General features: G+C 40.2%; 3 protein-coding genes across 3 annotated transcripts; all 3 read left to right on the forward strand.

Annotated features, from left to right (window-relative positions):
- Positions 1-27,750: 27,750 nt before the first annotated feature.
- ppp1r16b (protein phosphatase 1, regulatory subunit 16B) lies at positions 27,751-90,098 on the forward strand (the record flags this gene model as incomplete). Its single annotated transcript, XM_080495575.1, has 10 exons — positions 27,751-28,021; positions 56,839-56,909; positions 68,292-68,437; positions 70,960-71,063; positions 79,818-79,942; positions 87,078-87,203; positions 87,299-87,374; positions 87,764-87,893; positions 88,052-88,199; positions 88,824-90,098. 10 exons carry the CDS (start codon positions 27,751-27,753, stop codon positions 89,295-89,297), a joined length of 1,671 nt encoding a protein of 556 aa, XP_080351701.1. The 3' UTR covers positions 89,298-90,098.
- A 9,095-nt stretch (positions 90,099-99,193) lies between these two features.
- fam210b (family with sequence similarity 210 member B) lies at positions 99,194-109,056 on the forward strand. Its single transcript, XM_080495173.1, has 3 exons — positions 99,194-99,736; positions 104,713-104,909; positions 108,189-109,056. Exons 1-3 carry the CDS (start codon positions 99,317-99,319, stop codon positions 108,403-108,405), a joined length of 834 nt encoding a protein of 277 aa, XP_080351299.1. The 5' UTR covers positions 99,194-99,316; the 3' UTR covers positions 108,406-109,056.
- Positions 109,057-126,497: 17,441 nt separating this feature from the next.
- LOC308129748 (cytochrome c oxidase subunit NDUFA4) lies at positions 126,498-134,216 on the forward strand (the record flags this gene model as incomplete). Its single annotated transcript, XM_080495796.1, has 4 exons — positions 126,498-126,539; positions 129,751-129,836; positions 133,081-133,144; positions 134,160-134,216. The coding sequence occupies 4 exons, from the start codon at positions 126,498-126,500 to the stop codon at positions 134,214-134,216; spliced, it is 249 nt and encodes an 82-aa protein (XP_080351922.1).
- Between the last annotated feature and the right edge of the window lie 9,963 nt (positions 134,217-144,179).

Genomic DNA, 144,179 nt, shown 5'->3' on the forward strand with positions numbered 1-144,179 from the left:
AAGTTTTGGTAAACCTGCAGCAGCTGATCTGTGCCAAACTATCCTATTGCAACAACTTGCTGTTGCTGTATGTGTGCTGGGAGAGACGACAGTCTGATTGTTGTGTCTCATGGCTGCATAGTGCTGATTACTGCTTCAACCTTTCAGCTGTCCCAGACAAAAGATTACAATGGTGAGAGTATTGTGGTGATATCTTTAGTCTTGGCTCTAATTTGGTAGTTGTACATCACATTTCTCTCCAAACGCATAAATGCCACAAGGGCAAAGGCTCCATTCATGCGTTGCATTTTTCTTTTTGCGGATGGATGCCACACACTCATGACGTTTTATGATGACGCTGCACAATCTCGTTGACTCGCGTACGTAGTAAGCTGCGATTCAGCTTGTGTGTTTAGCACACTGCAAACTTCATATTGTGGCCAAAGTTATTAGATTCATGTCATATATTGTTGCTCGCTGTGAATTTATGACATTGTTAATATCGCACAGTTGTTGTCTGGCTAACACACTGTCATCATATGTGTCTCTCACAGTGTGTTGCCATGAGACCTCTGCCCCCTCATCTGGTGTTGAAGCACAACTTGTGATCAATGAGGTCTGTCACCGACGGTCATCACCTTGCCCATCTATCTTCTGCCATTTTTATCGTTCTCCTGTATTCTTCTGTATTCATGTCCTCCTCTCACTGGCCTCCTTGTCAACATAGTTTTCCTGACACAGCTATCATCTCTGCCACATCTGCAACCAAACCCTCTCAACCGTGTCTCTCACTCTCCCAACAAACTGTCCCGACACGAGCTGCTGTTGTTTCAACCACCCTATTTGTCTTTGTCACACTTGTTTGAATTATTTCTACTGATGCTTTCCAGCTGCAAGAGACGCTCCCCATGTCATCGATTGCCTTCTATCGGCTTGATAATGAATCTGAACATGGCAACGAAAGAGTTGGGGTTGCTGCTTTTGCGGGCAGGAGAGCAAGTGCCTGTAGCCTCAATAGTGAATTGTTGTTGAAGGTGCTAAATCCATCCAGACGTAGATTAAAAATGCATTAAAAATTTATAAATCCTTAATGCTCTGACTTGGCAGAAGAGGCTTGCAAGAGACTGGCAGCCACTGTGGCCTTTCCTCCGATACTCATTACTGTCTCGCGCCATTGTTCTCTTTTTATTAAGCTTGCAGGTGGAGAGAGGTTCAGCAGAGTCTGGAGGTGTATTTAGTGCGTAAAATGCAACTTCAGCAAGCTCATAACAAAGCCGCATTTCTCAGCGTTCCGCACCGCCGACGTCCATGCGGCACCGCGTGCGTTGTCTTTAAAGCCAGAGTGAAACGTGTCTTTATCGGCCTTGGTGCTCCGCCAGCGTCCTCTAAGACTCGCGGTGTGTTTGCACCCTTCTTGTGATCTGCTTTCGTAATTGAAGCTGAATGCATGTCTTCTGTGTGAAGCGTGTGCTGCTCAGAGCGTCTTTAGTAACGGAGCCAGCAGTCGGCACCCATGAAGCAAGTCCACAAAGAGGAAGTGAGCTCATACGGTCTGTGGCTCGCGCTCTGTTCAGGAAGGCGTTTGACTGTAGGGGGTTGGGGTTGTTGGGGAGGTTGTAAAGGTTTTTCCTCGTATTGTTGTGTCGAGCACAGCAAAGCTCTGGTCCAGTTTCACTCCAGTACGGCGGTCTGCTCATACACAAGTGACAATTTCTAGAATTTTCAGCACTGTGCTCGTGGACGTAGAGAAGCTACGAGCTATTTTTCTGCTCGATTGCAGTATTTTTTTTATTATATTTTTTTGTATATTTTCATGCAGTAGTATTATATGCAGTATTTGAAGTAAAAATACTCCCTGTCTAAAGAGTCCTGCTTCCCTTCTGCTCTCCTGATGAGCGCAAGGCCTCTCAGATTAGACGAACACAGCTGCTGAACTTCAAAGGAAGATTTCAGCCGGCACTGAAAGTGTTCTCCATGTGTGCGTTCATGCTTTTTGATGGCCTCTTATTTATTTATTTATTTATTTATTTATTTAAAACATGAATTCTCCCTGCACTGTTTGAGAGACGGGCCCTTTAATGTCTGGTTTGCTCTGTCTTTGCCTCCCTTGTCTGCGCTGTGCACCCACTGGGTCTCAAACTGTGACCGCACGCTCGGGTGCCTGGCTGTGCCTGGCCGTGCCAAGGCTGCAGTCGCAGGGTATTTGTGTATGTGTGTCAGTCCTTTGTGGTTTATGCTCATGTGTTGTTCTGTTTCTGTCGGCCCTGTACATTGCAGGACTGTGCAGTAACGTGTGAGGCTGTGGTCTTCTCCTTCAGAGCAAGGCAGCTCGTTGCACACAGGGTTTTGCCCAGCAGTGTTTTTGTGGTCTTGAAGACTGATGAGAACTGGTTGGTGTTATTTCAATTTTCTTTTAAGTGCAGCATTCCTAAGACGTGTAAATGGTTTGTATCTGTTTAATTATTGATGAGTGAGCACATTTTTTTATTTTTTTTTCCAAATGGCTTCCTTCGAGGAAATCTCCAAAGGAACCAAATGGTTGAAAGTAAATTAGTGTCTAGACATGGTTGATCCCTGTACGTCTCATTCACAGCAGCAAGGGCAGACACTTTCAGAACCACAGGTTCATTTCTCTTTCACTCGAGTTCAGACTCTGCAGAGTTTCGGGCCAGTGATCTAATAACCTCCACTAGGGATGTTATGTTTTTCTGTCCTGCTTTGACGGGTGTCTTAAATCATTTCACAGCCTTTTAAAAAACACTTCAATACAGTAAGTGTTTGAACCTTACTGTGCCTCCACTGTCTGAAAGCCCATTTCAGCATTTAAAATATTACTTTTTTTTCAATTATTGTTTTATTGTTAAGTATAACCACAGCAATACTTTAAATTAATCATTAATATATGTGACTTCTCTATGTTCATATTCCATTATTCAACTCTGGGCTGTAGAGGGATAGCGCTGATCCAAACTGAATATGAGCGACTATAGAGCCACCAATCAACCTCAAACCCAATGTTTTTGGACTGTGTAACAAAACCAATGCACAGGGAGAACATGCAAATTCCATACAGAAAGTCTCTTAAACTCAGACCACTGATATTCCCAGTGAGCAGAGCGGGGCAACCGCTACTACACCGTCCAACTTTAGATGGGAGAAAAATCAAAATATTTAGTCACATGTATATGACAAATTTAGAGCAACGCTGCACATACTTTGCTGATGTGTGTTCTCTGAATGCCCTCTACTTTGACATTGATTAATATTTAGCTGCTGGTCTCATGGGTGTATAAAATCCATGCGAGGTGGTGATGTTGTTGCTGTCTTCAAAGCCAGTTTGTGTCCAAGCTGCCCCTCACCCCCCCTGTTCCACTCTGTACCATGTTTACTTTGCTCTGCCTCCATAAAAGTGCAAGTTTCCATGACCAGAATATGCCCGAACTCTTTGAGATATGTGCATGGAAAAATCAGAAGAATGTACAGGTCAAGCTTTTCTTCTTTTTGAAGCATTGCACTGTGTTACTTCAAGATGGGCTCTTTTGCTTTAACAGTGTGTTGTGTAAATTGTAATGTTTACTAGAAAACATCTGAATTGATTGTTTTCACTCTCAAAACTGTTTCAGTGGCTTATTATCACCCCAGGTTTCACCACCAGAAGAAGCGGCAGAGATGTACATTTAAGATGACCCATAAAGCTTCAGTAGCCACATAAATGGGACACAAACGAGTTTGAAATAAAATGTGGATTATCCTTTAACAAACCCCAAAGCGACCCATGAGCTCACTCATCTGACGGTGACTGCAGAGCATCAAACTGGCCAGCAGGAAAAACAGATTGTGGAGATCAGCAGCTCTTCCCCCCCTTTATTTCTCTGCCTCAGCTCGTCTGAATCTAACTAACGCTGACAGATCTTTGCTTTGTGGAGACGCAAAATAAGAGATCAGCGCGTGCAGCTATTTCTTGTACTCAATCCATGCCTGCAGTCACTGGGACAGTGCGGACAAACTGCGCAGCCATCCTGGTTTAACAGTGGATTAGAAGTGACACTTACTGCAGGCTGGCTGATTCTAAGCCTTGTTTACGCTGCCTGAGTCTCAGCCAGGGACTCAAACCATCATTAGGCAGTGAAGTGACTCAGTGGTGGGACAGAATTCCACAAAGGCAGGGAAAAAGATGACTAAAAAAGGTGTAACAAGGGATGAAAAGGAACTTTTTCAGAAACGGATGAGAAACTTAAAAACTGAAGATACTTCCTGAATTGGAGTAAACCGGATGGCTGCAGCAGGGGGGGGAGCAGATTGAACCTCTAGACCAGGGTGTGGAGTGGTCAAACCCTTTTACAAATAAATAGTCTGTCCTAAAATAAACACCAATCAGTCATGTCAGTGTGGAGCAGATGGACGAATAACCCCACCCAGGTCCGGGACAGGACAGTGGGCTGTGAACGCAGGGAGGTCAAGTTTTCCCTACTTTGGTGTGAGGCCGTTTTTTTGTTTTTTTTTTCTCACACGCCTGCATCAGAAAGCTAATTCTCTGTTGAAAATAACTATTCCAGACCATTGGCCTGTTCAGAACTGAGGTAAAGGAAGGAAAATCAATTGGATGTTTTCTCAGAAGAGATTTGAGGGTGGACTTTCTCTCTCCAGTACCTGTAAACACTGTTAGTAGTCATTATAGTGCAACGTCAGATAAGAGGGTGTTTAAAAAAAATGATAAGCTCACAAAGCTGATAAGTATATGCAACTTTCATGACGACAAAACTAAGTAAGAAGAATAATCAAACATTTTTGGGGGACATGATTGGATGTATTAATCTTTAATGAAAATTGCCTTTTGGTTAAATGAGTTGGATTGTAATCCTTCAAAGTTGGCTTAATGGACTGTAAGACAGGAATATAGATGGCATTCCCCGCAGCTTTCATAAAATGATGTACAAATACACATTTTTCATACGGATTCTATGGTATTTGCACACCCGATTATTTTAAAAGATTTCCTACCTCCTAACTGAAAAAAAACTTATATATAAAAGGTTGCTAGAATTGCTTAAAACTGCAAAACTTCTAATCAATTATCTGTTGTGTTATTCTTATTTCAAAGATGAAATCTGATTTGTTGCTCCAGCCATTTTTTGTTTGTTTGACATAATGGGATAAATTCTGCTCTTTTGGCCATAAATACCGCAGGTCCCCGTTTTAAAGAAAAAAAAACCATGTTCAATTCATACCAAGTGGTAAAGAAACCATGTTAAGCTGCATAGATGAGCTTGAGCCAGACAGGAAGTGCCCACATAAAAGGCGTAGTTCCTCCATCTCCTATACTGATTTATCCAGTTCAGGGGCATGAGGTGCCGGAGCCAAACTCGGCTGACTGTGTTCGAAGAGTACATCCCGGACATGTCATCTGTCCTTCACAGAGCAAACACAAAGAGCAAACACAGAGAGAAAGAGACAGTCGCACATAAACATTTACAGCTTTACACCTTTAGAGTCCCAGATTGGGAGGAAACCAGAGTACCTTGAAAAGCAAAGCACGCAGAGGTAGAACAGGTAAACTCCACACAACGTTCTCCACTGGACTCAAAACAGTGAGGAAAGACCACAAACCACGACACCACCTGTGGCCCAACAGGCATAGTATTTTCTTTGTTTTATTTGGAGGAACATCCCATGTTGACTGTTAGAATTTCACTCTGTTCATCCAACGTATATCTGAGACAGGTCAGAAGTCGGAGGCACAAAAATCAGTTTGTTTGCGACAGTCTCTTTACAATTCAATGAAATGTGTGAGGCTATCATGAATGTTTAACTGTCTGTAATAAAAACGTGTTTCAAAACATTTCTAAGGTAAGTGAAAGCATTGTAAATGCATAATTCAGTGATCTTCTTTGTACTTGCTATGTATTCAAATATAAGTGGTCAATGCTACAAAAATGGGTTATTGGTGCCTTTTTAACACACACACACACACACACACACACACACACACACACACACACACACACACACACACACACACACACACACACACACACACACACACACACACACACACACACACACACACAGCTCATGTACTGCATCAGCGTTTGACTGATTCGCCCTCTGCGTTTGTGTGTGTGTGTGTGTGTGTGTATATACAAGACGTGACATGAGGCTCATGAGACAAGGTAATCAAAGACGTCGAAGTTACTCGCAGAGGTTTTTGACCACTAATGGTTCAGTGGAGCAACTTTCCCTGGAGTGGGTTTCTATGTTTGTGTAACGCACAAGGACGAGCATGCAGGTACATGGTGGGACAATTACGGGTAAAGCGTCTTTCAGCACAAGGGTAATTGAGGGCATTGCATAATAAAGTCACGAGGACAAATATAAAAGAGGCACAACAAAAAGTTTGACAGTTATTGGATAAATAATAAAAAAAAAAAAATTGATTCATTTTCCTGAAGTACGCCTTCGCAGATTCTTTTCCTCATCAGGAGGACTTGGGTTTACTTGTGGTTGGAAATGATTATCACATACCCCGTGAGGGCTGCAGCAACAGAACGCTTTAAAGATCAGACTTTTGATTGCAAGTCCTCATATGATGCATAAAACATGAGTTCTTCTTCTCCCTCCATGCTCTGTTGACCTTACCTGCAAAGGCAGTGCAGAAGATTTCAAGCCTGAAAAGGGTTGAAAAATTTAAACATTTGTGAAAAGAGTTTTACTTGTAAAGATTAGTTCAGAAAATTCCCTGAAAGCAGTTTTGTTGACTGATTTGATTACGAAATGATTGGTTTCTAGCTCCAGCCAGAGGGAGCAATTGGATGAATACGGACAATTATATCTAATTTAGATTTCATTGTGCTATCACTGTAAATATAATTCACCCATTCTAACGTTAGCGGTGACGTGGCTGCAATGCAGGGTGCTCAATGTCTCGTCGTTGGCAAATGAACAGAAGGAGCTGGAAACCCAACTGTTGACTATGCACTGTATAGACAACTGACTCATTGTCAATTTTCCCCCCGATGATTTCACACATTTTCTGAACTGGAAAAACAAGATGAATCCATGATTAAAATAATTTTCCAACAGTTTTCCAATCCTTTTGTGACAAAAGCAAAAATAAAGGATGATGACCTTTGCTGGCAACACACTCTGTAAAGCGATCATAGGGAAAGGAAAACACACATTCATCACCTTCCACCTTGTGACGTGTATGTAACCGCTGTTTACCATAAATATGGCTACAACTGATGAAAGTATTTAAGTAATTGGCAACTAACTGCTTATAAATAAGTAGCTATCTCGCTTTAGTCTTTCAAATTTGAGTATGTTTAAACTATGCTTCAATTGATAATCGAAACAATATAGATGAATACTCAATAACTCCAATACTAAATACTGATGCACAAAGTTGAAAAAAAAAGTCATTTTCAGAATCTTATAAGTGGTAAATGATTGTACTTTTACTGGTTGATAAAGTTACTACATTTGCACTTGAGGTGAATTGTGCTACACTGATGCGCATCAGATCATGCCCATTTATCCAGAAAGATGACGATGCTATAGAGACCTCTATAATGGATGGAAGCGGAATAGACACTGCATTATTATTAGATATAGGAAGGAACAAATTCGATCCTTCTGGCTTCTATGGAGGCAGTAATTGACAAAATAAATGAGTTTTCATCCATTTTGAAATTGATCATTGTCCATGTTGTTGATTTATTTATTTATTTTTCTTGCTGAAGGCATAAATGAAAATAAAACACTGGACAGGTTAAAGTGGAAAAAGAAAGGCCTTTGGGGGGGGGGGGGGGGGGATGTCATTAAATATTTCTATCATACTGGTTTGATATCATTATTGCCTTTTTCCACACGGTGGTGTTGCGGCTATCACTCTAGGCTCATGGTAAGAATATCCTCAGTTTGAGTCCAGGTCCCGGGTCCTTTCTGTGAAGTATCTGCATGTTCTTCCTCTGCGAGTTTTCTTCAAGCACTCTGGTTTGCTCTAACAGTCCAAAAGCCTGCTTTTGAGGATAACGGACAGTAAAATTGTAAAAGGGTGTGAATATGAGTTTCTGTGACTGCCTTTGTTGCTCCCGTGTTGAACTGGTGACCGGTCCACAGTTTACGCTGCCTTTTTCCTTGCTGGTTCTGCCCCCCCCACCCCCCTCCTGCAACCTTGAGTTGGATAACACAGGATAAAGATTGATTGATGGATGGGCGTTGCCTCTTTGTAATTGAATTAGTCTGCTGAGTTATCACAACTGATCCTGACCCCTCACGTCCTCTTTGAAGTATCTTTATTGAATCCATTACCCGATAAAAGGACTGCAGGAATAAAAAAAAAAAAAAAGAAAACATAAAAGGTAGAATTCATTTTGAAGCTTGCAGATCTGACTCTCATAAACAGCAGCGGAGATAAACAAGGAGCTTACGAGTCGTTCTGTTAGAGTGCTCTAAATCCTTCAGTTTACACACTTGTCTGCGGGGCAATCTGAGGCTTCAGCCTTCCTCTGACGATGACTCTTTGGTGGCCATGAGCACAGAGGGAAAGTCTTTTTCTCTTGCTTGTCTCAGTCTCTGCTCACTGAAACAAAGTCAAAAATGGTGAAAGTGTTTTGGTGCTAATAGTATTTGGATGATTAAAATGTTGAATAAAAAAAAAAAAGTAAAGAAATAACTTGGGGGTTATTACATTTTTTTGGCCTTAATAAAATCTACAGCTCTTTGATGAAGTTATTTGCATTTCAGTCATTTAGATTCCCAACTATCCTGCTGTACTGTCAGGGAGTCGTCGAGCTGATCCCAGATTCATTCAGCATGAGGTCACTGGCTTTAAACATTCTTCCAGAGTTGTAAGGTTGATTTGTTGCAACAGGAAATAAAAACTCCTGCTGCAGATTGTACATTTACCTCAGTATCTCCAACGTGACACTACAGAATCAGTCTGTGACTGAAGAGATGGAAAGTTACATGTCAGCCTAAGAATCCAGGTAAACGTGCCAATTTCTCCACGGATCAACCCAGCGACCACCTCCCTGTCTGCATTGATAAACTTAGCAGAGTGTAGTGAGAAGAACTGCTGCTGTTTTAATGGCAAATACAATTTTTTTTCTGTTTGCTACTCTTCCTGTGGCATTGAGTGATGAATAACAACTTTGACGGATCCCCACTTTCATGTTTGTGCTTATACAGAAGCTTCACAAAGCGCTGTATGAATATGAGAGTCAGTATATGGCCTTGGTATGGAATGGTGAGGTTTTTTTTCTTTTTTTCTTGAGGCGCTTGACACACACTTTAGCAGATTTAAAAGCTCAGTTTAAATAAGTAGCAAGACATTTTATCGAATCTATGCTTGATTTAAGCCTGTGTGGGTACATATTGCTTTGTACGTTCACCTTATAGTGAAAACATCAACTCACTGAATCCATGTTGGAAATCTTTCTATTCAGTTTATTGTCAAGGGGGCTCTGGAGCGGAGCCCAGTGGGTGAAGGCAGGGTACATCCTGGACAGGTCGCAAATCCATCACATGACCAGCTACTGTCACATTTCCATAGTGGGTAAAACAGATAATTTGTAAGAGGAAGATAAAACGGTGTGAAGTGAGAATTGGAGGACAGTCAAACTCAGACTAAACCCGGGAATGCACAAAGACATTTGAACAGTTCTCTTTTTTTCTCATTTCACATGAAACGGCTTCATATTTATTCACAAATCACATACAACACTGTGGTAAACTGATCAGTGCAGCTCCCAATTTAAGCAAGAGGTTTGCTCGTCTGTGAAGTACGTTTGGCTCTCATACTGACTGGAGGCATTGAGTTGTTCTGGTGCAGGTCTGAATGCCTCAGTATTGACTGCTGACACCTGCACGTGTTGAGATGTGAGATTGTCAGGCTGTATGAGATCTGATGTATGTGCAGCGTGTCCCGGCTTGTTTGGATTTTTCTGTTGGTTCTTCTGTTCTCCTGTTGCTCTAAACAGGAACAAATTTATAGGCAGAAAACAATATAGTTTTGGGTTTTATTGCATGGAATATAGTTTAAAAAGAAATGTGCAATTAACATCAACTATATGTACGGTGAAATTCAAAAGGTAACGAGTACTGCTCAATGTCGTTTCCAGATGTTATCGTATATACTCTACATACAAAGGTGCCAATCCCAAAAATTAACTGGGGTTGTAGTGCTGCGAGACATTGGTACAATCATGTTTGGCTCACTCAGAAGTATTTAAAGTCGATGAACGCTCCTAAATTGATGCCTCCAGTTTGACTTTGCTCTATTGCTGCTTTCAGGATTTGTTCATGAGCAGAAAATACCTCTCCAACCTTTTTGCTTTTGTGATCTGAGACAAGCTCTGGTCCCGTTCTGGTTCTTGACCTGTTGATGTAAACGCAGGATTGAATAAACTGCTGATGCAGCACTGACCTGGCTGTATCAGGAGGGACCAGGAACAAGCAGGAATTACATTAACAGGAATTATAAAGTGGACTTTGCATGAGTTTGCTGCCAGCTTTGTTGTGCTGCTGTGATTAAATATGTTGGTCAGTAGGCCCTGTGGGGTCAGCCCTCGCAGAAAAACGATGATTTACTGGAGGATTTGCAGCTTAGCCTTTGGACATTGCATAAACAGCTGATGTGGACAGAAGCTAATGTAAGTTGGGTTCCTATGAGCAGAGTTGATCCTTTCGTTTCATGTTTTTCATAGTAGAACGGTGAGTTAGTTTTGGGCTGGTTCCTCTTCACTCCGTTTTGTTTGCAGCCGGTTAGTTGATGCATCCCGCAGCCCCTCAACACCTCGCTTTTGTGGATGTGCTGTGTGCCGTCTACCTCTGCCCTGGTTCATTACAACAAGGGAGACGACGACCCAGAATCGAGTTGACCTGAGTGCTTTAAATCAAGGCTCCACCGGAGGAAATAAATTCTCTCCCCAGCAGCGCGCCCAGCGCCAACTAGGACAAGTAATCCAGACAGAATAAAAACGTCCTCTTGGAGGACGCCAAGGGAGAGAGAGGGATGCAGGAGGGAAGACATAAGTCCAAAGGAGAGGGAGGAGCCGGACTATTGACTGGATGGATGGAGAGGTTGTAGATTTCTTCAGTGGCTTACTTTTCTATATGACATGAACATGGGTTATGACACTAGACACTGATTAGAGCATATCTATAAAAAGTGGGATAAACAACATAACTGTTTCACAAAATCAGAATAAGGAAATTTGCTGTTCAACCTCAACACTAGGTACTGAAAACTGTATGACAACGTCTTATCACACAGACGGTTTACTGCTTGTTTGATCAGATATCTCCTCATTTGAATATCTAATTTCAAACAGCATTTTATCAAACAATGTCATGTTGTAGGCCTCTCTGTCACGATTAAGAATGAACCAGCCTCTAATCATGTGCAGTTTTAAGCTGCTTGGTTGATGTTTATAGATTAACCCATTTACTGGGAAATCAACTGGGTTTATTGAGCTTTCATTGCTGTGGAATCGTCAAAAAATACTCGGCGAGTGAGTGCTTCCGTTTCTTTTTCTGAGATAACTTAAGCTTTCAATGCCTGGAAGTTCTTCAATATGACTTTGTTTTTGATGGTACTCAGAAGCTCATTTCGCAAAAGCGTGACACACTGGCAGAATTCTTGTGATTGTGTTGTCGTGCTGGGGAAGTCCAATGAGCCTGTGAATGGGTGCAAAGCTCTTTTTCACTACTTCCTGGTATCTTTTGAACTTTGTAGATGATTAGTGGTTTTTTGAGTTTGCAAGTTTGCATGCCAAATCCTGTCAACGGTGACACGATAGGAGTGAAAATGTTAAACGATGAAATTAGAAGATAATGACTTAATTTCACGTCTCAACTGGTTTTTCTGTGTGGAGTTTGCATGGCAGTCTAAAAGAGCATGCGTACTCGGTGAAATCATGTGTCAAAATTGCTTTTAAGTGTAAATGTGAGTGTGTTTGTGCAGTTGTGTATCTTTCGGTCTTTGCTCTGTGTTGCACTGAAGATCGACCCATGCTTTATGCTGCCTTTACCAAAAGTCTACTGGGATTGGCTCCTTTTCACTCAATGCCAACTTAGATAAAGCAGATATTAGATGTAGATGTCTGTTGTGGGTGCTTTCTGAATGCTGTGGCAGTCCAAAATGTGATTGAGTGATTATACATTTTGACAAGATGCAGATGTTTGTCTGTGATAGTTTGTGCACCCCCAACCCTCAATGACCCCGTACAGGATAGAATAGTAGAATAGGTGTAGGTGATGGCTGGGTTTTATTGAAGGCAGCAACATTTCAGCCAGCTGCAGCTAAAAACCACCTGTTGCTGTATTTTGCTCAAAACATCCATTAGGGCCTCTTCATCCCAGTTTAAGCTCTGAAAAGATCTTAAGGAGCCTTAAAATCAGACTTGTGTGTGTGCATGTCTGTGTGTGAGTGTTTGTGGATATCCATGTGGCTCTCCATGCCTCACTGAAGCCTGTTCATCTTTGTGTTTATCTGTTTACATTCAGCAGCAGCTGCTCCTCAGATTCTTCTTTCCACTCCTCTGCTCTTCTCTGCCTCTGCAAAAGGAGCTTGTCTCTCTCTTTTTTCCCCTCTCCTGTTTCAAATTGCTGTTGTTGCTTCTGAGGGAGCCCAAACAGATGTCCAATATACAACACAATATAAAATGTGCATGGATGGGTTCATCAAATCAGAAACACTCTTAATTCAAATAAAGATCTAAAAAAATCTGGTAAACCTCAGAATGTCAAATCGCTTATTTATTTTCTTTGTTGTTACTTATACAGAAACTCTGGAGTGGCAGGTGAGGTAAATCACAGACATGGCACCTCTCGGTAAGTGGGATTAAGAGGTTTTCTTCATCAATGTTAATATATTAGAATCGGTAAGAATTAAACACATTAAAAGTACTGTGTCAAATCAACTCCATAGTAGCAATTCTTGTACAGCTTTCAGTCTCAATCAAAAGTAGTCCAATAAAGGCGACAGGATCATGGGCGTCCAAGACTCATTGTTCCACTTGTTGCTTGAAGGCCATCCCTTGTGCTCCAATACAACAGATGAGTTACTGCCCCTGAAATTGCTGCAGAGATTTGCTTCCTCTGAAAAAAAGGTGCTGGAATACACAATTCATCACAGTAGGTTGTGCATAGGCTGCACAAGGCTCATGTGGTCAAGATGTCAATGCTGATTGAAGTAAGTTCTATGTATGAGTGACTCTTCACTGGTCAGTAGTGTTTTCATACTGGACCAATGTTTCTGCAGGCTGATGGAGCTTGTTTGGTTGGAGTTTGCATTTTTTACATAAGATTTTCTTAGTTTTTAATTCTGGTGTCCTCTATAGTCAACAGACATGCTTTTTGGAAGAATTGGTGATTCTAAGTCACGTTTCAGATGTTATAGGACTCTGAAATGAGCTTCTTTCAATTTGTGTTGTGTGCTCAAATAGAACAATCTCTTTCATGACCAGCTCTGTGCTGCTTATTAATTGGGGTTGGACAGTGCCTCCCCCTGTCTTTGAAGGTGTGACACTGTGCGCATGGGTGTGTGTTTCCAGGTTCCTGTCTGTCCAAACACGCCTGCTTTCTGTCACTTTGACTTCACTGACCTTGGTTTGACATGGCCAGGGGTCGTGTTTCTGCTAATGAATGTGGCTGTCTGAAAGGTCAGATGTCATATCTCCGTGTAACAGTCAAAGCCAACTGCTTCTTGTTTTAATGGCCATGTGCTGTGTCATTAGCAGTGTGTGTAGTGTTTCTTCAACGCGGTCCAGGGGCCCAGTGTAATGGGCCGTGTGTTATAATGAGACCTTTGAGGTGAAAGGAAAATCTCAAAATAAAAAAAAGTCTAAACACTGGTGTCACTGATCATTAAAAATATAAAGTAATGAGCTTTTTTTCTTTTGCCTGCTGTCCCATCACTTATCAGCTAACATTTTATTGTGGCCCATTATATTATTTTGTATAATGCAGGCAAACAATGGACAGAAGACATTTTATACAACTTTTTTTGGTGTTCGAGGCACATGTAAAACATTTGAGAAAACTTGAGCCACAACACAAATTATTAATTTTGACTAATTTTCCCAGTTGTATGTCAGTAAATACACTCTGTGTTTACATAACTCATAATGCTTTTATTCTATGCTCCTCATACAGCCCCTAAAGGTGTGCCAATAATCTCAGCTGGTAAATATTTAGCTCATGCTGAGCTAAATGATGTTTATGACCATCCCTGTTATCAATTATTTAGATTCCATTGCTGTAAAATTGCCCAGCAATTTTCCAAGATACCTTTAACTATTAATATCTGATAGTTAAATCATATTACTGTGGTTTGTTTGCTCATGTTGGAAACAATTGCATGAAATGGCAGCGTTCTGTGGCAGAAGTCCTGTGGGCCAATGGATGGATGGGAGGTATATGGACATGGATGGAAAGCTCTGTTTCACAGTTTGCTTTATAAATTTAGAAGTAATAAACTGTCTTGGACAGTTTGTTCAATAAGTGCCAGATTTGATCAAGTATGACTGCTTTTTGGTAAACAGCCCTGGCTCACAATATTTCAGAAACGAACATTTTGTTTCCTCATAATATGTGATGATAAATCTTTGGTTGTTCATGCCAACGTGATACAAACAAAGTGTATCTCCTTCAGACAAAGCCTTGGGCAAATGCAATGCAAACTTTAAAGTCTGTGATTTGTCCACACATCACAAAACTCGCACAGCCCATCTGCCAACTCGATGTTGCGTTATTTTTATTTTGTTTGTGCCCCCAAAATATATCATTTTACGATGGAGGATGCAGTCTCTGAAAAATCTTTACACATTTCTAGTCCAGGATTCATGGTTTGGGATTTTGCATTCTTAGTGGACCCGTTCAATTTTGCAAATATCAAAACTAGTATTCTATTCTATTCTATTCTATTCTATTCTAAATTAAGTCAGTGTAAAATAGCCACACAAAGCTAAAAGGCGAGTGAAATTATGAACTTATTAGACTTGTTGCAAATATTTGCAACACATTGTTAACTTTTAAAGGCAATGTCTCAATCCTTCCCTTGATTGCAGGTTTGATAAACTGTGGACGGTTTTATGAATAGCTGAATTTCTCCATAATACAAACCCAAGTCCACTGTGATTTCTGTAGTGGATTCTCTCCAGACAGACAAAATTGACTGAGAGATCAAACATTTACATTGGGCTATAAAAATTGTATTTCTCAACACATAAAGAAGTAAAAAATTCTACAGTGACCATGCACAGTGGAGACAATGCGTTATGAGTAGCATGAGCTATTGTGTAATCTCCAAACAATATTTACATGGCCTGTCGTGTCGGGAGCTTTTCCAGGCTTGCACTCTGGAAGCGTTTCAGTAACAACCTGATGATGGAGGGTGAGCTTAGGTACGAATGTGATGACTGAATCCTGTGCGTCTGTGGAGGGACAATCCAAGCTAACCTATCTCAATTTATAGTGGTGTCAAATGTCGAGAGATTGTTGGGAGAAAAAACTAAGATAGTGCGGCTCATCACGTCGATGACCATACAAGATCTATTTCCATGGCTTTGTGGAAGAAAAAAGCTTCAGGAAATAGATGGAATATAATCACACTGAATACAAACACAAATTATAGCAGTTTTCTGGCAATTTTGTAGGTTTTTCTTTTCTTTTTTTCTGCGTAGTCAAATGGAGAAATGAGTTGCTGGGAACGTCTTTCTTTGGTACCCTTCAATACTCATCTGAATGTTTTCAGCCCATACATGTTCTCACACTTCAAAAATGTTGAACAACCAATGAATAGCCGATAGAGGTGTGGGTGAAAGCTTTGAATCCTTTGAATATAAAGTGGCGTATGCTATTTTCAACTCACGACCTGAAAGTTAAAACTCAAAGTAATTTTTTGAACGGTGAGGAGCATATGATGAAATAGAATTTTTTTTTTTCTTATCTTGTTTTTTTTTTATCTACCTGTGCCAATGACAGATGCAGTTTGCTTCCAGGGATTGCTCAATCCCATGTTTGGGCTTTGTTTAAATGCTTCCCTAATGCCTATAATTCTTTTGTGTGGCTCAGTGATGTAGCCGGAGCAGACGATCGCTTTGTTGCTCATCTAAATCACGAATTACGTAAACGTAATTTTATTTCTCTCCATGTGGCTGTCTTGCTCATTTCAAACGTGGAATTGGATTCAGCTCTTAATAGCGCAAATGCCCTCACAAAGAAATATCATTACACTTTTTCCAAAGGTGGTGCACAAAAAAGTCGACACGTATTGAAGGAGAAGCTTTCAACGGCTGGAACACGCTCAATTCTTCATTTCACGTTAAAGCTCGCACAAATCCTATAATAAATATTCCCATTTTTTTCTGTGATTAATAACAAAATTGCTTCTTTCGCTTCGTGACCTCAAAACCTAGTCAGTCGCGGATGGAGGACTTTGGCGAGTTGTACAGCGTCTATAGGAAAATGCTTGTATCAGTTCAGCGACTGTCACTCCCATAACACTGCAAGTCCTTCTGATGTCTTGCTACGTGGGCTGGTGGGCTTTTTTTAATCAGCTTGGTCCACCTGCAGCATTAGTAGGTGATTAAAAGACTTAGCCCAACCGGGAGACGCTAGAAGTGGCCTGGAACAGAGGGTCTGTGGGATTCACGGGGCCACAACATCAATAAAGGGGGGGTGTTAAGCATATCCCCACAACCCCCTCGTCCTTCTGCTCAGGCCCCCGATTCACAAGCATGTGAACACAGTACACACAGTACACACACACACACACACACACACACACACACACACACACACGTAGATAAAGCAGCGACAGGCACACTGGCCTATTGTGTGTGACAGTGTCGCCTCTGTGTCTCAGTGCAGCGCATCCCGACACAGCACATGCCTCCTTGTTGCTAAATGTCAGGCAGTGTTACTTTATTGGTGAAGCGGGCGAGCGTGTGTGTTTATGTATGTGTGCTTTTGTGTGTCAGCTGTGCATTTCTTCAAATTGTTGTTCTCTAAAGACGGCGAAGCTCATCTGAACCTCAAAGCCATTCAATCAGATTCGCTGGACTTTGAGGTTGTTTCATATGTTATCCAAGTGTCAGTTCATGCTCGCCTCGTCAAAGGACTTTTCTTTTAACCTTTTAAAGCACATGTTTATATATTTATTTATTTGTCTGTTTGTTTGTTTACATATTTTTTCCTCATGGGATCAATTTCAGTTTTTGTTTTTTTCCTGACAGTCTTGAGAAGCACAATCAGAATCTTTTTTAAATCAAATCCAGGCCATTGTCACATGTGGTTCTAATTCGCTCAAATCTAAATCCAACGTATCTTTAATGTTTGAGCATCCTTAAAGCCCCATGTGGAGTGAGTCTCCACATCCCTCATACGTCCGACACATTAACACTTTCTTCTTGTTCTTCTTTCTCTATTAATCACTTGGTTTTAGTTTTCTCATCTCGGCTTGTACAGAAACATCCACTCATGCTTTCTTTACCAGGGTAAATTGGTTCAAACATTTCAAACCTTGTCAATTGTCACTGTCTTCATACTCTTGTATGTTTCTTACTTTGGTGTGGTTGCTAAACAACGTACAAACATAAGAGTGATCTTTTGAAAGGCTTTAGATTATCTCATTTGGTCAATCTTCTTGTAAAGAACTAAAATAAGTTCTAAACTCTAGTTCCTTTTACTGTACCATTTATAAAAAAAAAAAAAAAAAGTCATATTTGTGTTTTCTCTTGCTGGTGCCAGGCATAGACAGATGACATCAAAAGCTGGTCTCATTAGAGAGGGACAATGTACAGTGGGATTCATATGAACACAATGATGGGCTTCTTTGTATGGCGATATGCTGATTGGGGCGGAGCCTACGTCTTTCAGGCCGCAGCTTGTTTCTTCATTACGGTCCCCAAAAAGTTGTCTCTCTCTCTCTCTCTCGCTCTCTTTTTTTGGGGGGAAATTGATGCGCTGAACATAGTAAACACAAGTAAACATAATCTGTTAACTTTCTGAGAAATGAGGATTGTCGTTCTGTTATGCGTTATTCTTGAAAGAGCTCATCTTCTAAAGACATGTCATGAGGGAGTAGGATTCCTGCTGAAAGTGAGACATTAAAGTCCATCAGCTGAATAGAGAGGTGCATACTTAATGAGATTAAAACAAAATCTTGTGTTAAGACAAAAACACAACCTTTTGCTGTTTTCGTAGTCATCTAGCATTATGTCATTTTGTCATCTTTCAAAAATAAATTGGACAGAAATGATGAGCCTAATTCATCAGAATGTTTTAATGAGGTGTTAAGGATGATGGCAGAGAGGTGATGGAAGAGAGGAAAGCCTGTCTTAGTGTTCTACCTGTGGACTTCATTTCTTTCAGCCTCGCATTCATTATTTGACTGTCTCTGAAGACGTCTGTACGAAGACACGGACGATGGTGGTGCTCAGACCAGAATATTCAGTGCGGATGATTGACTTCTGCTTAAAAATTCAAATAGATTCACTTCAAACTTTAATATAAATGCGAGTCCTGCCTTTTCTCTGGATTTTTGAACAGTGAATTAATTTATGTTTTACTCTGCTTGAACTTTTTTTTTTTCTTTTTTTTTTTTCACAACACTCACAATGACTGCGGTGGGTGTATTTAGGTGGGTGGTGGAGGATTTTCATACAATTAGAGGAAGCAGAGCCTTTAATTACAGATAAAACATTCAGCTGGCTCCAGCCTGCTGCGTCTGCTCACTGGAAGTTTCTGTTGTCACTTACAATGTTTTCGGTGCTGTTACTGGATCAGCACTGATAGTCTTTGTGCTTTTCTTCCAAGTTGGTAAAGCTGTAATGCAACAGATTCAAGTTCTGCTCCTGTTTATGCTTGCAGTTTGCTTTTTGGTAACAGCAGTGTGGTTTAAGGACAATAAACACTCATCAAGCTGTGGGTTTTGTCAGGATTACAAAATGACGAGAGACGATGCTTTTGCTTACAGTGGAGCCAAACAAACCAAGTAAGTTGTTTAAATGCAGACAATAAAAATAGAAGCAGCTGGATTTGATTTCATGTTTCTTATTTTGCAAGTTTTCCATTTAATGATGGCTCAATTAAATATGTTGCTGCAAAACATGAAAACAAAGATTTCTTGGTTTGTATATATATATATATATATAAGTAAATGGCTGGAAGTAATGGTAAATAGTGTTTCATTTACATAATCACTCGCACACCAGTGGTGATGGCTGCCAACCATATTGCACACCATTGGTAGTAATTTGGGGTCAATGTTTTTTTTTAAATATTACTCAGTGTTTTGTGCCGTTATCTCTTGTTACTAATGTGACATGGTGAATGATGTCTTTGATTGGACCATCAGATTCAGGGTCTGCTCAGGGCATGGCAAAGATGAATAAATAGATGTTCTTTTTGGATGATCGAGATAACAAAAGTTAATAAAAACACCTAAAAAACATAATGATTTTACTGTTTTTGACAAAACTAATGTCACAGCAAAATGGAATATCGAATCTGTATGAATGACTTTTCTTCCTTTAACATTGCTCACTGAAATCAGTCGCATAAAAATAATAGTTGACACTTCTCTGTTCGGTATATTGTGGCCATTTTGTGTTGTTGGTAGTGGTTGGAGAACATGCACTTTATAAATTAGGCACCTTATTGATTGCTTTGCATCACATCATATGATATTTCTCAGGATAAAGACTTTCAGAGGTGTCCGGTCATGTTTTATCACACTACTTGGAGTTCAATCGTAATGTTTCTCAGCCATTGATAAAATATATCAGCGACCTGTACTTGTTGTAGCCGCTGTAAGTCTGATCTCTATTTTGATTTCTCGTTAGCGGGTCTCCAGTCATATCTCTTTGTTAAATTAATTGGAGCAAATGTTCGTTCCTGCCGGCTGCTCGCAGCAACACAACAGATGCGGACAAAACTTCCAGCAGGGCATTTAGTGTAAATAAAAAGTTGACACGGAAACTTGCCTGTGGTGCATTTGTCCTGTACTGCCAACGTCTATACATCTGTAGTACATCGCTCGGTGCCAAATCATTTTCATAATGATGATGGAAAGTACAGTATGACCTCAATCCAGCTGGTTTGTTGTAATATTAGTGATTTAAAGCTGATGTCAGCACCACACACACACACACACACACACACACACACACACACACACACACACACACACACACACACACACACACACACACACACACACGTGCTTTTATGTGCTGTGAAAATCATATTTAAAGCATTTACGTTAAAATGTCTCACGACATGCAGCCATTTGCAAAAAAGCAACTCGCCATACTTGAAGATGTCCTGACTTTACTTTTATTCAACACTAGAAAATGTGCAGATTCACAAAATCCGAGGAACATGGAGGGCAACATAACCTAAACTTAAAGCCTGATGCATAGCGATGGAAACTAATTTTTTCCTGATTTTTAAGACGAGCCTGAAGATTGAACTGTTTTAAAAGTAAAAGGCTTCCAAGTGGTTGTTAAAAGAAATTCTCACAAGCACAGAATGTGTCTTTAATACCTTCTGGGAACAATATCTTACTTTTCAGTGAACAGGGTTAGGGTTATCTTATTTATCTTACTTTGCTACTAGCAATCATATAAAAGTGTCTTCAATTAAAACAGAAGGTTTTCCTCATGGGAACTTGTCTTATGTCCCTACCAGGAGGACCAGGAAGTCCTCGTAATGCGAATGTACAAACATATTTTAGGTTTCCCCAACAGTATATAGTGCCTCCACAAACACAAAACTTTATACCGCACTATTTGTTAGGCCTACTCATTGATGCAATGCATCAAAATTAAGAGCCAGCCCCAAATACAAAGCAATGCACAGTCCTCACAAGTTAAATTGGATACACAAGCATACACGCACACATGGCTTCAGAAGCAAAATGTACCTCTGATTCCAATCCACCACATGAAGTATGGAAAAAAAAAAATTCTCACACACAATATCGCAGTCTGTGCTCTAAAGTCAGAATTGGATCGCAGGGCTCAGTGACCCAGACTCTGCTGTACAGATGAAATGGTTTTCAGTTCATGGTAAGCTGTTGAGAACTTTATGATGGTTGTTATTACCATTTTAAATTTAGAAGGCCGTTAAAAATCACGTTTGAATATGGTAATCTAAAGAAGTGAGAGGCTAAATCTGTCCAGGCTCAAGCTGAATCTCATAATAATCCCATTTATTTGTAGATCATGCTTGTTTATCACTTTCAAATGAGAAAGCCAAGGTTTTCACCTGATATTATTTATGTGAAATATGTATACAGTGTCCTGCTGCACCATTCATTTTGTCTCGTTCCAGTTTGTTTTATCAAATCTCATATATATCTTGTATTCATACTTATTTCTTATTCAAAAATAACCGCAGGTCTCTGATGTTTCCTAATGCAGTTCACAATGCGTATCTGAGCCAAAAATGAAACCCTTAATGTTGGAAAATGTTTTGATGGTACACCGTATTTTTGCCATTCGTGATATACTTGTTTCTAAATCTTAGGTTTTGCAGATCAACAGAAGATGGATCTTTTGAAGTGAAATGGTAAATCCACTTCCAACGGAAGTTGTCTGTTTTCCTCCACCCCAAAAAACCCCCAAACAATAACAACAACAAAAAAAAGAGTTTTGATGAATCCAGAACACTTAGATTTGATTCAGGAGTACGAATGGTGTCATTTGCATATTTGTGACCTTGTAATCAGAACAAAAGTGGGTCCTTTGTTGTCGAAACTGCCAATTTATCAAAACAACAGCCTGAATAAATTCCGAGGCAGAACCGAGTGTAAATCTGTTTGTAATTGTCACTCTATTCTGGGAGTTTGCTCTGGGCATAAACAGTTTGCTGATAACAGCAGCTGTTTGATGTTCATTGTCTGACCTGCTTTTTATCAGTTAATCGTTATGAAATTCAGGCTGCGCTTTCCTTTTTCCACAACAATATTAAACACAAAGTGACTGTAACATCGGTTCCTGCAGCCGGGGAGCCGATTGAGGTCAATCTGTGATTTGCTGCCTTGGCCCCGGGGAGCGGCTGTGATATCACCGGAGGGCTTACAGTTCCCTCACAGCTTCCCGTCTCTCACGTATCTTCACTTTGTCTTCGACATCGCTGCAACTCCAAGTGTTGCCTTGTGGGCAAGAACCCCCCTTCCTCAGGGCGACACATGATTTATTCTCTTCCATCTTCAGCTGCTTATATAATACAGTGACATGCATTTGATCTTCACCTGCTTTTAATCTTACAGCAACAAAACCAGCATGTGGGCCAAATTTGGAAATTTCACAGTTTGTCTTGTCTGTCAGTCGGATTATGGGATGGAAACTTCTCCATCGCCCCTGTGTGGCGGCGTTCAGGATGAAGCATGGTAAAATACAAGCTGTCAGCATTTGATGCACAGTGGAACTCGCTGAGCGCTTCAGGCACTTGTTTCCCCGTCGTTGTTGCCCAGCAGCTCGTCAAGACGAGTCACTCCTGTGGTTTCGGGGTATTTGGGTTGGAAAATGTGGTTTATTATTTTGAAATAATCTGCAGTGTTCTTGGAAAAAATGCATCATTTATTCTGGCAGCATCTTCTTTGCTTATATTTTCCGTGAGTAGGTAGTAATCAGGATGTTGAAATAGAGCAAGAAAGCAAATAAATGTCACCATGATTGAAGGAGATTTTTTTTTTATTTTATTTTTGCAGCCATCTCTGTGATAATGTTCATTCTCAAGACTAAAAATAAGATTAAGGGAGTTTCAACTCTAATCTGCAATTACTGATAGATAACTGCAGATAATATGGGCCATATTGATCTGCAAGTCAAGAGTTATTTTTTTCTTTAATCGATTCTCTTGGCGATTTGTATCTTTAGCCTGCATCATCCATTCTATTTTACACTTTATCCTCTTCATGGTTGCTGGATCTGATACTCGCTGACTATGAGCTCAGGCAAATGCACAAACACACACGGACCCTAAAATGCATAGTTTTGGACTGTGGGACAAAATTCAAGAACCTGGGGAAAAACCCAACTGCACCAAAATGGAGAATACTTTTACTTTGCGGCCATGTTTATGTAATATAAATAACTTTACCCAAAAAAATGTAAACTGCTTTCTATCTTGACTCATGATATGTTTCCATCAGAATCGTCTTTTGGTTGCAGAGTTCACTCTATGGAAGCCTTTGAGGCCACTCTGCTGTTTGATGATATTGAAAAGCAACCAAGATTAGTGTAAAGCCTCTGAGGGCTGCATTTCTGTCTTACTTTGACAGATATTTTATTCAACTTCGAACATTTTTCGTATTGAGTTGAGATTTCATTTGTCAACCAGGTTCATCAACTGTGGAAAATATTAAACACACGTTATAATGTCTTTCTGAAGCATTTATTATGACAATATTGATGATAATAATACATCACAGAGGACCTCGGGACACAATCATGTTAAACATTCGTGATATTGGCATCTCGGTACCACCAAAAATGCACATATTTGAAACTTCTAAGGTATTTAAAGTTATGTTGAAAAAAAAAAAAGGCAGAGGCACTCATTCTTGGCATATGTTTTTTTTTTGTTGACAATTTTACAATGATAAATTTAAAACAAATCAATTCAATCCAGTACTAAAAGGATTACTGTCGGCCCCTGACAATCACTGAACATCAGGTGTCTGTTTGACTGCGGCTGAGCACATCCCTGATAAGAACTTCACCACTGAGCAAATGTTATGAAAGGTTTATTCAAATGTGTAGGAAATGAGAATGATGCCGAGATACCAAAGTAAGATTTTGAGAGATTTGTGCTGTGAGAATAATCAGATAGACATGTTTTGCGTGTCGCTGACTGATGGAGTTGCCGTGTGGCTTTTTCGTCATACTGGCTGTGTCATTTTTGTGATTCCCTGCTTTACTGTTGGGTCGGTACGTGTGTGTAACATCATTACCTCCAGTGATTTGATCACCGGTACCTCCTGGGTTTCATATTCCCTGTGCTAATGCTATTTACCATCAAAGACACTAAAGAAAACAGTGGATGTTGTTTGTCACATGTCCTGTGTGAAGGTAATTCACGTCTGATGCCCTCACATCTCAAAGAGAGATGGTGTGCACGTGACATCAAAACACAATGTAACCTTGTAAAATAACAGCGTGTTGTAAAATAAATTGACTCGTAAAAAAAAAAAAAAAAACAACCCCAAAAAACATTATAGGTGTTTCGGTCACATTTGTTTTTAGGTATGCATCGCTTGTTGTAAAACTTTATTACACATTATTTATGCCTAGTTGCTTCAAATAATGAAATCTTTAACAGAAGTTATGTCAAGCCAAAAGTGAAATGAAGAGTTGACCCAAAAATGGTCCATTTATTGTGCTACGAAATGATTTTATTACCTTCACAGGGTAAATCCACGCACGCACAAATGCATGCCAGCAGTATATTTAGATCCACATACTTACCTCAAACTTGTGTTTGGGCTGTTGGAGGAAATCACAGTACACGAAGAAAGCCTTTTAAACAATAACAATTAGAAGCCCCGAATCTATTAAAAATATATATATATGTGGATATATATATATATATTTTTCTATCAAAGTTAAGTTACCTGTGGTGGACCTGTCTCAGCTAACTTTTCACAGAAAAAGACAGATACATTTACACATACACACACACACACACACACACACACACACACTGAAATTAGCTTTTACAAACTGGAGGATGACCTCTGACTTTAAAAGATAAAAGAACATTTTGTGGTTTAATGACCGAGTTTTAATGTCACTGATAAAATGAGGCTGTAAATCTTTGCAACTCGGGGAATCTTTATCCACCGTAAACGATAAATTTGAACATTGGCGACATCATTAAGGCCACAGTCTATTTAGATTTGATATAATTATGCTGAGGTGAGGTTTGAAGGTCCTTTAAACATCATCTGCCTTCTACCCAGCGTGATGCTCCTCCTGCTGAAGCGCTGACGCTGCATTAATATGAACTCAAGAGTTTTGTTTCTTTTCGAGTGGATGTGCTCCTGTGAGGAGGAGCGGCGTGTCGGCAACAGATGATACTGACAGAGATAACAATGCCGCCATATTCACAGTGCTGTGCGGATCACCTGTGGTGCACTGGAACATGTTTACATACAAGGCCTTCTGAGGAATTAACCACAGCATGAGGCCTATGAAGGTAGATATAATCCATTTATTATTGCTCCGTTACATATTTTTCTTATTTATTTCACATGTGAAGTCGGGGGGAAGGTGGTAATATCCAATACTTTTTTTTATTATAGTGCATAAATGTTTTGTTTTTAAATAATTGTGATAATCTTATTGATTTCTTCAATTGCGTGTTCTGAGTATATATAGCCCTTAAAATAAAGGCAGGTCTTTTAGTCATGTAAACAAATATGCACACATCTTTTTACATGTAAAAAGGATATTGGCACAAATGTACACACAAAATATAAAAAAATGAAAAGATAGGAAATATATAAATGAGAACTTAATATATTTTCTCTTATGTGGATTGTAGTTTTTTTTTTTTTTTTTTTTAAATCAAACTGTATTGTTACACCACAACCGTTTATTTGCAAACCTTGACCACAGGCTGCGTTTCTGCATCTGCTGTCTGTTTTTCCTCGAAGTACTTAACGGGAGGGTAAAAGTTGCTGACAGCTCTGGTTTGAAAATCCTGCTGAATAATTTGAAACTCTGCCGTTAATCCTCTTGTGATCAACCTGCTGGGTCCTGACCTGGTCTTTACAAATCACTTGCTGTAAACCATTTGGCTGTGTTGAAAATATTCCCATTCACACTGAGTGTACGGTCTCATTCTCCGCTTGTCATTCGTAAATACGTCTTTGTTTCCAAGAAAACTGACGTTTTCTGTCCTCGGAAGCAGTCACTTAACAGTAATCTCCGTGTTGGTGGTTGCACGCGCACAGAAGCTGTACTGGTGACGCCTGAAACTAATGCTGTCGGAAATGATAATGCTTCTTGTTTCCTGTCCATGTTTTGGTGGCTGCTCACAAAGGAAATGTAGAATGAGGTCGATGGCAGACCCACTAGACGCAGCAGCAGGCTGCACCGTAGAGCGATTTGGTTTCATATAGTGTCGGGCTGCAGCCAGGAAGACGAGATTTATCACTACCTGTCAAATAGCGAGTACCAGGAGGTTTCATGCATAACATATATTGATTTCAAAGCTGATGAAATCTTACAGACTGTCATTTACTTTAATGTTTATCTTTGTGATTGGAAAAGGGCCGTACTTTCATCAGGCGGAGGTTTTTTTTGGCTCTGGTGTCCCAAATGTCCGCACATTGTTAAAGAGTGCTGTTTCAAGGAAGTAGACTGAATAATCACTGCAGGCTTTCAGCCCCTCTCTGTGTGTATTTATCCCAAATTCACCATTTCCCATCCTATTTCAAACTGTTGTGGCCCTGCTGTTGATCCTTAGATACTAACAAAGCAATATTTCCAACTTTCGAGGTGATTATTTTGGAGTGTTTTCGTATACTCGCGAATCGGCTCTCCCTGCTGGTCCCTGAAAATGAAAACAAACTGAGGTCTGGCTTTGTTGGTTGACTAATGGTGTTGCTTTCAATTGTCAGAGAAAAAGACGCTGTTTGCAGCCACAGAGAGGCAACATCATCGAAAAGAGAGGGGAAAAAAAAATCCCCGCCTCTGCTTGTTGCCCCACTACTTTTTTCTTCTTCTCCTTATCAGTTGCTCATTATGCCAAACGTTTTCTTTATAGCAAAGAGGAAGTGGTTAACCTTGTCGGAGCCTCGCAGACGTGGCTTTGCAACGGCTCACAGAGTGAATGGAAACAAGAGACCGCAACCCATGATCAGCCATTTAGGTGAAAATTGAAAACGCGACCCCCATTCTCATAGGGGTGCATTAATCCCACCATCTACACATGCTTTTGGTGAGGAAACCATATGAAGCACAATGATGGGCGGAAATTGAATCTATTGCTCTTATTGTTGTTTCACCTTTATGACAACCTCAAACCAATGATATTTATATTTTCATGATAATAGAAGTACACAAACAATTGGAATGCAGTTGCTCAGTACTCGATGGATGTGATCGTTGGTTAGTGTAACTAGGCCACCGAAATGCAGCTCTGCGCATTTTGTTGTTGTGCATCAAACCAAAGCTCATTTTCAGACGCCAGCATTTCCCGGAAAGACTTCACAGCGGCAAAGTGAATTTACTTGAAATGACACTTTGCATTTTTTGCTCACTGGCTTGTTTTAGTTCCAGTTCCAGCTGGTACAAGTTTGGTTTATATTAACTGAAGTTGTTTTTCTAATATACTTTAGCAGCTTATTTTTTTTAAAATATATTTCATTCTTTGAAAATGCAATATTGGTCAACACGGTGGTCAAGCAAATCATTTGCTTCAAACAGCTTCCATCTCCTGTTTTCGCTTCCTATCATGTCATGTCATAATCTTCTTCACTGCTTTTTCTCTTCTCTTATTTGGAAGCTTCATCCCTCCCTATGAAGCCATCTTCTCTCCTACATGACCAATTATGCTCACTCCCAGTGGAAAACTTGGTATGAACAGACTCTATCTCGTCTTCTCCCTCAGGCTGTTCACTGCTACTAAAACGATGATGATGACGATAATGGAAGGAGGCCTTGGCCGAAGGTGCATCCCACGCTAAAGTCTCGACTCGCGACCACTCCTGCTCCTGCCGTCCGCCCCCGTCCTCCTCCCCCTCCCGCCATGGCCAACCACCTGGAGCTGATCCAGGAGCTGCAGCAGCTGGACAAGGTGCCCAGTCTGGAGAGGCTGCGGGCTGCCCAGAAGCGGCGCACTCAGCAGCTGAAGAGATGGGCCGTGTACGAGAAGGAGATGCAAAACAAGAAGCGGAAGGCCGACAAGAAGGGACGCAATGCCAACAACCTCCTGCAGTCCCACGAGTCCAAGAGGCACGTGTCATTCGCCGCTAGCGTGGCGCTCCTGGAGGCGTCGGCCCGGAACGATCCAGATGAAGGTAAGAGCTGGACATGCGTGGTGCGTTCAAGTGCAGCTCATACTTTTAACAGTTTGCAGACGGTTCAAACGCTGCCACTTTGAACACTCATCTACTGCAATGAGGCGGCACTTTGAAAGTCAGTGCGTGTGTTTAGTTGGGGAGTTCAGAGTTAAAGTCGACTTAAAGCTCAGTGTCGCCACATTTGAATAATCACTCCAATTCCATCCTCACCTCACTACTTCAGCTTGATATCAAAATGCCAAGGTCAGGCAAACGATTAACTTGGCCTGCCCACTTAAACTGCCAGTGGAAGTCACTCCATTTGAATTGAATTTGTTCTGCTAGGAGACTGGTTTATCATTGGGAAATAATGGAGTTGTCACACTGAGATGAAACTCTGCCAGTCTTTTAATTAAAATTTCTTCGGATGGTGCCCCCCCCCTTATTTGGAGATAATTATTGTTTTCCTCCGGTACAGGCAGTCCCACAATACTGCGGCAGGGCTAACAGCGTGTCCGCGATGCGGGGATGATAACACGCTGCTATCTTTTAGATATGGCATCTAATTTAACGTCACTTTAACCTGAAATTGGATTGAACTCTACATAATAAGAAATACAGCCCACAACAGCACGACTGTACATCCTCCGCTGGTGCAAGCTGTCTGCACAGATAGGAAACGCACCACGAGGCTGATGTATTTCCATAGTAATTCTTACAAAGGCAGAAGCTCTGCAGTGCACACACACGCACACACACACATACACACACACTCTGAGATGTGCACACACATGCACTTTGAGCTGTCTTGCATTAGTTTCTGCAGGAATTAAAGACAGTAGAAGTCTTGGGACTTGTAATGTGCACACAGCCTGTTGGATTTTTACTACAATACTTAACCTTAATGAAGCTTTAATAGAGCGGACATGCACTGCAGGGATTTTAATTGAGTGAAAGGATATGATTTTTCAGACTTGCAATGGGCTGTCTTTTGCTGGCTCTGACTGGCTTCAGACTCAAAAACATGTGTTATGAGCTGCTGTGTGTGTGTGTGTGTGTGTGTGAGACCCCTGGAAAGACTTTTTGGAGCAAAACACACCTAAAAGATGTGATCTTTTAAAATCTTCAAATCTTCTGATTAAAGCTTGATTTAATAACGAGACATTTATCATCAGCGTTTCCGAGAACTATTAGTAATGGCCCCTCAAAGGCCAAATTGCTGTTCATTATGTAGTCAAGGCATTTAGAAAAAAAAGTGTGTGAATGTCTGAGTTTAATCAGTTTTTAGAGGACAAACAACAAAAGAAGTGTTGCGCTGCATGATGACAACTTTTTTATTTTTTTTATTTTACCTTGAAGAACAGTTTTAATGGAACGGTGTTTTGAGGACCATCTGGTTTCCAGATACACACATTTGCAGCTTGGAAAATAGAAATAACATTGCTGATTTAAGCAAGTACCTGAAGTTCATGCTTGGTTCAACAACAGATTACAATTGTGTGTATGTGGAGGATTTTGGAGGGGTTGATACTGCTTTATATATATATATATATATATATATATATATGGACTTTGTATTTAGGATTAACTTGTGGGTAAAGTCCTGCGAGTGCAACAGAACTGTGTGAACAGGATTTCAAGGTTCTCGTTAAAAAAAAGAACTCTATTGAGTTTCCCGATGTTCACATATTTCCAGAAGCACCAACACTGTCTTGTTTTGAAATGTCCGGCTGAACAGATTTTGCAAGGATGAATATGTTTGGATGCTGATGCATGGCCAAACAGTGGAGTAAACGCATTTCTACAACAATCCCCACAAGAGGTGAACTGCATGCCCTTCATCAAGGATCCACTTCATCTATATTGGACTGCATTCATTTCAGATGTGAGTGTGTAGTGAAACACCTGAGAGCAGAGGATAGGTGGTAAAGTAGAATCACATTATATCCATATTATTATATGAGCCAAGATTTAGTTGAAGACAGTAATATTATATTTGGATTTAGGTTTAGCCTCTTAACATTTTACTCAATTGAAGACTTTTTTCATCTGGAAAATTACTGGACTGTTGAAGCTGCTCTGTTTTTTTCCTTCAGCCACTCAGTCGCTATATCCATATTACTGGGCTTCAGCCATGGGCTTTTTTTTTTTTTCATTTTATTTTTAATACTTGTTAGACATACCATTTTTTATTGGTGTCATAATTTTGAGCCAAAGAAAACTTCACTTTAAAAGGATTTCTGTTAAAAACATGGATTGGGGACTTTGATCATTGTGAAAGCCACAAACTCCAAATTGGGACCAATTGCACATTTACCAGAAGGCTTTATATGGATTATAGCAGCTAATTCAATCAAAGCAATTTATTGTGCATTCTTTCATTTTATTCCAACTTTATTTATAGAACATAGAACATTTTTGACAGACGGCGTGATATACGGCATTGTATAGATATATGATTTTTTTTATTTATTAATTTTTCATAAAAATGTATATTTGTATTTATATTTTTTGAAAAATAAGCATTTTTTTAATTTAAATAAATTTCCATGCATTTAATGTATTGCAATGCTTTGTAAATTTTAACCGAACTGGTCCAGATGTGCTTTATATGACCATTATCCTAACATAACTGTGGAAATCAGTATTTGAAGAGTTTCTGGAAATTTGGGACGAGTTGTGGCTGATGTCTGTCTGCTTTAGAAACTCACTTTGTTTTACCAGAGTTTTCCAGTTGAAGTTGGATGAACCATTACACTCCTAAAACTTTACTATTTGCCTTCTCTACAAACCCCCCTGGCGGTGCATCAGGTTGCTATTGACTGTGGTGGATCGAAGATTTGTGCAGCACAAGTTGCAGTGACTTGTAAAAGAGATGTGTCAATACTAATAGTCTTCCTCCTCTTTACAAGTACTAACCAGTACTGCACGCTCAGCTTCACTATTGAAGATTATTAAACCAAATAGTTGTTGTGTAAAAAAAAAATGCAAGCGATTATCACAATGGTGATCTGAAAAGAAATCTTTCATGAACAACTATTGTGATATTTAGTTTGCTTGTGTGCTGGCAGTGTTGATGAGTATGTTGCCTCACCAAAAGATGATCCGAGTTTGAGTGTGCTTGGTCCTTCCTGTGACAATTTTGGATGTTTTCTCTGTGCGCCTCTTAGTTCTTAAAGTCTAAAGACATGATAGTTAATGATAAAAGTCCAGCTCCACCTTAGGTCTGGATGGAGCAGATAAAGAAGACCTCTATCTCAAAAGCTTTGTCGATGTCATTTTATCCTACCTGACAGTGTTTTCCTAATGTCAGATCATGGAGCTTTTCACGTTGCAATATGATTTATTTTGATTTATCTTTCGATCTGTAACATCAATGGTAATAAGGTAGTTTCACGCCTCCTCTTCCAGACCCGTTCTTGTAAATAATGAACTTTGCCTGTCAGCAGAAGCAGTATGTTCTCACCCCATCTATTTTTCACACACCATAATAAATGTGCCACGCTGTACTTCCTCAATCTGCAACACTGGATGAGAGCACTTCTCTTTGCTTTATTTTGAGTTAAAGGCTCTGCCAGTTCTCCTTTCCTCTGACAGTGCCTGGGCAAGAAAACATTTGCTATCACCGCTGTTTAATGAGGGTGACCATGAAAGCGGTGCGGAGATAAAAAGGGAAAGGAGAGCCGGGATGTAGTGGTGCCCACACAGCTCCAGTGGCAGCTGGCGAGCTCAGGAGCCTGATAATCTCCTCTCTCATCCCCTCTGGTCCCCAAATGCTCGTTCGGGCGTCATGACTCCACACGCTGTGTAGTAGACTGCTCGCAGGCTGCGGGCATCTTGCACAGAAATGCTACGTGACAGCGATGTGGATTTTAGTTGTATATTCGTTTTACACAGTTATATAAAAGGCAGGAAGTGGATTTATGGGGGGGAAATGATTGTGAGTGTCTTTGACTACATGTAGTGACTTTTGGGTTGCCTATTAAACAAGCACTGAAGTGCATATCTGCAAAACGGATGACTAAATCTGAGCAATTCAGAGCAAGGTTTGTGATAAACAAAAGCGGTGTCAGTAAACAAAGCAGGATTGAGATGCAACCACAACAACAACAACACAGAAATTGACTCTGACCTGAGGCTGACTGTGCCGGCCTCCAGGCCATAATAAGATGAGGAGTTGGATCAGCTGCTCAAATTACCCTCATTGGTTGAAGTGGACGATTTGTTCCCTGTGTTTCTTCTCTTTTTCTTTATTCGTCTCCTTCACTGCAGAAGCAGCCAGAGCTGCAGTCGGTTGACTGGAGGCGATGACCGTGAGCTCAGGCCTGTAAATATCCATGGGATTATTGGTGTGCAGGTTTCATGTGTGGAGATCTTGCCGTTTCATCTGCATTTTGTGAGCTTTTCTTTCTCTCATAAGCAGCAGTGTGTACACGGTTAATGCAATTATTTCAGTTTATACTTCTCAATATAGACTCTCAATATAGGGAGCAAATCTAGTATAATAGCAACGTGATTAATGAAATGTGTGCTGAAACAGACGTTTGTGAACGTGCATTTTTCTGGGATGCACTCATACATGTATTTGTACGCAAGTGTGAGTTCATTTGACTATTTCAAGGTTACATGAATGTAAATAAAGTTGTTGGTATGCACCTCCGGTTGGAGTAAAGCAGGTCTCCATGTGTCCGTGCTTGTCTAAGGCGATGAGAAATCTGAGAATAGTATTTAGGAGAGGGTTGAGTGGAAAGGGACGCATCCCGCACCCCGGGCCCATTTCTCTTCGCCCCACGGCTGTCACGATCCCGGACCTTCTGCCCCCTCACGGTGATGAAGCTTGATGGCTGTGAAATTACTGTGAAGCACCTTGGTGTCTTTGCCTGCGTCTCTCTGGCCATTGAGACTGATAGGATTTCTGTCCTCCAGAGAGCCGATATCCTACAGAGGAGCAGCGAGTGCGGTCACGGAGGACAACACACACACACACACACACACACACACACACACACACACACACACACACACACACACACACACACACACACACACACACACACACACACACACACACACACACACACACACACACACACACACACTGACCTGACATTTCCGTTTAACTCGCTGTGTTATCTGTCGAGGTTGTCAAACAACTCAGATATGATTGAGGGAGTCGAGACTTTCTGACAGAGTGAAACTGAAGCAACTCAGTATAGAAAGCTGAACACTGTGAAAAATGTGCCGTTTCTTCATAAATGAAATGGTTGTTTGCGATTCTCAACTGCATGGAGAGTCTATCAAGACTTGCTTGCGAAGATGCCCTATGGCTATGAGATATTTAACAAGGTCAGAATGTCACTGAATGAAGGTTTGATTAGTTTAATTTCTCTGAGAGAAAATAATTCGTTTTCAAGACATAAGTCTCCTTAACATGATTCATATGTTCTCGGCTCACAATGCACTCAGTAGTTCTCTCGGGTGAATGCTAAATATGAGTAGCTCTGCATCAATTTCATTTGGTAAAAGAAGCTCCCAGGAGATATACTGTTGGGGAGCCCCATCCTAAACACTGCAATGTCAAATGGAAAGCTGTTGATGCTGGGGTCAAATTACAAACAAAGCGTAGACAGGCTGACAGCTGTGAGGTGAAAAGGGTGATTGAAAGCTTGTCATTGTGAACTAAATGCGAATTCCGGCCGAGAGGCCCTAACTGAACTGAAGCTGGAAAGAATTTGTTTCAGACAGAAATGTGATGAGCTGCAGCTTAAAAATAAAATGGTATTTTTGAAAAATTGTAAATCATAAAAACCACCATCCAGAGGAGTTAACATTTAAAGGTAATCCTTGAGGTGATTAGATGATAAAAAGTGCATAAAAATAATGAATGTTCAGTAAGATTCTTTCAAAGAGTCTCTGAAGAAAGCAGTAAGTCTTCTGTGAAGATCTGCTCTGTTCTTTTTGCCAAAGTGTGAGAGATTTTTTTCTTTTTTTTTTCATATGATGAGGTGTCTAACCTCGTCTGATGGCAAAAGTGTTCATAGTAAAGATTTAAGAGCACCCGCTGGCAGAGAAGGACATGATGAATGTGTATCTCATGAAAGAAATTCAGAGTTCAAACCAACTTTCTGTATCTCTTCAGTCTTTACGGTGTTGGACATGCGGCTGTCTCAGGTGTTGGAATTACATGTTTGTCGAGCTATTTGATCATCTCCTAAAAGCCAGTAGATTCTGCTGACGCTTCTGAATGTATTAATTGAACATTGGCATTCTGATATAAATTTTTTTTATTGTGGTGCTTGAAGAATCAAAAAGCTCAATTTGATTGTTCTTTTTATTTGAAAATATTGTTTTGACTACTCATGTACATGCTTTGAAATTATGGTTGGATTAAGGTTATGTAGTGGTGACCTGTTTATTAGCTTTACTAATTTGCACATTTTTAGCTTAAATTCCTTGTGACTCGCTTATCGAACATGAACAACTCAAAACAACTGTATAATGAAGCAAAAATAATAAGAAGAAAAAAGTCGGCCTATTTTGTTCTTTCAAAAGGTCCAAATGCTCCACTTTGGTCATGTGGCTGCAGAGATGTACAGTTGTGATCATGAGATTGGAAGCAGCGACAGAAGCAGCTGTATTTTGCCTCTCTGTGAACCCACTCTGTGTTTTCATGCAACTTTCCCTCCCTCCCCTGAACTCCATTGATTCACCCACTCACGTGGCAACAACATGCGCTTTAATACCACTTATCCCCCCCACCTAAAATCACAACTTGTCGCTCCATGTTTGAAAAGCCACATTCAAAATCCACGCTCTACATTTAGCCCTGCGGCTTTTGCTTCTGGTTCACCACCTTTTTTCCCCCTGCCATTTCATCACCGTCGAAGTGCAGGCGAGGAAAAAGTTGAGGTTCCAGGACAGAAACACTTCCAAGCGGGTAATGCCTGTTCAAGGCAGGATTCACATGTGGATTTATGTTTTTTTTTTTCTGACTCATTATTTATTTGCAAATTAGGTCTCAGAAGAGCTTTTGTCTTCCTCTACTGCCTTATTAGTGGTGCGGCTTTCTCTTCAGAGGCCCAAGATAGGCTTCGCTGCTCTCGGGCATATGGTTGTAAATAAGTGACATTAATATAATCAGTTAAGGGAGGAATGAAAAGACAACACATGCTTTAAGTAAACAGTGACTTTTGATAGTAATACGCAACTTTCATTTTAACTGTTTATTTCATGTATACTCCAGGTTTTCAGTTTAATTAGAGGTTTAGCCAAAGTTCATTTGACTTTCATAAAAATTATAAGAGCTCAGGCACTTAATGGGACCATCATATTGCATTTTTATAGTCAGCGACCTTGCCTCACTGTGAAAGAATGAGATTCTAAATATTTCAAAGTGGTAAGACAGAGACTTTTAGCAGAGTACTGCTGGGATAGAAAATGTAAGGCTAAATCGACACTTTAACATACTGAAATGATGAAAAAGAATGAATTCCACCGACTTTTCCACTAAATAAAGAAAGATATGATACTGCACTTACATCATCATACCTCAACAAAGCTTGGTGACATCTAATTGCAACAGAATGATCCAACGCAACGAGGGTTTTTACAGGTTATTACATCACAGGACTTTAACCGTCTGGGTCCTGGATGAAGGTTTATTCAGCTGCTTTTTAACCAACATGCTGCAGAAAAATCATGCGTTGACCCTATTTTAATCGCTACAGGAGGATGCCATAAAATAAATGTATTGCTTTTGTCGCTTCAGTAATTTACTTAATAGAGGTTAGCGGGTGCACATCAGTTGGAACATCCCTGTTTTAATTCAGATTTTTTTTGTGTGTGTGGTTTCTGTTCTCCTTGTACATGTATACAGGTTTTCTTCAGGTACTCCCACTCTAAAGCACATTAATTAAATTAGTTTTTTCTAGAAAATTAATGTAGCTGTGAATTTTTGTTGTCTGTTTGCTCTGATAGACTTGCAGCCTTTCTTTGTTGCAACCTGATCTACACACAGTTGTAGTCAGGGGCCTGTGCAAGTCTCCTCATGACTCTCTTTGACGTACGTATAGGAGAGGGATGTAAAGATGAATACAATCTGTTTATCTCATTTCCAACAGTTCAAATCATAGTCTCCAAGATAAACAATTATTATGTGTTGTGTCATTTGGTGAAATTTCCTGAAATGTTCAAACTTCCCTTTCAGAGTTGCTTCTAAATGTCGGCTGAAGTTCATCCCTCACTATTGTACCACAGATGCAAAAACATTTGCAGCTAATAAGAGTTGTAATTTCCGTCCACGCTCCACAAGCTGTAATATTTGTCGGTCAGTCCCCACTTTGTTTCAGACTCTTCCCCCTCCACAGATGGAGAATCTGTCTGAGTGCCGTGACCCCCTGACATTTACCGACGCCATCATGATGTTGACATTTATAGATTCCAGACCACGTCTCAGGAACTATTCAATGGATTGCAGCGATAATGATTTCAACTTTTCAGCTAATTGAAGTTTTGAGGAAGTCTCTACAGCTTTGCAAATTTCTGTTCAGCTGTTAATCTCTTTTCAGGCTCTGTGGTGCCCATTTGGTTCCTAATAACTCTGGCAGTTACAATGAGAGCAATTCTTTTCGAAATTTAACAATGCAAACGTATTTAATGACATCATCGGCACATATCAGCGAAACGATCATCATTTTTTAGAAACATTTCTGACAAATCAAAGGAAGTCGACACAAAAGACAATATTAGTTTAGTTTGAATCTTTATTACTTGATAAAATAATGTTCATTAGATTTTCACTCATCACAAATACATATTTGATAAGAGCAACACCATGTGTTGTTTAAGATGATGACAGAAGGTTAATACTACCAATTAAGATGCAGCATCATCAGAGCTGACTATAAACAGATCATTTCTTTATCTATCCCAGTTTACACCCTCCTCAGTCTAAAACATTACAGTCACGCCAAACCTAATTGCACCAATGTACAAAATCGGAAGCCTTTTTTTTTTTGCAGTTTTATGTTTTACGGTTTAGAAATGTTCTTATGTACCTGTATGTAATTTTAAGAGCCATCACCTTTTGATCACTGGGGCCCTTTACAGGGATCCTGGACTTCAGGTTTAGACTGTTTTTACGTCATGATGGTTGAAGTAAAAACCAAATTTTTGCGTTTTCATTTCAGAAAATGTTTCTAAACCACGGACTCATGCTATAATGAGTAAATATGAATAGAATAATTTCTTATAAACATTAACCATGGCGAGTACACAGACATTCGAAGTTGGGTTACTATTACGGGCGACTCACATCTATGCAAGTCTCAGGAGGATATGGATTGGGAGTTATGCCACTCTTTATGCCACTGTTGTTGTTGTCCATTTAAGCAGTTGCGTGTCCCCCATTTCCACGGAGTCGGAGCATTTTCAAGAATTACCGCCGTCTTTAACAAGTTGCGTTTTCAGTGGCTCTGACCACCGTTTTCACAAAAACAATGCAAACTGAAGTCTTCTCTTTTGACTTGAAAATGTCGTTGTGTAAACAAGGCCTTAGAATAATATTTATAGAGCACAAAACGTGAGATGATTCATCTTTTTTTGTGAGTAAAATATATCAAACGACAAAAAAGCTGGTTCTTTGCTCAGTTCGTGGTCACGTCAACTTCTTGTCTCTGTGTTGGTTGAATCCAAATCCTGTCAGGGGTTATATCGACTAAATGACAGCATGCAACAGTAGAATAAAAAACCTCTACCACAGGCAGGCGTCATTCTGCTGCTCAGATGCTGTCATTAATGTGTGTTTTTCACGAAGATGAAAGCCTAATGAGTGCAGCACATGAAAGAAAACTTGGATGATAAACAAACGGGGCCGAGCCGGGCTGATGTAAGCTGCGCTGTAACATGGCGAGTGTTGCTGCTCTGTGTCAGATCGTGTTGCGATAATGTTGGACCAAGACAAAAGAGGACGGGTGATCTTCAGACGATTTGCACTTGCAGACATTAAAGTATGGACTTTTGAACCAGATCCACCCGCCTTTGAAAGCTGCCTAAAGCTTGTTATCCATCGCCTCCGTTCAAACGCTGTAAAGCTGTGGCTCTATGACGCAGGGTTCATTCCAGGCAAACAGTAAAAGTGTTCATCTCTTTGTTGTATATTTGCTTTCCTTCTTTTCCCTTGCAATGCATTTCCTCTGCAAATAATGTATCTAAAAACACATGTACCTCCTTATTTAAAATCAAAGACCTTCAAAGCAGCTTTTTTTTCGTGATGACTGGTAAATAATCTGCTTCCCTGTTCAGCACAAACTACCAAGCCATTACAAGACGTTGTTTATTCACCTGTTGGGTTAATCCTTGGTGACCTTTGACAACTGCCGTGTAAGCTGGTTGGTGCCTGTCGTGCCTCATATGTAGTGACACAGCTCACTGCAAGTGTGTGACAACTTAACCCTGAATAACTCGACTCAATCTACCTGCCTCTGTTATCCAAGTGGCTTACAAAAACAAACCATTTTTATGTGTGTGCGAGAGACAGAGTGTGTAATTATATCTCTGAAATCTTAATTGGTGGGTAAATAAGGAAATATAACTAGCTCTTTGAAGTTATTCCAATGATTAAACTGAAATAACATGACTTTATTGGATTTTAATACAAGTGGGAAAAAAAACTCCCAACGCAAACAAGAAGAGGACTGTTATAATTGCTGAGAAGCTTTTTTAAAATAATTTTTCAGGTCATTTTGGATAAAGTTATAAACAAATGGATGGATACGATCTTTACATGTCCTATATATTCTAAATGAAAGCCTAAAAGGTGTATGAATTGAACTTTAGCACACTACTGTCATTTTTATTTTTTGACACGTGTCAATGTTTCGTATATTTAGCACGTGGAGAGCAGGAATGCAGCTGAAAGCTTTAATAAAAGCTTCAATAAAAGAATATAATGGTACCAAAAGGACCAAGTAAAACAGCTGAATATGTTTGTAGGTAAGGATGTATCATTGCTACCTGTCGCTATTCGAGTCCATTTACTTTTGATTTGTGTTGTTAAGCTTAAACTTCAGAACAAAGGAAAATAATAAATCTTCTGAAGAAGCAGTGCAGTGTCAGTGTGTGCTTTTGAATTAGTCATCGCTCTGCTAAATCTGTCAAGCAAACATTTTGCATTAATTGCGTCTCATATGCCAACGTTGTACCACACCATATGGTGTTTTTTTTGGGGGGGGGGTGGTGGGTTTCATTGATTCATTGACTGCAGTGAGTGTCATCACTTTTACTGCACTTCATCTCTTCTGATGACAAAATTAGGCCACTTCACTTCAGGCCAAATCAAAGCTCCTTCACTGCCAACTCTTTACGTTTTGCCCTTTTCCCCTTCGTCGTCTTCATCACCGTTGATTTTATGTGACATTCAGAGCGGGTTGATTACTCAAGTGGGATTTGGCATTTCATTTCCCTGAGCAATGCTGTGACAGAGACTGGCGCTCTTCTGCGGGTGGCTTCTGTCGAATGCGCCTCTGATTAGGAGGGCGAGTCTTACTCCCCTGACATCAGTCCATTTGAGAAGCTGTCTCTTTATTTTGCTCTCACCATCACTACAGCTGGCCTCTGAGGTTTTGGGCTTTTTCTTTTGTCTTTTCCTGTCAGCCTCTTTTGTGATTGGAGAAGCTTTCATGAAGTCTCAGGCAGCCTTCAGGTCAACAAAACTCTTTCTCTGTTCTCTGTGTTGATCTCCCGGACTGCCCCTCTCTTTTTCTGATCCTCCTAAATTGAGAATCCTCTTTTGGTGCTGTCAGACAGAGTTCCTCCAGCCTGACACACACTGGCACCGCCGTCTGCTCCCCACCACGCTGGCTCACGTGCCTGACCACTGACTCACCCTACTTGTGTGACTTAATTCAGGATCAAAAATCCCAAAGTAAGAGCAATGTAACATTGCAGGCTATAAATGTTTGGCCTGCAGTAGACCAAGAAACTATTCAGAAATTGCTTTGTTTCACATTTCTTGGCGTTGTAATGCAATCATAACGAACACAACCCCAGCATCATTGAATGTTTCAATGTGTCCATAGCCACACTTTCACTCACTTTCTTTGAATCGCTTTAAAAAAAAAATGCACCAAGTTCAAAGTTGCGGGATTATTATTATTGTTCTTTGTCGGTTTGAGAGCAGCTTAAGTGAGCCGTGTTGTAATAAGTGGTGGTCTGCCAACAGGCTTGCTGAGATCTCCCTCTCCTCCCCACTTTCACGTCAGTCAACTCTCCTGGGAGAGCCCCGACTCAAGTTAACTCCTATTTCCATGGTAACTGTGGCAGACGGAGAGGTCCAGGAAGCCGTGGCCCAGAGATACTCAGCTGCAGAGGCACGATTTGTGCATCATCACCGCTGCCCCTGCTGCTTCCCCTGTTGCCTCCCCTGTTGCCCCTGCTGCAGCTGCCTTTGCTCATGCTCTTGTTGACCAGCCTGTTGTCGCTTTTGCCCTTGTTTGTGCCACTTCTGCTTCTGCTGGCCCCGCAGCTGCAGCCAATATTAATGACCCTGTTTGTACCGATTTTGTCGCCCTTGCTTCTTCCCCCACTGCTGCTAGTGTAACTGTTGCCACTCCTGCGGCCCCCGGCTTCTGGGGCGCCTGCTGCCCCTCCTGTAGACAATTCTACTGCCTGCTGACCCAATCACATGCTGTAGCTTGTAGCTGCACTACTCTTCAAATAAAACTGCCATAGGTGATTTGATCACTAAACTCTGAACACTAACCCTAAAACAAGACAAATAATAGATTATTTTGTATTTTGGACAGTTATTGACTGTCAACCCTAACCCACCCGATACTGGGTGGATCAGAAAATGTTTCATTTCATTGGGGAAATACTTTGTTGGTCTTTTTTTTGTGGAAGACTTGGAATAGTTTAAAAAAATCTAGTGGTTGTCGAAAACTCTTGATGGAAAAGCTGCCTCCTGCTGTGAGACTGCAGGAAGCACGGCTGGAAATGAAATAAAAAAAGCACAAAAATAAACATTACACAAGAGTGAAAACGGTGACTGAAAGAAGATAAATCCATCAGCAGGACTGAGTCTCATCAGCTGCTGAGATTGAAGCCCACCTGCCTGAAATGCCAGCCCGCCGGAGGGAACAGTCTGAGTGGAGTTTGATGCACTGCTGCCTATCCCCAAAATGCTTGTTCAGCACCCTGCTGCTCTCCTGCTTTTTTACTAATGCATCTCATACCATCTTCTAGTGTCTCTCCACCTGCGCACTGACCCATCGAATGACCATCAGCCCATCATTAATCCCGAAAAAGGAGTCTGGATTACCTAGAAAAGGAATTGATCTCAACAAACAAAGTAAAATGATTACGACAATTAAATGTTTAAGTGTGTGCCTTCAAATTTTACAATTGCAGTATTTTCAATTGATTGGGATCTTTTGACGCTACAATACCTATATTTTTGTCTTATATTTTAAAGCCTTCACAGATCAGAGAAAAGATTGGATTTGACTTCCTGATCTGATAAAATACTATTATTTGATATTGCTGAAGACATAAAACCCAAACTAGGGTAGTGGAGCAAATCTGAACAGCCAACAGGAACTCCTGCTGCCCGTTTATACTTCAGAAGCTCAAACAACAAATTCCAAAATATTCAGTCTTTAATCGTGCGACACTTTCAGTGGAACAATTATAGACAATTTATCCTTTAGCTTTACTGCAACCCAAAGTATTTTAAGGTGCCTTTGAATGAACTGCAATGCTCATGCCAACAGGCAATGTCCAGTCACCAATTAACCTCATACAGTATGTACGTTTTTTTGTTTTTTTTGTTTTTTTAATTGATTTTATACTTTGGTTTTAAATCAGTCCCAACACAGAAAGCTGCCAAACTAAACTCGAACTGAGGATTTTGTCACTGTGAGGATGGAGTGCCGACCACTGTCACTTTACAGCTCTCTCCAGTCTCTCTACTTTAGAGGCACGCATGTCAGTAAGCTTGTATAATTTCCATTACATTATAAGAGTAATTATAGAAGGCCTTTTATGGCATTTTAGCTTCGCGTTTGGAAGATCTCTGGAAAAGAGGAAAATATGTCACATTAATCTTAAATGGTTGTACTTTCCACCATCTGTCTCTCTGTACCGGATGTCCTATCACATCACAACAATGACTCGTTATGAGTCCTTGTTTGGGGATTTTTTTTTTCAGGACATTGTCTCAGCATCAGCACAATGAATGAGCAGTACGAATTCAGCTGTGATGTTTGGTTTGTCTGCTTTAGTCTCGACTATTTCAGACAATTGTGTTTGCCAGAGTAATAATAATTAGGACTTAGATTAATTTATTCTTTATCATAAGCCTTTAGTGAAATAACATGCTGTTGCTTTAAAAGCCATGTCAGTTACAGAAATCTGACCTGATCGGGCTTTACCTGGCATTTGTGTATATTCTCCCGGATAAGATCAGATATGCACCAGTCCACTGGTCTCAAGTTGTATGAAGCAGTATAGGAAATGGATAGTAGGTCTAATATTGTTATAAATACCATGTGCAGCATATAGATAACTGCATTTTTGTTCAAGCAATTTCTTGCAGGGCAACAGTCATGTCAGCATATTTGGACTTTTGTCTTCAGACAGTGGTTCAGTGTCCCTCAGTCAAAATAATGGGACCAAAACTTATTACATTATACTTAAAATAACTTTTTTTGCCTTTGTTATGCTCATTGTATTAGTTAATTTTAGTCTACATTGATATTTCTTTTTGCAGCCTAAAACGCAGAGCCAGACTCTTGGCGATGCCGTTGTGAAATAACTTGATAAACCTCAAAGCTTATTTTAGACTTAATCTAAGTTTGTCTTCATGTAAATTAGATTTTCTCTTTGAGCCAGCGAATATTTGCAAACCACAGAATGTCTCCTGGGGTCTTTGTGTCTGTCTGCATTGTCATCCCACCACCTGAAGCGCTGTATTATTATACCTTCCTGTCATGTTTCTAAATCAAAACAGGGGATCAGCAGCACATCTTATATTCCTCCTGCTTTCATAGTAGTTTGTTCACGTTGACCTAGAGTGCACTTGTCGTATTAAGATACACAGGTTGTTGTGCTTTCCGATTGCCTCTCTTGCAGTGCTGTCTGACTACATCAATTAAAGCAGCGAAACATACAATTAAATCCCTTTAATAGCTCATCACGAGGAGGATGGTTATAGCACACGGCAGAATGCTAATTATATCAATGATCTCCTCTTCTAGCGTCCCACTAAAACCAATGTCATTTAGCTGCTACTTACGGATGTGCCGAGTGGCCTACTTTGTGCACAGTCGGCATGAAAGCAGTACGGGCTGCGTTGCCTGGAGAGTATTTGGGACGCAACTGTGTTATTTTGTGTATTTTGCTCTGACATTGTTTTGGGCTATTTGGTGACTCTGAGATTCAGGTATCTCATTTGTGGGAACTGGTGCACACCGATGGGTACGTGCATAACATCAGCTTCTCCCAATTTGCTGTAAATTAGTGAAAAATAATGGAAATGGGGACATTGCAAAACTTAATGAATGTGGAAAAAACGAGTGGCCATTTTTCTTTCAATTACCAGAGTATTGGGAACTGAATGTACTTGGACAGAAACATTTGCACGCTGTAATCATATTTTCTTCAACCCAGCTGAATGTAAAAAAAAAAAAACATTTCAAGTTTAATCATGAACTAAGGACAAAAACGTTATTTGGTTTTAAATGGACCTATTCAGTTTAAAACTCTAGCCTAAGTTACCCAAAATCTCAAGCAGCCACTTAATTGATACAAACGTGTTTTTACGAAGTACAAGTGGTAAATAAATGGATAAAGGCTGGACCATCTATACTGAGAATATAAATACTCAAAGTAATATCAAATACATAAGTAGTAATGCTTCTTAAGTGCATAATTCAGGAAGTCGTCTCACGTATCCAGTCTCCCTTAAATTGTCTTTAAATAAATTCTTAAATTGTATCAAAAAAGAAAGCAAACACATTGCTTCATACCGGACCTTTCTTATTTAAGTCAATGGAGGTAACCTCATGTGTACTCTATGTTGGTGTTTCTCCTCAACCATTCCACTCTGTTTTACACGCCACTTTGTGCAGTGAAACTTTGCTGTGTTCATTACAATCTGCTTCCCAGTATATCCCAGTTTTAGAGGTGTTATAAACCACTCAGGCATGTCGGGTATATCACATAAACCACACTCTCATCGCTATTGGCACCTCAGCCTGATTTAAGAGCCCCTGTGGCAAATATTATAACGGGACAACAAATATTTGCGCCCTCAATATGACAGCGATACACTGCAAGTAAAAAAAAAAATCAATCCTTCACATCGACTGTGCCGCACCTGAAGTCACGCGGTGCGTCTCATATCATAATCTTTACTTGATCTTCACTTCACCAGTGATTCCGACGGCTGTGCGATATGAGCCCGCAGGGAGACCAGTGTGAGTCAGCTGAACCTGCCAGCATCCCTGCTATCAGCTGCACTCTACACATCCTGCAAGGGAACTGTTTGTCAGTACGAAGCCTTGAGGGTGTCATGTCCGATGGTTCCTCTGTTTTCTGGAGAATTTAAAGGCTCCATCTGATATGCATTTTGTATATGAGGCTCACCACCGTCGTAAGCCATCTCATAAGACGAATCCTACAATGAACCCAGAGAGAATCCTAATTGGTGTAGCTGCAGAGTTGGACGGATGTTTGAGAGATTCACAGTGTAATCTGATTTGATTTGTGACACCTCCTTGCAACCTTGTGACAACGCATCCGGGCCCCGTGAAGGCGTTAAATCTCTGAACCTGCTTGCAGTGAATGAACTGCTACTTATCAGCTGGTTCACTTTTGACACTGATGTTTGAAAATATGTGACAGTGCCACTTTTTTTTTTAAACACTGCTCTGCTCTGTCGTGGTAAATATACATGTATAGAATTGTTTTTCCTCTTCTGAATAAGTATGCTGTATTTTAATATCCACGTGATTGGACTGCAGGAGGAAACTGGAGGAATCTGAGAAAACCCAAGCAGACATGGAACGTGCAAACTCCACACAGAATGTCTCCCAAACAGCTAATCTCACTGTGACTCACCATCACACTGCAGCTTAAAAAGGTTTAATCACTTCCAACACACAAATGATCAGTGCTTGTCCCTGAATGCCTCTTGGGGACTTGCTTGGAGACTTGCAGATGAGCGAAATAGAGGGAGTGTGTGTCTTCAGTGCTCCCTTCCAGGGTCGCCGCAGCCGACCATGTGATCTGCATGTTTGATTTGGCAAATGTTTTACGCTAGGATGATGTTCCTGATAAATCCTCAACAGTTGGGGCTTAAGGGCCTTGCTCAGGGACCCACAGCAGTGACCCTGTTGGCTTCAGTTACAAGCTGGCTTCCCGAACCTCTGGTTCATCGCAGCTCCACAACACTGATCATCAAATTTTAACCAAGAAATCCCCAAAATCGGTTTCCTGCCATAGTTTGCTTATAATAATCCTAACAATGATCCTTCCACAGCATGTATCAGGATTAATTGTTGTGTCACCTTACTGAAAGTTTGAACTATAACCAATGTGATTATAGGTAATTTAAACCTACAGACCCTGCTAAGGCATGGGACAGATATCGGCTTGTTTTCTGCCCTCCAGCAGGAGAGTATGAGAGTACTATTATAAATGACAATGAATTTAGGAAAGTACCAACAAACCTGCCTTTACTTTTAGCCTCAAAGAAGCATGTGGTTCAAAGCAACATGTTGTATTTGTGGAAAAAACAATACATTTCATGTATTCTCCCTGTTCTCTATTCTTGTGTCTTTGAATGCACTTTATTCCTTCTTTTATATTCATTTGACGGGGATCATGCAACTCGGACGGTTGTTGCAAAGAAGAGACAGTTTGTCATGTACCAAGTTAAATTCACACCAGTGTGGGTCGTATCCAAGCATTATATTGAGATATGTGTATTACATGAATGAGTGTCTTTAAATTGCAAATAGGTGTGAGTGGGTGTGACTGGGATCCACTCCAGCAAGCTATAATGCTGAATTGACTAAAGCTGGATGGATACATGGTTCTTTTGTTTGTACCTGTCCACATTGCTGGTGACTATTGATCAACATCCTCATATTGTAATTATTGTGTTAAAGCACCAACAGTCATCTCTTCAATGTTGCTTCAGCATTCATATAAACTAATTTTGAAAGAAATGTGACATTTCATTTCATTTAATCCATCAGAGTTTTGGGTTTTGCATGTCTTTAGTTGCCTATATCCATCTTAGCCTGCCCTGTCCTGTCAGTACTGAAGGACTTTTACTGCAGGTATACAATGAAATATCTGCTCCACTTCCAGAGGTATCACACCAATAGCTGTTGGGACCTTTTGCTTGTGAAGAATGTGTCTCTGTTTCACCTAGAAATCTACATTCCTACTGCTAGTACCTCCTCGAAAGGTCAGTGTCACCGTGTTGTTGCAACGAAGAGGATTTACAATTTTAATTAGAGGCGACTTGGAAAACTAAGTTAGACGACTCTGGTTCCATTTCAGTGTTCACTGTTGAACAAGTTCTTAATAACAAGCAACATTCAGGGAAGTTACGACCCCCCCCCTCGAAAAACCTGCAGAAATCATTGCAATCTCTAACGTACAACTAAACACTGACGCACGCGGTGTTGTTGAGGCACAGCATGATAACAGGAAGGAAGGGTGGGCTTCTCTTCCCGTTGCGTTATTTGTTGATGGATCTTTTATCTTTTTGGAGGCATCTCGTCCAGCTCCAGCTCCTCCCTCACTGGGAATTTATGGGACCTGCCCAGGAAGGCATCCATGAGATTTTGTGCAGCGTGGTGCTGTTGGATTGTGAGGCGGCAGATAATCACCATGGTGATTCCTGGTTGTAATGCACTGCTTTTTTTTTTTTTTTTAAGAGTCTCATGTTTGTGTGTTTGTTCGGTCCCACAGGGTGTTGGCACAGACAGATAAGGATCATATTCATGCTTTATGTCTTCAGCTCTATTTTACTTTCTGACAGTTTTCTTTTTGGTACAATTCTCTCCATCTGTATAATTTACAACTGCACTTTATAGCCATTCTCTGCTTTCCGGGGTTTTACATGGCATGTTGTTCACGTTTCTCTTTACTTTTCAATTTCACAACTTGTGAAAGGTAACATTTCTAATTATGAATATATATGTTTAGCTGCTGTGGAGTATTAAATGTAACTCCACTTGATAGTTGCTACTCTCTATTGTCACGGGGACGACGTTCAACAATAAATCAAGGGTTGCGGGGAGGAAAGATTTTCATAGTCAAGACATGATCCTCATTAGCTGTCATTGGCGTTCCCGGAAGGATGGACTGAAAGATGATGATTGTCAGAGGTTTTGTGTTGTTTACCCTTTTACTCCACTCCTACTACCAGAGACATGATTTGGCATGCGTACTTCTCATAATTCAAAAGTTTGTGTCCATATATTATAGTTTGTTGCACAACTTCCTCAGTCGGTCCAACACACGGGGGGGGGGGGGGGGGGGGGGGGGGGATTTCTGTGGGGTGTCAAACGTTTTTAGCACAAGCTTTTTAATACTTTTTAAAAACACAGTATGAACTGCCTTGCATGGGAAGCTGAACTTACCTCGGAATAGGATAGAGTAGAAAAACTTTATCAATCCCAGTGGGAAGATCTTTAAAATGAACAAAAAAGAGGCTACATTTCTCACTGATTGTACATTTCATAAATCTACAGCCTTAAAATGCAATTGAATCCATTACACTGAAAGAACCAGAATTACCAAGCACTGAAGCTTATATCTTATTGCTTAAAATAAGAAGACTTTAAGTGTTGCAAGTTTTTTGCATGAAGTCCATTGTGTGTATACTGGAATCAGACCACTTACAAACTGCAGTTGACCAACTATCAGTGGCGTACCTGAACCAATCCTTAGTTGAAACACTGAGGAAGATCCACAGCTGTTGTTTAAGATGCTGTTTGTGTTATGCTTGCATACTTAACAAGTACTTTGTTGACTTGAGTGGTTCGGGACGTATTGGAAGTCCCAAGCTTACCACAGCTGCTATTGAACTTTTTGCTGTTCGCAATTGTAATTATTCCGATACATTTTCAATAATGAGGTTTTGACCGCATTATTTTAGCCCTCTGTGTACACTAAAATTATAATTGACTTACTACTAATGTTTGTGCCTGTGTGTTGTTTTGATGTCATTGCACACTTTCTCCGTTTTTCTTTCGAGAAGATAAAATGCTCATAATCAGTCAATTTTCCCAAAAGGTTTGAACCCAGCCAAGTTTTTGTAACAAATTACTCGATAGCGGTTTGGATATACCTACAGCAAAATTGGGAACAGATCTCACGTGATTATTTACCGTGTCTGCCAAACCAAGTCAAATGAAGAAAAATGTTTACACAATTGCATTCAAACAGATGATACTTTGCCCTTTCACTGTGAATATAACTATTTGAAAAATGTAATTTTCAGAACCACAGCACATGTTCCAAGTCTTTGAATAGAAAAACAAATTCCGCGTATTGATACATTTCTATTTGTGACTGTGCGTCTCTGTTCTGACATGATAAAGAGGTCTGTCACCGCTGTGTTATTGACCCGCGTACACAATGCACCTCCACACTATCGTTCGTCGCAAAAGAGATGGAGAATCTGAATTTCATGAGCTTTTTTTTTTTTTTATTGAATGCTGTTTACACAAATTGAGTGGGACAGACCAAAGATTGAAAACAAAATAAAACAAACATTCCAGCCCGACATGTAAAAAGACGAACCAACAAACCACAGCATAAAATATGCATTAAAAGAGTGTTGAAACAAAACAGCCACAGAAACATTCATAAATATTAAGCGAGAACATGGCCATATATAAAGTGTTTGTCAAACTTTGACTCTCACTCAAAGGCTTTTCCTTCGGGCTGTTTACAGCAGTCTCGGTCTTGATTTTCCTTCGCATCAGACGCATCAAACATCATGACTGAGATTCATTTCATCTTGACTAATGCATCCTCGGTTGCCGTCTCCCTGAAAGAAACATTCAGCACCAGTGCATACATTTTGGTGCACTCCCGACTTAAAAAAAACAACCAATCACTAGTCAGGCTTTTTGATGGTACGGAGTGCATCTGTGCCACCTGCATGTGCATTTCCTCATCCAATATGCTTAAAAATGTATAATTTTCCATCCTGAAGAGCCGAAAGAGCTTATCTGACTCCTTTCACCAACAGACACCATTAGACAACTGTCACCTTCAGGATTGCTTTTCCAAACAATGGGGGAACAGAGGTGTTCATACATCACTGCGCACATGACCAGCATGTTAGTGACGAGAACAATCTGCACACGTGTATTAGAAATGACGTGCGCATAATCGTTTCTAATGCCCTGCGTTCAGGTGTAATGGGGTGTGCACAAACATTAATACGGTCTCTCAGAGTGGCCTGGGCTGCAGCTGCGTATTTATAGCATGAGTCCGGGTTTAATTAATAACTGGGGAAGTCAACAGTGTTTATCGGCTGCCGGAGTTCACACAGACTGTCACTCTTACTGATTATTTTATTCTCACAACCCCTGTATTATTTATCTCGAAGCCGACAACCTCTGGATTATTTTCCATCTCAGAGAAAAGTAGCGTTTGAGTTCGGTGAGAGTCTTGATTTTTATCATCTGATCAATTGTGTGAGTGTTGGAGTTGTTTGGGGATTTAAGTTTTTATTTACTTGGAATAAAACTTTCCAGATCTCGATCGAAGACCATTAGTATATTTCACGTTTAGTTTTGCAAGACTTTTTTTTTTTAACATCTTTATCCTAAAGTTGTTTTTTTTCTGGTACTGGAATCTACTATTTTAATTTGTTGTAGTCATTTGTTGTTCATTTATTTTATCGCGTGTGTTAGTCAGTTCAGCTTAGCAGTGGTGAAAGTGACTGCTGAAGGGAAGGACTGAGGACATCAGTTGTGTAACAAACAGCTCACATCTCTGAAATCACGTATACAATAATATCAGCCGTCATGTCCGGACTTCATCCGTTCTTATGGCCAACAATCGTCATTAAGGACATTATAGCTGCCAGGTGCATAAACGCACTCTGTCAGCTTATAGACATCCACAGTTGTTTAATAAATTCTGTGTGTTGCACATATTACTATTTGCCTTAAACAATGTAACAACGTTCCCCCCTGAATGTTGATATACTTTTAATTGCCCACATTCAAAACCGAGTCCCTTCCCTTGAGGTTGCAGTACAGCCCTGAATCCCCTGACCGGATTGCGTTTTCATACCAACAACACTGCACTTGCTATTCAAGCTGCTCATGTGCCGACCTCGCATACAGAATACTTAATTAACAGGTAATGCAGTGATTGATGTGTTTATATACCAGAAGAAATATTGTCAGATGTGGTGAAAATGACAAGTTTCACAATCCCACATACTTCAACTCCAGCAGATTTTTTGGGGGGAAAGTACATTTGATTGACAAACCGCTTGGTAGGAAAAAATGACCTGCTGTGCTTTTAACTGCTATGTGAAGTCGGCTCCATTCGCACTGTTTCAACATTTCAAAAACATCAAACAAAACAAAGCTTGACGGGCCCACTTTGTCTAAAAAGAAAATAAATGAGTTTTTAGATAAAAACTGACATTAGCTGATATTTTGGACAGATCATATTAATGCCTTTGTTGAGAACTATTTGTTAAAAGCAGGACTTATTTGCATGCTTGATGATGGGCTGCTGCATGGTTATCCATGTCCTTCTAGCCAAAGAATAGATTTTAGCAGCAATTAAAGAGGCCCTGAGAGAAGAAGTATAAAGAAATGTAGAATGTTAAACACGAACATCACGCAACCTCAGATTTATTGAAAAAGAATTGCTGCAAACCTCTGAATCCAGTGATTCACATTTTAATAGCAGCATCCCAGAATTAAATACAAGTCGATTCTAACACCATTTTCATAAGGTTAATTTCTTTAGTAGTATATCACGCCTCATTTCCTCATTATGTTAGGAGCAGAAATAATATAATCAACATCACATTTCCCTTATTTGCTTTTGCAGATTAGTTCTGGATAAATTTAATTCACAGGCAACAAGATTGATTTGTTGGATTAGAGTTGTGTCATTAGTATGTACAAGCATGTGTTGCTATAGTGAGACCTGGAGCATGTTGGTCAGTTTCTCTGGCTCTGTTGCTGCACTGCTTATTGGACTTGTAAGTGGCTATATAAATCCTCCAGAGAAAACACAGTTCTCTTTTTACCCAGATGGTATTTTCTTTGAGTGTATGTTCTGCCTTCACTTTTTTTTTAATCTTTGTTTTTATTTTCAAATTAATTTCATTGTGTTGTCAGCAAGGTGGCATATGGTAAACAAATTTTAAAGACAAAAGGTTTAAGTCATTAAGTTAAAGTTTAAAAAAAAAAAAAATTGTCCTAATTTGTAGTAGTTATTGCTGATGCTGTTGCGATCAAATTCTTCTGTTCTGTTGTTTTGAGACTTTTTGGAGCCAGAACTTTATATGACAAAGTCAGAATTGATGCCAAAACATGGCAGACTCGCAAAAGTTGGCATAGTTGCCCCTGAAAAGTCCTGATGGACAGAAAATCCTTGATTTGCATTTTTCCCCACAACATCTTGTTGATTGCAGCTGATCACATTTTTGCCCAAAAGAATCCAGTGTTTCTCATCATTTTGACCACATATAGAATCCCTTGTGCACTCTCTTTTATTCAAAATGATACAAAATGTTAAAGCTACTATATTCAGTTATAGAGACTGAAAGCTCAATTGAAGAAAACGTCTAAAAACTTGGGCTTATTGATCCATCCTTCTTTAATATCATACAAATTAAGATTATATTGGACTGGAACCGATCCCAGCTGGCTCAAAGGCGAAGGCAGAATTTACCCAATGGAGAGACGCCAGCATAGTTTATACTATGGGAGTACTACACTGGAGTACTGGTGCATGAACTGGAAGAACTTGTAAATTCCTCCAACACCGGACTTCAACTGGGGATCCCGCTGTGAGGCGTGAGTGCTAAAAACTACACAAATTATTTTGCTTATATGTTTATTTAATCAAAGTGGCTGCATCCCCCCTTGAGGACGGATTTTACTGCAAAATAATTTCTGAATGTTTCTTCTGTTCCCGACACTGCTGGATGTAAATACTCTCGTTCTCAACACCAGGATTCTGGGGAAATGGAAAGAGAGAGTGAGAGAAAAAAGTTTAATGTCAATTTAGAAGTGGAGATAAAAAAAAGCTTAACAATCCTCATCTGAGTTCCTGAAATCCTCTTGTCACATCTGTGCAGGTTTTACGCTCAGACTGTGACTCCTACCTGCAGCAATTCATTTCTTTCAGTAAATGAAAAATCAAGAAAGGAAAGCTTAAATAATGTTGCGACAGAGTTTCGAGTGAATTAAAGGCTCTTTACATTTACATGCTTAATGCTGATAAATGCTTCTCAGGACGTTATGGGGTTGAAAATAAATCTCGAGCGTAGTCACATTGTTAGGAATATAGATTTTTCCATTAGCGATGTTTTTTTTCCCTCCTCCTATTGAATGTAAACAAATAAAGGAAATGACGCTGTAGTTGGTCTGTCTTTGGCTCTGTACAAATCGAATTATATTTCATACATGGGTTTTTGGCTTCGACTGCCCGTTTTTAATCCACTTTTTCTCAGCATTAAAACTTTGAACATGGGTCCCGCATTTAGTCATTACTTGAATTGCTTCTTTGCATAAATATTTTAGTTATGGACCTGCGGAAGTGCACAATTATGATACAATAAATTTTGTAAGCAGCTCCAAGATTGTCCTCTTGAATTTTCTATTCCATTTTTTTTTTATTCATTTTTATTATCACAGCAGTTGCAAAAGTCATCCAGCGGCACTTAACACAGAAAGTACAAGCAGAATATATATTATAAAAATGGTATGGAACAGATGGCACCATCATGTGTGCGTGCGTGGGGGGGAGGCTTCTGTCCTCTAAAACTGTTGCACCGTGGATCACATCTTCATACATTTACAATAACTTCATTAATATTTACCACAAACACTTATTCATTTTCCGTATTGGCTTGTTGCCATCCTCTAGAAATCCTCCATTCAAAAGCAGGTTGCCAGCTAATTTGAATTCAGTTTTGGTCTCCTCAGGCGGCACAATGTGACATTTGGTCCCCTCATATTTCCAACTCCAGACATGTAATTACAAGAATATCACAGAGGGATGCTGCGTAAGAAGATGTTGGCACTGTCGCTCCCCTGAGATTGGTTGTTTACAACCTGCGTTGTTACGCTCTTGATTTACAACACTTGCCTCTGCGAATGCACGCGGGGAAAGCAGAAATGTGGTGTGGCGTTTGTTGGATGCAGTCGAACTGAACTTGCACTCCATAACCTTGGATGAAATTCTCCCTGGAGTCGCCGTAACATTTCAGCTCTGCGCTCGCTCCGATCCCGCAGGGCTGCCACTGAAGCAGATACTTAGGCTCTACAGGCTTCCGATGTTGAAGGCGTGATGATGCAGAAATTGCTCAGACAAAGTGAAATATGACATGTAAGCAGGGTTGACAGTCCTATTCATCAAAGGTCTATTGGTGCAGAGTACAGGAAGTTCTATAATGCACTTGGGTTGATGACGGCTGCCCTTTCATCCTCCAGCTTTATTTTTAAAAGAACAGCCTCTTCACCACATTTTGCACAATGTGCCTCCATAATGAGCAGCTGCCAGGTTTTGTCCTTCACTTCAAGGAAAACTCCTGCAAAACAAACCTGCTGGACAGAAGAGCTGAACTCTCTCCTTTTCGGTTACCTTCAAATTCCTCTCATTGTCATGACCTCCCTTTTCCAGTACAAACTGCCTCCCGTCATCTTGTTAGCTTGTCTTGATAAAAAATGAATTTAATATCTTGGGAGATTTTTCTCAGAAGGAACCAGCTGCAGCTCCTCCTAGTAAAACTGCTTTTTATCCGTCTCATCAAAGACTCTCTTGCCAAAGATGTTTGGAGGAATCGGGCAGGTGTGTTCACTTAAAAAAAAAAAAAAAAATCCAGCTGCAGCAGCTTAATAGATAAAGCAATATTTCATATTCAGAGGTCAAAATAACAACGCATTTTCAATACTTTACTTGGGTCTCTTTTTTCTGATTACTTTAAAAGGTTTCCTACTTAATTTAAAAAATAAAAAGATTTACCTTTAGATTTCAGTCGCTCTATCTTTGTATAAATTTTTTTCCAAAGTGAAGAAGTCGAATTGTTCTTTTTTTATCAAAGTCTTTTTGTAACAAACTGTTTCCATGGGAGCATGTTTGCCAGCTTTGCTTTTCCGTTTTCACAAGTTCACAGGCTTACACACTTTACATTTTGTTTCCATTGATATACTCCTCAAAAACTAGAACTGAACATAATAGAAAAGAAATATAAAGAAATGTGAACTTTTCTACAGTAAAGAGCAGGTATGTCACCTCAACGATAATAAAACATAAAAAGATGAGAACGTTTAAATGTTATGTTAAATTATAGACTGTGTTGCAGTTTCTATGTAGCAGGTATCATTAGTGATGCATTGTCTTCTTTTTTGCACACCGCAGATTTAACATAGGATTGTATCTCTGTTTCTTTTGTTTTCCCTTCGCACAACTGAGATCAATTAAGAGCAGTGTGAGATTCAGATAATTTTTCTCAGGCTTCCATCAGACAGCTTCATTTATGCCTCATGGGGGAATCAGTTGAAGCTTCTCACTTTGTTCACACAATCTTCACAACCTCCAAATGATGTAATGGGGAACATAATTTTTCAGAAATTGACTGAAAAAGCTTTGATCCCATTTTTTCCTGTGTCACAGACATGGTTCAGATGCTGTAAGAACTTTAGGTCTCATACCAGCATGAAGGTGGCCCCTAGTTTAAGGCTGATATAATAAAAACATTGTCAAAACAGAAATCACAATGTCAAAGTGGAGTATGGGTGTGGAGGGCGCCAGCACACAGACGGGCATGGAAACGACTTGAAAACAGATTTTTTTTAAAAGACGGAGAGAAAGAGAGCAGGGAAACAAATAGTCAAGAGGTTGGGGTGCATAACCACAGAGTAACGAGTCGATTCAGGGACTTTTCCTTCACATAATTTCCTCTTTTTCTGTATTCCTGCTGCTTCTGTTCATCTCAAACTGGGCAACATGATTTGTTTTTATATATATATATATATATCTCCAATGGATTTCTACTTTTGCTTCCTCTGTCTTCTGAAGAACATGTCGGGTTTCATTTACCTCTTAATGAGAAGCGGAATAATTTCAAATCACAGAAAGGAAACACTGCTGTGAAGAAAAAACTGTTTTCTTCCTATTGTTTATATGTGGTTTTATTTGTAAAAATGGTTGAAGTCTGATCATAGAGCCAATTTGATGCTCTATATATTTTAAAGAGCTCCACAGAATCCAGAGAAATATGGTGACAGAAATGCATATGATCTTTCCATTTTTGTTTTTACAAGAAATTTTCATTAAGAAAAATGTATAAGCAGTTTATAAATGTAATTATTTAATAACCACATACTTTTTTTTGCAACAAATATAGTCTAAATTAAGGCAAAAATAAATGATAAAATAAGCTGTAGTATGTTCACTTTCAACCTTGCGTCCTGCCCCTTCGTGATTAAATCCTCTATCTATAACCAAACAACCAAGCATTAAAAATATATTTTTTAGCAGGTGCATTCCTGGCCAATGGCCTTGATCCCAATTGTGGATTCATATAAAACCAAATTCATACAGGCCAGGTTCATGGATCAGATTTATTTAGTTTTTAATGCAACCGGAGCTTTTAAAAAAGTTTACAAGAGGATTGTGCGTCCTATTTTTATAAACACGTGTATTTGTGACATGACTTTCATGGCAGATCTAGTTAATGTATTTGGGCTGGTTTTCCTGCCAGTTGATATAGAAATTATTAATCCCAGATCCCTCTCATATCTCTTTCAACATCAAAACCTGGTTCGTACACTTGCTCTGTTTTTTTGTATTTTTTTTCTTTTTTCTTTTTGTATTTGAGAGTGAAGGCAGGTGGCAGCTCTGCCAAAAACAAGGGATAATAATGACATTGAGAGGTGCCCTACGTGCCTCTACCACTTCCTGTGCAGGCTGGCAGGTTTTCTCCGCCCGGCAGCTGTCGGGTGTTGGTAGTTTGAGAATCAGAGCCCAGCGCTCATCTGTTCGCAGTGCGAGGCAGGCCAACGGTATAATCCCGAGCTTCATTACATCATCCTCCCTATCCCCATTCACTCCCTCACATGTTCATCTATATTTCCAGGGTCATTTGGTTAACATCCTGACCAGGCTGATAATTTGAGAGATTGAAGTTCCTGCAGCGATGCATCATGACGCTGCATCACGATTAACGGATTGCAGATTGATTGGTGATGTCATTCAGAGACAAAAGGTTAAGTTTAGGTGCATGCTCATAGGAATTAGGCTGCATTAGACCCCCCCCCCAGTACTCTTACTCCCCTTCTCTGGAGCTCAGGCATTTGTAATCTCGCTCAAATATTGATAATGGAAAAAGCAGCTGAATCGTATTCCCAATTTGTATGCATGGGCAGCAAGCTGAGAACAATTCAATCCTTGGTTTACAAAATACAGATACTTGGTTGTAATTACTTCTGAACTGATTTGTTAAAGTGATGCATGAAGTAGATCAAGACCTCTTGGTTGGCTCTAATTTGTTGAAATCTGTGATTCAAAGAGGTTTCTTTCTTTTTCTGCTTTTTCACCAGTTCGTTACCTGCTGAAAAACAACGTGAGTCCAGACCTCTGCAATGAAGACGGTCTTACTGCTCTGCACCAGGTGAGATGAATTTTGTTTTAATCTATTTGGTTTTCCTTTCTCTTGACTCTCAGCCATTTGTTTAGATAAGCCTGTGCAGCTTTTCGCAGCCTGGTGTAAATCTGATCACAGCGCTACGAGCTGAAACAACATTTCATTTTATGTGAAGTTTGATTTCTACCGCAGCAGGATGCCCACGTTGCAGGTGTTGCTGACAGTGCGGTTTTGTTTGTCTCTCCTAAACTGAAATGTCAATTGCTGCAGAACCTTGAAGAGTAAATGCAGGATTCTGTTCCTTAAGCCTGTGGGGCATCTTCATGGGCAGAAAAGGAGTTGTTTGCAGTGCAGTGACATAACATTTGCTGAACCCCCATTACGTAGAGTCACATTTTAATGGAAACTAATTTAACTTCCTGATGAATAAGCAAACATTTCAAACTGACGTGTTCATTTATTACAATTTTTTTCTTTACAGTGTCTCTTTTTTTTCCACCGCTCTTTCTGTTGTTTTACTATACCTCTGACAGTTTATGCCCTTTCAACTTCTCCGCCTCTTTTCACCGTGCCTCGGCTAATACGGCCATCTCTCTTTCCCTCTTGAGCCGTTCAAAGCCTAATATTCAGAGTCCTGCTGGGAGGGGGCGAGATGAACAGGGCGAAGAGAAAATTGAAGTCCATCAGTCACCGAGCAGCCAAGAGATCAGATTGACCTTTCGGCTTTGAATGTGTGCGCTCCCTGATAATCCTCTATTTGGACAGGTCAGCCGGTACAGTGTCTTTAAAGATGACACGTTTTCACTGCTGCTGCAATATGACAAATGCCACCACACATGACAGAAGCACACAAAGGACAGCCACACAGCACACCCTGGTTTTGTCACTATTTTCAAGGTGCGAGATCAGGGATGTGATTGTCAGCGCCTGGGGGTAACAGAAGCTCAAAACAACATTCAGTGTTTGGCAGAGAAGATTTGGCAAATGTTTCATTTGATGCTACCCACATACTCAGTTCTGCTGCTCATCCCACAAATGCATGTCCTCATAAACATGGCAACGTTTAAAAAGGAAACAATCATGACTTTGAGTGTTGATGAATAGATATGTCCTTACTGTTTTTTTTCTGCTTAATTTATAATTACTGAAAAATGAAATAAACTCAGACACACACTTGTGAATATCCATGATACAGCATTATATTAATTCACATCTATTTGCAGATGGCAGGAGGCAGGACAGAGTCCTTGTGATGTCATTAAACACTTTAAGGTCATAAAACTGCGCTTCATACACTTGCATCATTTATTTTTGAGCTCGACACTGCCTCCCATGGTGTGAATGTGAATGTGGTTGTCTTTCTATTCGTTTGCTTCGTGATGGACTGGCAATAAGTCCAGGGTGTGTTCTGCCCTTGCCCTTAGTAAAGTGGAATTGGCTCCAGTGCCCCACGATCCTGCACAGGATGAAGCAGTATGGAAGATGAACGGGTGTTTCATTGGTGTTGTCATAGTGAAGCTTGAATATTCTTACCGTAGCCGTTAGTGTGAACCAAAGGTACTTTCCTCCACAATCTAGTTGCATGTTTGTTTGGTTAATTAGTGACTGTAAATGTGTGTGAGAGAGTAATTTTTCTTCATACAGATGGAAACTATGAGTTGATATATGACGTTACAATTTCTTCTGGAGCAATTCAAACAAATGCGTCTCGCATTGAAATGTCGTGAGTTGCTTTATTTGCTCCTTTTGAGCAACCTTCCAATGCCTGTCCCCACAACACCAGCAAAACACACACACACACACACACACACACGCACACGCACACGCACACGCACACGCACACGCACGCCACATGACATTGGGTGAGATAAATGAAAGAAAGCGGCGGTGATGTTTCTCTAAATGAGATGTCACATCTGTCCAGGGCTCATCTCACCTCACTGATATGAAACATTAATCAACAGATGGCTTTCATGGTCACTATTTATTCTCTGCACCACAGACAAACACACACATACGCGATCATAACGACTATAGACACCTCAATATTTACTGTGTCAGTCAGTGTAAAGGCTTCATGAAAGCACCTTGATCGCTTTAGTTTGGATGATGTGATGGACGATCGGCATCAAGGCTGTGTGTTGATGCATTAATGTGTTGTATAAATGTGTGCACGAACAGCTGAGCTGTCATCAACCACAAAACAGCCACAGTCCTTCGTTTCTGTGGAACCACTCTGTTGGAAATATGAGGGTGCCAGTGGAGATGGTGAAAGTGTTTCGGAGCAAAAACGTTCTGCAAAGATCAGATTTCACTTCTGTCCAGCTCAACGTCGCCCGGTCGAATTGACATGTAATTATACTGTCAAGCAGAGTTTGACGTTGTACTTCATGTAGTGATTTGCAGGATTGTGAAATTTGCTCTCCAATTCCTATTTTAAAATCTTCACATCTTGTTTTTTTGTTTTTTACTGCAGCAAGCTAAATGACTCTGACTCTTTGGATTAAGTCCTGGTACAAGAGGAGCTTTTCTCTGTCTGTGGCCTCTGTTAAATTGCTGGTTTTGTCTCGATTGTACTACAAGGCCTTGACCTTACCCTTCTCTTGTGGGAAGTAAATCTTCTGTATCGATACATAAAACAAAATTTAAGTTAAGTTTTGCTTATCGTCGAGTAACACAATTGTTGGTCCCTGTTCATCATTTCCGGCTTGAGTATTCATCCTGAGATTTGAAATGAAATTGTCTGAACCTTTATGCCACTTTTGCTTCTTATAAATATGAGCGGCTTTAGCCTGAAGTCATGCAGCTTGGCGTAAAATCTGGATTAAGATGCAAACAAATAAACAAATGTGTCTGTAAATCCGATACTACACTGTCATGTTCTCTCTTTTTATTGCATCAACCAAATCGTTCGCTATACAAGTCGTAGACTGTACAACCACCTGATTCCATTGTCGCAATTGGTGGCAGCTGTGGTGGAACAGTTTATCTTCTGTGCCCAATAAAGGCAGTTTGCTCCTCATCACTACTGTCTGTGTCAAACTGGACCAAAAATGAACTTCTATAGCAACTGTCAATATTGGTTAGTGTGGGTGTAACTTCATGTGTGAATGTAACCAATGGTGAAGCAGTAAAAAAAAAAAAATCTATTGTGGAATAATTTGAGGTGACCATGCCCCCCCCCAATTGCCACATTGATTGCCTCCTATGTGCTTTACAACCACCAGATTAATCTAAGAGTGAAACTTTTTTTGTCTTTTTGTTGCTGTTCTTTTTTTTTTTTTAATCACATCATCTAATTGCATTAATTCTCCAGCGAACAGCAAATGGACAAATAATTTGTTCCTAGAAACGTTTTCTCTCGAAGCTTAACTTCAATATTTCACTAATCGCACCAAGTTGAGCTTTAATAGAGCGGATTTAACAGCCGAAATAGGTAAAGTGCTACAACGTGTGTTGGGTTTGCAGTGTATTGTGTGAATGTCTATTTGTACGGCAATGGACCATCAAGTAGCATTTCATTAGCTTTAGTTTTTGTTTTCTTTAGTTTTTAGAGTTCTGGAAATTGACTTGTCCACACAACCTCTTCTTTTGCTACTGTTAGGATTACCAGACTGTCATCCCGAACCTTTCTCCTTCATGCTCCTTCCTCATGTCAGTCGCCTGCATGTCCTCTCACTGCATCCATTCTCATCATCTCTTCTATACATGATGAAACAATCTCAACCTCGTATCTCAATTTCCCACAAAACTGTCAAACCAGCTCCTTGAGTCTCCTCACTCTTCATCTTGTCCATTCTGCTCACTGCCAGTGAAAACCTCGTCGTCCTCAGCTCTTCCACCTTCAGTTCAACCTTCTCTCTTTAGTCAGTGCCAACGTTTTAAACCATACAAGAACATAACCAATGTTGTTTTTCAGTGTTTGTCTGCCACCTATTCTGAACGGTTGATGGTGAAACAACAAGAGAGATTTATTTTAGGGCTTAAATCAAATCCTGTTCATAACAACAGCTCTGCTTCCTGTACATCGATACAAGTGAGAATCCACATTTGTTTACGTGGGATCTCGTAATAAACTTTATGTTGGTCGAGCTGGAGAAACGTTGGAGCTATGCAGAGGTATTTTTGGTTTGAAAGCATTCTGAGGTAGATGGAAAACGTTCTCCTTGCCAGCGGGATGCTTCCTCACACACCTGCCTGGTGTCGTCCCACATTCGGCCGAGCTACAGCTGTTAACTCGGCTCTGGCATTTTGCTCCGGGACACCGGTGTGGGTGAGTGGAGCTTGATGATCCAGAAAATCTCCATCGTGCTGGAGTCACATTTTAAAACACTTGATATCAGTGATATTACCGCTTGCATATTTACGTAGAGATGGGTATGGAGATAATTGATTTCCATGCTCTAATCAGTCCGGCAGTGAATCTGATCAAGCTGCAAGGTGTGAGAGTTTGCATTTCTTTGCGCTTCCAGCACTTTAATTAATCCTTCAGAGCTCAGTTACTTTAGCTTGGGTGGACACGAGAACCTCCAGCATTTTGGCAACATGGATTTACATTTGGGTTCTCCAAATTAGATGGTGATTCATTCCCGTTTCTCATATAATCCCATTTTTTTAATCATAAAGCAGCTTTTATGGTTGATTTAATGTGCTGTTTTGAATCTCTTGTGTTCCTGTTATGAATGCATTCAAAGAACTGCTGCTAGTCACATTGTGTAGGTGACACTGAAGAGAACAGATGCAACTGAAAAAGTTTCCCAAGTGGATTAAATCGGTGAAGACAGAGAGGCGTGACTCCGAATACTAATACCAAAATACAAATAGATTGACACCATTAATCAGAGGTTTTCTTGTGGTTTGACCCTGGACTTGAGGCCTTTTGGTGTGCTTTCCTCATGTCGTCCAAAAACGTATTATTGTTGCATTATTGGGTTATTGGTGACTCTAACAAAACCATAGATGTAAATGTGATGAACTGCAGCTGCCTATCTTTATGTGTCACTGTTCACATAAATGTCATCCAGTACTTTAGTACGTCCAAAAGGTTTTTCTGCCATAAAATCTGAAATTAGTATGAAAACTGCCTTTTCAACAATCTTCCCTAAGAAAGATAAGAACCTTTAATTATTACTTATAGATGCAGTGAAAGAATCTGCCCTCAGTAAAGTGAGGCTAATGTCAGCCTTTCAAATTTTGTCACTGTTCATAACAGTCTGTAATTGAAAATATCGGGATAACCAGTTGTTTGGTACCAACATTTTTCACCTTATTGAACTTGGAGGTGGGGATATCTTAATGCTACATTTCCACACATCCAGTTTAACCATCACTCATAGTTATATGTCTATTCATGATTCAGTGTGTATGTGGGTGGGTGTGTGTGCTTACACAATCTGATAATTTGAATCTGCAGATATACACATATGGAACTGAAAAATCACAGAAGTGTAATTTGGCTTTCACTTGTTTTGCAGAGCAGTGATTTGATGTTTGATTTACTGTGTGTGAAGGACAGAACAGGAGAGGGGCCGACATGCAGGAGTGTTTCAAATTGTCATTAGTGGCGACACACGACGCACTCAGAGCTGCTTGTCGCCCACCACATTCAATTCATTTAGCCGTTTAGGTCTAATTCTCAACAGATGAACTCAGTGTCTTGGGTTTATTCACTGTGTCTCCTTCAGTCTTTCTGATTTGCATGAGTCATTTTGCTCTGGCAAAATGTCGACCCTCTTTTTAACCTCTGACCGCCTGCAGTCTCAGATATACTCCTCGCCACCTGGACCTGCTCTCGCTCATTTAACTCATCAAATTTCATCTGTCCAGAGATTCATTTTCAGCTTTATTTCCTTGTCTTTTGGCTTCTCAAACCAGACTGCAGTCCTTTCAGCCCACTTATGGGTCACAACAAGACTGTTGCTGTTGTTTTCCAGCCGTACAGGGATAATCTGGGTCTTTGTCTGGGCCACACTCCCGTCGACGTATGAATACTTTCCATGAATAGCACATTATTATTTTGCTTGCTTCATTGTTTTTTAGTTTACTGGCTGGTTAGCATGTGGGTGAAAGTATGTGTTTTTCCTCCATAGGAGAAGCTAAGGGATTAGCCTTGCAGTCAGCCAGCAGGTGGGTTGAAGTATGTGGGTTTATTGAGCAGGAGGAGAGATTAGCCTGCTTGTTGTGCTGCTGTGTAGGTTGCAGCCTCGACATCCGTGGTGCCACTGCTGCGGGCTGGTGCTGTGAAAGTCCATCCATACGTCAGCATATAGGATGTCATTGACACGCGTATGTGTCTCTGAAGAGTCTTGTTCTCGTCAGTTTTATGCGTCTGTTAATTTTTTGTTGAATCTTATCTTCAAAATTGTTCAATTCTTGAAGCGTAATAAGGATTTTTTTCTTCTAATGGGGACATCACATTTTGTTGCCATAGTGACCTGAATCCCCACGGTTTGGTCTGCAGTAAGATTGATGTGCTCATGAAAAGAATGGTAATTTCTAATGCACATGGTTTCATGGGATTTGTGGACATTGCATTGGCTTACATTAACTTCCTACACTTACTTTGAACTCTGACATAACTAGCATAAACATAAACCTAAAACTGTATCACCTTAAAAAAAACATGGTTCTTATGGCAGTGGCTCTCATAGTGTGGGACGTGCCTCCTCTGGGGGGTGCCAGAGAGCTTCATAATGGTCAAAGGGGAAATCAGGAGGTCAGGGGGATACCTTTTTCTCACTATGATTTGTGTCTTTAAAATTTTTGAGGGGTCATAATAATAATAAACCAAAAATCGAATTATTAATTGGGTGAAATGCATTATTATAACTGAATGTAATGTAGTTATAATGGAGATGAATTCAAATGTAATATAAGTCTTGCAAAACAGTTGCAGAATAAGAATTTGACTTTTTTTTTTTAGACGGAAACTCAATTATTATCTTGGCTTTAATTCAGTACCTCTGAGATGCTCATAAAGAGCCTTTCTTTTTCCTGCCGTTTCAGCTTGCTGAATCTATATAAATTATCGGCGCATATGTGACAGTAAAGATCTTTTCCACAGTCATACTCATAAAACTGAAAACTTTACATAGATGAAGACAAAGGTATTCCGTGCAAATCCAGTTTCTCCTAAGCTTTTGAGTGCACCTCCTCCTGTGCTCGGTGACTGGGTCCAGCATCTCCAGACTGCAGCCTTCATGTGATTCTTTTTATTTTCTCGCTGCCTGGCTCCTTTCAGCACTGCACCACATCTACATATCACAGATATTATAATGTCATCACATCAGATCATGATGGTGAAATTCCTCCAGACGACTCCAGGAACGACTGATGGGGCATGCCGTGTCTGTAGCACCGAGTTCGATGATCACCCAGAGCCATTTTTAAACTCCACGTTCAGTCTGTTTGCAAAAAAGCCCCAAAAAACAACACACTGCTTGTTTTACTTTTGAGATCAAGCCGTTGATATCTGGATCTCAGAGGAGTGAGGCAAACTCTGCAAGCTCATAAAGTTAATAAAAGGGAGATGGAAAAAGTTTGCGGCAGCATAAACCCGAGAGTGCACTCACATGAAGAGAGGATGTCTTTTATCAAGTAATTGTGCCAAGTGAAACAGAAGTGTCCTCCAGTGAATAATTGCACTTCATTACTTCATTAAAGGAGCTTTATTTTTTCCATTTCTCTCTAATAGTCAAGTAAAATGGAAGATTTTTCAATATCTTTCTATTTTACTTGACTATTGCATTGTAACGCAGGTACGCACACATAGTGTGATTACATCACTGCAGTTATTACATTAGTGTCCATTTTACATTGTTGGTTGCAACATGATTCATTGCTTTAAAATCTATTCGTAGTCTAAACCTATAGCAGTATCAATAAGAAAGTGGTCTAATCAGCCCAAAAGATAAGTGAATTTCTATTTGCTCTTTCAGGAAGTCCCTGCAGATGTATTTTAGAATTAGATCATCTCTATGATTGAAGTCCTTCCTGCTATAAATGGCAATTGAACCAATGTCCTTGACATTTGAGGTCAAAATTTAACCTGATGCCCCAACAAGGGTTGGGGGATACTAGACTGAACTATTAAGCCTTTTCAAATGTGAACGTTTTAAGCAGTAACTTCAAGGTAGACTTGGTGTTTGTCCGTCATATACAGTGGATTCTCACACAAATTGGCCTTCAGGTGATATGCTGCATTCACTTCATCTGTACAAACAGCACAATGGTAGCATTCATGCATAGGTAATATATGTGTGTTCATTGTAGTTTTGCTATTCGGTGGAAATTGCAAAAATACTTGGTTAAGATTGTAATCTGGTGATCTTCACCCATCCCTCCCCCGACAGGATGTGTTTGTCAGCCAGTCATGTTTCCACTCATTAGTTGTTGCTGCATGTATTTCACCTCTTATCTGTCTTGCAGCTATCGCTCCTCTGCATCTGTGCAGTAATTTCATTTCCTCTCCTGTGTTGCAGATTAATTTACGTACTCCCCCACCACACTTCAGTCTGAGCTGCCTTATCTGAGTAGCCTTGGAAGGCGAAGCAACACAACTCCAGAGAATGTTTCTTCTTCCGTCAATGCGGTTTAATAACTTACTTTCTTTTTTTTTTTTTTTAAATGGTTGTTTCTGCGCTCAGCTTAAACATTTATCAGGGGGTTTTGTGATACTGCAGCTGATTGTCGGAGCCATCGGATCATCACACAGTCACAGCCACCTTGAGCTGGACTCTACTACAAGCTGATACTTGCTACCGAGGGTATATCGTGTCACAAGAATGGCATTTATTGTCATCTTGTGCATTCACCTACCAGAATGTAGATATTTTGTTTAATAACCTAAAGTGCTCCAGACAGTTTTGAAAGCGTGGGCTGGTAATTGTTGTAAAACCTCTTGAAAGCAGAAACTAAATGGAAATGATTCTGACAGGATGCTGAAGAACAGAGCCTCTGTGTTTGTTGTTTGTTTTTCCCAAAAGTGACTGTCTTCTAATCACCCCCCACACCCCCAACCCCCAACCCCCACACACTCCTGCCCCACCATCATAACCTCCTCCCTCTATTCTTCTCCTGGCATTTCCCTGCTGTTGGTTTATATTCATGTTTGTGTGTGTCTCTCTCTCTGTATTATTGTTCGCTCTGCTCTTGCTCTTTCTCTAAGATACTAGAAACCTCCAGAGATTGCACTTGAGCTCATTCTCCATGTAAATCCACGAGAAAGAAAAAGTGTCTTCGTTCTGCAGCTCAACTTCTCAAGGTTTATACGATGAACAGGTTCACTACGTGGGAATACTTAATGAAAAGTTTTCCACCCCTCATGATTCAGAATACCATCATGAAGGACCAACCAAATGTATTTATTTATGTGTAGGGATCATTACTTGTAGGTCTGTCAACAATTGCTAGCTTACCAATTATACTGACATTGGACTGAGGTACAGAGAATCATATAATATTTATAACTATTTTCAGTATTTTTATTGCTCTAAAACTCAACGGCTTTTCTTGCATTTGAATGAACTCGGGTAGCAGTTTTTTTTTTCCTCACGCAAACTTGACTTTGACGACCGAGATGACTTTTTGCATTTTTTATGAGTGTCACAGTCACCGTAGGTTCTCTTAAAGTGGTACTTTTGGGTTCACTGCACACAACTTGAAGACTACGAAGTCTGAACATTGTTCTTTTTTGTGTTTGCTGTCCCAGGGGTTTTAAAAAGGAGGGTGTTTTACTGTGCTATTGTTTCATAGCACTGGATGAAGTATCAACAATGAAATACACAGCCGAAAGTCACATCCAATAGTTCGTAAGGAAATTCAACCATAACATGTCAGGTGGCAACTTTTTCATTACAGCAACACAACAAACTGTTTTTTTTACATGGCCTGGCAATTGTCAGTCAGTCTCATCATGGAAAAATACCCACATTAATACCTCCAGGCAAATTTAGTCACCAATTATCCTTAAAAAAAAACAAAAAACAAAGACGCAGAGAATGTTCAAGAAAAGCCTCCACTTCTTCGTATTTATTATTATTTTAATTTAAGTTAATCTTTTCAAATAATATCTATGACAATTAAATTCAGTTTGTTTATATAACAAATAATCAAGTTACAGGCAGTTAAAAAAAAAAGAAAACAAGACGTTGATCTTTTAACTTAATTTTTTTCAGCAACCTGAAGGCTCAAGATGATTTAAAATGGGAGAAAAATACAATCCACTCCCTTGCTTTATTTATATCGTACATAATTTAGCTATTGTAGCACATATAAGTAGCTGTAATGGTTTGTTGGGTGGAAAATAATCATTTATAAATCAATCTAAGGACTTTAGCCATTAAACCCTGCCCTGCTTTCCTCACAAGGCATCTTGGGATTTCCTGCTGTTTCCCAGACGCTTCAGCAGGAAAAGCTCAAGAGTTCATAAATTCCATGTTTACTGGACTCTTTTATTCCCTGTTATCTCTATTTTCTTGCATTTTCTGACAGTCTACTTATCCTCCCATTGTTTAAATCCTCAATAAAGCACACACGCTGGCTCTATAACAGGATTATGTACAGCCTCATATTTATTTTTAATTACATTGTGACTATTGCTTCAGTTAAATATGAAAGTGAAAGAGAGTTTACAACCCTCCTCCAAAGGTGTTGCTGCTCTGACATAAGAAAAAGCTTGTAGCAAAGTCTGGATGAAAAGAAAAAAAAAACTGGGTTTTTGCTTTGAAAAGCGACTTAGGTTTGATTAAAGATGTCGAAGGCTTTTGTTGACCTTTCACACTCCTCAGATTTACTGATTTCATTTGGACCTCCTGCTTGGACAAAGTTCTCTGTCTTTAAACTTGCACTTTACAGTCTGCTGTTTTTCTCAGTTTTTCTTCGCTCTGTCTTTTTGTTCAGCGGCATGGTGCTGCCACACTCGCACCAATTAGAGTTGCTGGAGAAAACTGCTGCTCCCGACAGTGGCCAGATTTGTACGACTGTCCTCATGTTAAAATTTTCCTTCCTTCTCCTACTATCACACCCAGTTTCATTGTGTCCCTCTCTCTCACGTCCAGGGAACAGCCCACACAGTGGTTTGAATGTCAGAATGACTGTATATTTCACTCCACTACTTGTTTGAACACAGAGAGCACGACTTCTGCATGGACGTCTGGTTGCATTTGTTTCCTACCTTTTTCAAAAAAAATATTTTAAATAGTTCTTCTTTTTGCCGATTAAGCTGCCGATGCATACAGCACAGAGAAGTGCCCATCATCTAAATTATAATGTAGAGCTCTATTTCGGACAGCGTAACTCAATAGAATCATCTTGAGTATTTTCTCCGTCAGTATTCTCTCCATTTTAAGATTTCAAGCTGAGAAGTGTTTAATATCTGAGTCTAATCTTGTCCATCATTTCTTTTTTAAGTGCTGTATTGACAATTACGAGGAGATGGTGAAGATCCTGCTGGACCGAGGAGCCAGCGTTAACGCTCAGGACAATGAATTATGGACGCCGCTGCACGCTGCTGCCACCTGTGGCCATGCGGGACTCGTCAAGATACTCATTGCACAGTAAGACAAGCATGTGTGCTTCACAACATTAAATTGCATTGTGATGCTTATGTCTCCAGATGTGTTGGACTGAGATTTAGGATGTGAGGGAACCAAGATACTACATCCACGACTTTAAAAATAATTTATGTGATTGTAAACAACAAAAAAAACTCAGTGTCCACAAGTTGTGTAATGTTGTGTGACTAATAAAGCCGTTGACTAGATTAGCAGCCTGAGCAGAGTTTGTTAACCAACTGATTCATGTTCGACTTGGTTGAGGTTCTCATTGACTCGTTTCAATCGATGAGCATCAGCAGATGGAGGCATGAGCTGAGCCGGTTTTCTGAGGATAACACTTAAGCGAACAATCATTTAGAATTCTTCTGCATATCACCGCGGCTGCAGACAGATTGTCAGGTACAAACTTGTTCATGGTTCCCGGTGGGTCACCAAAGGCAATTTGTAGGAGCTTGAATTAATGTGTAACTGAGTTTTAAACAATTGATTTTTCCCTGCTTAAACCACAACAAATGATACAACCTTGAGGGGGTGGAAAAAAAAAAAAGGATTGGAATACACCTGACAGGGGAAATTAGTTTCAAAGCATATAAAGGCATACCTTTGTTAGAAGTTTTTTAACAGATGAAAATAAAGACCCGAGGTGTCACATAAATGACTGTCCTCTATTGTTTCCCCACGTTAGTATATTTTAATTTACTCTTTCACTGTGGTTTCATACGTACTAATAAATATGTCTCCGTTTGTATTAGAAAGACTTACTTGTACTTTAGTTTCCATTTTATCTGTTTGATTTTTGTTGCGTCTTTGCAAATAGTTTCCCTTTTAAGCATTAATGAATGACTTTGACTTGCATGTCATTGCGTGAGAGGTGTTATTTAAATAAAGATTGATTTTGAAAATATGTACATAAAAGATATCCCTTATTAAGCCAATAATACTCCAACTGACAGTCAGTAAAGGATAATATTGAATTATGTCCAGCAGCGAGCTGTATAATGATGCGCAAATGACACAGAATGACTCGTGATCCATCTTTATTATGCAGCTGTTATTAAACACGATCTGACCTATGTTCCTCTTTATGTTACATGACACCTCTGCAAATATGCGGCAGGAGTTCATACGTTGTTTAATGAGGATTTAATTGAATCGTAATAAAAGTGTCAGAGCAACACACAGGAAGAGGCAAAGCACTTTAAAATGCCGAAGGTTTTTACACGCTTGGCGCTGGATCACAGCTTGTGGGAGTAGAAACCCACATTCAGACGCATTGTAGAGTCTCACGGCCACGGTCTGTTGATGTGCAAAACTTGTCAAACCGATCGTGTTGTCTCTTGGGCTCATTATCCAGAGAAAAATAACCACTGATTAAAAACGGGCTGCCAACTTGTTTTGGGCAGTAAGAATTTAATCAGCACTATTAATTATGTGACTAACAAAGATTTGTTTTGTCGTTTCTGTCCAGCACTTTGAGTTATGGATCAGCAGCTTTCAGCTTTATATATTTTTCCCCACTTGAACACAAACATAACATACAGACAACAAAACAGTTTACATCCATGGGCCAAACTGATTACAGACCTCTGGTTATCTGTCTTAATTTTCCCAATATTTTCATTTAAATATCTGATCTCAATACCTTATCTATGATTATCGCTGACTTGCTGTATTTACACAGACCATAGGAAATCTGACTAAAACCTGATCCTATTTAAATCACTTTAACACTTAACATGCATACAAATAACAGATTATATTGAGAAACCGATCGAAGGCACTGGCATAGCCCTGTTCATGATGTGATACGAGTCCCTTTAAATGGCACTCTGGATTGCTTCATGCGTACCATTTAGAGGAAAAACAGGGGTGGTGACCACACTCCTCTTAAATAAATCATTGTTTATTCCTGATCAGACTCTAAACAATGTGCTGCAGTTTCAAAAGAAACACAGCACGTTTGATTAATTTATCTAACAAATCTGTCAATACTGGATGTGTGTGATGTGCAACTTCACAGTGCAAGTCATTACAGGATTGATCAACCCTACTGGGGATGTTCTTGGATGCATATAAACCTACACATCAATCTGATCTCTTTCGGTGTTCATGTAAACAGGAACATTTGATCTCTTAATAGGAGTGACAAATAAAGTGAGCATGTAAAACGTTGTCATTGTCATATAAACATTTGCAGATGCTGAAGAACACATTTGTAAGTGTATTCTCTGCATACAGTGAAACCATTTATCTTAATGAATTCTTTTTTTTTTAGATGTCTTTAGTTTAGTGTTTAATACAGCTGCAAGTATGAACAGTTCCCATGATATAACCTTCCTGAATTCTGACTGAATGTGTTTCAGTTCATTTTCCTCTTTTAAGTGTATTTGGATCACAGATAGTGCCAATAATTATAATGTATTAAACACTTTTTTTTCCTCCCAAATGTCTTTTACTTCCATGAAAAAATCAACTAAAAAGAATGTAACAGATTGATTTCTCCATCTGCTCGTAACCCACAGTGGTGCAGATCTGCTGGCAGTCAACTCTGATGGAAACATGCCGTACGACCTGTGCGAAGACGACCCGACACTGGACATCATTGAGACAGCCATGGCCAACAGAGGTATGGAATAAAATGTGTCCAAAAAATACGACAATGGTCGACAAAAAAGTGCCTGTGGGCAGAATCGTTAGACTGTTGCTCTGAGCTGCTGAAAAATGTCTGGAATAAATCGTGGCACTTGTCATTCTCAAACAGTATTCTGTGAAGGCTCCCTGAGAGCTAAGTCTGACTTGTGCCACTACTATTTCAAGGCACAGTGTGTAATATATTGGAATCTAAAAACGTCTGGCTTAGTTGGACAGAGTGGTTTAGAACCTGTATACACACATATACCATTGAAACTACTGCTCAAATCTGACCTGTTGTCATGGTGGCAAATTCACATCTAAATTATTACTCTTCACCATAATCTCAGAGAAGGCAGCATGTCATCTTTGTGCAAAAACTGACGCGAGTGGATTTTAGTGTCTCGGCTATAACTCGGTAGTTAAACAAGCCATCCATTAGTTTTGGTTGAAAACACAGTCCGCATGCCTTAATGGGCGACTTGTTTTAAAGCCTGCGAAATGGCCCCTCAATGGCTCCATACATGACACAAAGCTGACAGGCTGCAGTGAAATGATCCTCTCTAAAAGTCCCCTTCTGCATGAGTTGATGGTCCTTGAAGGGATTCGTGAGAATAAAGAGACTGCACAGATCAGATATGGCTTTTTTGATCTCCAGTATTTGTGTGTAACAAAAGAAAATTCATTCTTAGCTGATATATTAGTCTATAATTTTAAATATTGAAGGACCCATCATTTTTATTTTGACAAATGATCTTTGAGGATGTGAAAGTGTCTTGGATAACATTGCATTTATTATTTCAGGAATATAACTAAGCTTTAAGTACCAAAATGCTTTACATTGTTATTCACATTCATGGATTCAAACACACCATGGCAGCATGACACTCAACTTCCATTGGGATCAATTTGGGGTTCGGTGTCTTGCTTAAGGACAATTTGGCAGATTGTCCATCTGCAACGCTGCAACTGAATGACGACCCCCTCTACCCACTGAACCAGAGGCTCTGTGAGGCTACTTTTAAACCACTCGAGTCACCTTTTATTTGACTTCTCCAGTATCAAAAAATGGTAGCTTTCCTAAATTGCTACGATTCAACACGAGTCTTGAATCTGGAATACTACATTAAAAAACATAACAAGGATGCACTGATACCAGAATCAAGCCATCATGTGCAGGCACTTGTTTTAATATCGTCCCACCTGGTGCCATTTTACAGAAACTTGACACCAACCTCTCAGCAGAGCAGCGAATCAGTGAAGGAGGAGCAATGTCAAGTGTCAAATAAACCATAAAAGTGAAACTGACAAATTCTCCGACTGGTTGTCTGATCATGTATTACTGACAGAAGGGTTGAATGAGGAAGGGAGATGCCAAGTGGTGGCTAAGATGATGCTGAGATGTGAATTTTTCTACAACATGACTGGAAAAAAAATGTTGCACCACACCAAATTTAAATTCTTATTTAAAATAAATATGGCCACACTGCAGAAGCTCCCTACATAATAGTAATAGTCATGATTTTACAAGAAGCAGCTTGTGAACCTGATTTGTCAGGCTGCTCTGAGCTCAAGCCAGGAAGTCCAACTTGAATGTCATAATAAATCCATCCGTCTTCTATAGGTTCATCCAGCTCGGGGTCAAGGTACAGTCCAACATGGACGGGTCGCCGGTCCATTGACCAAGGATTATAAATCCAATAATTCCCAAAATAACAGATTTTATTTCAATCCAATCATTAAACATTACCTGGCTCCATCTCTGCAAAGAAGTTTTATTAAAAGCAGTTTCAGCCTGCGTTTATTTTTCAGGATACACAGCCACAACCTGATGATAAAAAGAAGCAATTATTATTATTATTATTTCAGTTGGCTTTTATTTATGGTTTTATGCTACTAAAATTTTTATAAATATCAACAACAAACTACAGAGGAACTAGCGCTTGACTCACATGAGTTATGTAGATGTTACTGAAATTATACATTTTATTATATTATATTTTATATTATCTTATAAAATTTATATTTTCTTGTTTTATTCCACATTTTCTCAACACATAAAAGTTGTGTTATACCTTCACTCAATATTGTTCTTGAATTGTTCATATTTATACACACAGCTATGCATAATGATCACCAAGAGGACACCAAAATATGGAAACGACTCACAGCAGAGGCTTTTTGATTCAGTCTGAAAATATTCAGCATTTTACAGCTGATCTATTATCAAATTCCGCGATTCCATTTGCATTTTCTATAACTACATACAATCGATCACCAGCATTCAAAGAAGGAAGCTGCAATGCTTTCTTAACTTTTGCTTTGTAGATTTATTGACAATCCTTAGTCTGCGCACCGCAGAATTGATTGCTGAAGAAGGTGGCGGCAGAATCACGACCACAGAAAGCACTTAATGTCTCGCGCAGTTTAAAGATGGACACTCGGAATAAATCCGAGATTCTCGTGGCTCTTTCTCCTGATTTGTATTCCGATACTGTATGTTCCTGCGGTGTCACTGTAAACAGCGGCTGACAGTGAAATTTATCTCTGTGACACCAGTAACTGCACATGAAAGAAGCTGAGAGGTGGTTCTGCTTTTTCAAAGTGTCTGTGTGACAGGAAGAAAGACTCGGGGTGACGGAAAACTTTGTGAAATCAAACCTCTTAGTTGAAACTCTTGTCAATGTTTTGGTTTGACTTCCCGATAAAGCGTTCCATCTTCAGGCGGGCATGGTTGCACACAGCTGGCAACAAAGCAGCCACATCTGGCCGCGGGGCTTCTGCTGAAATTGTGTTGTGTGACTTCGCTCCTGAAACAAGGGATTTCTGAAGGAATTCCACAAGGAAAACAAACTGGAACAAACAGTAATTGTGCATCAACACAGCATTTCATACAAGATATTAAGTATGAAGAAAAAAAGTAAGGGAAATAGTTTTTTTTAAAAACAAACGGATTATTTCTATTTCAAATGGTGCGTTGCGGTATTGGAGCAGAAAAACTAAGTACTGTATGTGGGGTGCACCCATGGCAACTTTGACAAGTCTTCAGTGACAGTGCCAAACAGATTACATACATACATAGTGACATCTAATAGCTGTAACACAGAGTAAATACACAGAACCAGCCTCAACATATTGCGAAATGCAATTCATAATGAATAAACAAAACAAACATACACGATAACTAGAAAAGTTAAAATATCAAATGCAGTCATGAAGGAAATAATGACAGGATTAATAAGATCTATGATATTATATAATGTTGTTAGGCCATGATACATACATTGATACATGTCACCATAATAATTATTTATGCATGTTTCATCACTTTTATTTACAAGTAATTATGTGTTTCTATGTGTAGTTTGCATGTTCTCACAGTGTGTGTGGGGGAGTTTTTCTCGTGGTACTACAGTTTCTTCCCACAGTCCAAAAACCTGTATCTGAGATTAGCTGGTGAGTCAGAATTGCCTGCAGGTGTGAATGTGTGTGTGTGGGGCAGTCTCCCTGTTTGCCCCGTGATGGACCGACGACGACCTGTCCTTTTTTTCCAAAGTTTAAAGAGGTAATTGAAACAAATCTGTCAACTTGCAGTGTGTTAAATTCCCTGTTAGTTTTATGGCTGTTCGCAGCTCAAAGACTCGACAGCCAAGAAATGGCCTGGCACATTACGACCTGTAAAAAAGCTCAGTTCTCTTAAAAAAAAAAAAAATAAATAAAAAAATGTTCCCAAGTATGAGCTTGCTTGTTTCCTGGCAGGCTGATATTGTTAGACGGAGCAGACGTTTCTCATTTGCAGTCTGACTGTGTTGAGCTGCTCAGTTAACAGACTAGCTTTATATTTCCTGCACAAACATCATGAGGGAGCGAACAACACGGTCTGCACCCTGGAATTCTGGGTCATACTCTCACATTTTTAGCCCTTCTGAGTTTGAGTCATGCTTGTTGTATTGTAAATTTGGAAAACGCGCACTCATTAGATATAGTTGGTAGATAGAGAAGAAAAACGTGAATCTTATTAATGTCCTGGCATCTGATGTCAGATTTTCACTAAATGGACAGCATGGTCTTACCTTGATGCAATAACACCATGGATTGATTGTTTGATATTATTTTCAAAAGCAAGTGACATCTGTAGTAAAGAGTTACGGCGCATGCATTATATTTCAATATTTTATATTTTATATTCAGGATGAAAAGCTATCCCTCTCTTTCAAGCTGTCCACATTATATGTTTCCACCAGGCTAATCACGGCTCACTATTGGCAAAAGCAGTGACTCTCATCAATCTCAGGTACTCGCGTGTGTGTAGACTGGTAGTTCATCACAGGTCAAAACACACAGACAAACATGAAATGCATCTTTTAGGACTGTTGGAGAAAACCCACATATCCACTTACACAATATGCAAACTCTTTATAGAAAGATCAACAAGCCTGGACTCAAGTTCTCACTATGAGGTGGTTTCCTGTTTATCTTCGGTAATAAAATAAACACAACTTATACTTCAGATTTAATTATTCATAGTTACGCTATGAGAAATAAAATTGAATAGCATCAATAGTGCAGTGGTATAAAATGTGTTGCTACCAATCACAGCTCCACAGATCTCCGTCCCTTTGGCATGTGTTTCACTCCTCTGGAAGATGCTCACACATACCAATGTTACAGTAACCAAAGCTGTGCTTGCGTCACTGAGCTGCATAAAACATAACCCACATCCTTTACCCAGTTCAACACCGAAAGTTCAACCAGACTTAAGTCTGGCAAAGTCCCCAGAGGCTTTTAGCTCGCGGCTGGCAGTGTGAGCTGGATCTAGACTAGATAGAGGCTTTTGTTCCCAGGTAAATCATCAATATGGCACTCAGGCTCAAATAGGTATTAATATCCATCCATCTTCTACACCACTTTATTAAACTGGTGAGTTGGAGCCAATCAAAAGTGATTAGCAGTAAATGCAGGGTGCGTCCTTCACTCTGTATGTGAATTAGAGTCACCAATTAACGTCAAACCCTTGTGAGAGGAAACCAGGGGACCTTGACAAAATACACACATGCACCCTGAGAACATGCGACCTTGGCATCCAAGTCCAACTGGGGACAAAACTCAATATTAGTAGATATTCCGAACCACGGCCCTGCTGAGTCGCCCATGTGTGAATATAAGAATGAAAAATAACATTCTATTCACCCCAAAAATATAAGTCCTTGTTCAATCATATTTTGTGTTATTTCATTGTATTTACATATTAATATGTGTATATTTTTACCACTGATTTGCCAAAAGGTCTTTTATACACTGGTGCACGTGTGGCACCAATTTGACAATGTTTTTACAGCACCTGCTGCTAAAACACACTTGTTGCCCATTCAAGTAGTTCACACATCTTTTTGTTTACGTGTGTGACGCCGTGGCTTGCTGTTCCGTGCGTGTGTATGCTCAACGAGTAGTAGAAAACAAATAAAGGCTTTCTTTGGTAAAGGTGCCCTTCAGCATCGCACGAAGGCCAAATGCACGAGTAGAGACGAGGCTTGTAGTAAACAGAAGCAGGGATCATTATAAGAGCTTTGTTGTATTTCTCTGAATGATAAAAGGTCAGAAAATGACCTGGTTTATTAAATACTGTTCTGAAAACATATACGGGCTTAATTATTTTAATAGATTTAACTTGGAGAAAGAGACAAATGGCACTGTAATTTGTGGGTTGCATCCTGGATGAGAGGCAATATGAGGCACACATGCATGCGGAGGGGGAGCCCGGAGGAGAAAAACAGGCGCCTGAAAATGAGGCTCTCAGCTTACAATAGGATCTGTGGAGCTGCAGAGTGCAGATAGCGGTACAGTAGGTGAGAAGAATGATTATTAAGCTGATCAAAGGGAGTGCGGCGCCGCTAATTGCTCCCGTAATGTTGCCAGCACTGTAGTGGTGGATAAAACGCTCTCCGGAGACGCCACAGGGAAGGGTGTGCGGGCATGCGCCTACACAAACACACACAAACACACACACATTATGCACAGCATTTGATATGCAATATCAACTAATCAGACTGCCTTGATCCTTCCCTGTGGAGGAGGCCAGTTCGTATGTGATGAGCTGCAGTGAAGGTCTGCTTAAATGCAACTGAAGTGGTGAATCAGGCTTTTGAAGCAAACAGGCTGCTGCCTGCACAGCTGATTTCTCTTTATGTCCAGTCAGATTCAAAACCTACACTAAGATAGTAGTGAATTGAAACAAAAGCCATGTAAACTGTGATACTCACTGCAGTGTTTTTAAAGGTGTTATTGTGAATCGTCTCCTGAGTGAAACTTTGTGCTTTAAGAAGTAGACATCCTTGCTCTGTTATGCACAGCAGAATGGTCATTTTAAAAAATTTTAAAAAGTTTTCTCTGGTAAAAACAGACAGCTAATATGAATTCCCTCTGTGCCATACATTTTATGAAATACTGTGACAAATGAAATGATACCAGTGAAAAATTTTAATAAAGGATTATGATTTTATGCTGCTTATGTTGACACTGCAAAGGAAACATAATCCTCGGTTGAAGTGTGCGTGTGTGTGTGTGTGGGGGGGGGGGGGGGGGGGGCTGTATGAAAGATGTATGGAAGAGCTGTCAAAATGGAACCCATTTACATTTAAGATTTGTGATTTTCAGTTTTCCATATGATGTAATGAGTCTGTTACAGTTTACTGCAGCTGTAACATCTGTAGTTAAAGCTCAAAAACAAATGCAGCATGATAAACTGTTTATTACACAGCCGTGGGACACTGTGGTGATAAGTGGTTTGTTTTCATGTTTCTCACTTTTGTGGTGAGGTGTGTATTATGTTTAAATTTTTGAGATCAGTCCTGGTAATGCCGAGCTGTGGGGCGTCACTGCAGTGAAATCATAAACAAAGTGAAATTTACGACATTAAGCATTAGATTGGCTGCTGCTGTCAGAAGCAAAACAAAACAGCTGCTGGAGGTTTTTCATTAATTCACCAAAACACAGTCTGTGGTGGTCTTGATTTCTGAGCCTGTAAAACATCCTACAGCTGTGGGTCTAATTGTTGATTCTCTGTTTGGTGGCTGTCGCCTGTGCGCAGGCACCTGCTCGTAGCAGGAAGGTGACTCTGAAAGTGGGGGGGGTTCAACTTTAAAAATGGTCAGCTGGAAACTGGAGACACCAGAGGAATAAAGGGGAGACTTGCCTCCAGCTTTACTTTCCCAATTTATTACCCTGTGTCATGGGAAAGGTCGTAGTGCTGAAATCCTGACAATGAAATATGCCCAGTCAGGTGACGCCTGTCTGCCTCTGCAATTTATGTCAAAAGTGACCATTTTCAGTGGACTGCCCCCCCCCCCCCCCCCCATCTGACAGAATAGATGTTACTACCTTCATTTTCAGTTCAACCTTTACAGCGGCAAATCAATGAAAACTATTTTGTATTAACATTTGGACTGATTGGAGATGTTTGTAGATCAGATTCACTCTGAAGTGCACCTCAGCTCCATCACGCTGTTAAGAGTACAAGAGTCTCTGCTCTGACTGACAGCCTGTTTCCACCATTGTTAATCTGACACTTCTTTCAATTTGCTGGGCTGCACAGCACATTACCGCTGAGCCGTGTGAGGATAAGTTCTTCACTGGAGTGTGGCGGTCACAGTATTGAGTCCTGCCGTGCAGAAGGGCGGCGGATTAAAGGCGGAAATTTAGAGATGTGGTGACTCACCTGTGCTCCGACTGGGCCAGACTCGACAGATATCCGCCAAAGGATGGCGAGAAAAGGCTGCATGAAAGCAAACTTTATCGATCTTGTTATTTCTTCACTTGAAAAGACTCCCAAAACAAACTTTTTTCTTTAAAAATACAGTTTTGTGCAAAATTCCCACATTCCTATAGCTACACATGAAACGCCATTTGAGATGTTATCACTTTCAATAGCTACGAGATACTAATAGCTACTTTAGCCTGTATTTCATCGTACGGACTGGCATCACTATTGCGGTCATAAAGGATCTGAACCAGATGATCCTTCTTGCATCATTCATGTTCACTGAGATAATTTCCCACTGGTGTAGCCTTGATTAGCATGTCAGGTTGCTGTATCTGCAGCATTTCTATTTGTTGTTAAAGGCTGCAGCTCATAGCAACAGTATAGTGAGGAGTCCGAGAATAATTTAATCAGTGTCAGTGGTTGTCTGAGGACCCTTCTCACTGTATGACATGAGACCAGACTACAGTGGAAGCTGTTCATAACACCATTTGTCAAATAAATCATAGCACGTATAAAGGTTTTATATTGATATAAGCTTTGTATTGACATTGAATATATTTGACACCTGCTTGAAGTTTGGTTCTCATTGCTATCAGCACAATATTATCACTGTTTGTCTGCTGGTAAAACTTATAAAGTTCTACTTTGTTTAAAGCACAAAAGCTGATTTTTATCAGCAGATAAATAGCTATTGTAGAAACCATGAACTGCAGCTAACAGAAAACACCCTTTGTAATTTAAAAGAAGGCGTTGATGTCAAACCAGACAGCTTTCCCAATAGAACTGTCGCTCTTTTAATTTATTTCTGCGTGTTGTATCCCTGCTTCATCATCCCCAAGACGCCTTTCTGTCCCTCCGTGTGTCTCTTGATCATAAATTGTCCATGTCACCTCGCTGCGGTTGTTTTCTGCGTATCAAAGCTGACAGGGGAGAGGAAAACCAGTCTCCCTCATCATTAACTCTGCGCCCGCTCGTTTGTTTGATTGACAGGCATCACCCAGGAGATGATCAACGAGACGCGTGCGTCAACAGAGAGGAGGATGCTGGGAGACATTCAGGAACTGGTGAGACAAGGGGAGGAGGTCAACCAGCAGGACTCCCAGGGAGCCACACTGGTGAGCGTTTGTTCATATTTTCTTTTCCCTAAAACTCAGTTTAAAACAAGTCCCTTCATCATTTCAGCTGTAAAACGAGCACTGGGGTTACATTCAGTTCCCACGGGGAAAAGAAATTCATAAAAAACATCAAACAAGATATACAGGCATAAATATACAGTATACTGTGAATTTGAAGTCATAATAAACATGATGTAGTAGATATCCTGATAGTTTACTATTAATGCAAACACTAACTCAGCTTCCTCCAGCTTTCTTAATTTTTTTTTTTTTTTTAAAGGATAAACAATATATTTGTGCTTTGGAGCTATAAATCTTCTTTAACTGTGTGTAGCTTCTTCCATCCAGCCATCCGTCTTCTATGAAGCTTTATAAAATGCATGGATTATACCTCAACACTAAATCAACCCTGAGTCCTTTGTTGTGCCTTGATGCATGTGTGTGTTTACTCACAACTTCTCCATCCAGCTTCTGTGCAGTGTGATCTAACTAGTGGGGGCGTGACACTGATCAAGGGTAACGATGGGTTAAAACTGAGCACACACTGGACATGGTGCCAGTTCATCACAGTATAAATGCAGAGATAAAGACACACGGACATTCATACCTACAAGCAAGTTCAGACTCTACAATAAGTTCAAATACAGGTGTTTGGACTGAAGGAGGGGACTATAGAACTTGTAAATTAGCCTACATTTGCACTGGAGAAACGTGCAAACGCCACACAGAACGTCCCCCAACTGGATTCAAAGCTAATGAGGCAAGGTTTTGTGGCAACTCTTGATAAACAGTAAGTTATAGAGCACCTTTTATCACACATTGTCACAAGCACAGACACACACAATCACCAGGAGCAGCAGCCATGCAAGGGGCTTGCTCACAATTGGGAGCAATCTTAATTCAACGCCTTGCTCAAGGACATTTTGTAAGAGATGTGAGGCAAGAGGGCGGTCACCTGCTTACAAGGAGATAAGAAGATGACCTGCTCAACCTTCAGAGCCATTTCCACCACCAACAATCTATTTTCATTTCTATATTTGAGATCAGCATGAAAATCTTTTATTGGCAAGAAATTGAGTCCTACTTATGTATTTGTAACATATTGGTGGCACTTTTTATTAAATTGCACCATATTCATACATTCTATTATGCTACAGTCTATTCTTCTCATTGTAGTACCTGTTATGCATATACTTAACTTTGTATATATGTGACAATACAAAAGCAAATGTATGCTAAGGCTGCTTAAATAGTATAATAATAACACAGCTAATAACCTTAAGTCATTGCCCGTTATTACATTGTTTGTTGCCAGAACGGCTTGACGGCCAGCTTCGTCTCAGCCGCCACTTTCAGGTCTAACATGCTCATGTGTGCTCAGTACACGTAACTTTGCGGTATGAAGAGTGAAGGTGCTGCATGTAGAAATGCAGCTGCATCAGACTGGAACCAGCTAAGACTGCCGTTGTGTTTGAAGCCTGTGAACTGTGAAATGGAGCCTTCTTCCAGGTCACTGCAGTCATGTTATTCGAGCTAAATCACAACCGCTGGGACAACAAAAGACAATGATCCTCTTTTTGTGCTTTGTGCTGAAGCCAATATTTTTTTTTTAATCTTTCCTTGTTTATAAGAACTGAACCAAGTGATATAGAAATAATTAAACATTGTCACAGGGATTAATACCGAGGGGATGTTACTGAAATGTCACACACGCATTATGGAATTTGCCATTTAAAAAAATTACACCTCGTGACGTTGTGAACATTTCAGGCTAATCACATATTTAAAAACCCATTAGAACCTTTTAACGGCACATCCGCTGTATCGTTTTATGAAGTGGTGCAGATATATGACTTAACTTGTTGTGAATGCAAATCATAGACGGTAACGTAATGGTGATGATTTACAGAGCATTAGACTGCAATAAAACTGGAGTGGCAGTAAAAAGCACATAAAGAGGAACTATAACAAGATTCATTAAAAAAAAAAAAACTGACTGAAAAGCATGACAGAAGATAAGACTGGAAATGTTATTAGAAAACCCATATTCATGGAATTATTCATCAGTTCTTCACCAATAATTGTGTCAGTGGAACTATTGGAGTCTGCTGAGCTCCACCGTGCCTGTAATGTGTGGATTGTCCATAATACAGCAGGTTGTTTAGTGACCTCCCGCCCCGCACTGACTGAAATGTCTCCGGACACTTCCCACTCTATGGATAACTTTGTTGACCCCGGTGATGTACCTGGCACTCATACCCAAAGCAGACCTCCAGGAAATTATCTTCAGCATCTCGCTGCATACGTTGAAGCGCAACGTAGCTCCTGCGGCATCACTGCATGAAGCTGTTTATTAGCTGCCTCTTCTCTAACTCCCCTATAAAATCATGACACCATAGACAACTTCTGCAGGTGGCACTCAGTTTTTTGTATTTTTTCCTTCTTCATAAAATATCTTTGAAAGAAAAATGCGGCACAAAAAACTTTGGAAAAAGAAGTGGACTCCCAGTGTTGATCTGAAATTTGCACTAGTGAGCAGCGCAATAAAAACCGTCAGCATGTAATTTCCTAAGTAGGGTGTTTAATGTCAGATGGATTAAATGAAGCCTTTATTATGTATCGGGGATTAACTCCACTGGGGAAACACAGTGACGGATCACTGGACGAAAATAGCTACGGGGCGGTAGTTTCCCAAAATAACCTTGTTGATCTTTAAAGTCTTACTACAGATCGTCTGATCGAGCTGCTTGCCCCTTTTCTTCATGCATTCACTTAATCTCCATTCGAGCATGATGAAGCAAACTAGAGCATGCCTTATTAAAATCGCTGGCAGAGCAGAGTGGAAGGGACCTGGAACTGGGAGGAAGTTACGTAACTATAATCCTTTGTTGTCCTGTGAGATACATTCTGTGGCCTTGTTTTGAGGTGCAGGAACAGTTGGGGATTTTTTTTTTTTTTTTGTCAAGCGCTTGTAAGCTGATTCATCAAATGCCAAGAGACCAGAGATTTTTTCCCAATGTGAAGTCAGAAATTTTTTTATGAAATGCACAGACACTAACGACAGTAAAATAAATAATCAAACAATTTTAAACATTTCCTCAAAAAATTTGAATGGCGTGTAAACAGAATGCAAGGATGGAGGCAAATATCAGAAACTTGTTTTGTTTAGAATACAACGATGACGGCGAATCAAATATCTGATGCGAGGAGACCATTGCTGAGGTTTTGGAAGCGTGATGTTGTCCCATTATTATCTCATGTATGATGTCAGCGGTCCTGTGACTTCTTTAAGCATTTTATTTTGTATGCGAAGACAGTTTAGGTCTGCAGACACATCAGTTCAACACCCAGACTCCTCTACTATGAAGACACACTGCTGTGATGGATGCAGTATGTGGTTTAGCATCATGTTACTGGTATATAAAAGGAGGGCCGCTCTCATCCCAGTGTGTCAAAATCGTTTAAAATGACTTGCCGACCAGTAAAAAGATGCAAAATCCATAAGTTTCCACCTCCAAACTACATGGAGCTGCAATGTAAATCTTTAAATTAAAGAAAAATCTGCACAATCCTGCAACTCCATCTGTTCTGGAGGGACCCCAAGCTTCTCCCAGACCAACAGAGTCACCAGGAGGCATCGTTATTGGATGAATGACCTCAACTGGCTCCTCTCACTCTGGACAAGTAGTGAGTCTCTCCCAGAATGTCGATCATCTCACTGTATCACAAAAATGATATTGTAACCACCACCTCGTGAGGAAAATTCATTCAGTAGTCATAGGTATGGTGAGGATGTCGGTAAACAGAGTGTTTGCTCTACAGCTCAGCTCTTTCTTCACTTCTACAGTCCAAATCTGCAGCCAGTCTTCACATTTCTCATGAAAAAGACATTTAGATTCTTGATATTTCACTTGGATTTTGAATTATTTTACAGATCAAGTCATTTTTGGATAGAACATGGTTTCTTCTGTATGCGATACAGCTTTGGATTTGACATTCAACAGCATCCACAGATGATAATATGGTTTCTCTTTAACGTCAATCTCACCCGACAATGCAGAGTCAGATTTTCTGCAGTGCTCCTCCTAGAGCCACAAAGCACTCCTGCAGTGCCTCTTGAGGCATGTGAAAGAACTGTGATGGATAAAACTGAGTGGATATCCCGTTCAAAGAGATGTCAGTGAGAGGACTTCCTCTTCTCCATAATCCATGTGTGGTCACATACTTTAAGAGCCTGAAACGGTTGAAGTGTGTTCAACGAAAAGCATAAAACCAGACAGAGCTCAGTGCTGTGGGACAGGACTGACCTGAGAATCATTCATATCCCTCAAAAACGCTCTATTGTTGTGGCACCTTGGTATTGAATATCTCAGGTACCTGAGAAATAGGCTGATGTCGTAAATCGATGTGACTGAATTAATTCTTCATAGACGTTCAAAAATAAATTATTTAAATGAAAAGCGATTAGCCTTCCAAAAGGCCTTTTAAAAAGATGACTGCGGATATTTAAAGGAGTACCTCATATTCTTCCTTCCGTTCTCTTTTCTGTAATACTCATGAAGCAAAAGCAGCATGATGGTCACACAAATGATGTGATTTTTTTTTTCAGCAGCACATCCTGACCTTATCAATCACTGATTCTGCACATTCCTGTCTTGAGTTAACCTGGAGCGTGTGTGAACCCACCTTCCGTTTGTAACAGAACTGAGAGCAATACCGAAAACAGAGATTAAAATCAGCAGCCACTCACACTCGGCTCCTTCCTGCAGTGAAACTCTGTGAAAACCTGCTTGGTATTTCAAAGCAGGTATGATTCAACCGTGATATTATTCCTCCTCACACACCAAAGTTTGAGTGGGGTCGGAGGTTATCGACATGGTAACCATGAAAATCCTGCCTTTGTTCATTTCGAAAAGAGCATTTTCCCAAGAAAACTGAAAAGCTGAATAAAAACACGACAGATTGACAGGAACTGCAGTTGGTCTATCAGATTCTCATTCAACATGCCGTGTAAAGCTTTATTAGTCATCTATTTACATATCATAGAAGTGATCAGGAGCAGATTAGAACTTTTTCGAGATGGCTTGAACATTTTAAATAATTACCAAGTGCCATTTCATTCAACCATTTTCAATATACTTTTTTTTTCCAGTTCAGGAGACCTGAAACAACTATGAGTGAAGGTAGGATCACTCTCTACAAGTCAGCAGTCCAACACAGGACAAATACAGAGAGACAGTCAGTCACACAAGCTCACATTGATCTTTAGTAACAAATTATATCGAAAACTCATGCATGCACAGGCAAAGAAATTGCAAACTACATGTAGAAATGCTCCCAAACTCAGACTCTAACCAGACATGTGTGAGGCAAGAGTGGTAACCACGAAGGCGCTGTGCCACCCCAATCATAAGTCTTTTTTGGAAATTAGAAATATTTTAGTTGTGCGTAAACAAAGCTCTCTTAAAATTCCGCCCAACTCTTTTGGTTCCATTAGAAACACGAAGATCATAATGTTTGAGCTGCATGTAGCTTTATCAGTTGAATCCAGGCAGTTCAGTGAGGGTTAAGAGTTCAGCACTGGAATTCATATCCTGTTTATATAGACATGATAAGCGTGTGTGTGCACTGATCCACTCTTTACAGCTCCTGGTTCTGTGTAATTGTTTCCTGCTACGAGTGAATTTGTGAGCTGCAGAGTCGGCCGTCTCAAAGCAGCAGGAGCAGGTTTTAAACCGCAGGTGCTCACTTTGAGTCCACTTCAGCTGCAGAGACCTAGTTTTTTTTCTAATTTCATTTATTTATTAACCTTCATTACACTAGGAATATCTCTCAGTGAGTTTAAGAATCTTGGCTCCATCGCGCTCCTGAACAAGCAGGGTGACATCACACAAGCCTGTTCAAAACATAGAAGATTTAAACCAGATGCTACTTGTATGTAATCATTTAAAGTGTAAACTAGTGGTTGTCAAGTGGTCTGTCAGATCTACTCAATGGGACAGGTTGCAGCTTGAACCTGACGTAGTTCGTTACCGCAAGATATCCATTTAGTAATCGGCAAATGTAGAGAAAGAAATATTAATATTTGTATTCTGTTGTTTGCTTAATTTTAAAGTGAAACCAATACTCTTCACCAAATCAAACATTTTTTTCAACAGACTAAATTGTGTTTTCCTGCCAATATGAAAAATAGAGTGGCCCGCTTTTGGGTCATCATCCACCTGTTGAGCATCACTGTGTTAAAGCATGAAAGAAACCAACCTGCAACTGACTCATGTCTGATGAAGCAGCAAACTGAAACAGAGGATACAGTTATACACTAAAAACCTGGTTTTCAAACATAATTTGTCCTGAAATCACCTCTGAAACCAACTTCTTACTAAAACAGAAACAAATTTCTCTGCGGGAAACTACATTAAAAAAAGTTTTCCCTTGCTCCTCAAAATAAAGCTGTTATTATTATTACTGTAATACATAAAATGCATTGCAGTATTGTTTTGTGTTTTCAACACATCAACTACATAAAGACCAAAATTATTTCCACGGCATGTTTTTTTCACTCTTACTTGCAAAGGAGTTTTGATGCCATGAGTGTAATATGAGGACGATGAAACTAGTTTCAGGCTTCTTTATTATTGCTCTTTCACAAGTTTTCTTATGGAAGACGACGCAAGTAGAGTGCAGTTGGATGTGTCTCATAAGACTGATTCACAGTGTTGTTAATGAGCAGTCTGTTCAGGCAGTTAACGGCAGAAGTTGCTTTTATGAGTTCAGGCGTTCCGTTCATGAAACAATCAGGAAAAGTGATCTGTTAAAAAAACTAAGTTTGACTGCAATGGAATTAAACTGACCTCCTTTCTTTTTCTTTTTTTTCCCTTTTTTTTTTTTTTTTTTTTTTACAGTGTGGGGAATTTAATTTCATGAATTATTAAAAATCCTTCCGGACATTTCTACTTAAGTCAAACGTTAGAAGCCACCATGAAGTCTGAGAGTTTTACCGGGGTTTTGAGGTCAACAATTGGCATTGACTTTAGAACCCTTTCTGACACCCACTTGGGATTTCAATGCATGAAGCAAATCTATTAGGAGTCCTGTGTGCTGCAGAAATCTGAGTGCCTCTTCTCTGCTCCTGCAGCTCCACATCACAGCGGCGAACGGTTACGTGCAGGCTGCAGAGCTGCTGCTGGAGGGGGGTGCTCGCATGGACCTGAGGGATTCGGACGGGTGGCAGCCACTTCATGCAGCAGCGTGCTGGGGTCAGGTGAGGTAAAACACGGCTGGAAACAGATGAGCACGCTCGAATCGAATGCTTCTGATTTTGAAGCCGTTAAGCCTAATGTGTTGTTTTTGTTTCAGATGCATGTGGCTGAGCTGCTGGTATCCCATGGAGCCAGTCTCAATGCCAAGACCTTCCTCGACGAGACGCCCATTGGTACTTTAACACCTCAGCACTCGAGCCAGTGGGGGGGGGGGGTTAAGAAAGCCGACATCCCGTCTCAGCAGGGGTTCATTTCCAGCTTCTTCCATTAGTGCCCGTGTACAATAGGAGGCTAATTTCCCTTGAACTGCAGGTCAAGGTGTTTCTGAAGGGAAAACTAAAAGAGTGTTCACTTCTACTTACTTTAAATGTTTACGCATCCCGCGGTAATGCTGCCTAGTAGCTTTAAAGTGGTAAAAATATAAGAACTTAACCTAATCAAGGATTGTCTTTATTCACGTGCAGTTTGTTTTCACTTGTATTGTTAAACTAAAGGCATGAGAGCCATGTGTGTGACCCACACTGAAAGCAGCTGACACCCGTGTATTCTCCATTCTTCCAAGATCTGTGTGAGGATGAGGAGTTCAGAGCCATCCTGCTGGATCTCAAACACAAGCATGACATTATCATGAAGTCGCAGCTCAAACACAAGACCTCACTGTGCAGGCGGACCTCCAGCGCAGGCAGCCGTGGGTAAGTGCTGACATCTGCTGGTCTCTATGCATACTACAACATTTGTCTCAATGTCCCACATGACTGCTCATCAGTCTTTAGATTCAGTTTTCAGGACCTGGGTTTGTATTCTTATTGCAGCAGTTTGTTTGACTGAAGAACTTCCCTCGTCTCCACAGAAAAGTGGTGCGGCGAGCCAGCCTGTCTGACAGACACAACTTATGTCGGAAGGAGTACGAGACCGAGGCCATCGTGTGGAGGGGAGGGAGAGAGGAGGAAGATGAAAAGGAGAAGGAGTCCGATCAGGAAAATACTCAAGTGCTTAATGTAAGATTTGTTTTATTATAATTGCTGGTTGGAACATCATCAGGTCTATGAATGCACTGGATCTGCCATGGTTATTGGCTTTTGTTGGTTTGATTTAGTGATTATTATTTTTTTAAACTATTTGCATATTATCTGTGGGACACTTTAAACATGAGAACAAGGGTGTTTGATAGCAGAAGGCCACATATTGGTTCTCCACATCTACATGATGATGGAGTGTCAGTGGTAAAGAGTCAAGTGTGACCACACACAAAAACTACTGGCTTTTGTTGCTACTATTTTACTGTCATTAGCTGTCACCTTACCTTTGTATAATCTAAACACTTCTAAAAAAAAAATCTAAGAAAACAGATTTTTATCAAACTGTGTTGCTCAAAGTGCATTTCAGCTTTTTATCATGACATAACTCTTGGGATGTAATGAAGAGCTGTTTCCTGGGAGTCATTTCTGTACACCAGACAAAACAAATTGGCTTCACACTTCTTTTTTTATGTTTAAAATCGATATCCTGGGAAGCAGATCAAAGATATTTGATCTGTGCCGCAGCAAGCGGAGCAACACTGTCTTCACTGATCTAAAAGAGAAGCCTTATGGCGTAAAGTAATGGTGGTTGATGTCCTGCAGGTCCGGCCTGTTGTAGCCGTGGAGCTGCCAGACAAGTCCAAGCTGCCCACCATCCTCAAAGACAGCAACAAGCAGAATGGCCTCATCTCCACCACCACGTCGATGCCCCCTCAGCCGCCATCCAACGGCAACACGCCATCGACTAATAAAGGCGCCGTGATCCCCGGCATGCAGCCCTGCCAGGAGGAGGCGTGGCCCCGAGAGCGTCCGCAGACTCTGTCGGAGCTCAAGAAGCAGAGGGCCGCCGCCAAGCTCTTGAATCACCCCTTGTTCAACGGTCACCTTGGCAACGGCTCCACGGACTCCTTCGTCGATGCCAAAATGAACTCGGAGGACCCCCGCATGCCGCTGGTGTCCTCCAACGGCAATGCGGTTTACTACACGCCGGCCAGCGGCGACCCGCCGCTGCTCAGACTGAAGCAGCCGGTGGAGGACGAGCAACCGAAGGTGCGGACCTGCTGCTGCGTGTCGTAGCGTCCGGGCTCACGGGAGTGGAAGGAAACGAAAGGAAACGCTGGAGCAGGGAGGAAGGAAACGGGGAGCCTCAACACCCTCTTCCTTTCCAACTCTAAACTTCCACCATCGAAGATGGTGAAACGAGGAAGCGCTGAAAGGCTTCTCCTTGCACCTTCTTCACCTGTGACTCCTGCCGCAGAAGGAGGCGCCTTCCCCGAACGCTGGCAAGTTGTAAATGTAGCAGAGAGGAAGAGGAGGAGGAGCAGTGTCATTGGGATGAGTTCCCCCTCCATTTTCATGGAGTTTCTCTTAAAAGACGGCTTGAAACGGAAGTCGATTCAGGGGAAGTTTTTTACCCAGGAAGCATCGGGAGAGTGTGAGGCGATTGCAAGGCACTGCATGTTCTGCTCACAGACGCAGACGGAAACAAGAAAGCCGTTTCCCACAACAAATGACTTCTCGTCTTGTCATTAGGCCTCATTTCCTCCAGGATGAACCCCCCACCGTCGTCAGACTGCAGCGCTCTGCTTTGTCTGCCACATTCCTGACATTTCCAGATGGAACAGGAACCCGGTGGTCAAAAGATGCAGTGTTACACCACGGTGTACAACAAGCTGTCGGGGACACGCAAACTGTAGCAGAAAGCGATTCGTGGCGCCTTTTTTTTGTGTTCACTGCCTGCAAAAGTAAAGGGAAGGAATGCCATAAACAGTGTTAAACCACTCGATTGCTTTTACAGAGAGGTAACAGGAAGGATAAAGTTCTGCACTGGTGTTCATTAATGTCACCATCTCGCCTCACCGTCCTCACATATCAAAACCTAAACTGACACGTTATGCTTTGTTTTTATGCATAATCCACTTTGTGCTCAATCCTATAGATAATTTAAGCAAACATGGTTGAAAATGACTGTACATTTCTTTATTTATGAAATTATTGTGTTTTAAAAAAGTTTTATTATGATTCCTGATGTTGAGTGTATTTATTATTTTTAAGCCATGTGAAGAGTGTGAATGCGATATGAGATGAGTTGGGGAAAGAGAGAAAGAGATTGTTTTTTTTTGTTTTCGTTTTAGTCAAGCACCTTCTGACATTAAACATTTTAATCGTAAAGTGAAGATGGTGTTTCTGTGTGTTATAAAACATCAAACCACCCTACTGGGATGGAGAATTACTTGTGTCACTACAAATAACACTGTTATTTGTTCATATTTTGTTTTTTTTCCCTGGTGGCCATTGTATGGCTCTACCTTCTCCCTGTCACTGTATTTGTTTTCATACCAGTAATGTTTAATTGTTATGTAATTAATTATTGCCAGTAGTTCTGAGAACACACAACAAACATTAATGCCTCCATTTTTTTCAGCATTGATCTCCACATGTATTCGGTATGTAGCGAACCCATACAACTCCATCAGATGTCCTTGAATGCATCACAAGTGTAACACAAAATACACACGCAGTGTAAGTCTGAAAAGGTTTTGGACATAATCATTATAGGAACTACATGAAAAGACCGACGGCATACATTTCAATAAGCTGAATGCGTGAATTGACTTGAGCGTATTAACTTTTTTTTAATCTCAATATTCAAGGTATCCTGGTTGTCCTTCAGATTTGTATTTATATTTTTAATGAAACATAGAGGGCCAAAGTGCTTTACACAAAATGAAAAACAAAAACCAACTTGATGAATCAAATGTATCAAATAAATTTGAAAAACGGAACTACATAAAATACAATCCACAGAGCATTAATGGGACATGCCAGATCTTGTTGATTTTGGCTTCCAACCACAGAAAAAAAGCACATCTGGAAGTACTAACATGAACAACAACTCTGCTCAGGAAACACCTCCTACATTCTTGTCTCTTCTTTTCACAGGAAACAGTAAATCATTCAAAGCAAACGTAAATTTCAACAATGCAATGAGTCAATTTCCAAATAAATGGGAGCTGTTCTGAGTCATTCTGGTTTTGAATTACAGCTGCAGCTGTGTTTATACATTTCTCTTTTGCTCACATCATTGTCATGTCATTTTTTAAAGTACTCGAACATTTCAAAGCCTCCTCGCCACCTCTGTATCGATACAAAGAGATCTGCTCTCCAGACAAGGTGCTCAAGCTGTAGAAAGTTGTTGTGACTCCAGAGTGTTAGTCTGTCCGTTTGATTTAGACACCGTGTAAGAAATGTTCGCACTTATACTAAAAATGTTCATTTCATTCATATTTCAGGAAACTCCCTTGTTTCTGTCTTTGTTTTCTTCATCACAGATGTAATTAGGCCCTGAAAATGTCATAAGGCTCTTCTGATATATTGAAATATTGATAAAATAAACAAAAGAAATCACAAGTCAATATCAGTGATTTTTTTTGGGGGGGGAATAGTAATGCAGATTGGTCTTTCTTTGGAAAAAGCCAGGCTATCTGCCTCTGTCTCCACTCTCTAAATAACTGAAATATGTAGTTTGGTATTATGAATATTTGGCATTAATCTTATGATCCAACCCTCTATAAGAAAGTGGATGCCAGTCGTCCAGTCTTGAGTGCCAAATAATCTTTCATAAAATAACGTTGGTTTTTTTGTTTTCGTTTTTATTTGCCTTTTCTTTAGAAATTAATTGCTAATTTTTTTTTCCAACCGCAAATAATGTGATTACCCATAATGCAATTTTGTCCCACTTTGTTCCCACATGAGCTGTACAGTGTCAAATATTTGTACAGAGTTTGTAAATATGTCTGTATTGGTATCGCTCTTATCTGTTTCCATAACCGGCATTTACACATCTGTGTTGTTACCTTTCAGAATCTTATAGGAAGAGTTGCTGATCAGTGTCAGCCGACTTTGGCATGTAAGGAGAAATACTGAAATCAGTGTTCAGTCGTCCAAATCAAATCCTGCAAAGTACACAGGTTATCCTAGGCACACGTGTTGATTTTCTCAGCGATTCGAGTCGAGTGGTGGAAATATTCTGCACAATTTCACTGCAAAGGTCAGTTTGTTTTTCAACTCTATATGAGGAAGTACAATACATGTCAATGAGATCATAACTTACTTCTTTTTAAAGAGAAGGAACCAAAGCTGTGGTGTCGTCTAGGAATCAGTCAGCTGATATTCATTCAAGTCTGAGCTCCTGTAAACCCGCCCAATGAAACTCTCACAGCTGACCAGCACTGAGCTGTGACTCCTGGTCAGTGCGAGCCAGACGGGAACGGCCAGCTGTTTTAAAGGAAACTATGTTCTCGTATTCGTGGGGCGAAAGGCTTGTGTTTGACTGCACGCCTCCTCGTCTGTGAGGATGCAATTATGTAGAAAGAAAAACTACTGATTTTGTAATTACTGGAATATATTGATGGATGCATTCACATATTTTGAATAAATTGTATATTTTGAGAATTTTACCTGGCCTCCTCTGAGTTAGTTTTGTCAGGTTTGCTCTGCGTTTCACTGACGGCACATCTGAGAGCGTGGCAGCGTGACATTTACGATGGTGTAACATGTCTAGATATAATGTCCAGCCATCTCTCTTCTGTAAACAATTGTTTTATTCAATTTAAGGTCATAGATACCTGCAGCAGATTCCAAACACAGTTTACATTCTGGACAGATCACCAGTCCATCAAGGATTTATGAACCTGCACCAAAAGGAAATGGCAGGAGGAAACCGGAGAAACACACACACACACACACACACACACACACACACACACACACACACACACACACACACACACACACACACACACACACACACACACACACACACACACACACACACACACACACACACACACACACGTCCCCAAAACAAACTTGAACCAAAACCATCTAAACTTATTAAAACAGGAATCGACAACATTTGAATTTTTCTTTATAGTTGGTTTGACATCTATGGAACTCATTTTTATAAGTAGCATTTTAGTGCTGTTATGCTGTTCTTAAATATTGGGGCACGATCTCATTGTTTATAAAACAATTTGAATTATAGAACAATGGCAAATGTAAAATACGCTTTTTTGATTTCATGTTTGCATGCCTTAACAGCTCTCACAGTTTATAACTCAGGTTACTTTAAGTTATTTCATTTTTCTGAGATGAGCAGAAATCGTCCTTCAGAACGCAGCAGTCAGGGTCTGTGTGAAACTGCTTCTTTCACCGATAATATATATATATATATATATATATATATATTAATTTTTTTGTATTTTTTTTTTTTTTTCCATTTTTCACTTCCTTTCATTCTCTGACTGCAGGGTCAGCAAAGGTCACCATTTCCAGTCTGCACACATCAGGCTGTTGCTTGGATACATGTCAGTGAGGTTGCAGAAGAAACCAAAGGAGCCAGTTTAGAAAAAAAAGGTGTTTGCTTTATGTGTCCTCGTTTTTATTTTGAGTCATGGTCAGTGTGCCTGCTCCACTTTCAGCCTCTGCTGAGGGACAGTTTAGAGCAGCTGGCTACTGGTTCCTTAATGTCTGTTTAACACTGATTTTGAAGGAGTGCCGTGTTGATAAGGGGTGAAGTGTCTTTATGAGGAATTTAGAAGTTTGCAGAGCATTACATGCTCATAAGATATTATTATGTTATCTCGACAATGTGTAAAGTAAACCAGCAATGCAAACAGTTTGTAATTTGTCAAACATTCACATCAGGCCTTGATGTATATTACACCAATCAACCTTTCACTTGGAGTTCCCTTTGGACACACTCGGTAAGATTGAGCATATATAGACAGAAAGGAGCACAATGGTGGTAAAAACACATGATCCAGCCTGCATTAGGCTCCTCTGTGCTGCCTGGCTTTGCCATTGTGTCTTTGCTGTAGTGAGTGCAGGCCAGCTGGCTCTGGTCCCAGTTCTTCAGGGCTCTCCAGTGAAGGGCATACTGGATCGGCTCCAGATGGCGCATAGACACATACTGACCACTCAGCCGGTTGTGTACATAGAGGGATGCTGAACGGAGGCGGCGGGAACCAGCCGGGAATGCAGAAACATAAAGCGAGAAAAATGAATGGACGCTAGGAGCCGATTAGACACTGACCACATGATCGGACAGGAGATGTTTACAGTGAAGAAAGACAGAAGGCATGCAAGTGACTGGTGGTTGGCAGGCCTTTCAATCAGCCAAGAGCTGGGAGGAAGCCACAGCGACAGAGCCCCCTCGCCGGCTCATGAGAGAAGAGCTGGCCAAAATAAAAGTGATAGATGGAGGGATGGCTCGGTGGTCAGAGCGTCTGCTCGGTTCCCAGGAACCCCCGGACTTAACAGAGCTTTAATGTTTCATTTGTCCTGAATTTACAAGACTAATTCCACCCACTATGCTGATGACACAGCAGAACATTCGAACATCCGCATTACAGTCAAATGTCCTGCAGGTGTGTGACTGCCTGTCTTTCTGTCTTTGTCCTGTGAAGGACTGGATATCCGTCCTTTGAAGGATGAATGGCTGTTTTCTTGGAAGTCATAGAACACAAAATAGATTACAGAAGTAACTATGGACACTCAGTACACCCTATCATCCCTAAAAGCCTTGAAACAAATCGACCCTCAGTTGTGTAGGAAACCTGACAAAGTGTTGGATCGTTTCAATAAACTTGACTTACTAGTTTCCAGAGTCAACTGAGATATATTTTCTTAAAACAATAAGCGTTGCAATTTTTAAGACCACGAATATGTCATGTTCTGGGTATTTTGGCTCCATGTTTTTTGCTAATTTTGTATTCCATCCAACGTCCCTGGTGGTGCTTGTTTTTCATGGTGTTCAAGTTCTAGTTGTAGTCCATGACTGGTTTTCACATCCGCGGTCTGTGTACAGTTTAGTGTGTGGTTGTTTCACTCTTGTGTCCACGTCTGTGCTGCACAGTCTTCTGATTAATGGAGTAGTTTGACCATTTTACAAGCCCAGGTTTACAATTGTAGTTGTACCAGTACATTTTAGTTCATAGCAACTCGATGACTTGACTGTATTTAAATGACTAAACTGGCTTTCAGAGCGAATCCGCTTCCTGTGTCCATACCCATGTATAATATGACAAACCAGAATTTAATTTCACATGAACAAAGTGTTTGTTTTGTTTTACTCCCTCTCTTCCTGCTGAAGCAGTCAGTTTGCATGTGTGTGTTTGTTTATACCTTAAACAGTTCAGTTGTCATACCAGTTGTGTTTGTACCTTGAATACTTTCTATCATTCCTGTCATACCAGTTTTCATTTCATTTGAAAAGCCTGACTCAAATTTGCTCAATGGCCACACCCGTTGAGACAAATCAATCCCAGGACCATCATCATCAAGTGAGGATGATTCATTGAACAGCAACATCATCCTCACTGCTGCTGTTGTCTATTGGATGTTAAACTAACTAATCAAACACAGAAGAATGCAGACAGCAGTTCCAAAGTCAAAATGCACCCAGTTGGAAAAACTGCTTAAGCCAGTGTAGCTGGTCAGCAGTATGACTACCATAATCGATAAATGGTTGGACGTGCTGGTGACTATTATTGAAACACTTCCTGGTTAACCAGCTATATAAGTGTCAGATCATTATATTCCAGCAAGAAATTTGTGTTTGTCTTTATCCTTTTTCTTTACAACAGGGTAGAAAAATCCCATAAAACTGACGCCATCTAAACATCCATCCATCCTTCTTCACACCTACAATTCAAGGACAACATTATCACATATTTTATTTTTTTGGACTGTGAGAAAACATGAGTACCCAGAGAGAACCCACGCATACATGTGGAGAACATGCAAAAGCCCAGCTGGTATTAGAACCTATGACCTTGCTATGACGCGAGAGTGCCATCCACTGCACAACCACGATTCAAATGATTTTGTGTTGGGAAAAAGAATTATGCAACATATCCATAATTAAAATAGTTTTCTTAGGTTTGAGTTTGATGTAAATGGATTTAAGTTATAAAACTTTTTTTTTTTCATTTGTGCGGTCCCAAAGGCTTTCACTCACCAATGGTGATAGATCAGAGTTCATACCCACAACTTTGCAAGTGGATGCCAACCCACTGAGCCACAGCTGCCTACAGTTTGTGAGCCGAGCTGTTTGTTATGTATTCATGCTGTATTTAAGGGCACAGGAGACATTAGGAGACTTTATTTTAATTGGAATCAAAAATTCCATGCAAATGAAATAAGCTGCTGAATAAGGAGGGCAGGAATGTATGAACATAGTGCAATTATAGAAAATGCAATCATAGTGCATTTAACAGATTACATGTGAACGACCATCTCAGACTCCAAGGAGTGAATCATTTGAGTTGCATTTCAAGGTCTCTTCATTTTCTGCTCTGCAGCTCATGAGACTTTACTGTACTTTTCTGTATTTGTAGTAAATGTCTGGTTAAGTTCTGTCTGAAGGAGACAAGACAGTAATTCAACAGGCCAGTGGCTTTTTCTCACAGATGTCCCTTCTTAACTTTTACATTCAGAACAGTCTCCCACTGGCAAAGAAATGTTTCACTATCTTGCATCCAGAATATATCACCAAGCCACAAAGCTGAAGAGGGCCTTAAAATTAATAGCTAGTTTAAATCAGCCCACGAGTTGATTCTGTGGCTCTGCAGAGGAAAGGTCAGAGGCTCTGCAGCTGCACTGACTGTGGGCTGTTTTTCATGGCTTCCCGCCAACATGCCACCCTTTTTATCTCGCCTCCTACTCACTCTCACCCCTTTCTTTCCGACTTCACTTCAAGGATGGAAAATGGTGTAAATGTCATTACAAAGCAGCACTTTTCTGGATACAAGTGGACATAAAAGCAACACTTGTACTGTATGTTGTGCAATAACATTTAAATCCTTAACATTTTAAGACTTTATTTCCCTATGGACAATGATTGCACTGTCAAGATTTTATGTGCAGTTTCTGTTCCACCCTTAAATATGAGGCACTTTTGTTTGTATCTTTACACTTTTTAGAAGTAGTTTTTATATTGTACAGTGTACAATTTGACGTGATTCTTTTAGAAACACTTCTCTATCTATTTGTCCACCGAACACAGACATTCATTATGTATTCTCTTAACACTTAAAAACGCCGGTTCCACATTCAAAGAGTGGCAAAATTTCTCATCTCGTGCTTTCCCACCACTTCCTGTATGGTTTTGCATTTGTTGACATTTCTTTTTTTGCACAGCTCTGCAAATGTACCCAGGAAACATAAAAAGCAGCGAAGAGAAGTCTGACTCCGATTGCTGATACGGTATAAAATACTTTGTCAAACTAAATGGAAGAAGCAAATCTCCTGCGGCATCTTCTTTCTGTTGACGTTGGCCTGAATCCTTATCTGCCAGTAACATGACATCAGACAAGAAAGCTAGCATTCGTTGTAAGAGGGATGGGCGACTATATTTAATCTGACCATAGTAAATTGTAGATAACAGCAGAAAAAAACAAAATCCATTCCTGCTAACATGTGACATAGTCTTTCTCCTGTGAAACACTGTGAAGGTTCTAGTTTATGTATTTGATTATGTACCACCTTAAACTATTACATACACAAGGTTCATATATTCATTGTTGGAGATATTAATTCTAATTGATGTTTACATGGTCATGGTTTGAGGTGTTGTTCTAATCTTGTATGGAAAGATGCTCTTTTGCATCCTCTCATCTACAGTAATATAGCTCAACATAATGCTTCTAAGAGCTTCTAAAGGATGCGAAAGCAGACTGATACAGCATTATAAGACCTTCAACCAGGTAGTAAAAGGGCCCAGACCTGCATCCAGTAGAAATGCTGTTTATTAATCTGAAGAGGGCCATTCTGCTGCTTCAGGCAGGCAATAACAACCTCTGGAAGCAAGAATAAACTGAACAGAAAACAGTTTTTCATCATTTTGTCATCACCTCACTAAATGCTGCCAACATATAACTTAGTAATGTTTCCAAAGAGTCGTGCTCAGTGTAACATGAAGGAACTAAACTACACAGCAGGGAATGTGGAGTTTTGCTTTCTGTGTGGTTTTGTTACTTTTTATTTTCATTTTTCTACAATCCATTTAAGTATATCTTGGCACATGACAATAAGGATTTTCTAATCTATTTAAGAATACATCCAATGGATATGGAGGATTTGAAGCAGCTGTTTTTTTTAGGATCTCCTGATTGTTGTGCAGCTCTGAAATCGGAAGAGTTTGGATGAAGTGCCAAAACAGTTTAGAGTAGTTATCAAATTCAGAGCTTACTTAGATTACAGCAACGGTCTGACTGTTCGTCTGGTATTGAGTTTGTCAGTACATATTCACCTGTACTTGTGGCAAGACTAATTTTACGAGACTCTTGCAGCATTGAAGTTTCTCATCTGGAGTAATATTCAATTCTAGGTTTACTTCTCTTTACTGCTTGTGTTAAGCTGGCTGACCATGGAGGTAAAATGACAACAGATAATATTATTATTAATAATGATAATAATAATGAACATATCTAATTAGATCTAGCACTCTGCACAGGATGAAGCGGGGTAGAAGATGAATGGAAGGAAAAGAAATAGGAACACTGAAATATGGGTTATTTTCCACCGTGGGCCACATCTGTAACCTCCTTCCTCTTGTCCTCTTTCCTGGCAGTTCTATCCTTAACATCCTCTCCCTTACACAGCTATCGTTTCCCTACAGACCATTTCCTAACTGGCCTCCATATGTTACAGATCACCACTGATGGCCTCATTGCTGCCCTCTCTTCTGCCACATGGGCCCCAAAGTACTCAAACTCCTGAGGATAAGCAAGGTTCAAAATGTGTGTTTTAAGTCATAATTGGCCAACAGGAACACCGGTAGATATAACTCAATCACACCAATGAGCAGGGTTATACCTTTAAATACCCCCTCCCTTCATGTACTATCTGCGATTGCGCGTCAGTCCTCATTGGCTGTCTGAGGTAATCGACCAACGAGAGGACCGGAGGGACGCAGGAGGGCACAGGGCAGCATGTTTACAGCCACGAATTGTCCTAATTAAACGATCCACCGGGTTCAGTTGACTCCGCTTCGTTCTTGTGTGGAGCCTGGACGCGTTCGAAGGGCGACGATGTTATTATGCCGCGCGGGGAGACTGTCAGCCGCCGTCCGGGCGCACAAACCGGGGGGCGTAGCTCCGGCTGCTGGGATCCGCCGGGTCTCCTGCGCGTCCGTGGCCGGTGTCGATCCGCGGTCCCAGTCTCACCTGGAGAGACGAGACGTGTCGTGTGGTTTCGTAACACCGGACTGGGCACTCCTGGACCGACTGAGCCTCTCTGGACGTGGAGGCGGCGGGCTTGATGTTATCAGGCGGCCGCTCTTTTACGCAGACAGGCGCCATAACAGCGGAGCGGAGCCGGCGGTGCGCGTCTTGTTTACAGTTTCCAGCCGATCGAGCTCCACCATGACGGTGCAAACCAGGTCCTCATCCACGTCCGCAGCCACGAATAGGAGTGACGCGAGAGAGGAGCAAACTGACGGCGACAAAGGGGTAAATGTAACAATTTTTTACTCGTTTGTGTGACCCCCCCACCCCCCTACACCTCAGCCGACCAGTCTGTCTGTGCCCCTGATCGCGCTGTGCTCAACTGGTGGTGAACACGCTGTGTGAGATCTGGACTCTAAACTTGGGTATGAAATATGCAAAAAGCCGCGTGTGCGGATCTGTGTCAGTCGCTGCACACGTGGGAGCAAAAAATGGTTGTTACACAACACAATGACGCGCTCAGCTCAGTGGCTGTGCGCGCGGGGTCATGTATAATTAACCCGCTCTCTCAACTTGAGCATAAAGTGTCATTTACAGCAGAGTTTCTTGGGACCAGGGACACGTCTCCAACGTAAACAAAAAGCCAGCCTTTTGGGGTCTGGATCAAGGTTGTGAAACACCAAGAGACAGCACGTGTTGTTGCACACATCTAACTGCAGCACAGGGAGTTTCATCATGTACATTGTACAACAAGGTGTGAAGTAATACTGTTTTGCCCTTTAAACACTTCCTGAAAGATTAAAATCAAATAGGAGTTATATTTTTAAACCAGAGTCAAAGTGTCTTTTTTTTTTTTACATGTCCAACCCACTGCTTTCTGATCTCTCAAAAGATAGAAGATAATCCACAGCTTCAATGACTCAAATGTGTTTCAATGATTCTCCATCTTTCTGTCTTATGGGCCCTCATATAAACCTTAGACACTGGCCTTTTATTGTTTAAACTTTAAACACTAAAACGTCATATTAATATTAATATGACATTTTAGACAGATGGCTTTTATTGTCCTGTTTATCTTAGTAATTTTCCTAATGTAATAGTTTTAGTCTTTTGAATACATTAAATACTATATATTGCATATTTCACCCTCTACTTAATACATTTGCATTTTTTCATATTTTCTATTTTTTTTCTTTGTTACAGTTACATGTTTAGAAGTTGATTTATAAAATACTCACAGAGTTTGGGTATTTAGAATTGGGACTGCATTATGTCAAGTGAACATATGTTTTCATTTCAAGTGTACCCTGCCCTTGCCCATAGTAAACTGGGATTGGCTGCAGCGGATTAAGAGATATAGAAGATGGATGACTGAACTGCAATAAAATATGCTTTAATCCACTCTGTATTCATGCTCTGTGTGTGACCACATTTGGTCAAGCAGTTGGAACTCGAATTGTGTTGACAATGGAGAGTATTTCACTTCATTACTGTTCCACGGGAGGCCACGGGTATAAAACCAGAATGTACGAATTGTTTTTCTCCTGCAATGAGCTGGTGAGTTCCAGATGCAATAAAAAGCCCTGATTGTGCTTGTTACACATGACTAATGAATTACAATACTTCTCAACTGCTTTGATAGAATTCACAATCAAAGAAATTAATAGCAGTCAAATAATGGCCCGAAAGGCCACGTGAAGGAGGCTCGCATCTTTTTCGTCCCCACGTACACCTCTGGTGCCTGTGCTACCCACAATGCAACTTGCAAGCCACCAGGTTTAGTCAGAAGGTAATGGAAAGGTCGTTTTTCCGGCCAACTCAGGATAATTAATCAGCGTTTATGTGCCGGGTGCTCACATGGTGCGGATGTCAAGAGGACAGGAAAACAAAGTGCAGTTAAAAATGATCAGCTGTTATTGTTTTCATTAATTCTATTCACCCGAGACATGACGCTGTCACTTTACGGCCCACTTCACTTCACCACCACCCCGTGTGTGTGTGTGTGTGTGTGTGTGTGTGTGTGTGTGTGTGTGTGTGTGTGTGTGTGTGTGTGTGTGTGTGTGTGTGTGTGTGTGTGTGTGTGTGTGTGTGTGTGTGTGTGTGTGTGTGTGTGTGTGTGTGTGTGTGTGTTTGCATGCCACTGTGACTTTGCATGTGTTTTCATGGCTCTGAAAAGCTGTTATCAGACACAGCAGCCTCACTGTTCCCCCTCCTGAGCACCCTCCCTGCCACGGCTCCCTGTGGCCGCTCGCTCACATGACCCTCCCACAGTGCTGCCCGCCTTTACTTTGAGCTCGGCCTTTTCTCCTCTGAAAGGCAAAAGGCCCGCTCCTTCACCCACCCTGCGCTATACCATTGTTCATTGTTGGCAGCTCAGAGGGGGAACATACTGCCAGGACCGTTACTTCATGCAGGAGGTTCGGGCCAAAATCCAGCAGGACAAATGGCATTCAGGAGAAAAGATCAGCTTGTTCTTCCTGATCTTTCCTTCTTCTTCATTGTCTCTGCCTTCGTGATTGATTGTGTGACCACAAGGGAAGACTTTCAGAAGCTCGCAGAATGGCAGCAGTGAAGCAAAAAAAAAAAAAAAAAAAGGGCGCTGAGGGAATGAATGTGAGGTACTGTATGTTCAGATATGGCATTAGGCTGGAACAGCTTCCATTTTTCTTACAAGTGCACACAGAAATTCAAAAATGTAGCATCAACATAGTACATTTGATTGCCTAATTTCCAAGGGGTGTGGTACACACATGACTTTGTTACTTCAGGGTAATTAATAATAATATTACTGAATCATCGAGTTGCATCCCAAAAACAAACAAACAAAAAAGAGCTATCTAGTTTACACTCATTCACCTAAATGTCCTTAACCTTTCTGTATGAGCCCAATTAGCATTAACTTTTAAACCCACACACGAGACTGCGTTAAGGAACGTGTCTTTTCACACAAAAGCACTAAAAACGCTGTCATATTTTTATCAGGTTGTGTTGCTGGAACACCGTCACACACGTATATAAAGAAACATGAATTAGTCATGAAACGCACACAAAAAACTCATAATGCACACAAAGACAAATGTGGATGTGCAAACAAGAAAATACTTGTTTGTTTGGACTGATGACGGAGCCCAACTCCTGCTTTAGGTCATACTGGAGTTCAACAGTCGCCCAGAATATTTTCAACATATTTACAATATTACAATAATAAACCCAAATAAACAACATAAGAGATGTGGAAAACATTGGCTCGTTTTGCAGTTTATGAATAGTTAACAAGGTGAGAAAGCAGGTGGCCTTATCTATAAAGAGAGTATGTTTATTTTGCAGCAGTTCCATTGATTTGTGTCTAATGCATCAACCGTGTAAAAACCTTAAAAGTTCCAAATTAATAATCTGCATTATCTAAAGCGCTTTAAAATCTGTTGTACTTTATTAATCTGCTCCACACACAGCGACCTGCCTGCTACATGTCAGATGTCTGCTGCTTGTTCATCTTTGGATAGTGCTGTGTAATTGTGTTGCAAACACAAAGCAGTGTGTGTGTGTGTACTTATAAGAGTCCCTTTATGTGTGTAGAAGAAATTGACTGACCTCTTTTTATGAGCGTGTGTGAAAGGATGACTGATAATGTGCATTACCTAATGCAAACTGCAGCAGTCTGTGTGGGATCAGCTGACTCCGCTGCTCTGTGAACAGAGGACGCTCGTAAAACCTCCACGCTTTGTTTAACCTGCACCAGTGACGCACAGTCCCGGCACACGTCTTCCTGCATGTGTCATATTTCATAATTCAGGGTCCCGGTACGGCTGGTGTAAATTCCTGCCGACTAAGTATCAACACCTACTGGCCATTTTTATGTCTCGCCAGCTAAAACCAAAGCTGAGAACAGTTTCGATATACCTTGGTCTGAATTACTTTCCTCCTAAATGCTCAAAGCTGAGCACAGAGGTTGCCAAATGTATCCACACCAAAACCTAATATATATTTAACTTTGTGCCCCGGCCCAACTTTATGTAGGTCCTGAATGCTTTGCCTGGGTTTACGTCTATTTTATGAAGTTAGAATTGTCAACAAATGTGCAAGGATGATTTCAACTTTCAATGTCTGCCTGCGTGTGTTTTTGGAAGTTGTGCAGAAGTTCTAGTAACTATTGAGTGTGAAGCTCTATTTCTGTGGTTGTCCGGGAGCTTATGTCTCTTAAATATCAACTATCATTATTATTATATCAAGTAAGGATCCCAAATGGCTGATAGATTGAAAGAAACGTGCTATTTATTTATAACAGTCTCTTTTACAGACTTGTTTCATCCTCATTTCTCAACATGTTGTCAGCTTGCACTTTGAAAAGCGAAAGTTCTTTATATAAAAGAGATTAGTGTGTTAGTAGCTAAAGAGCCTTAATTCCGACAGTCGAGATTAAAGTGTTCCGAAAGTCACATTCCTTTCAACTGATCTCTATCATGGGGCCAAGCAATGTAAATGAATGCCAATAATATGTCTGTAAACAAAGCTGTGATACCAAAAGAATCTGTTGATTTAACAGCAAGTTCTCTGATTTTCATTCATGTTTTTGTTTTATGTCCTTCAATAGATCCAGTCCTCTGTAAAGTTTTTTTTTTAGCTATTTCAACTTGCATGCAGTTTTCTCCCTCACTCAAATCTTCTTTACTACAGTCATCAGGACAATAATCTATTCATCACATTTTGGTGCATCAGGCTTTGGACTTTCACATATTTTTTTGTTAAATATTGTGCACTTTAGTATCTGTCTCACCTCAGAGTGAAAATACCCTCATTACAAAACCCTTTGTCAATATACGACGCATGTTCTCCCTTTGCATGGTTTCCTCAGGGTCTCTGTTTTTTTTTTTCCCCACAGTCCAAGAAGTTTAACTCAAAACTCTGAAAAGGCGAAGTCTGAATTGCATAGAGATGGAAGAATGTGTAGAAATGATATTCATCAACACTTCTAGCAATGATGCTCCAGGCTCCTTGTTCTGCTCCTCGTTCTGCTCCTCTTTTACAAAGTGAATGATAAATCAAAGGCTTTAATCCACTGGCTCTGAGAGGCTCGTTTGTAAGGAAGGTGACCTGATCACATTAGTATTCTGCGTCTGCAGGTTTAATTCAGTCTTCTTGTCTCCAGCTTTGTCCGTCTTTCGAGTTTGTTTTTTTTTGTGTGTGGCTCAATTCATCCTCTGATTTCATTATATCCTTCTCATCGTTCTTCCTGGCCCGTTGTCTTTTTGTTTTTGGTCCAGAATGTGCAAACTTTAAAGAAGGACTCGACTACCTCGTCTTCTGAGAAGGGCCTGGAGAACACGGAGCCCGACGGAGGAAAACCCACCAAGACCCAGCAGCTAAAGAAAGTCTTCAAGGAGTACGGAGCGGTGGGAGTCTGTTTTCACATCGGGATCTCGCTCATGTCTCTGGGAATGTTTTACCTCCTAATATCTAGGTAAGAACGAAACGTCTGCACTTTTATTTCATCTTCCAAACTCAACTACAGTAGTTCTCGCGAGCTCCGATATTACACAAACAATACAAAAATCCCACGAAGGAGTATTTTAAGACTCATCCGCTCGGGTTTTCTCTTTTCTACTTCTTAGCTTGTAGACGATTTCCCTGCAACCAACATTATTTAGCCATTTAGCTTTATCTGTAGTTCTAGAAGTGTTTATTTTTTTTCAACATTCAGAGGTTTTTTGGAAAATGGTAAAACAACTTTCCTTATTTTCTCAAAGTGCTTTACACTATCACTTCCATTCACACAAGAGAAGGTGTTTTTCCCTCATACAGTGTATATTACCATACTGCACCTGGAGTTCACCGCCTTATTAAACTTAATGACCCACTTTATTCACCTCGCTACAATCAGACATGGATATTTTATTCTGTAATATGCATGAACAGACATTTAATAAATATTATGTCTATTTTAAGTTGTCATACATAAAGAGTGTGCGACTATGAATATCAGAATATCAATTAATGCTTTGATTCTGCTGAGACAGTAAAAAAAAATAGGTGCTATTTAAATGATTTCACTTGTAAATACATTTCGCTGCTGCTGTACATGTAAAACCAAGTGTGTCAGAAATAAATCTCTTGAATTAGTGGTGACAGATCTGCTGTGCAGCCTTATGGAAAAAGGTGATATGGGAACTAAACGTCCAATTCTGAGGTTTATAGACATTTTGCATGAGCCGGCGCAGACGTATAGTAGGAAAGGATTATATCATCCCCTGGGATTGGCGGTGCAGATAAGGTATGGCTGGATGGATTTATACATACATTTATATAGCTTCATTTATTTGTGCTTGTCAAATGGATTTGCACAAATCCAATCACTTCTGTACATTCAGCTCATAATGGAGGGAGAAAAACTGCTCTGCAGGTAAATCTACACGCACACGCACACAAAGTCTCCAGATCTTTTATCTGCAGGATGAAGGTAAGGAAATACACATACGAAAATGTAGTTCATTTAGTAGAACAGAGATCCTTTAATCAATATTTGAGACTTAAGGCTTGTTTTAAATATCCAAAATAATTTCTAAATCATAAAAAAACCCATCATGAAGCTTCACTGAACCATGTGACTCTATGGTGTTTGTTTATTAAAAAGTACTGTATGTTAAATATGTGTTTCGTTATTCTGACATTTCATAGAGAATTATTACAAATACTACAAATGAATACAAATTCATCTTCATGAAAGTGGACTTGAGATTCAGTAACTCATGTAAAAAGGATAAATTGGACCTCCCGTAAAGGTAGAAAGTTAAATGCCGCCACGGCATCAAACAGCACTTTGTTAAATCATCAAATATAATTTTCTTTCATACCTTTTTAGACGTGCTCTGAAAAGTGACTGATCTCTGGCCTGCTCTTACAGTGAGAAATGTAATCCCTGATGCAAGTTAGCTCTAAATGGGAGCTGTTATATGGGTGATCACAAAGCTTCTAAGTATTTCCACTCCCGTCGGTGTCATTACAGCGACCCAGGACGTGTTAAAAGTCCACGACACGGACCCTGAATTCACACTAAAAGCTTGAATAAAACATGAGCTCATTTTCTCTTCTCGCTAGCATTTTTCTGCTTGTTGTGCTCGACGTGCAGAATTTAAAGTCTCCCACACTGTATTCAGCGCGTCGAGTCGGCTGACGGCGACAGGCTGTGAGAGGCCGAAGAAGCGCTGGGTCCAAACAGTTTTGGGTCCTCGTCTGTCTGGCGTCACGCCAGGACGCTGAATACCAAAAGAGTCTTGGCAGGCAGCGTTTGACAGCTCAGAGATTTCCCCCTATAGCTGATAATGACCTTTGAACTGTGCGCCGGCTGTGCAGGCCGCAGCATTATCACCGTGTGACTGCAGAGCCGAGGCATGCGGCCCGCTAATGCAGCAGTGTGTGCTGGGTAAACAGTTGTCGAGGTGCAGATGGATCGTTAGATATAGCTGACTTCTGTTTGGGGGCCGTTAATCTGTGACAGAGGCTGGAGTTGACTGAAGCCACTCAGAGCCTCGTGTTTTCTCATTCTTCACATATTTGTTCACGAAACGGCTGTACAGAACCAACGAGTGTATCATATGTCAGGTAATTGTGATGGTTTTAATACTCATGTCTTCACCATGAGAGGAAGAGCAACTATACAACATTAAACATTGAGTATGGCTCCCTCTGGTGAAGATGAGCATGAATGGTTTTATTTCAAAGCTTATTTTGAGTTAGAGTTATTCAGTATTTTCATAGTTATGACTAAATTGTCATTTTCACTACTGTGTATCTTTTAGAGTTCAAATGTCTTTTTTTTCCTCAAATCTCATTCATTTAATAGCATTTCTTTTTACCAAAAATTAAGAGTGTAGACATATGTGTTTGAATACACATAAACATACAGAATACAAATATCAAATACTTAATTACTCACATACACAATTAAATGATTGTCAATCTAAAGGTACAAATGTAAATCTTAAGGTAAAAATAGATTCTTGTGTGTTATTTAATCACACCAACTTTTGTAAAAGAGATCATTGTGTTCAATGAAATCACAAATTAGAGTAACAAGGTTGTCTGCTTTAACTTAACTTTAGGTCTGTAATTGTTCAGATTGTGTATAGAACGAGTTATTGAGTTGACATTTTTACATTGTGAGTTGCCTGCAGGTCATTTTCAAAAAAATTCTGGTCACAATAACCATGATTTGATGAAGTGAGTGTGATTGACTTCACAAATGTACTCAATCATTCATGACAGATATTTACTAAATAATCAGAGAAGTGTTCAGTGATTTTTAAATATTTGAACAAACTGGAACGAACAGAAGTGATTTAGCATGTTTCAATATAGTTGGTAATCATTCTGATAAATAACACAAAGACGATCACATTGAAGTCAGTCGTTGTTCAGGTGTGAATGTATGTGTTTTGACTTTGGGAGAAAACCAGGGTCCATGGAGAAAATGCACACAGAGAACATGCAAACTGCAGCTGCATGAAATTAGATGCAAATCCCATCATATGTGATGAAGCAGATGATGTTAGTATCTTTGTGCTTTGAGACGTGTTCTGTGTTTTGTTTTGTTTTTTCAGTTTTTATCTTGTTTTTCACTACGTAAAAATCAGTACGCACACCCTGGGTCACATTTCTAAATTACTACTGTCTAACATGAGATAATAAAAAAAAAAAGTTCTGGCTGATCAACTTCTAACGAGCTCTCTGATGTTCTCCTCAGCGGCATCGACATGGCGGCCATCCTCTGCAAAGTCGGCTTCAGCGAGGCGGTGGTTCAGTCTAAAATGGCGGCGGGAACCAGCACGTTCGTCCTGGCCTACGCCATCCACAAGCTCTTTGCTCCAGTTCGCATCAGCATCACTCTGGTGTCGGTGCCCCTCATCGTACGCTACTTCAGAAAGACTGGACTCTTTAAGCCGCCCACTCCTGCCCCCTGATGCCCCTTCTCCGCTCCTCTGCAGCCTCATTAGGCAACAAGCATCCCACCTGGTTCTCATCAAAATGCCTGTGTATATTATTTACCTTCATCTTTTCTCCCTCAATGGATTTGTCACTACAGGTTTCCTACGTTTAGTCGTTGCTGAAACAGAATCCGAGCTGGTAAAGGACGCTTGAGGTCTTCGACTCACAAAAACGTAGGAATATGTTCAGGGTCACGACTTAATCTGTCTGCATTACAAAACCAGGAAGAAAAGGCTGAGGGGGAAAAAAAGTTTGTTATTAATTTACAATCAGAGGAATAATCAGGGATTTTTATATTTAAGTCGTGAGGGTTCTCAATGTGCGGGTTGATCTCGAGGGGTTAAGTGTGGAAAAGCTGATCTCTCACGTCTCAGATCGCTGACTTGGCCCTCTTCTGATGTTATGTGAATCAGCAGAATATTTGTACCTCCCCTCCGTCTCTCTCTTCTCCTTTTCTCACCTCCTCTCGCCTCATTTTCTGCTTCTGCCCCTCCTTCTTTTTTCTGTCATCGGTCCTCTCCTACCACATTTATCCCTTTGCTGCTGTTCTTTCTCCTCTCATCTGCCAAATTTGACGACCTGGAGTTTAATTAAAGTACAATAATCTGACTGAATATGTATTTCTTTCAAACTTTGGATAAAGAGTGTTGGATTTTTGAATTTTCTTTTGCATTGAATGGATCGTATTTATTAAAAAAAAAGAAGAAAAGTTTACATTTGTTGTGCAGCTTTCTTGCAGAGTGAAGTCATTACACCACAATTAAATGTTAGATTATATTTGATCATACAGAAATAGGTTTAAAGTCTCTGTAAGGGGAAAGATGCTCAGAGGGAATTTGCTCCAATAATTATTTCTCTTCTTTATCTTTATTATTTAATTTAGCTACTTTTGCTGCATGATCTTCTTCCTGTAACTTCACTATGTAGTCACTTTTCATTGAGAGTTTGGATTTAGAATTGTCCATCATGAATCAAACTTAGGATGTTAAAATGGATTCAGGAGATCACTGATTATTAATGCTCATATCACTATTTATTCTGCAATAGAACAGAGGTTAATAATATTTTTATGTGGGTAGTGGAAATGACAAATAAATGAGGCATGACCCATAAATTAAAGCAAGCAAAAATGTTTACACCTTTTCTTTAATTCAGAGTGAAACTCAGCTTTACATGCCTATGTTTATTGAGGAATACATTTTATTATTATATTTTCAGTTCTTTAAATATATATGAATATTGTATATAATTACAGTCATTAAAAACAAAAACCTAATTCACTACTTTATTTCAGAGAAAACATTTAAGTCATCAGCATATTTTATGTTCGAGAAATAAAAATACATTTTCCACAATTTATTTGTTTTAAAATCCAATTTTATACATTTGATTTCAGTTTTATTTAGTGTTTTAACTGGAGACAATACATGGGATTATTTCAGGCACCATGTGGTCGTATCGTAGTCCGTCCACTCACCTTACAATGACAAATTCAGCTTTTTGAATTCTGGCCTTTCTGTGGAGAGTGTTCATGTTCTTGTGGCTGCACAGGTTCTCTCCTACACAGTCCAAAAACGTGAGGATAACTGGTGGCTCTAAATTGGCCCCAGGGGTGAATGGGAGTGACTTTAGACTGTGAGAAGTGGAACCTTCGTAGTCGGCTGGGATTGGCTTTAGCGCCATGCAACTTTGATTTAGCCTCAGTGGTTTTGAAGATGGATTTTCTGAGACCAAGAGCTGTTCCTCTGGTTGCACTTTACTGTTTTTACCACACTGGGGAGCTCCTGAACTACAAATCCAGTGCAGTTTACCCTCCAGTCCTCTGGTACATTTCATAGTTATATACAAAAAGACAAAAATAAGTGGCTATGAACTGTTTATGTGCTCTATACAGAGACAAGCATTGTATTAAAAAGAAGTATTTTTGTGCCTGAAGGTGATGAAACAGCATGTTGGTCATTATTCTAAAAAGCAAAGAGGAAGGCTACACTTGTATTTAGAGCTATAAATGTCTTGAGGTGTTTGGATGGTCTACTATATGTTTCTTGAAAACAGAAAAAGTTATCACACATTGACCTATTTTAGTCTTCATAAGAATTCATTATTCTTGGTTGTGTTTTGATTGCAGCAGGTGCCGTCTCCACACTCCGGTAATTCCTCTGTGTCTCCTCCACCGAAGGTTCGATGGGTCAACCAGCACAGCCAGCAAGCCTCAGCTGGTGTGGAGGCCCCTGTAGAGCTGCAATGCATCGAATGGCAGCTGCCTTGAACAAGACTGGTGTGTGTGTGTGTGTGTGTGTGTGTGTGTGTGTGTGTGTGTGTGTGTGTGTGTGTGTGTGTGTGTGTGTGTGTGTGTGTGTGTGTGTGTGTGTGTGTGTGTGTGTGTGTGTGTGTGTGTGTGTGTGTGTGTGTGTTTTCTTGGCCCAGTAAATAATTCAGCCAGGAGAGTTGTATGAGAGAACTTAGAGTGCACGGTGGTCTGTGCCAGATATCAACCCTGGATTTTCAGGAACAGGAGCTGTGGCAGCACTCTGACACAGACTTCTACAAACCAACCCCTCACACACACACACACACACACACACACACACACACACACACACACACACACACACACACACACACACACACACACACACACACACACACACACACACACACACACACACACGAGGCCTCATTAGCCGTGATGAGGACAGGGAGCTGCCATCGCCTCTCCATCCCCTGCATGTCCCCCATGGCTACGAACAAATTGGTGACAGCGCTCTGAGCCACTCAGTCCCACTACCTGCGATGCACGGGGCTCTGTCAGGCCCCTCTACTTCCTTGCTGCTGTGCATTTGCGTGTTAAGAGTGTGTATGTGTGCAGCACACAAGAAAGTGAGAAGAGAGCCGGGGCGTCAGCTCCTTGGTCACATTCCCCGTCACCTTTTGCTCGGCCCAGAACTGAGTCGTGAGATGAGTGAATACTTCATCTCCTCTTGGCCCAAACTCTGATGAAGTGGACTCTCCCTCCTGGCGGAGGAAGAGGGTGGGGATCCAATATGGGCCGGGGGTTGGCGGTGTGGGGTTCGGGTGTGTGTGTGTGTGTGTGTGTGTGTGTGTGTGTGTGTGTGTGTGTGTGTGTGTGTGTGTGTGTGTGTGTGTGTGTGTGTGTGTGTGTGTGTGTGTGTGTGTGTGTGTGTGTCAAATCTGTGCCTCAGCTCCTGACTTGTGCCCACTGCACCTCTTATTAAAGTCATATACACCGTCAGCGTCAGACACTGTCACAGAGATGCACAAAGTGAATCCATTACAGCTGTGCGCTCAGACCCCGGCAGCACTTCTGACAAGAGCTGGAAGGCATGTGTGCATAGTAGTTGCAAAGTGCTGATGCATGCAGTGATATATAAGCATATGGCAAAGTGCACATCCACACACATTTTACACAAACTTCCTGACAAGCTGCTGTTTTTTGTTCTTATTTATTTATTATTAACCCTGCACCTTTCATTTAATTTCTTTATTCTTATGATTTCTTACATCTTTCCATCATTGTTGGGACTTGCTCATTATCGCTCCTGTCTTCCCTTGCCCTGACCTGCTCAAATCTATTCTGTCAGCCCCACCAGCTCAAAGACATTCTGTGAATTTGGCTGGTGCAAAGTTTCAGGAAGAACGCAAACAGACTTATTCTCTGTCTATCTGCCATCTTCTGTTTCTTCCTTTTAACCCTTATTTTTTTTTGGACACTTCCCTCTTCCTCCCCTCTTGTACGTACAATCTCCCTCGCTCTCCCTTTCTTTTCCTCCCTCTCTCTCTCTCTTTCTCTCTCTCTCTCTCCCTTCCTCTCCTCTCCTGTCTCAGAGTTAAGTTTAGCAGATGCACCTGATGGCAGCACCATCCTGGAGCACCTGTCAGCTGTCTGCCTTCATCACAGCTCCTCCGCTGCCACCGAGGCCACAGGGAAGTAAACCTGGAGACAGTCGCTACTATCAACAGCTGCATCTTATTATTTTAAACACCAGTGCCAGTCAGTTTCCACCAGAGATATGTGCATTTATTCTCCGTGTGCCCCCCACCCCCACCTCATTCTGGTTGCTCCTCAGGATTCAGAAGCTCAGCTGCTAAATGTGAGCAATTATAATGGAGCAGAGAGGAAGAGGCGAGGTAGGAGACGGGGAGGCACAAAGTTTATTTAGCCTGTGACAGAGAGGAGGAGGGAGAGGAGGGAGAGGAGGTAGCAGGCGTAAGTTGTCAAAGTGTTTTTGGCAGTTGTGGATTATGTTTTTGGCTGTGAGTGTAACTCAGCTCAGTGCCTGTCATATGTCTAAACAGGCAGCTGGGTCAGTCAGTCTGAGCTTTGCTAATGCTACACTTCAGAAAGCAGGATGTCGTGTGAGGAGAGATATAATGACACTATGATTCTCTCCCTCCTTTACCAGGTCCAATTAATGCCACCGTTTCTTTTATTCAGTGAATTCTTCGTGTTCAGTTTGTGGGTGGTGGGTTCACAGTGGCAGTTTTCACACAGACCTACCAGACATGAGAACAGGAATTTGGCAGAATAGCTCATTGGATCTGTTTCCTCAAAAGTTTTTTTATGGTGAAAATGTGCTTAAAATAAACTTCAAAAACATCTGCTGTTTGATGCCCAATTGAACACAAAAGAAATACAAGCAGATCTTCAAGAGCTGATTACTACAAATGGCTGTTTCCTTACTGGAATAGTAGCGGGGGAAGTGGATCTCCTGATATTCATTTTATAGTGGAAATCAGGCCAGAGGAGAACTATTGCTCTTGAGTAGGATATAGTTTAATATTTAGTATAGCTTGCTGTCTGTTTACTTTTTTTTTTGTTCGACTGTTAAATGAACTGGAAAGGTTCTCTACATCACTGATAGATCTAATCAATAGATTCATAAAAAAGAAGCAACATTTATGTATTCAGATGCAACCATATTTATTTCATGGCATAAACATACAAGTTGGCATATTTGACAGTTGATATTGATATGATAATTCATATTCTATTTTTTTAAACCCAATTTGTCTATGTTAGGGTCAATCTGAGCTGGAACTGATTCATATTCATGTTCATATTTTGAATAAATAGCAGGATACACTCTGGATTGTGTATTATAGGGCCAACATGGAGACACAGACCACCACACCTACAGGCAAAATGAATGTAACTTATTAAGTTAATCCCAGCAGACATCTTTGGACTGTAGAGGGAAACTGGAGTACCTGCTAGAAACTGAGAGCATCCACACAGAAAAGCTCTAATCAGTATTTACAATCTGTAATACAATACTGCTAGATTGTACTGGTCATGTAGCTCTGAAAAGTCTGAAAAATGTGAAATACAAATGTTGGATAATCTCAGTTGGGAGCTGCACAGCATAAACCTTTTAGTATTCTCATCTCAGAGTGAGAATATAACTCGTTATTCCCTATGTTCTCTCTATGTGTGCATGGGTTTTGGCAGCAGGCCCTCTGGTTTTTCTCCCACAGTCCAAAAACATATGTACATTAAAGATTAATTGGTGACTCTAAATTGCCCTGAGGCTTTCTGTCACTTCTGCCTCTGCCTGCATTCAGGTGGGATCACCTCCAGCCCCCTGGTGACCCTGAGTTAGATAAGTGATGTAAAAAATAGACGGATGGATGGATCTCAGCAAATTGGGGAGTAAAGTAATGACATAATGAAGTGAAATGGATCCTCGGGTGTAAAAATAGAACTGGTCTGGCAAAATGATTATAGTCACAACAAAATATTTACCACACCGTTACGGTCTAATCTATGACCGACAGAGCAACAAAACCCTATGAGGACAAAAGGGCAATAGTTAATTGAACTGGCTGTAGCATCAGGCAGGTTTACGTATTTCTCAAAAACAGGACAAAGAATGGAAACTAAGCATGTGACCTTCAGGTGTTAACACAGATAAAGTTCACTGAAGGAGCTTGAACACCAGTAATGAGAAATTTCACACACGGACAATGACATAACCAGTTGCAGGAAAAGCAACATTGATGGTAGACCCCAATGTAATCTGAAACCATATTTCAAAAATCACAGGGCTGAGATAATCAGTCATAATCACTATTTTTCTCTGGACGGGGAGAGGAGTGAATCAAAGTGGTGCAGACACGTTGTCGTAAAGCATTACTGAGCCGGCGTCACCGATCGAAGCCAGTTTGCCTGAACACACTTCATAATGAGCGCATCTCATAAATCCTCCCTAAATGAATCCCCCTTTAAATGATTCCCAGCGCTCAGACTGTCTGCTCTGCGGAGGACGCTCATGGATCAAACCATTAACAGTACACCAGGTCGGGGTGACGAGCAGAGGGCAAAAAGCCCCGGCCCCCGAATCATCACCCCGCCCCAACCCACCACCCTTACAGACCTAATGGAAAGCAAACAGACAGACAATTTCTTTCAATTAGCCCGACCTGGCCGGCCCAATAAATTTTAGTTTGTTCCTTAAGACGTAAGGGCCCTGTTGCACGTCCCCTTGAAAATGAAGACTAATGGGATGTTGTGGAGCTGCTGAGTGCTGGATTCCTCACCACAACACTGCTGCTCTTCTCCCTCCCTCCCCGCTCGCCTTCCCTCTATTCAACTAACGGGAATCAGTGCTGACCAAGCGCAACACAAATGTTTTATACATTTATTCACGACTCGGATTCATTTCGTGTTTTAAACATTATTCCTGAATCGTGAAGTGGAGCTATTTATCTCAGCTTGACAACAGCCGTGAACGTAGCCATCGTTCATCCTGGGAGGCGGCTGAAGTGATGCTGCGCAGAAAGATACTCAGTTGTCGACTGAGTTAACCCAAACCGGAAAGAAGAATGATGATAAGCGATCTATAAAACAAACAACTCACATATAAGATTCCCGTTAAAGTTGTCCAATACGACCCATGTAAGCCTGGGAACTTGCAGAACAATTTATATTTTGTGTTGAAAGCATCGAAAGTTTATCAGATTGTGGGATTTGTTAACTTTGTAGAATACAGGATACAAGTGATTTCTATTGCTCTTCCATATTTACAGAAAAAAAAAACATTAGAAGGCAATATATGAGTAGCTTAATAGTACTTTGACTTCTGCGAACCTCCTGGAAAACAATATGCCTGGCTTTTTCTTTTCTCTCTCTTTGTGATGCAATAATGTTTTTTCTTTTTTAAATGAAAAAAGGCAGGAATCAAACAGTCTGATTGACCTTGACGTATTTTGTTATTGAACCTATTGATCACCTGGACAGGACAAATATGAACATGATTTGCAAATTCAGTGGAATTCCAAATTATAAAGTTTACTTTGTCAAACAGTTCAACCCTTTATTTTGAACCTGAAGTATGCTGAAACTGAAAAAGAAAACAAAAATCTATATTAATGGATATGGATGTTTTACTTAATCAGATCATCATGTTGGTTAAAGTTTCAAAAGGCTTCAGTATGGCAAAGATCTGCCAGTGCAACAAATAAAAATATTCAAATCTTAGAATATTGTTTTCAATCTGAATATTTGCGGGAGAACCTAAATTCCTCGTGTTCATATAGTTCTGTGTTTAAGATAAGGTGTCAGTTCACCAGTCCATTACAAGGTAAACACATTTTCACTCATATGGGCTATTTAGACTCACCAATTACAATTACATTCCTGTTTGTGGAGTGAGGGAGGAAACTGGATTACTCAGAGAACATGCAAACTCCTGAAAAGCACCCCAAGTATATCATAGCGTATCATAGTTTTTTCAAGAGCGCAGAGTAGACCCAAACAATGTGTTTTATGCATATTTCTTGGGTCACCATAGATTGTCAAGTCAGTAAAGGCCACTGTATCTGAAACACATTAGTATAAAGTTGAAAATGTTAACATTTATACCAAGAAGAAATACATCAAATTAAAACAGGCTCAGCTCAGATGTTTATTAATGTAAAGCGCTTGTTGATTGTTATTGTCTAATCATCAAGTTTTACTTATTGCCACTTTCCTGTTGATTTCTGATGTGTTAAATGAATAATCTTGACTCGCCATAAGGAATATTGATGTGGCATTTGAACACTCAGGTGAAAGCAATTATTAACGCGTTTAGCTATAAGATGACAAAAATAGTACAAGGCCATCGTGGTTAGCACCGCTTTTCTTTTCATGAGAGTGGACATCACAGCAATGCCGATACCAACGATAAAGAAGAAGAATCGAAGGGGTATTGAGCATCGAACATTGATGCATGGGAGATCCCCAGGCCACCACTCGTTGATGAGGGTAGAAACAAAGTTGCTTTGTCATACAAAGAATTATTAAGTACAAGTGTACAGGGGGCAGGGAGACATTGATTTTACAATCCAGAACTCAATCAAAGAGAATTATGGATGGCAGTACTACTGTGATTTGCCTGTGCTGCTCATTCAACTTAACATCCATAGTGTGCGTCGTTTCCCTCCAGCAATGTGGGAATGGGATTTACAGAGGCAGGTTAAATACAGTTCAGCACTGAGAGAGGTGAAATCACATGACTGCGAATAAAGGTGGCTGTAGAGGAGACAAAAAAGCCGAAGAAATGCAAACCATTAAGGAAGGAGAAGGAGAGGACGATACACAGAAGCAAGAAGAAGAGAATCTCCATTATTATAGCCTCAACAGATAAACTATGCATCAAAGTGTAGCGTTTATTGAAAAAACAGTTTTATGTGTGCTTTGAGGGCATGAAAACGAGAGCCCTATGGTTCGAGTGCATCAATACAACACTACAGCAACCAATGTGTGTTTTTTTTCCCTTCTTTTTCCCCTTCTGCCTTTCCCCACGATTCCCAATCAGATCTTGTGACTCCCTGCAGGCTTTTATGCCAGCCACAAATGGTTCGACTGCCAGACTGACAAACATGCAATCAGTCAGAGTGGAGTGGGAGAAAAAAATAATAATAATACAGCCTCCCTCACTCAGCCTCGTATCACAAAGGCTCTTTTAATAAGCCCGTGAAAAAGAGCAAGTAATCCTTTGTAATGATTTCATTAAATGCCCTCATCACACCTGGAGATAATTCCATTATGATTGTGGCAATAAAATTAGGTTTTCATCAAAACCCGCAGACAGAAGGAGGAAAAGCTATTATTCCCCCCATATTCAGATATGACGTTGCCTCTAATATTATGATATTAGGCTATTTGGCAGAATTTATGATGCTGAAGTCAAGCTATAATTTTGGTGGAGTTTTTCTATTGACAAAACCCAGGTGCTCTTTTTGTGCTTTATGCTGAAACTGCAGTAGAAAAATCATTTAAGGCGTAAATACATGCAGTTGTCGGTGTCACATCAAGATGAAGATTTCCATGCCTGGCCAGAAGATATATCATCTGCCTGTTTTTTGTTTTTTTTCCTGATCTTCCACCTCTTTTGCGTTGCATTCACCTAAGGCGGGTGTTAAATATGTGTCGCTGCTAAAATAGCAAACAAATGCAGCGTTTGTAAAATGAAAGGCGTAAATCCCTCTCCTTCATAAGTGTGAATGTATTCACAGTTTGTTGTGGCTCGGCTGTTAACAGTTTCTCATACATACACAATGGATACCTACGAAGCAGAGCGGTAGCTGCTCAGGCCGCATTTGCACTGTCAGTGTAATGTGGCCCAGTTCTGATTTGTCGCTCTTATGAAGCACAGGTCGCACCTGCTTTTGGGCAGACTGTGCAGGAAAGAGACACGTGCATTCTGATATTTTGAGATCGGACACAGGCGTCATTCCTAAGTGGAAATAAATCAGAATGACCCCCTCTCTGTGTAAATATTCTTTAAATGTTTGGCAAACTTCTCAGGCATTGCAAAATTAGCATCAAACACATGTCATCATGCATGGCTTTGCAGTTAGCACTTGGTTCTAAAGTAGCATGGAATTTAAAAACATTACAAATATACATGCACTATTTTTCTGATGTAGGTAAGTGTAATCATGAGAATCAGATATGGGTCACTTGATAAAAATATGTGTAACAGCACGGTCAAAAATAATTTTGATTTAGGCAACAGATATAACCTGAGCATCAAGAGTTGCAGGATGAACGCAGACTATCTAATGTCTGCCAAGGAACATGGAGTGTGATGGACCGTCGATCTGTTCAGGGTCTTCTTTGTCTTCACCCATTATTGACTATGATTTGCTGCAGCCACCACGTGACCCAAAGCTGGATGGAGCAGGATAGATGATGGATTGATGGCTCAGAGGAGAAAAAGGTTGAAGACCAGTCCTAGAGAAAAGCTAGTTATGGAATGACCGGAGTGTCCTTCACATTGTGACAGATGAAAAAAGCCATTAATGTTCAAACTATAAAACAGTGAACCTGTGATAAGTTTGATATTGTTTCTGAGAAATTGTCTGTTTTTCTGAATACAAAACGGTTAATTTACAAATTGTAAAAACTCTATAGTACACGTGTGCTAAAGTGTGCAATCAGGGAGAATCAATGACAATTTCCAGTCATTTGATTTTTCAGGAGTGAACTAATTGTTGTAATTGCCAATCAAGTCTTTAGCCAAAGCAAAGAAGAAGAAAAAAGGTAATTAGTGTAATTTTGAATAAAATCCCAGAAGTTAAATGCCACTAATAAAAGATTGATTCCATTAAGTCACAAAAAAAACCACACATTCATCTCATAATGAAACAACACGCAGCGCTTTATGGCTTACCAACACAAAAATCAGCCTACAAAAGGTTAGAAAAGCAAAAAGAAAAGGGAAGGGTTTTTTTTTTTTTTGTTGTGTACCAAACAGCTGCTGCTGCTCTGCCACATTCCTGTCAGCTGGCAGCGAAGAGGTACAGTATGGGGGTCTCTACAGAACTTATATTATTGTAACAAGGATTCCAGTACGGCAGAGAAAATGTGACAAAGGAGGAATGGTGGGGATACTGTGTGCTGCCTTGGTAGGGAAGGGAACTATGTGTTTTTGGCATTCATGTCACAGCCCTTTTGAAAAATGCATCAAAGCAATTGCAGAACTCGTGGGACTGAGTTTTGGGCACACAAAGTCGTGACCATCATCCAAACCTCAGTGGTGCGGATGCAAGGGAACTGCTGCTTATAGAGGGGAGTTTAAAATGCAGTACTGTGCTACTTAATAATAAAATCAAGTGCAGCACCAAACCATGGCAACACAAACTCCTAACATATCCGTGTCTGCGCGTGTGCGTGTATGTGCGTGCTCCTGTGCACTAAAACAATTTGTTGACGGCAGTGGCTGGGATATTTCCTCTTTTTTTTTTTCATGCCTCTTGAAAAACTTGGAAACAGATTGCGTTGTTTTTCATGCTTACATTCACACATGGCTATTAGCTGAAATGCCTTCTGCTTTAAGAGCGACTCTCTCTTCCACCTTCTGCTCAGAGAAATCACAAATAACTACGGCCGCTGTCTAACTACGACTCCCTTACATGTGCACCGCGACTGCTAGAAATTGGAATGAGATCACTCGCAGATGGATAATTCCCCACAGATGTCATACTCGCCACTCAACTTCTGCTTTGCAATTCTTGGCCAAGACAAGTGAAGCTAAAAAAGCTCAGTGTGGTTAAAAAAGCAAAGCTCATAATGTTACTACTACAGTTACTTAGACTGTGTTTCCTGTAAGCCTGGCTCTTGTCCACATGTCGCCTGTAAAGATGGATCAAACGATTACAGGCAAAGCATGACTGATGCTATGGAATCAAATTAATACTGATGTATATCTTTAAAAATCCAGCAATCTGTCAGCAGCATTAATTAGATCTGCTGATTATAGTCTTCTGATTATTAAGGGGATCAGGAAATTGAAAAAAAAAAAAAAAGAAGCTCACAAATTCACTGATTCCAGGCCTGTGACATTTAGTATTTGTATGGATTGATACCATACATTAATTAATAAAACAGGTTTGAAGTGCTCCATTTTGCTTTCACGCCAGTCACACGTTTCAGGACACGTTTACTTTGCCATTATTGTTACATGTACATTTATTGTGTTACTCATCCTGCTGCTTTATGCTAATTAACACAATGAGGTGAGGTGGTCATTTTCCCATACAACCTTTATTTTCTTGTTTTTATAGCCTTTCTAACTTGGAGGATTTTCTATCAAACAATCACATTAAATCTATTTTTTTTTTTTAAACAAACAAACACAAAAACAACATCTGTACATACCTGTACCCACTGGGGTCATTTTTAATAACCCCAACTCTTACTACCACCTAATTTTAATGCATCAGCTTTTACAAAAGTACGTTGTGTTGGTATTTCAGCATGTATACATTTTATATAATGTTTGGAGTTTTTGCTTGGATATAGAAAAAAAGGAATGCCTTGACTTGCTTATTGTTTCTTCTCAGACATGCCTCGTAATTATCTGATCATACTAAATCTGATTTTATCATTTACCATATCCATCCACTGTAATTCATGGTACAAGCTGATGTCATGGATTCACATTACAATCCCTAAAGTGCTTCGCTACAGTCCAAGAAGATGCATGTTAGATTAATATGACCCAACATTGCCCATAGTTTTGACATGGATAAAGCTGATATAGGGGATAATGAGAAGTAATGTAAAGAAATTGATGTTTAGGGTTCTTCCGCTTGAATCCTGTCAATGTTTTAAACTTGATGGGATGATGAGTTTAAATTTGACGTCACACATACATGACTTTCACACCCATCCTCTCTGTTGATGCATTTAGAAACCAGAAAGAACAGTATCTAATTTTGATAAAACCACAACTCCGCCCACCCACACTGCGATATATAGCAACCTTTGTTCCTCAGCTAAAACCCTTTGGTGAAATCCTCCTTGCTCCGTACGTGTTATCTATCATGCTGTTGCTCAATATGGTAATTTAAACAATCTGCCATGAGGTGCAGAACATTTCCACATTCTCTATGTCTATTACCACATGTTTATTCTGAATCCAGTGCAGCATGCTGCCACAGAACGACGTGGAAATCAGTATGTACTGTACCTATCAGGCTCTGTTGAAGATTATTTCAAACCGAACCTGAATAAAACATGAATAGCAGGATAAAGTAAGGTTCATTCTGAATAACATGTGTCACATTTGTAAGACATTTACATTTACCTTTCCAGGTTTTTTTTTTTTTTTTACATAAACAAAATGTATACTTTTCAGAGTGGTACTAAAAGCTACAGCTCATCCATGTAGCAGCCTCCTCTGTCAAAACAAAATTAGCCTATGAAAGACCCGAATGTTATGGGTTCAAAGATTTTTTTTGATATTCTCCATCTAATTTTGAGAAGCTCAGATCACACAAAGAAGTTAGCAATTTTAACAAATGATACAACATGTGTACTTCCAGCAGCCTCATAAACCAAAAAGTCTGCCGAGGAGTTGAAGGCTGAACTTTATGAGCTTTGACTGAAAATAATTGCACTTCTGTAACATGTAGCACCTGCTATTGTGACACCCAAAACACCTCAGAGTACATTGTTTCATCAGACTGATTTTCTGTCTCGTGGAGTGGGAATGAGAACAAATCCAGCTTTTGGATTCTCACTTGAAGGTGAGATTGTGCCACAAAATGTCTTCATTTAAACAGTTATTCTCCATATTAAGTTACATCTAGTTAAAGTTCTGCACTGGCACATCACAATCTCTCTCTTACATGCCCAGAATTTAATAGCCACCATCCAGGAAGGAGTTGCAGAACCGTAAGGTCAAAACCTCAAAATAAACACCATTACACTTCTTTTCTGCACAATTTGAGCCATAATCACCAGGAGACACATCAGCAGCACAGTCATCTATTATTTGGAAGCCATCCTGGTGGGCTCACATGTCTGGGGTCACCATGTATTTGTCCACGGGTGCAGAGTGAGTTTGAATAAAGCTCCTCTGTCCCCTGCATTTTTCAGACCTGTGACTCGTGACTGCTCTCTGCTCTCAGAGGAATGAAGGGGAAAACTTGTCGAAAATGTATAGGGGTTGTGAGACTTTGTGCGTCAGGTCATGAGATGAATTTCAGGGATACTACAGGTTGCTTGACATCATGTGCAGAAATGTGTGTATTCTAGTGTGTGTGTGTGTTTGCAGAAGGGTGTGGTGGAAAGAGCAGCATGCAGTAAGAAATAATGGGGCAAACCCTGTCAAACTGGCTGCTGTACTCGGAGACAGTGTTCCAGTGTTTTTTCTCAATGAAATATAATCACAGTCAAATATCCTCACTGTCGCATGATGTGATCATGAGGTCTGTTCCAAATGTGTCACGTCGGAAGACAAAATGTGCACTCACACCTTCATTCCCTGGAATGGAGGGTGTTGAGCCTGGCTCACTACCAATGGGAATATACCTAAATAAACAAATTACCTCTTAAAAAAACTTTGTTGTAATTCCTGGCCAAACATCATACAAACAATAATGTGATATAGAAGAATGTGAATTTAAGTTGAAAAACTTAAATGCTGATACAACTCTGAATGATGAACCTTGCAGTGGTACGTACATTTCCTGATGTACAATGTGATTTTACAATACTTGGATGTTTCTAATTCCAGTCAGCAAAAAAATAAATAAAATCATAGAGTAATTCAAGGTAGCTCCACTTCTCTGGGCTCTGACAGTAGCATGCTGCTCACACACCGTTTCACTATTAATTAATTAGATGATTAGAAATGTAATGATGTCATATACAATTAACATATCACTCATGGGGGCAAACCAGTAGTTTTTCTTCAATAATTCAACTGTGTTTCGCAGCAAACGCTTCTCAAAAATTCTCTTTTTCATTCATGAGTTTTACTCGTGACACAGTCTTCTGATTGTAAAAACACAACCTCAACACGAAACTCAATATTGACCCAGATGTTGAAGTGTACATGCATGAAGAGTCGATTTAGAACTTACTTGACTGAATTAAAGAGTTGTCAATCATACAACGGTGAACAATGTTATCATGGTGTGTTAAGTGCTAAATATAATCACCAATTACTTTAGAAACGCACCTTGCCAGTAGCAGTTTCGACCCTGTCTCAAAACGGCCTTAATTGTTGGTGGCATAGATTCAACACGGTATGAGAGACATTCCTCAGAGATTATGGTCCATTTCAACATAATGGCATCACACAGCAGCTGCACATATATAATGTGGAAGTCCTTTTCCACCATATCCTCTAAATTCCAAAGGTGGTAACAATAAAGTCATTGTTAGATTCAAGAAAGCATTTGGAGGTGATTTGAGCTTTGTGACTTGACATGTTCATTTTGGAAGTGGACATCAGAAGATGGTTACACAATAGTTGTAAAGCCCTGATGTGTACTCTCACGCTCAGTCTGAGCCTCTATAGGTCACCCTGACTACGTCATCATACTTAAATATGTTGTTTGCTGCAGCCTGATTTTCTAACCGGCTATTTGTGTTAATATGTAGTCGAAGAGGTGTACCTAATAAAGTGGATAAACACTGTTCATACCAGAAAACTTTAGAAATGCTCTGGGCAAACACAGCAGAGAGGCATCTCATGACCTGAGGGGTCCTCTAAGTTGGCAAACTGCACAAGTACACAAGCTGAAAAGACTCAACTTGTATTTTCAAACTACTACACATTCACTGACGGGTAATAGGAGCAATATATAGCAATACAAAATCAACACCATATTTAGTAATGACAGTTTTTCTTTGTGCACACGTAATACAGGGTGGGGTCAGTACTGTTTTCATTGTTATGAAGAAAATCTCATTAAAACCAGCCATCATCTTTGCTACATCGGCAACCAGAAATAGATTTGGATATTGCACTCCTGTCTCTTCTTTAAAGCAATCTGCGTGCAGTCTTTTGGGGGAACAATGGAGGAGACTGTTACAGGAGGGGGGAGTACGTATTGACTTTTTTCCTCACCTCTTTCATCTTAATGCATCTCATTTTCCCTCACAACCTCTTTTGTTGAACACCTTTCCTTCCCCATCAACATTTATCAATCTCTCTATCCTTGTGAGGTGAAAAATTGCGCCCATTACATTTGCCATGTGGTGTACAGAAATAGCATTCTTTTCACTGACAAGCTTTGAGTAAAACAACTTACAAAACTGCAGGACCAAGTCGCTGCAGCATAAATCACTAGCAAAGCACTGGAAAAGTCTGATACATTGACAGGTTAAAGATGGAGAAATGGGTGCACAACTCAAATAATCCCAGCAGTGCAATGGTAGCTTTGACACACAATACATTCGTTCTTGTCTTCTTTAGAGAAGCGTCATCACAAAATTTCAGGGCAGGTTAAAAAAAAAAGGAATCAACCATTTGCATATGTTGAATATACTGTCACTTACATTGTCCAACTTACAAATCCATTAATCTATTAACTTGAACAAAGTATGGCTATTTGCTAATTAGAAATACAGTGGTGCTAATGAACACATCATTAGTTTAGATGAGTATTTCATTGTAGCTCCATATTGCTGTGAAACATAAAGTTTGGAACTTTTGATCCGGGCAGAAGACAATATGACACTGTATTGAGCTGAATATCAGACAGGCTTTTTTTCATGGAAAAAAGTTGTGTTGGAAGTGAGGACATCCTATAATGGAAGTCTAATATTCTTGATGTTATGCCACATTCTGTACAGCAAATGTACTGGGACTCAGAGGCAGGATTCCACTCTGCCTTTGCCCACAGTGAGCTGGGGATGAGCTCTGACACCCACAATCCTGAGTTGGATTTAAGAAGAATAGAAGATGGATTGACAGTGGGAGGAAATCATAGTATCTGGAGGAGACCGGCCCACAGGAAAAACAAACGATACACCTAAGTGGAAATTCCCCATGAATGTGATTAACAGTGTAAAGCAACTTGAGAATGCTGAAGAGGGAGGTATACGATACGTAATTTCACATTATATTCTTTTCACTGTAAAGTGAAATTACTATCCACAACACCAGAGCGTGACCTGGAAAAAGCCCCTCCCAGAATGTTGGATGCTTTTAAGTTCCTGGGCTCATTATTTGTGTGTATTTTATGTCGCAGATTGTCGATAGACTCCAAGTCTTTGGGCTCTACGTTTACCTCACTTGCCTCTCTGCGGAACCCCCCACCCTCCACACACAAAAAAAAACTTCAAGCCGCCACCAGACACATCACTGTGCCTTGATTTATGATGATGCCAGTGTGGCCAAAAAATGCAACCTCTTTGGTCTAAGCTTAAGCATGATAAATGATGAGAACACAGCTGGTACCTTAAACAAGGAATCGTAATGACCTGTGCATTTTGCCCAGCATAGCATTACGGTGTTAATTACATTCGGTTACAAAGTGCCGTTAAGAAAACCTAAAAGGTCTGCAGGTGCTCTATCACTGACTAATCAATTGCCATTATCATACCCGGGACAAAAGTCTCGACCCGCAGGACATGTGGGATGCTGCTGCCGTCTCTCTCCTCTCTGCACTGAACATGGCACTCTGCTAAAGCAGCACCATTTAATGGCCACTGGGGACCGATTTAAAAGTTTTGGAGTAATGGCTATCCATAAAAAAAGTGGCTCATCATTTCAGAAATGACAATATAATGTGAAGCTATCCAACACAATGGGAGCATCATGGGAGTGGGGTGTGAACACGAAGACATTACAGCAGCTGGCTGTAGTTGCGCCGCTCCTTCAGGATGAAATATTTGGAAAAGGTGTGTTGTGCCAGAAAAAAAAAATCTCAGTTGCACTACCTGCAGTTTGTTGTTGTGTAACAAAGCACTTCAGCACACTGAGTACTCAGCGAGCGTCAGTGGAAACATACAGTGTCCTCAACAGATGTGATTATGAGGATTAGGCCCGTCTCCCCCGCCTCCCCCCCCTCCCCCCCCCAACCGCTCCGTCTCGCCTCTGACCCTCTCATTTATCCAGCGGGAGGGAGTGCAGATTGGCAACAGGTTTGGCTGTACCAGTCAACACACTATTTGAACAAACAAACAGCTCTCTGTATACATCCCCACAGAGACAGTCACTCTAACGGATGCAGTCATCAGACTTTGACTGGCACTTTTTATTGTATATAGAGTTTGGCTTTTATTCACGAGGACTTGTCCTTGGAGGAAAAATAAAAAATGATTAAGACCATCATTCAACACGCGAAGAAACATCCAGGGGTAGGTTGACTTGTTCGTGCATCTTGTAATCATAGGGATTACATCAATTGTTTTCTTAAAATCAAATTTGGGTGACTGTTTAAAACGTAGTGATTTAAACACACAGCCTTGTTTTGTGATTGTAAGTAAGATTACTGTGAAGTTATTAGTGCTGTGAAATCAGATAATCAGTTCGAAGTATTTTTTATTTGGAGAATACGTCATGTCACAGATCACACAGCCCTGCGTGAGCAGATGAGTTAGTTTTAGAGTGAGCGATTGAGCTGAAAGCAACACAGAGAACTCAGCTGAGTTTCTTTTGTTACATAATGCATTAAAATAGTTATAATTGTGTTCCCATTGACTTGTTTGAAACAAGCACTGTGACCGCACGTAATTACCCTGGTATGTTAATCTGCTTACCACTATCGTCATAAAATAAAAGAAGAAAGAGAAGACGGAGAAGCCATCTGTGCTCATTTTTCACCACTGTTGCCTCAGAGCTATGCTGAGGGTGACCCAAATTCATAGATTGACAGGGTTGGCTTGGCGGTGCACCAGAGAAGTAATAAGGGCAGCAACAGTATCGAACCCCAGTGAGTATAAAACACTTCCTATATCGGTCATGCTGGATGGTGAAAGGTGAAACAATCACTAGTGCGGCACGATATGAAGATGTCAGCAGTGTGGTGTGAACAGCTCCCAACACACAGGCCTGTCTTCAGTGTGTGTGTGTGTGTGTGTGTGTGTGTGTGTGTGTGTGTGTGTGTGTGTGTGTGTGTGTGTGTGTGTGTGTGTGTGTGTGTGTGTGTGTGTGTGTGTGTGTGTCAGCGATCAAAGCTGACCTGCTTCTGTGTATTTATGTGTTGCTGTTTTGTGTTTACTCCAGTGATAATCGAAGCGAAGCGTCTGCAGTCAGCGAACAGTGTGTGTGTGTGTGTGTGTGTGTGTGCGCGCGCGCGTGTGTGTGTATACGTGCGTGCGCCAATGTCAGTGCAGTGACAATTTTGTGCATAGTCTTAACTTTTTCAAGGTTATGAAAAGTTCATAGTGAACTTTCAGTGTGGCCCAGCAAATATAAAGGGAGCTGCATGACAGCATGCAGACCGATGTTGCAACAAACAAAAGCAAACTTGTTTTAACAAATGAAGACAAATTACAATTGTGGTAGTCTGATGATTTTGCTTTTTTGGTAATTGGAAGGATTGGAAACTAGTTTAGGCCCCATAAATGTGATCGTTTGTGACACAAACCTACCTGAAGGAGGATGACAGTGTACTTGAGAGATAATTAGATATACAAGGTCAAAAAATTACGAACTGAGGTAATAATGTCGTTGTGAAGACTCATAGGTCTTTTATATGTACTCTATGACAAATTAAACTATGGCGTTCTGACGATTCTGTCAGTATCATTTAAACACATTATCTAGATTGGTATTTTGATGTAAAAGTTTGAAGATATTTTAATTCTGGGAAAACTTAATATTTTGATATTGTTTCCATTAAGACCAATTCATTCATCTTCTATACAACTGTAGGAGGAATGTGGAGTACCTGTAACCCAGGCATGTACAGGGAGAACATGTAAACTCCACATAGACAAGCCTGTCAATGTTGAATTTTATTGAGCAATGTTAAAAACCATTTCTAATTTGTTGCACCATGAAAAGAAAAGAAACACTTTATGATAGCGGACAACAGTGAATGATTATATTCAAAATTAAAATACCAAGCAAACAACCAGTCACTCCCAGGAAACCTGCAGATGATATGATTGTCTGCCTCATAGGAACTGAAACATTATGTATAGATGATGTTGTCCTCTCAACACTGTTTTCCAAACATGGGACAGCAGTTCAGACCGTCCCCACAGATATTTGCAGCAGAGTTTCATGTTGACCTCGGTAAGCCGACTTATTGCCGACTGGCATTTATTTTGACGATGGCCAGTTGGAAAATTTCACCTCGTCACCCAACCGTAACTGATTGCACATTTACTCAGCTGTCAAACTCGATTGAGTGGAAATCTGAAGCTGGGACTCCATGATGCTGTAAGTTTTTTTTTTTTTTTTAAAGAAGTTATGTGCTGCTCAGTGGTTTTGGCTTGGGTAGTCAAGAGAGGGAGATGTTTCTTTTTTCGTTTGAGTTTTTTCAGTCTGTGGACTGCACCTTTATGTTGTGTATATCAAAGTTTTCTCGCCAGACATTTCCGTAATCAACAAGGCAAGTAGCAACGCAATCAGACAGAAGACAGATGTCTAGATACAGCTGAGTAGAGACATCCTTCAGTTCAACCTGATCAAACTGTCATCTCTCTGCAGCTTGACTAGAGATGTGTGGGCTGAGAACAGCTGTTCGCCAGTGGTGTGACACCCTCCATCTCCCTCGCTGTCTTTCTCTTTCATACACAAAGTATCACACGAGCAAAGTAGACAGCAAATGTATTGCAGCGTGGTGTTGATGAATAAATGCTGTGTGTGGAGAGGATCGTCACACCTAAGCTTTTGCTGTTTTAGATGACATTTCACATTATCCCCATGTCTCCTTAATGTGATTTTTTTTTTTCCTTTTTGTAATTCTAATCCCCATCAACGTTCAGAACATCAAATGAAAGTCTATCTGCATTAACACCTTCGTGCCGGTGTGTTTCGAGTATTGGGTGTGAGCTCATTCCGTATTTGTGTTTGCATGTGTTTATGTGACTAAGCCTCGGTGTGTGTGTGTGTGTGTGTGTGTGTGTGTGTGTGTGTGTGTGTGTGTGTGTGTGTGTGTGTGTGTGTGTGTGTGTGTGTGTGTGTACGTGCGTGTGGCTGTCGCTCAGTGTGACAGGTAGTGTTACAGGAGGAGAGGCTGGCACACACTGAGATGCACCCACACACACACACACACTCTCTTCTTCCACCGCGTCCTTGCCCGTTCAACCCAGGCTGACAGTGAGCTGCCTCACACATGGCCTGGGCCTCATGCATATGGAGGAGGGCAGAGAGAGGAAAAACAGGAATAACAACTACCCGTGTGTGTGTGTGTGTGTGTGTGTGTGTGTGTGTGTGTGTGTGTGTGTGTGTGTGTGTGTGTGTGTGTGTGTGTGTGTGTGTGTGTGTGTGTGTCACACAAGTGTATGTTCATGGTACATATCACAGCTGACCACTTGATGGAATATGTTTGTTTACCATCTTCTGTCTCAGTCCGGGACTAATCCTCTCCTCTCCTCTCCTCTCCTCTCCTCTCAGTTAATTCCTCAGTTTTTTTTCGCCTCTCTTGGCATGATGGGGGCCACTCTCTACCTGATCCGCCTGGCAAAAGGGCCTCATGTCACGTAAGTTTATATGTCGTTCATCTGCTCTTTGGGATCATTCAGATTTAGACATTTAGCTGTCATACATATGAAATCAAATTGTGGTAAAACGCTAAGTAATCCAGTAATAACACTATCCTTACTCAAATAAAGGAGGTGGCCTTGTTGTTGTTCCTAACAGCTGTTTGTTGCTGCTTATTAAAAGCAGTTAGAAGAAAAAATAAGGGATGATATTGACTTTGAAGCATTAGGTTGTGTCAAAGTATTGAAAATATCATTAAATCAGAAATCTGCACAAGTTGCAATGTCATCCTTTTTTTGCATGTTGATTAATGGGCTTATTGTTTGTCACAGTGTTATTGGAAAAAGTACTTAAAATACAATAACTTGATGTTTGAAATTGTTATTTTATTGCTACTATTACATTTTCATTTCTCCACCTAACACAATGACACAAATGCAATATTTATGATATTTTCAAAAGACAAAAATGACAAATCAAATTATCATTGGTGTTATCAGTTACCAGTCATTAAGCACATGTAATAATGAGTCATTAGATCAATAAAAAATGATATGGTGCATCACCAGTAGAAGATGAGTAATTGTGTAATTCTCTGGGTTGTATCTTCAATAAAAAAAACACTTTACACAAGATACAGTGGTAATATACTGTTTGCATTTGTCAAATATACAATATATGAGAAAATGGGATTGCATAGTTGTAGTGCCTGTACCATGCTTCTAAAGTGAGCTAAAGTCACATTTGATTGGATGATTCGGTTGTTCCTGGCACTGGAATGATAAAACATGTAAAAGATTTACTATGTCTTTTGGTTTATTTTGCCTTTGTTCATAATAATCAGACCAGGCCATGAAGATAAGTTGTATAAAATAGTATAGATGATGAATGGATGGTAATTTCTGATAATTACTTATGTGGAATCTTAAAAAGACTCCAACTTTTAACCAATAATACAATAATGGGTAATGACATAATACATGCCAATAATGTTATAATTCTGGCCATTTGGATGGGATAAAACCAATAATGTGATAACTTGTGATCAAATAATTATTTCTTACAGCCATAAATGACATGGTATGTATCTTCAATAAATGAGTATGCCTATACCATCCACTGTACATATTTTTGATAATCAAGCTTCCAAAACCTGCAAAAAAGTTTTAATTTCCAATAAATGTTGCCTTATTTCTGTATTATTACAATTTTCTTACGTTTTGAAAATATTTTTCTAATGGTACTCCTTAATATAACAACAATGGCTGATATATCCCATTACATTATTGACTTTTTAGAATTAGGATTGCTGAAAGTATGGTATTGTTGGCAGGTATTACATTATTACTCCACTAATTGAGGTCTGAAAGGTCTGAAAGTGATGCCACTAAAATTGAGAGCACTGAGATGTCAAATAGGTTTCATCATGTATTCTCCATCTGAAATGTCTTGAAAGTTTCAATATAATTGCACAGCAGCAATATTCAGTCGGCATAAGAAAGGTAGTGAATATTTGAGTATGGAGTGTCGAGACAACAATGAGGAGACTAGCTGGAAGCCTTACCTGCAACCTAATCACCAAAGTATGCGTCTGGAGTATACCAAGCAACATCTGAATGAGCCAGAGTGGTTTTGGAAACAAGTGCTGTGAGCAGATGAAATTCAAATGAGCACTTTAGACACAAACTATCAACAGCATGCTCAGAAAAATAAAGCAGCAGCGACAACTGTAAAGCACGGCGGTTGAAGCATCTTGCTTTGGGACTGCGGGCCAGTGGGTAGCACAGGAACACTTTCACAAAAAGAAGAATATAATCCATATATATTAGAAAATGATTGACACAAATGGCAAAGATCTGTGCAGAAAGGGACGATTTGATGATGAAAGGTATTTGTGCGGGTCACTTCAGAAGAAGAAGTGAGTAGACACTTTTTAAAAAGAATCGAAAAACAAATGTGAGTCTCTTAATGGGCCTTCAACATTAATGTTCTTCATTTAAAATCAAATACACTGATCGTGCAATGTATACGTTAAAGTAAATGTAATAGATATGGCAGTTGCAGGATATGAAAAAAGACCTACTCAAGTACTCAGATATGTTTATTTGTTATTATATTGTGAAAAGCTGCACAAGTGGTGACACATTAAAAACATTGACACATACACGGATCACATTCAGACATGAAGGAACCTCATTGGTGGAAGAACTGACAAGCTGCTGAAATGATTCTTTATTTACCAGCCTTTTGCATGTAAAGGCTTCTGAAATTTGCTCTTACGTGTATCAATGATGATAAAGTTCAACGTGAAATACAAAAATGTTCACAATCAAATAAAAACTGTTGCTTGGCATGAGAAGGAAAATGTGTGATATGAGTTTGGAGCTGGCAGCCCTGTGGTAGTAATCGATTTCTGGTCACAACGCTGCAAGGTCGCGGAGGGCTTTGCATTGTCGAGATACAATTTGCATTTTCTCAACAAAACATTAAATTTCACTGAATTTGAGCCATATGTTAAAGCAATATTTATAAATACTGCCTCCATCTGCATTAAAATGTCACATTTTGGTCCTGCACTGAGCGTGGAACCCAGCGACTGCACCCATACAGTGAATGTGGACTGTCCTATTTTTGGCCACAGAGAACCACTTGTTCTGGGGGTCAGCCATGAAGCCTGACCTCATCACCAGCTGGTGATGAGTGCTGTGGTCAGCGGCCGTCCGCACTGTGAGACTGGCCGGTGTTTGTGGTAATGGAAGCAGAGGAGGGGGAGAGATGTTCCCGCTGCTGCCCATCTCTCTCTCTCTCTCTCTCTCTCTCTGTCTCTTTGTTTGTGCTTTGGTGGCGTGACGTGGTGCTGGAGAGGAGGAGGAGGGCGGAGGGGCGGTGGCAGCGGAGTGCTGTGAAATCCAGACTTTGGTTAATGAACAGAGGAAGACTGCCAAGTCGCTGGGCTGACTTCACCTCATCTCATAATCACGCTCTCTCTTTCTTTTTCTCTCTCCAACTTTTCTCTCCATCCAGCATCTTCGTATTTATGTCCTTCTGTTGCTCTGTTTTTCTTTTTCCTTGTCATTTGTTACTTTGTGGTCTGTAACTCATGTTCAACTCGGTGTTTTTGTTTTCCTGCACCTGCTTTGCCTCCATCTTTCCACCTTTCATATTTTTACATTCTACTTTTGTCCTTCTTTCTCTTCCTCTCCCTTTTATTTTGCACGCTGTTAATATTTCCACATTTTGCAGCCTCCGGGACAAGAAGAACAATCCAGAGCCCTGGAACCACCTCGACCCCACCTACCAGTACAAGGTGACGAGTCCTGCTGTCACACACTGTCGCCTGCCTCACTGCTCACACCAATTTTACATGTGCCAAGAAACTAATCGAGACAGGAAAGGCATGCTTGCACCGAGTCAGGACCTCCTCAGATTCATCTGCAACTGACCAAAATAGATTTAGAGGAAGCCTTCGCTGGTAAAATTATGTCAAATCAATGTGGCTGCATCCTGGCTTTCTTAACATCTGTTCAAACAAAGAAAGAAAAGACAAAGTGTCTTTCTAAAACAAATTAAGTCAGATGGAAGGAAGCTCTTAGTAGTGGGAAATAATTTACCTTACTTCCTGAACAAGGCCAGAGCCACAGACAAACTAATGAAAGTATTAACAGCGCAGACCAAAATAGAGCAGAAAAACAATCACTTGACAGGACCTACAAGAGGAGATCTGGGTGATGTGTTTTTCAGAGAGGAAAGCATCTGACGGTTTCAAGGCTGAGTTGCTTGCCAGTGGAACGAAGGTCAGGACACGGCATGTTTAATTCTCCATAGCGAGGCAAAGGTCTCGCATCGAAATTCCACTGAAGTCCAAACAATGATCGTAATGAGAGGGGGAGGGGAGCTAAGATAGAGGGAAGGGAGAATGGAGGAGGTGAGGTTTTTAATGGTAGTCTAATCAAAAAATAAATATACATATATATATATATATATATATATTAGGAAAGAAAATCATCACTGCCAGTGAGGAGACAAAAAGAAAAATATTTTTGTTTTGTTTTGGTTGAAGGGCTGAGAAGAATACAGAGCACACCCATGCAGTCACACAGTGTATTACGCATGACACATGGAAACAGTCATCTAGCCTCACTCAGCATGATCATAATTTGTGGTAAAAACTAGATACATATTTGCTTTCTCTTGATTATGTTTGTATGTGTATCTGAAGAAAAAAATCAATATCGTCCTTTTTTTTTTGTTCACACTCTCCTAAAGACACTGCTGATTAATTTAATTTAAGCAAAACAGATTTAAATGTATTCCTCCTGCAGCTTGTGGCCATCAACACCGACTACAAGCACCTGAAGAAAGAGGGACCTGACTTCTAAAGGTCCTCCAGGAAACGTCAGGGACACCAAACTTGGCAGGACCTCCCGCTGGCACCACGCTCGCATGAAGCCTCTTTCTGTGCTTCTCCTTCATCTCATCTCATTGTTTGCGGCTTGCGATGCTGAATTATCATTGTAACCTTGTGGGAACAGATTATTAAAAGTCACATGAGACCAGTAGTGCATCTCAATAATCACAATAAACAACGTCTAAATAATCAATTGAAGAATTGAGAGTCCTCTGTCCTGTCACTTCTGAAACAGTGATCAACACACAAATAAATTGCAGACGTCATAAGAAATAGGATGATCTTTTTAAGTGACCACTTTTGGATAAAACAGTGCGCAGGCGAACAAAAACCTCATGCAGACGATGCAAAATTGTCTGGAAAATGACCTCAGTATGATCACGTGCAATCACATTGGAGGTGTGTTGCACCAGCCCCAACCAAAAGCATAATAATATGTCGTCAAGCATCTTGGAGGCGAGCTGGAAATATATTTGGGTAATCATCTTGGGAGACAAAAAAAAAAAAGTATGCGCGATATGAACCTCACATCACTGTTTATATGCGTCACACTGCATTGAACCATACTGAAAACACTCAAAGTTCAAATACTTTCTTATCTGAGGAGGTTCTTCATGACCGCGGCCCTGCTCTCACATGAGTTCAGTTTGCTCCGTTGTCTTTCTTGGGAGACCATTTGTCTGCATTTAAACCATCCTATTTATACAATGCATTCTCATGAGTTGGTTTATATTTTGGACATGCATAGCACCAAATTAATAGCTTATGGAAAGAAAAGACATAATGAGCAGGGTCGGCGGTCGTTTAACATCCATGACTTCAAGGTAGTTTGAATTTCATTGCATCAACTGTTGTCTCAGCCTAATTCTTCACTCACCAGCTGAATGACAAGTCTCTTGTTGGTTCAGACCAGCAGCAGCATTTTGGTAGGATTCTCATCTGTAGCTCATTGTGTAAGTAATTTTTTTCCCCATTAATTTATGATTATTTTTAATGATTTGGGATATTAAAGTAAATACAATTAGAAGTGTATGTGTGCTTTGAGTTGTAAGTGTTGTGCCTCTCATACATTTTTTATTTGAAAGTATTGCTGTTGTTGTTGACGTGCTGGGGCCTAATTGTTGGACAATGCTGACCGTGGAGAGAATTGAGTAACTGATTTAAATTTAAATGACAACTTAGTGCCAAACAACTTAATTTGCCCTTATTTTCCCGTTGAGACTTAAGCTGTTTACATTCCATTTTAATCATCAGACCAAAACGTGTCTTATTTGAGGTTTGACACAGAAATGTCACCATATGTGTTTCCTTTCTCATTTGTGATCATAATTGTTTATGTTTCAACCATTCGTCCTTTTTGTGTCCCCTTAAATCCGCAGACACACTTTGGAGAGTAAAGAAGTAAAGACATCTATATTGCCTGCAACTTTCACCAGTTCCTCTGAGGAGCCCTGGAGCGTGAGTCAACATACACTGGGTATTCTGCAGAGAAAATAACAACATACATTCAGCATTCAGAGTGTGTGTGTGTGTGTGTGTGTGTGTGTGTGTGTGTGTGTGTGTGTGTGTGTGTGTGTGTGTGTGTGTGTGTGTGTGTGTGTGTGTGTGTGTGTGTGTGAGTGCATGTGCATGTGCATGCATGTATGTGAAAAACGAAAGATGAATATTAAACAGTTGAAAGAAAATGACACAATAATAGTTTTTTTACAGTAAGGAACCTGGAGTTTAGTGAATTGTAATTCTTAGGCTTTACTCATGCGAAGTGTGAAGTAATCAGGTCCTGCGGAGTGATCAGGTCCAGCTGTAGGTTTCATGCAATAGAAAAAAATATGAAAAGAAACTAAGAAAACTTAAAGTAATCATGGCAGCTTCACTAATTTCATAACCGTAATCAGTTATTTTAGATGTACTGCTCGAAATAGTGTCATTGCATGTGTTACTTCCTGTGAGTAAATCTCATAGTTCAATTATTATGTATTGATTGATTATTAAAGTATAAACAGAGATAAAACAGTTGTATTCAAACATGCTGGTAAACAGAATCAAAGTGTGTAACTTGACAATGCCTGGAGCCGCCATTGTTTTCTAAATGACTGCACCACTGAACTCACACATGCTCTGCAGAGCCGAGAGTGAAGATGTTAATTTCCAGGGGAAAACATTATTTACTGAGCTCATCACTTCAAAAGTCCAACTCTGCTGGGATAAATAAGTCACACATAGACAACACACTGAGATGTGAAGATGCAGATGAATATGACCAAAATAGAAATCAGTCACGCTAAGATGAAGGTTTCCGTGGGTCACGGAGCTCTTTTCAACCTGCTTGCAGTCGCGGAAAGATCCAGTCCAGAGAGACAGTTTGATCACACCTCCTCTGTAACGACCAAAACATTATTTTCACTTCAGGTGTGGAACAAGAAAATGACACTCAGAATCAGTGCTTTCCACAAATATGTCTCCTGCTGGTATAATTCTCCCCTGTCGCAGAGTTCATTGAATGATGAATGTTTGCGTCTGTGTGAACCTGTTTGTGTGTGCGGGCCCTCGCTCAGTATCACTGGGCACCAGGCAACATAAAATCCGTCTGTAATGGCACACAAACTGTCTCAATGTCGAGCCCCTGGGTTCTCCTAATACACTCTCTAATAGACAATCTGTGTCCCAGTGTGTGTGTGTGTGTGTGTGTGTGTGTGTGTGTGTGTGTGTGTGTGTGTGTGTGTGTGTGTGTGTGTGTGTGTGTGTGTGTGTGTGTGTGTGTGAGCGTGTGATGTGCAAAAGCTGATGACACATAATCAGCCAGGCCAAAGGATCACACTGAGACATGATCGCAAGGTCTCACACACACACTCACACACACACACACACACACACACACACACACACACACACACACACACACACACACACACACTCCATCAACTTTCATTCATTTTCAAGCTGATTTACTGAAGCCTCAAACATAAATACAACAGCCAACATGCATCGCCAAACAATGACTTTAGTCCAACTTAAAAATGTAAAATGCAATAATATTTCTTTTTGGCTCTTACTTTGTGTCCCCCATTGTCACCATAATGTATGTAATTTTGTTCTTGTGACAATAATTTATTAATTCACCTCCTCACACATGTTTTGGGTTTTTTTATGCCTTTGCATAAAATTACATTGACTTACGTTGATTCGCTGTTGATTGTTATGGATTTTATACAAACACTGAAATGGAAGGGTTCACCCTATGGTGAAACATGCCACACCACATCTAACAGTTTAATCCAAAACTTAAACAGCCATGGAATAATCAGATTTTTTTTTTTTTAAATGACTGAATTTCTGTTCAACATGCACAGATTTGCTTTCGCTGCCAAAGAGATGCTGGTTCAACTCTTTTTGTTTTATCCACAGAACATGTTGCAGGAGTTGCATGTGACATTACACAGCTGGCTCCCCATGTCTGATTTAGATATATGTTACTTAAAGCATCGGCCTAAACACACTATTACTTTTTAAATGTGCGATGAAAGCAACTTGTTTATCTATTAACTCGTCTTTTCTCCTACTGGTTTAGTCATTTTTCAGCTGAAAGAGAGTTGGGACGGCGCTGCAGCCGAACTGCCGAACTCATCAACTATAACTGTGTTCATATGGCTTCCAAATCTAGTGTCAGCACACTGATGCGGTACTTTTCCCCCAAACTGCAAACATTAATGCAGACTTGTACTCCCAATCAGGCTTCAGCAGGCGATGAATAGCGGCAGTGTGTGATTAAGATCTCCATTTCACAAACACAGCTTGCGTCTCTCACTTTTTCTACCTCGGAAGCTGTCGTGAGAGCTCTCGAGCTCCCGCCGGTGAGAGAAGCAAGAGACTGAGGGAGACCGTCCGCTCCTCGATTACATCCTCCCTGACAAGCAAGAGTAGGTATTTTTAGACGAGGATTAATTTTAATGGGTGAGATAAGAAGTGAGTTGTGGGTGGAGGAGGGACGGATAAATAAGTAAATAGGACATGCCGCAAAAAACAGGAGGCGGCGGTGGCGGCGCGGGGCTAATGTGTGTGTTGTTGTGAGGCCCTGGGCAGATCCACTGATCTTGTGTAGATAGTGAGGCCTTTCATCATTTAACGTTTTCTTCCGGAGCTGCAACATCAAAATCAAAGAGCCAACCAGCCGTTTACCACTGACTCTTCACCATTGTGACCTCTCATACAGGATAAGTGCTTAAACTATGATTTTCTTCTGCTATTTTGGGTTACAATTGGAGAGAATTTTTTTTTACCCTGTATTGGAAAAGAAAAGTTTATACAGTGAACTTTGTTTAGATGAAGAATACTTTGGACCAGAATCATCACAGTCGGGAAGATACCAAGGCAACATTGCAAGTCATTGAAGATATGAAGTGATTCTGTTTACTTTTTCTTTGTTTACCTTTCATTGTGTTTTTTTGTTTGTTTTTGTGTTGTGGTTGTTAGCATGTTGTATTTTTGTTGTAATTTGTATTTACGTTTGTGTTGTCTTATTTACCTTGTGTGCTTTTATTGTTCGATATTATTTATTTGTGTTGTAGGTTTCCATATGTATCGTTTGCATTTTTTGTGTTATGGTGTGTTGTATTTGTATTGTGGGCTTTGTGGGGACCCTTCATGGCCACCATACATACACGTTAAATGCTTTTATTTATTTATGTATTCATTTGTTTATCTATCTATCTATCTATCTATCTATCTATCTATCTATCTATCTATCTATCTATCTATCTATCTATCTATCTATTTATACAAATTGGCCATTAAGCTTTCTGATATCATCATACAGTGTCTTTTTATGCAGGTTCAGGGTTCTAACTATAAATTGTTAAAAGCATAAAATATCAACAAAACATCAGTCACAAATTACTGAAACCGAAATTAATTTTCTTCTCGGGTCCCGTGTGAATGTGACACAGTGCTCAGCAATGATGGCTCGGGGACAAATCTATTTAAAGTGTGACACTTCATGCTTGGTCTGGTCCTGTTCACAACAAAAGGTGTCTGATCAGATGTGTTGTAATGTGGTGGCGACACTGCAAGAAAACCAAGTGAAAATAGCTGCTATGTTTGGAGGAAAAGGTTTTGATCACTACAGTTTTCTCTCAAATCATTTCGCAGCACATATTCTGCTTGAGAATTCAGTCCATGATGGACCCGGATGTTTTAACAGGGTATAACCAAGAGCATCGGTGTGCACCTGTGCTTTTTAATCCAATGCAACTGCTGCAGATTTCAGACATTGTTGACCACAAATACATACAAATTATAATTGTATTACTAAAAGCAATAAAAAGCATTACAGATAAATGCACATATTCTGCAATTTTTAGGAGAAGGTCTTTGGATTTCTGCAACATTAGAACATCACAAAAATGTCTTAACATGTGGGGTTTTTTTTATACTCTCTCTTAAGCTTTTTGAGTACCGAAAACTACAAATCAAAGGTCAAAACTGAAATAATAATGTCACGAAAATGTTTAAATTGGCCCTTAAATATATCTCCTGCACAAAACTTGGGTGTGTGTGAAAACTGAAACCCAAGTAGAGTTTTGTTTATCACTTTGTTTATCACAGCATCATAAAATATCAACCTTATTTTTGTTTTAAATCTATACACAGCAAGGCACATTTTCCTTTTCTTAAACCACTCTGGTCCAAGGTGAAAGAAATTATTCTATCTATAATTTCCGATACTACAGTTACCAAAGTGATTTCTGTTTCAGTCGCCTCAGATGAGATTTTTCTGAGGAGCAGAGCTGGGAAAATTGCTCACATTTTTCACTCAGATAATTATGTTTAAAAGCTTAAAAACATTTGAAACAAAAGTAAGGAAAAGTGAGTAACACAGCTTTCCATAGATATTGGTTATTTACGCATACATCTTTACAAAAGCAGCCACTTCTTTTGATTTGACTTTTCCACTGCAGATACTATGATCTCTGTCAGTCTACTCACAGTTTTAGCTAATTTAAAATGCTACTTAACAATAAAAACATATTCTGTTGTTATACCATCTGCTTTAAAAAGTCACCTTAAACAAGATTTTTTTTTTAAATGACACAAGCAGATGTATCAGCTACTGATTTGGCTTCATCATTTTATATTCCAGGGTTCCTGCGTGACAAATATAATGCCCATAAAGTAGTTTCATATCAGTGTGCGACACTGCAAAGAGAAAACCGACACCTGCACATCTCACCGAAAATATGACAATGCAGAGGGTGACTTCCTGCCTGGGTGTCTTCCTAAATATGTCAGCGGTGTGTTTACACCGCACGGCTTCAGAATAGCTTACGCCGTGTGAAAAGCGGGACAAAAAAATAGAGATAATGCTGCATCGGCAAGTCTCGTTCCTGGAGTCCCTCACCGCTGAGGGAGAGAGAAGAGCTTCCACTGACACCTAGGTGAAAACAAACAAACAAATGCACAAATAAACAAACCGCTTTCAATTTCCGGCTCCCTGCCGCAGGTGTGGAAAATGTTTGCTTACTCGACGTTCGCGTTAAAGAAGGAAATCGGCGCCAAATAGGGATTAAGGGGCTTCTCTGGACATGATGGATCGTACACTGTAAATAACAATAACAAAGCAAAAGATGCCAAATCAGATGATGAAATATACTTTGCAATTTCAAGGAAAAAAAATTATTTTATGACAACAAAAATAAAGATGACCTTAAGTAGCACATTTTAACGACAGTCTTAAAGAATTTTATTTGATTGATCACATTCACAGACCAACAGTGGTGAGCAGGCGTCTGCTGCGGTTGGTCCACTTGAAGAACCACCATCAGTGAAAGATGAGGCTAAAACCCCGAGTCTCATGACTGGAAACTCCATCTATTCCCACATGATGCTAAGTAAATGGTATTACTAGACAAAAACAATCTCTTGTGTGGACATTTTGTGTTAATCAGTAACGGGTCGGTAACGTGGCTTGGTATCATTACAGCCTCACAGTCAGAAGAACATTAAACTTCTTATTACTTATTTACTTGCTGTTTACTTGCTATTTTCACTCTGTGCTTCACAGTAGAGTAACAAAAAGGCCTGATGGGAGGTGTATGTGTTTATTGCTATTGTTTTTGTTTTTTTTATTGGTTAGTATGTTTTGTACACAATAACTCTCAATCCTGTCAGGCAGATTAACAGATTATATACAAGAAATGTGCCGAGGTGGAAGAGACTAAGTGTTGAGAAACATCTGGATAATTTTTTGGATAGTAAATTGAGATCCGTGGTACGATCCAGATATATGAGTGTACATATGTAGGGGGAGAGGACAGCTGGAAAAGTCCAATTGTCCAGCCAGGTCATTTTAGTTTCAGACCACATACGGCCCAATTTGATCTTGACGGGATTGGATGGGTAAAACAGAAGACTCAGAATTACTTATATATTTGAACTCTAAAGTTTTACTTTGTTTTTGTGTAGAGTATACATTTGTACAAAGAAAATCTCGTTTTCCAGAAACTTAACCATCAGTTCAGAAAAAGACTACAATTTCAACATAAAGCCAAACTTAATTGATACCTCCCAGGGCAAAATATCAGGCAATTTCCACTTTACAACTCTTGTATTTTTTATTTTCATTTTTTTGCATCCTTTCAGCAGGCATGTTTTTACAACCTCATTCTCACAGTATGGCTTAGAGGTCAACGTTTGTTCGGAATGTGGGAGGCAGCGCTCATAGCGGCATCATTGATCGCTCAGCTTTGGTCTCAGTGCAGTGTGACGTCCACTGCTCTCAATTAAAAAGCTGTAGAAATGTTTTCTGCGATATTTATTGTTGGGCCAGCCTGGAGCCTCACGCGGGCCAGTTTTGGCCAACAGGCCCTATGTTGGATTCCCCTGTGGAGATGTGCACTCAGAGTGCCTTCTTCTTGTTTCATTAACATGATGTACTTAATGATTTCATCTGTTGTCTCATCACTTTTTCACCCTTAAGTCTTCTTGATTTCCACCTTCATTAAGCACTTCACCTTCTGTGGGCTGTAATGCGACAAAAAAAAAAAGTATTTTAGCAGAGTCACTTTGAAGTAAAGCTGGGCAGAGTTCCACCTGTCAGAGAAAAATAATCTCTCAGTAATACTGATATTTCACTGAGGATGTTGGAAAACCTCGGTCATGATGAAATGGATGGTACTTGAACACTTACCCAGTTCCAGTCCCCACGTCAGTCTTTCCTTTGTGGAGTTTGCATGTTTTCTCTTTATCCGCATGGTTTTTCACTATTTAAATAATGACTCTAAAATTGCCTGTTGGTGTGCGGTGTCCACAATGCGATGGACCAGTGACCTGTCCAGGGTTCTTCCTCACTTTCCCCCTACAATCAGATGGAAGTCAGACAGAGAAGACATGTTTGCATTGAATCCTAGATTCCAGTAGTTCATGTCCGGATTTTTATCTATTTGGGGCAAAAAACATAGCAATAAGCACGACAAAGCTAGTTTGTGGACGTATTGAAACCAAAAAAAACTTTCCACTCTCTTCTGCAGAGCAGGATTATCGACCAACCCGTAAGAAAACATGTTAAATTCAATGAAGAACCAACAACATAAAGATAATACAAAAGCCTCATCATGAATGTTTAGTTTCAACATTAAATGCCCCACGAGGATCTTTAATATTTTCCTTGTGGCCTTTGTTATTTTGTCTGTTTCCATGATAAATGCAGCACCACACAGCAGGTTCGTATTGTGCGCATTAATCGTAGCAGCAGCAGGTGCAGGAGAGTGAATGGATTAGAAGCTGGATTAGGATTACAGCACAGACACACTGTTGTGCCCTCTCGTACTGAAGTGTCGCCTCTCACACCATGAGGAGCGCTCCTGTTTCATTAAGGGATAATTACAACGCATTAGTGCAGCTTGGATATATAAATATGACTTAGAACATGGTTACATCTTGATAGACGGCTCCTCCTGTCTATATTTAGATGCTTTTTTTATGCTCAGATCAACTTCTGCCAGGTTTAACTGTGATAGGATGCCAAAGTGACAGGGACAGATTTATGCAAATGACACACACACACACACACACACACACACACACACACACACACACACACACACACACACACACACACACACACACACACACACACACACACACACACACACACACACACACACACACACACACACACACACACTGTCAGCCTCAAGATACATTTCTAATTAATTGCTGACACTGTCATTTATCCCTCTCTTCATTAAACCGACATGATTTATTGTCAGATCAGCTACCGCGGGAATTTAATTTTGTCATCTTTTCATTTTAAACTGCGCGTGTGTGTTTGTGTGTGTTGCGCAGCAGTAGAGGGCAGATCAGAGGGAGTTTTAGGGCTGTGATGTATGACCAGCATTATGAGGAAATGTACCAGATGGGTAATACTGTGTACAATTATGACAATTACACCCTAAGAGTGCTTTTTCATTGCACTTTTTTTCCCCCTGCTTATGGACCAATTCATTTTACAGAATGATTTTATGATCCATTCTGCTGCTAAGAGACATCGCTCATCTGTGTGTCTCATCTCCTCCCGCAAAAAAAGAAGAAAATTCCTGCACAGGATTAAGAAAGAGCTCAATTATGTAAAGTGTACAACAAAGTCCAGGCTATCCTTCAAATTCATTGACCGCAGTATATACACCGAGATGTTACTAACACATAGTTCTGCCTCCTACGTTAATCAGCATGTTGTTGAGTCTGAAAGCAGCTTCTACAATCCCAAACTCTTAATGAAGAATCCTGGTGTTTTGTTTTTCTTCTCATAAAATTGAGTTCATTATCAGATACACATTTGAATGTGGTGTATGTCGGGAGTGAATAAATAAATTAGTATAAATCAAGATTTCTTCTTTGGATTATTACAGTTTATCAGTTTACTTGGACATAGTTTGAACAC

Source organism: Blennius ocellaris, assembly GCF_963422515.1.
Source record: "Blennius ocellaris genome assembly, chromosome: 4".
Classification (NCBI taxonomy): Eukaryota; Metazoa; Chordata; class Actinopteri; order Blenniiformes; family Blenniidae; genus Blennius; species Blennius ocellaris.

Bases quoted from the DNA above. Each gene is read 5' to 3' on its own strand.
- fam210b (XM_080495173.1), top strand. From the start codon at position 99,317: ATGTTATTATGCCGCGCGGGGAGACTGTCAGCCGCCGTCCGGGCGCAC. The intron at 99,737-104,712 runs GTAAATGTAACA...TTTTTGGTCCAG, and splicing joins AAACTGACGGCGACAAAGGG to AATGTGCAAACTTTAAAGAA. The intron at 104,910-108,188 runs GTAAGAACGAAA...TGTTCTCCTCAG, and splicing joins TTTTACCTCCTAATATCTAG to CGGCATCGACATGGCGGCCA.